This window comes from Pongo abelii, chromosome 6 (assembly GCF_028885655.2).
Source record: "Pongo abelii isolate AG06213 chromosome 6, NHGRI_mPonAbe1-v2.0_pri, whole genome shotgun sequence".
Lineage (NCBI taxonomy): Eukaryota > Metazoa > Chordata > Mammalia > Primates > Hominidae > Pongo > Pongo abelii.
The window spans coordinates 12,436,053-12,575,993 of NC_071991.2; the positions used below are offsets into that span (position 1 = coordinate 12,436,053).

General features: G+C 52.9%; 2 protein-coding genes across 3 annotated transcripts; both read right to left on the bottom strand.

Moving 5' to 3' along the window:
- Positions 1-19,308: 19,308 nt before the first annotated feature.
- Positions 19,309-21,287, bottom strand: HSPB1 (heat shock protein family B (small) member 1). The gene is made up of 3 exons (XM_024249722.3): positions 20,531-21,287; positions 19,741-19,804; positions 19,309-19,627 (listed from the first exon to the last, which is right to left on the bottom strand). The coding sequence occupies exons 1-3, from the start codon at positions 20,892-20,894 to the stop codon at positions 19,438-19,440; spliced, it is 618 nt and encodes a 205-aa protein (XP_024105490.1). The 5' UTR covers positions 20,895-21,287; the 3' UTR covers positions 19,309-19,437.
- Positions 21,288-35,159: 13,872 nt separating this feature from the next.
- On the bottom strand, positions 35,160-88,268 carry SRRM3 (serine/arginine repetitive matrix 3). 2 transcript variants are annotated; one of them, XM_024249723.3, is made up of 15 exons: positions 87,186-88,268; positions 74,218-74,319; positions 62,091-62,219; positions 61,928-62,008; positions 61,220-61,249; positions 60,716-60,778; positions 60,549-60,584; positions 57,336-57,386; positions 56,681-56,785; positions 55,514-55,691; positions 41,134-41,498; positions 40,048-40,272; positions 39,819-39,956; positions 39,325-39,403; positions 35,160-37,328 (listed from the first exon to the last, which is right to left on the bottom strand). In XM_024249723.3, the coding sequence occupies exons 1-15, from the start codon at positions 87,416-87,418 to the stop codon at positions 37,116-37,118; spliced, it is 2,028 nt and encodes a 675-aa protein (XP_024105491.2). In that variant the 5' UTR covers positions 87,419-88,268; the 3' UTR covers positions 35,160-37,115. The 2 variants fall into 2 exon arrangements, with proteins under 2 accessions (XP_024105491.2, XP_024105492.1); XM_024249724.3 differs by lacking the exon at positions 39,325-39,403 and having other exon boundaries at positions 87,186-88,267.
- Positions 88,269-139,941: the final 51,673 nt, after the last annotated feature.

Below are 139,941 nucleotides of genomic sequence, written 5' to 3' on the forward strand. Positions count from 1 at the left end.
CTCTACAAAACTAAGTGGGCATGGTGGTGTGCACCTGTAGTTTCAGCTACTCAGGAGGCTGAGGTGGAAGGATTGCTTGAGCCCAAGAGGTTGAGGCTGTAGTGAGCTATGATCACGCCACTGAATTCCAGCCTGGGAGACAGAGCAAGACCTTGTCTCAAATACAAAAAACAAAAAAGACCTCATACTACGTGAATTATATCAGTCTGTAGATCAGGCACCAGTGGAAAGGTCTTTTTTGCCTCTTTTTTAGTGCATTCTAGAATTTTAAAAATAACTGATACTAGGCTGGGTGTGGTGGTTCATACCTGTAATCCCAGCATTTTGGGACACTGAGGCAGGCGGATCACCTGAGGCCAGTAGTTCGAGATCAGCCTGGCTAACATGGTGAAACCCTGTCTCTACTAAAAATGCAAAAATTAGCCGGGCATGGTGGCACGTGCCTTTTATCCCAGCTACTTGGGAGGCTGAGGCAGGAGAATCGCTCGAACCCGGAGATAGATTGTAGTGAACCGAGATTGTGCCACTGCACTCCAGCCTGGGCAACAGAGCAAGACTCCATCTCAAAAACAAACAAAAACTGATACTTTGTCTGAAAGGTGATTAAAAATAACAGTGTGAAACATCAGAGGTCTCCATTCCAAGAACTTCAGGTCAGGGGTAGAGTGGAAAGGCCATAAATGTAATTCAGTGGGACCTTCTAGTACAGCAAAGCATGAAAGCAGTTTTCCTCCACTCTATTTATGTGTGATGACCACATGCATTGGCCTCTGCTCTGGTCAGCTGAAACTGCATGTTGATTCACTGGGTGATTTGAGTGGCTAAGAATGGCACCTCCCTCCTGGGTGCACAGTTCCCAAAGCCTGCTCGGAGAAACAACCTTCTGAGCACTAGCTGGGTAACCCTGTTCTAGGAGTTGACAATATGTGGTCACCAGCCTAATCAGAACATTAACATGTGGCATATCAGCTTGCTAATTAGCCCACTGGTTTGAATTTTCCAACTCTGATGTGGATAAATGTGGTTGAGTCTGAATGGCCACAGGCTCTACCTCTCATTAACCACAGAGAGCTGTGGTCTGTGAGGAGTTAGGGCGAGAGTGGCTGGATCACACTGGCAAGACAATGAGTCAAGACATCTCAGGTTATGTAAGGGACTCACGTGGCACTCTGTTATCCAGAGTATTGGAGAGGAAAGGCCGTAGGAATTACTTTGAGGAACACTATGACTTGGGGCTGGTTTTTTTTTTTTTTTTTTTTTTTCTGGAAAGACAGAATCTCGCTCTTGCACAGGCTGGAATGCAGTGGCATGATCACAACTCACTGCAGCTTCTACCTCTTGGGCTCAAATGATCCTTCTATCTCAGGCTTCTGAGTCGCCGGGACTATAGGTGCGCACCACCACCACACACACCTGGCTAATTTTTGGATTGTTTGTAGAATTGAGGTCTTGCTATACTGCCCAGGCTGGTCTCGAACTCCTGGCCTCAAGCAATCCTCCCATCTCAGCCTCCCAATGTGCTGGGATTACAGACATGAGCCACTGTGCCCAGCTAGTTTTTATTTTTTGAATTGGCAGTGCACACACGTTACAAAATACAAAAGTGTGAGGCGGCCATATACAGCCCACGAAGCTTGACGTATTTACTCTCTGGCCAGTAGTTTGCAGACCCCTGGTTTATCAGAAACTTCCCAGCATGCCATTACCCTATCACCCATTGATTGCCATTCTTAGAGGTAACTACTGCTATCCATTCTTTTAATTTGGTTGAGCTTGAAATAGGATTTTTGCTGCCTTTGAGCACTGATGTGACTCTGGCCTTGTGATTTTAAATACAGATAGTTGAAATTTGGTGGTCCCAAAACATACACCTTGAATTAGAATATTTAATTACATTTAAAGGGTAGTTAGGTGGTACTGGGGCACTTGAATCCCAAACACAAAAATTGAAAAGAACGTTACAGTGATTGGCTACAGACCCACTCCTTGATATGGCAGATAAATTCCTCTATGGGTTGTGGAAACTTGAAAGTCACTGTTGGCATTTTACTCCCAACGTTCATATTTCTCCTTAAAAAAAGGACATTCTCAGCCAGGCGCAGTGGCTCACGCCTGTAATCCCAGCATTTTGGGAGGCCGAGGCGGGCGGATCACCTGAGATCAGGAGTTCGAGACCAGCCTGGCCAACATGGCAAAACCCTGTCTCTGCTAAAAATACAAAAAAATTAACTGGGTGTGGTGGCTCATGCCTGTAGTCCCAGCTACTCGGGAAGCTGAGACACGAGAATCGCTTATACCCAGGAGGCAGAGGTTGCAGTGAGCTGACATCACGCCACTGCACTCCAACCTGGGTGACAGTGAGACCCTGTCTCAAAAAAAAAAGGACATTCTTTAATATAACCGCCATACTGTTATCACCCAATTAATAATTCCCTAATATCAGCCCATATGCAAATTTCTCCAAATTGTCCTCAGAATGCATTTGATAGCTTTTTCCAATCCCCCTCCCACACCACCTAGACTCCAATTAAAATTCATTAATTGCATTTCAATATTAGATTTCTTTGCCTATTTTTTTTTTTAAGAGACAGGGTCTCAGTTGCCCTGGTTGGAGTACAGTAGACAATCATAGCTCACTGCAGCCTCCAAGTCATGGACTCAAACAGTCGTCCCAACTCAGTTTCCCGAGTAGCTGGGACTACAGGCCTGCACCACCACTTCTGGCTAATTTTTTTCTTTTTTTTTTCAACATGGCCTTCCAATAAAGCTGTTTTTATTTTTTGTAAAGATGGGTATGTTGCCTAGGCTGTTCCCGAATTCCTGGCCTCAAGCAATCCTCTCACCTTGGCCTCCCAAAGTGTTAGAATTAATGGGCATGAGCCACCGCGCCTGAGTCTGATATTGGCTTGAGACTAGGCTACTTGACAGTCTTAAGGCCCCACATTCTGGGTTTGTCCAGTTGTTTGTGCCTATGTCATTTAGCTTGTTTCCTGCCCTTGTCGGGGTACTTTTTGTGTCTTGTGTAAGAACTTTGCTTTCTCCTCCATTTAACCTTCTCACTGGTTCACTCTGCGTTTTTTTTGTTTGTTTGTTTGTTTTGAGATGGAGTCTTGCTGTGTTGCCCAGGCTGGAGTGCAGTGGCGTGATCTTGGCTCACGGCAAGCTCTGCCTCCCGGGTTCACACCATTCTCCTGCCTCAGCCTCCCGAGTAGCTGGGACTACAGGCACCCGCCACCACGCCCAGCTGATTTTTTGTATTTTTAGTAGAGACGGGATTTTACCGTGTTAGCCAGGATGGTCTCGATCTCCTGACCTTGTGATCCGCCTGCCTTGGCCTCCCAAAGTGCTGGGATTACAGGCGTGAGCCACTGCGCCCGGCTACTCTGTGCTCTTAAGCAACTACCAGCATCAGAGCCTGTTACCTAAGCAGACAAGGCCAAAGCCACTGCTCTGAAAGGCCAGAGGGATTAGCCACTACCCATGGGGACCATCTTGTTTTCTGACTGGAGTCTTCTGGGCTCGGGGATTTGCCTCCTCAATCCACTCCTGCCTCCCCTGGATGGGAAAAGTACAGTATTAGGTGGTTTAATAAGCACTGGCTTTGACTCACATCCTCACTTGGCCCACTGGGTCCTGGTGGTCTGCAGCTGTTCTGCCCCTATGCCTGGGGGAGGTGGGGAGACAGCACAGCCCACGTTATTCACAAGAGTTAACTCAGGAACCAGAAGCATGCCTGAGACACTTCTTTCATACTGGATCTACACTAGGGGAATCACAATCTTGGTGTTAAATTAGTTCTTCCCACTGTGGTTGGCAAATTACCCTACCACTCATTGGCTTGTAGGAGCTGAGAAGATAAATGAAAGCCTTTTTTTTTTTTTTTTTTTGAGACGGAGTCTGGCACTGTTGCCCGGGGTTGGAGTGCAATGGCGTGATACCAGCTCACTGCAACCTCTGCCTCCTGGGTTCACGTGATTCTCCTGCCTCAGCCTCCCGAGTAGCTGGGATTACAGGCATCCACCACCATGCCTGGCTAATTTTTTTGTATTTTTAGTAGAAACGGGGTTTCACTATGTTGGCCAGGCTGGTCTTGAACTCCTGACCTCGTGATCCGCCCGCCTCTGCCTCCCAAAGTGCTGGGATTACCAGGCATAAGCCACCGCGCCTGGCCACAGGAAAGCCTCTTTTTACTCACTTAACCTGAAGCCAGATTTTAGAGATGAGGTTTCACTGGCTGTCAGTTTTTTTGTTTTGTTTTGAGACAGGATCTCGCTCTGTTGACCAGGCTGGAGTGCAGTGGTGCAGTCATAGCTCACTGCAGCCTCCACCTCCTGGACTCAAAGCAATCCTGCTTCAGCGTCCCAAGTAGCTGGGCTATCTGGCCTGGCTAATTTTTAAATTCTTTTTGTAGAGACTGGGTTTTACTATACTATGTTGCCCAGGCTGGTCTTGAACGCCTGGGTTTAAGCGATCCTCCTGCCTCGGTCTCCCAAAGTGTTGGGATTACAGGTGCGAGCCACCACGCCCAGCTGGGTTGTCTGTTCTTTAAAGCCAGATAGCAAACTCATTTTTTATTCCATTAGGAATTATTTTTTAGTGTTATAGTTGACAAGGGGTTTTGCCTGCTAAGTTTGCCGATTAAATCCTCGGACAAGGATTGTGGGTAGTGGGCAGACCAAGAGTGAAAAATATTCTCTTGCCCTAAATCAGGAGACTACATTAGAAACAGACAAGATAGACTCAGGAAATAAAGGCTAAAAGGTATAAAGGACAGGGCAGCTTGTAGCTGAGTGCAAGCATTTTGGGGTGAGTCTTTTTTTCATGTAATCTCCCTAAATACCGTCCAAATCTCCAAGGTCAAACAGACACCACCTCCCGCTGCTGGGGCGGGGCCACACTGAGTAATAATCATTGCTCCCCGTGGTATGTTAGCACTTCGATTTCTTTCGCCTAGTGGCGACAGAGCCAAAATGAAACTGAGTAAATACAAAACACAGCAAAATAGCATTGGCCGCATCCCTCAGGGCTTCAGGCACGCACCAGCCACAGCTGGTCCGGCCGCCCCTGCCCCATTCCTTGAGCTACAAAATGCTGCAGTGATGCTGGTTTGCAAGGCCCCAGAGCTAGGTGGGGGGATTCAGCATCCCTCCCGGCCCAGGTCTGGGCCCCCTCCCTACCCCAACCTGGAGGCTCTTGCAGTAGGTCCCCTGCCGACCCCTCCCGGCTCTGAAGCTGGCTTTCCCAGGGATCGCCTCTTCCAGACCCCGGACTGCAACAGCGCCCTCGAGCCCGGCCATCCCCGCCTCCAACCCACCTGGGAGCTCCATCCTCGGCCCTATTTCTGAGCACCTCCCCTCCCCAAACGCCCAGACCCCCGGCCAAGGAAGCCTTTTGCTGACGGCGTCTCCCCGAAGGGCCTGCTTTGCATTGGCGAGCCGTTCGTCCCTGGCCCCGGCGTGCACTGGCGCGCCTCTGTGCCCCGGGTTCCTCAACATAAGACCGGGTTCTGGGACCGCGCAGAGGCCAGGGCGCCCAGACTACGCCGAAGCCCGGATGTGGGCCGGGCGGGGCCACGGCTGTATATGTAGCCCCGCCCCCGGGGGCGGCCGCCTTCCCCTCGGGCATGACAAGAGCCAATCACAGGCCAGCGTGTCTCCGCTCCGCCAATGGTCAGCCTGTTGCTAGGGCCTGGGTTCCTGCCCCGGAATCGGCCCGCTCAGCGGCCCCAGGGCTTCATTTGTTGCAGATCCAGCTCTCCAGCCACTGGGGAGCTTTATCTGCCAATTTCACGCGCTTCTCTCTCCTCCATCTTCCGCCTGCACCTTTGTTACGTGCTTGGGAGGACGGCACCTTGGGCTGGTGGTGGGCTGCCCTTCAGTTTCTCCATCTGAACAATGACGTGATCTCTCGTGTCCCGGCTCGTACTGGCTGGCTATCCTTTCTTACCTACACATCTCTCCTTCTGGAAACAGCCCTGGGAGGTCTGCGTTTTTCCCAGATTGCAGAAGAGGAAACTCGTGGCCCCCGATGCACACAACAGCTGGGCGGTTTCTGGTGGCGACCTGGGTCTGATGAGTTCCATCACTTTACACGCGGGAGCCATGGTGCAACAGTGAGGGAGGGGGCAGATCTGGTGTCCTGGCGACACTGAGGCCAGGTCCTGCCTCTCTTTGGTATCCCAGGCCCTCCACAGCTCGGTCCCAACCTGCCTGTCCAACCTCCGCCGCCCGCATGCCCCAGGTGTTACAGCCCCATCAGCCTCCTGTGCGCCCTCCAAGGTCCTCTGCTCGAATGTCCTTCCCTCCCACGGTCCCAATGGTGATAACTTTGAATCGAACAGTGGCGGCCAGCCAGGGCCAGGGCCCTCCCCCATCATCAATCCTGAAAGATGTCAGAAATGGAATAAAGACACCCAGTCTCCCCGCTTCCCATCTCCTGACATAGAGTTGTATAATCCCAGGCCGAGAGGGAGATGAGTTGCCCAAGTCACTATCAAGGCTGGATTTAGGAATTAAAAATCAGCTCCAGTGTGGTTGCTGACTGTTTAGAAAGGTGGGATTTCTGTCACTCAGCAATGTGTATTTTCTTTTTCTTTCTTTTTTAGAGACAAGGTGTCACTCTGTTGCCCAGGCTGTACTGGAGTGCAGTGGTGCAATCATAGCTCACTGGAGCCTCCAACTGCTGGGCTCCGAGTAGCTGAGACTATAGGTGTGCACCACCACACCTAGCTGATTTTGTAATTTTTTTGTAGAAACAGGGTCTCACTGTGGTGCCCAGACTGGTCTCGAGTACCTGACCTCAAGCCTCAGCCTCCCAAAGTGTTGGGATTACAGGTGAAAACCACTGTGCCCGACCCAATGTTTCATTTTCTGAATAAAGGGCTGTTGGGAGACAAAAGCTTAAGAGCTCAGGATTTGGATTCTCGTCCCACCATGTCCTAATTAGGTGACATAACCTCTCAAGGTATTTAGCCTTTTAGAGGATCAGTTTCCACATATGTAAAATGAGAATAATACAACCTACCTCAAAAATGTCTAGCAGTGACTGAGTGCTTACTGTCGGCTCTCAGCAGCCTTCTAAAGACTTCACAGTGGCTGGGTGCAGAGGCTCAAGCCTGTAATCCCAGCACTTTGGGAGGCTGAGGCAGGAGGATCGCTGGAGACCAGGAGTTCCAGACCAGCCTGGGCAACATAGCGAGACCCTGTCTCTACCAAAATTACAAAATTAGCCAGGCATATTGACAAATGCCTGTAGTACTGGCTACTTGGGAGGCTGAGGTAGGAGGGTAGCTGGAGTCCAGGAATTGGAGGCTGCAGTGAGCTGTAATGGCGCCACGGCACTCCAGCCTGGGCAACTGAGCAAGATCCTGTCTCAAAAAAAAAAAAAAAAAAAGCCAGGCGTGGTGGCTCATGCCTGTAATCCCAGCACTTTGGGAGGCTGAGATGGGTGGATCACCTGAGGTCGGGAGTTCGAGACCAGCCTGACCAACATAAAGAAACCCCATCTCTACTAAAACTACACCATTAGCTGGGTGTGGTGGCAGGTACCTGTAGTCCCAGCTACTCGGGAGGCTGAGACAGGAGAATCGCTTGAACCGGGAAGCAGAGGTTGTGGTGAGCCAAGATAGTGCCATTGCACTCCAGCCTGGGCAACAAGAATGAAACTCAGTTAAAAAAAAAAGAGAATACTTCTTAGGTATTAATTCATATAGTTGCATCATTTGCAGATGAGGAAACTGAGACTTAGCAACATGCCCAAGGTCCCACAGCTAAAAAGTAAGTGGCCAAGTGGGATTGAACCCAGGCAGTGTGACATGAGTTCCTGCAAGCATAACTGCGATCCCGTGCTGCCTCTCACTGGAGTGGGGTTGCTATGAGGATTTAATAAGCTAACGAGTGATTGGCAGCTAGCAGGTGCCTCCTAAAACGTGCCACTTCTGATTAGGATCAGAGTGGAAACAGTCGTCAACCTCCCTGCAGCAGAAGGTGTGACAGGGCAGGGCAGAAGCCTGGGCCCAGGCCTTGGCTGCCAGACCCTTCCAAGGCAGAAAGAGTGGGCTGGGTCTTCCAGGAGGGAAATTCAGGGAGGCTTGAAGGCCCTTGGAAACTGAAGCCCAGGGCAGAGAAGAACCGGGCTAAAGGCATGCTGGGTGTGGGGCTGGGGAGAGGGGTGGTGGGGAGGTGTCAGAGTTTTTCAAGACTGGGCCTCTTTTTATTTTTGTTGAGACAGGGTCTCACTTTGTCACCCAGGCTGGAGTGCAGTGGCACGATCTTGACTCGCTGCAACCTCCACCTCCTGGGTTCAAGCAATTCTCCTGCCTCAGCCTCCGGAGTCGCTGGGATTACAGGCGTCCATCACCACACCTGGCTAATTTTTGTATTTTTAGTGGAGATGGGGTTTCACCATGTTGGCCAGGCTGGTCTTGAACTTCTGACCTCAAGTTATCCACCTGCCTCAGCCTCCCAAATTGCTGGGATTACAGGAATGAACCACCATGTCCAGCTTGTCTCTTTGTATTTTTTATTTTATTTTCTGGGATTACAGGCATGAACCACCATGTCTGGCTTGTCTCTTTGTATTTTTTATTTTATTTTCTGGGATTACAGGCATGAACCACCATGTCTGGCTTGTCTCTTTGTATTTTTTATTTTATTTTATTTTAATTAATTAATTAATTTATTTATTTATTTATAAGAAACAGTCTTGCTCTGTCTTCCAGGCTGGAGTGCAGTGGTGTGATCATATCTCACTGCAGCCTCAAGCTTCTGGGCTCAAGCAATCCTCCCGCCTCAGCCTCCCGAGCAGCTGGGGCTGTAGGTGTGCACCTACTGCCATGCCATGCCCGGCTACTTTTTCCTTTTTTTTTTTTTTTGTAGAGAAGGGATCTCACTATGTTGTCCAGGCTGGTCTCACATTCCTAGGCTCAAGCGATCCTCCCGCCTCAGCCTCCCAAAGTGCTGGGATTACAGGTATGAGACACTGCGTCTGGCCAAGACCAAGTCGATTGCCCCTGTTTGCGCTCTACAGGGCTCAGAACCTGGGCAGAGATTCCTGAAGGTTCTGGACTGGGCAGTGTCGGTGCCTGAGGAATATATTCTCTCTGGGAGGGCACCAGGGGGCAGTCGCTTACTGTCCTATCTGGGCCTGGGAGTGGGGCGATGTGGGTCCGCAAACCCCAGGGCGTCCTCTAGGGGGCAGTCTCGGGCCTGCCTGCGCACAGCTCCATCCTCCGTGTGGGAGGGGCTGAGGCTTCCTGCCTGACCTTGACTTGAGCCCGGGTGGGGATTTATTTATCTTCCTCCCACCCAGAGCCCACTGCCCCCTGCTGAGGTGATCGGTCTGTGGGCCTGCTCCCAGGGTTCAAGGCTTTCAGGCTGGGCAGACCTGGAGAAGAGGGGTCTTAGGGGCCACGGGAGGAATTACAAAGGGATAGTTTGGGCATCAGGGCTCAGAGACAGGTGGGGTGGGATTCAGAGAGGGGAGGGGCCTCAAAGAAGGGAGGGGAGCCTGGGGAAGTGAGGAAGTGCAGTCATGGGGTGGGAGCTCAGAGAAGACGGGAGAACTCCAAGAAAGGCCAGGCTAGGCGGCTCACATCTGTAATCCCAACACTTTGGGAGGTGGAGGCAGGAGGATCACTTGATTCCAGGAGTTCGAGACCTGCCTGGGCAACATAGTGAGACCCTCATCTCTACAAAAAATTAGAAACTTACCAGGTATAGTGGCGCACACCTGTTGTCCCAGCAACTCGGAAGGCTGGACAGGAGGATTGCTTGAGCCCAGGAGCTGGAGGTTGCAGTGAGCTATGATCTCACCAGTGTACTCCAGCCTGGAGATAGAGTGAGACCTGGTCTCTAAAAAAGAAAACAAAAAGAAAAGAAGAGGCCAAGCACGGTGGCTCATGCCTATAATCCCAGCACTTCGGGAGGCCAAGACAGGCGGATCACCTGAGGTCAGGAGTTCAAGACCAGCCTGGCCAACATGGTGAAACCCCGTCTGTACTAAAAATACAAAAATTAGCTGGGTATGGTGGTGCACACCTGTAATCCCAGCTAATCTGGAGGCTGAGGCACAAGTATCACTTGGGAGGAGGCTGCAGTGAGCCAAGATGGTACCACTGCACTCCAGCCTGGGCAACAGAGCGAGACTCTGTCTCAAAAAAAAAAAGAAAAAAGAAAAGAAAAAGAAAGAACGGATTTCCTGTGTGAGGAGGGACTTGGTGTTGGGAGGGGTACAGTTAGGTAGTGTAACTGTCAGGGAGGGACAGAATCAGTGGGGCAGATGGGAACTCACAAGGGGTCCAGTGAGGGCATGAGGGCCAAGAGAGGGTAGGTGAACCTAAAGAAGGGAGTGATCTCTTGGTTTTTTGTTTGTTTGTTTGTTTTTGTTTTGAGATGGAGTTTTGCTCTTGTTGCCCAGGCTGGAGTGCAATGGCACTATCTCAGCTCACCACAACCTCCGCCTCCTAGGTTCACGCCATTCTCCTGCCTCAGCCTCCTGAGTAGCTGGGACTACAGGCGCCTACCACCACACCTGGCTAATTTTGTATTTTTAGTAGAGATGGGGTTTCTCCATGTTGGTCATGGCTGGTCTTGAACTCCTAACCTCGTGATCTACCTGCCTCGGCCTCCCAAAGTGCTGGGATTACAGGCGTGAGCCACTGCTCTGGCTGACCTTTTTTTTTTTTTTTGAGATGGAGTCTCACTCTGTCACCCAGGCTGGAGTGCAGTGGCTCAATCTTGGCTCACTGCAACCTCCACCTCCTGGGCTCAAGTGATTCTCATGCCTCAGCCTCCCAAGTAGCTGGGACTACTGACACCCACCACCATGCCTGCCTAATTTTTTTTGTATTTTGGTAGAGACGGGGTTTCACCATGTTGCCCAGGGTGGTCTTGAACTGCTGAGCTCAAGTGATCCACCCGCCTCAGCCTCCCAAAGTGCTAGATTACAGGTGTGAGCCACTGCACCCGGCGGGAGTGACCTCTTTGTCATCCATCCACCTGATTAAGTTTTCAACCTCCTTATCCTGTGGTCCCACCAGCCTGAAGACACAGACGCTCCCAGCCATTCCTAAGAGGACTTTGAGGAGCCCATCATATGGAGAGCAGGACGACGTAGGGAAAAAAGGGGTTACTTAGTGGGGTCAGGGGCCAGACTGAAGGCCTTTGTCACCCAGGCCCTTGTTGGTCATGCACAGAAATATCCGCATATCCTCAAGTCCCCCTGGGACTTTGGTCTTCCTATGATTGTTAGGGGACCTGAGTAGCTTCCACTATTCATGACTCCCCCCTAGATCTTCACCCTGCATTGGACTGACAACACCAACAGACAATCAGAAGTCCCCCAGAAGTGAAGTCTCAGAATGGAAACTGAGCCCAGGGCCAGGCTGCACCCCAGCCCATGTCTCTGCCAGGGTGCAGCGGGCCCAAACCAAGGTCTGGCCCCAACCCTGGGTTTTTTCCCTTTTTTTTTTTTTTTTTTTGAGATGGAGTCTTGCTCTGTTGCCCAGGCTGGAGTACAATGGCACTATCTCAGCTCATGGCAATCTCTGCCTCCTGGGTTCAAGCAATTGTCCTGCCTCAGCCTCCCGAGTAGCTGTGATTACAGGTGTCCGCCACCATGACCGGGTAATTTTTTGTATTTTTAAGTAGAGATGGGGTTTCACCACGTTGGCCAGGCTGGCCTTGAACTCCTGACCTCAGGTCATCCGCCTGTTTCGGCCTCCCAAAGTGCTGGGATTACAGGTGTGAGCCACCTCGCCCGGCTGGCTTTTTCCTAAACACAGAGCTACTCCTGCCACCTCAATCAATTCTTTATTTTTTTTAGAGACAAGGTCTTGCTCTGTCACCCAGGCTGGAGTGCAGTGGCATGTCCATAGCTCACTGTAGCCTCGAACTCCTGGGCTTAAGAGAGTCTCCCACCTCAGCCTCCCAAGTAGCTCTGACTGCAGGCACCAGCATGCCCAGATAATTTTTTATTTTTAGTAGAGCCAGGGTCTCGCTATGTTGCCCAGGCTGGAATGCAGTGGTATGATCATAGCTCACTGCAGCCTCAACCTCCTGGACTCGAGCCATCCTCCTGCCTCAGCCTCCCGAGTAGCTGGGACTATAAACATATGCCACCATGCTCAGAATTTTTTTTTTTCTTTGAGATGGAGTTTCACTCTTGTTGCCCAGGTGGAGTGCAATGACACAATCTTGGCTCACTGCAACCTCTACTTCCCAGGTTCAATCGATTTTCCTGTCTCAGCCTCCCGAGTAGCTGGGATTACAGGCATGCACCACCACGTCTGGCTAATTTTTGTATTTTTAGTAGAGATAGGGTTTCGCCATGTTGGTTAGGACTGGTCTTGAACTCCTGACCTCAGATGAACCACCTGCCTCAGCCTCCCAAAGTGCTGGGATTACAGGTGTGAGCCACTGTGTCCAGCCCCAGCTAATTTTTAAAAACGTTTTTGGTAAAGATGGGGACTCACTATGTTGCTTAGGTTGGTCTTGAACTCCTGGGCTCAAGCGATCTTCCCGATTCAGCCTCCCAAAGTGCTGGGGTTACAGGCATGAGCCACTGTGCCTAGCCTTGATTCATTCTTTAACCCCAATCCCTCTTGGCAGGCTTTGCCCCCTTGTTCAGTCCTGGGGCGGTGGGGGGAAGGGGGAAGACTTCCTTCTACCAGAGTCAGCTGCTGATACCATCACTGTCATCTTAGGCAGGGCGGCTGCTGATAACCATCACTGTTATCTTAGGCAGGGCAGCTGCTGTACCCAGCTGAGAAGAAGGGTGGGAGGGGCTGTTATGCTATAGGAACCCCGCCCAGAGGGAGTCTGTTTTTCCCAGGGTCCCAGCTATGCTCTTTTCTCCCTGGGCTGAGAGTCGAGAGCCCTGGCTGGACACTTGCTTTTTGTTTGCAGGCCAGCCAGGGAGGCTCTGCCACCCTCGTGCTCCTGCCCGAGGCCATCCCACGAGTCTGTTATTGATCCAGAGCGGTCCCTTCTCAGCCAAGCCAGGGATTCCCGGCATTTGTCACACTTCCAACTCTCCCAGCACCAACTGGCGGTTGGCAGGGTTGTCACTTGTAAGCAGCCCATGAAAATATGGCTCGTCCTTGGGAGGCACAGTGAGATGGGCACAGCGAGGTCCAAAGTCACCTGGCGAGTTGGAAAGGGAAAGAGAACCAGAGGTCTCGACCAGGAGGAGCGTGCCAGGAATGGAGTGATCTCTGCTCATGCGTGGGTCTCCATCCCTGGGCTCCTCAGCGCTGGCACCCAGGGCATCGGTTGATGGGTAGAACAGTGCGCCCTTTGGGGTGGAGTGCACGCACCCTGCTCCTGCTCTGCCCAGACCTGCTGGGTGACCCTGGCCAAATGCAGTCCCAGTCAGGCCTCAAGTTCCCCTCTGTAAGCTGAGGGGTTGGGCCAGCCAGTTTCTGGGAAAGGTACCTGCCCAAACGAATTAGTCCACTGGAGCATAGAGGGAACACCTTTTGTTTTTCTTTTTTTTTTTTTGAGACGGAGTCTCGCTCTTTTGCCCAGGCTGGAGTACAGTGGCATAATCTTGGCTCACTGCAACCTCTGCCTCCTGGGTTCAAGCGATTCTTCTGCCTCAGCCTCCCGAGTAGCTGGTGAGAGGTGACAGCGTGCTGGCAGTCCTCGCAGTCCTCGCTCGCTCTCGGCTCCTCCTCTACCTGGACTCCCACTTTGGCGGCACTTGAGGAGCCCTTCAGCCTGCCGCTGCACTGTGGGAGCCCCTTCTTGGGCTGGCGACGCCGCCGGAGCCGGAGCTGGCTCCCTCAGCTTGTGGGGAGGTGTGGAGGGAGAGGCGCGGGCGGGAACCAGGGCTGCGCAGTGGCGCTTGTGGGCCAGCGCGAGTTCCGGGTGGGCGTGGGCTCGGCGGGCCCCGCACTCGGAGCAGCCAGCCGGCCCCGCCGGCCCCGCAGGCCCCGGGCAGTGAGGGGCTTAGTACCTGGGCCAGCAGCTGCTGTGCTCGACTTCTCGCCGGGCCTTAGCTGCCTCCCAGCGGAGCAGGGCTCGGGACCTGCAGCCCGCCATGCCTGAGCCTCCCCACCCCGCCGTGGGCTCCCGCGTGGCCCCAGCCTCCCAGACGAGCGCTGCCTCCTGCTCCATGGCGCCCAGTCCCATCGACCACCCTAGGGCTGAGAAGTGCGGGCGCACGGCACGGGACTGGCAAGCAGCTCCACCTGCGGCCCCCGTATGGGATCCACTGGGTGAAACCAACTGGGCTCCTGAGTCTGGTGGGGAACCTTTATGTCAAGCTAAGGGATTGTAAATACACCAATCGGCACTCTGTATCTAGCTCAAGGTTTGTAAACACACCAATCAACACCCTGTGTCTAGCTCAGGGTTTCTGAATGCACCAGTCGACACTCTGTATCTCACTACTGTGGTGGGGACTTGGAGAACCTTTGTGTGGACACTCTGTATCTCGCTAATCTAGTGGGGATGTGGAGAAGTTTTGTGTCTAGCTCAGGGATTGTAAACGCACCAATCAGCACGCTGTCAAAACGGACCAATCAACTCTCTGTAAAATGGACCAGTCGGCTCTCTGTAAAATGGACGAATCAGCAGGATGTGGGTGGGGCCAGATAAGAGAATAAAAGCAGGCTGCCAGACTTGGTAGTAGCAACCCACTCGGGTGCCCTTCCCAACTGTAGAAGGTTTGTTCTTTCCCTTTTTGGGACCACACTACTTTTGTAGCGCTGTAACGCTTACCGTGAATGTTTATAGCTTCACTTCTCAGCCAACGAGACTACGAACCCACCGGCAGGAACAAACAAGTTCAGATGTGCCGCCTTAAGAGCTGTAACACTCACGGTGAAGGTCTGCAGCTTCGCTCCTGAGCCAGCGAGACCACGAACCCACCAGAAGGAAGAAACTCCGAACACATCCGAACATCAGAAGGACCAAACTCCGGACACGCCACCTTTAAGAACTGTCACACTCACCGCGAGGGTCCTTCGCTTCATTCTTTAAGTCAGTGAGACTAAGAACCCACCAATTCCGGACCCACTGGGACTACAGGCGTGCCACCACGCCCCGCCATATTGGCCGGGCTGGTCTCAAACTCCTGACCTCGTAATCCTCCCGCCTTGGCCTCCCAAATTGCTGGGATTACAGGTGTGAGCCACTGCGCCCAGCCGGGAACACCTTTTCTTTTCTCTTTTTAAATTCTATTATTATTTTTGAGACAAGGTCTTGCTCTGTCACCCAGGCTGGAGTGCAGTGGTGTGATCATAACTCACTGCAGCCTTGAGCTTTTCGGCTTAAGTGATCCTCCTGCAGGTGCACACCACCACATGTGGCTAACTTTTTTTTTTTTTTCTTTTTTTGCAGAGATGAGTTCTTGCTGTGTTGCCCAGGCTGCTCTCTTAACTCCTGGTGTCTAGCAAATGTCCGGCCTTGGCCTCCGGAAATGCTGGGATTACAGGTGTGAGCCCCTGCGCCCAGCCTGCAGTACCTTTCTCTAATTTGCATTAGACGTTTACAGATCAGGGACACTTTTTTTTTTCCTGAGAGAAAGTCTTGCTCTGTTGCCTAGGCTGGAGTGCAGTGGCCTGATCTCAGCTCACTGCAACCTCTGAGTAGCTGGGATTACAGGCGTGCGCCACCACACCCAGTTAATTTTTGTATTTTTAGTAGAGACGGGGTTTTGCTATGTTGGCCAGGCTGGTCCTGAACTCCTGACCTCAGGTGATCTGCCCCCTTCAGCCTCCCAAAGTGTAGCGATTACCGGGGTGAGCCACCACTCCCAGCCAGATCAGGGGCACTTAGAGCTATGATGCTGTTCACCATCCCCCATGTCTTGATATGCCCTCCAGGCCCCAGGGGAGCTACACTCAGAGGTTCCCCCCATATTCCCAGGGGTCAATTTCCCTGGGAGGGCAGTATGAGAGTGGGGTTTAGCCCCCATATCAGGGATTCTGAGCTTTGAGGGCCAGTGCCAGACTGTCTGAGACAAGCCCAGCCTCACCCACATCCCTCTGCTATTCTGCTTTCTCCCTTCTCTCCCTCCCCTGCCAACCCCTGACCTCTGGCACTGTTGCAACCCCCCAGGTCCTGGTGTATGCATGTGGGAATGGTGGGGAGGTGTTTGAGGGGGCCAGCCTGACCCCTGCCCTGCCCTGGGCTCTTCCAGGGTGGCATAGGGCTTCGGTGGTCTGGGGCTCTGTCCCTGGGCTGGAGCTCCAGTTCCCCCAACCCGCCTGTCTCTTGGTGGCTCCCCCCCATCACCAAGAGGCTCTTTGGGCCCAGCTCTGGGGTCCCCTGTCACCTTTCTGTGGGCAGCTTTTGCTTCTCTCTCCACCCTCTCAATGGAGCAGTCGAAAGCTGCACCTGCCAAATCCTGAGTCGATTCTATAGTCGGAGTGATGATGGCGCCTGGAAATAATTCACTCCTGGGCAGCCAAGGCCTGGGGCTGCCTGATCTTACAGACTGTGAGGTCAGCAAGCCCTAGACAACACCCCTTCTGGCGGGGAGGGGCAGTTCCAGGCTTCTACAGGCCTGTCCTGCCTTTTTATTTGTTTGAGACCGAGTCTCACTTTGTTGCCCAGGCTGGAGTGCAGTGGTGCAATCTCAGCTCACTGCAACCTCCACCTCCTGGGTTCAGGCAATTCTTCTGTCTCAGAATTTGAGAACAGCCTGGCCGACATGAAGAAAGCCTGACTCTAGTGACAGGTGCCTGTAATCCCAGCTACTCGGGAGGCTGAGGCGTGAGAATCGCTTGAACCTGGGAGGCAGAGCGTGCAGTGAGCTGAGATCATGCCATTGCACTCCAGCCTGGGCGACAGAGTGAGACTCCATCTCAAAAAAAAAAAAAAAAGAAAAGAAAAAGCAAGACAGGTCTGGAGAGGCCTGGAATTGCCCTTCCACCCCAGAAGCAGCACAAAGACTCCACAAATCTAACACCCAGCAGAGACCCCCAGATCTGGGCCAGCCTGCCCCGTCCTGCCAGCCAGAGCCCACTATGCCCAGAGGTGCTGCCCCAGGCTCACATCATCTGAGCTGAGCCCTAGAGTGTGGGCTGGGACCTGCTCTGACTCCCCACCCTGCTCCAGATGTGGGTCTCTGGACAGGGAACCCACGAGGGAGTAGACTGGGCTGGGCGCAGGGACTCGCTCCTGTAATCCCAGCACTTTGGGAGGCCAATGCAGGAGGATGGCTTGAGCTCAGGAGTTTGAGACCAGCCTGGGCAACATAGCGAGACTCTGTCTACCAAGAAAAAAAAAAAAAAAAAAAATTAGCCAGGCTTGTGGTGCGCTCCTGGAGATGCCTTGAGCCTAGGAGTTCCAGGCTGCAACACTTTGGTATGGTGCACCAAGATCCCACTACTGCACGCCAGCCTGTGTGACAGGAGACTGTCTCTAAAAAAGAAGCTGGGGCCGGGTGTGGTGGCTCACGCCTGTAATCTCAGCACTTTGGGAGGCTAAGGCGGCCAGATCACCTGAGGTTGGGAGTTCGAGACCCGCCTGACCAACATAGAAAAACCCTGTCTCTACTAAAAATACAAAAATTAGCCGGGTAGGGTGGCACACACCTATAATCCCAGCTACTCTGGAGGCTGAGGCAGGAGAGTCGCTTGAACCTGGGAGGCGGAGGTTGCAGTGAGCCAAGATCACGCCATTGCCCTCCAGCCTGGGCAACGAGCAAAACTCGGTCTCAAAAAAAAAAAAAAAAAGCGGGGTTGTGTGGACATGCTCCAGGCCCTCACCTGCAGGGTGCCACCCTTCCTTGGGAACCTGGGAAAGTCAGGCTGTGGGCTGAGAAAAGAACATGCGAGTATCTTTTTTTTTTTTTTTTCTGAGACAGAGTCTCCCTCTGTCGCCCCGGCTGGAGTGCAGTGGCGCGATCTCGGCTCACTGCATGCTCCGCCTCGAACATGGGAGTATCTTGCTACAGCCTCAGACTCTGGGTCCCTCAAAAATTTGAGGACCTTGGGACTGAGCTCCAAAGCTCCCATCTGTTTTTGTTTTTTTTTTTTTTTTTGAGATGGAGTTTTGCTCTTGTCCCCCAGGCTGGAGGGCAGTGGCACGGATCTCGGCTCACTGCAACCTCTGCCTCCTGGGTTCAAGCGATTCCCCTGCCTCAGCCTCCTGAGTAGCTGGAATTACAGGCATGCGACACCACGCCCAGTTAATTTTTGTACTTTTAGTAGAGACAGGGTTTCACTGTGTTGGCCAGGCTGTCTCGAACTGTCCTCAGGTAATCCACCCGCCTCGGCCTCCCAAAGTGCTGGGATTATAGGTGTGAGCCACTGCGCCCGGTCCCCCATCTGCTTTCTACCTCCACAACTTTCCCTGGGCCTGGTTAGAGGGTGGCAGCTAGGGCAAGGGCAGACAAGGGAGAGGGGAACTGGGCCCTTGGAAGCCTGACTACACCTGGAGGGAGGCCAACTGGAAATAAACACAGGCAACAAGAACTGCTGGCCCAGCCAGCAGCACAGGTCTGAGCCCGTCGGTTGGCTAGGGCTCTGCCCAATCTCCCCACCCCGAGACTCTGCGGGCTCCATTCTCACCCCAGTTCGGCTTGCCAGTTCCCTTGTGACTGCCAACAGGGATGCCCTGGCCTCAGGGAGTGTGGCGGTGACAGATCTCAAAGCTTGCCAGGTCCACTGTGGTGTCCTTGGGGTGTGAAGCCGACGCCAAGCTTTTGACATAGTAATCCTCCCATCAGCTCTGCGGGGAGGTGCAATTACCTCTGTGCTCCTTCACCTGGGACCCAACCTAAGCGCTCCTGAGAACTCAAGCCTCAGGTGCTTCTCCTATATCCTTCTCCTCCCCCACCTTAGTTTTAATTAAGACAGGGTCTCACTCTTTCTCTCTGGGCTTTTGGTTGTTTAGAGACAGGGTCTTGTTCTGTTGTCCAGGCTGGAGTGCAATGGCACGATTTTAGCTCACTCTACCCTTCAACTCCTGGGCTCAAGCGATCCTCCTGCCTCAGCCTCCTGAGTAGCTGGGACTACAGGCGTGCAGTACCACCCTGGCTAATTTTTATTTTTTAGAGACAGTGTCTTACTATGTTGTCCAGTCTGGTCTAGAACTCTTGGCTTCAAGCACTCCTCCTGCCTCAGCGCCCCCCTCCAAAGTGCTGGGATTGCAGGTATGAGCTACTGCGCCCGGCCCTAAGACCTCTGTCTTTATGGATGTGAGTCAGCCTGTGTCCAGCAACCTACACCACTGTACCCACATGGCCCACCACGGGGCTGGGCACACAGTACACCCTGAGGAAAGGTGACTCGTGAAAGCCGGCAAATGGCAGGTGCCTGAGGCTTCCTTCCACAAACACCAGGGCCTGGGCCAGTGACAGGTGGTTGCTTCGAACTTTATTTGAGAAAAACAGAAGATAAACGTATCAAAAGAACACATAGGTCGGGGAGGGGGGGAGGCACAGCCAGTGGCGGCAGCAGGGGTGGGCATCCGGGCTAGGGCTTTACTTGGCTGCAGTCTCCTCGGATTTTGCGGCTTCTGGGCCCCCAAGCTGGGCCCGCGACTCGAAGGTGACTGGGATGGTGATCTCGTTGGACTGCGTGGCTAGCTTGGGCATGGGGGCCTCCACGGTCAGTGTGCCCTCAGGGGACAGGGAGGAGGAGACCTGAGCGGGGTCCACACCGGGGGGCAGCCTGGACGTGCAGAGAGGAAAGGCGAGCGTTACATTACACACCGGGTGGGTCCCTGTGCCCTCCTCCCTGACCTCCCCGCCCCCCACCCACCCCGACCTGGCGCCAGGACTCACGTGTATTTCCGCGTGAAGCACCGGGAGATGTAGCCATGCTCGTCCTGCCGCTCCTCGTGCTTGCCTTTGGGGGGAAGAGGGAAATCAGACTGCGGGGGAGGGGACTGCCTTTCGGCCCCGCCAGGCCAGAAGCCCCACCTCCTGCTTGGAAGCAGCCAGGACTGCAGGCCGGCAGGGATTAACAGAGGGGGTTGGGGATGGGGGCGTGCCCGCCGGTCTGGGCTCTCAGAAACTTCCGGAAAGTTCTTCGATTCAGAGTTTTGGGAGGAATGGAGTAGGGCGCCGAGCTGGGGAGTGTGCAGTACGCAGGCGCACTTGGAGCCGCGCACACTCCCACTCCGCGGCTAGAAACGGACCGCGCCAGGGAACCCCCCGCTTATCTGGGGATGGGGCTGTGGGTAGGGAGGGGACTCTGTGGAAAGGCGCATTTCCTCTCTTCATCGATGATCTTTAAAAAAATTTTTTGTTTGCTTTTTTTTTGTAATGGCGCAGGGGCGGGCGGGGGGGGGGGGGCGTCTCGCTATGTTGCCCAGGCTAGTCTTGAACTCCTGGCCTCAAGCGATCCTCCCGTCTCGGCCTCCCAAAGCGCTGGGATTACAGAGCAGAAAGCGCCCTTAGAAGCGACCCGCACTCCCAATTCCTGAGCAGGGGAATCAGGGATCCTGTTTTTCCCGGTGCTAGGCCAACGTTTAACTCCCCAGGTCCCCGGGACCCCCGTTTCAACCGCACCCCCCGGCCCTGCCCGCCCTGCTAGCCTCCTCCCCTCCCCTGCAGGAGCAAGGGGGCTCACCGGTGATCTCCACCACGCCATCCTTGGTCTTGACCGTCAGCTCGTCCGGGGCGAAGTGGTTGACATCCAGGGACACGCGCCAGCGGTCCGCAGTGTGCCGGATCTCCGAGACCCCGCTGCTGAGCTGCCGGCTGAGCGCGCGGCTGTAGGCGGGCGCGGCCACTGCGGGGCTCTCGATCGCGGCGGGGGGCAGGGGTCGCACGTAGCCTGGCCAGCTGCTGCCGCCGAACCACTGCGACCACTCCTCCGGCAGCCGGGGCAGCCCGAAGGCCTGGTCGAAGAGGCGGCTATGCGGGTACCAGTCGCGGAAGGGGTCCCAGCTGGGGCCCCGCAGGAGCGAGAAGGGGACGCGGCGCTCGGTCATGCCGGCTGACTCTGCTCTAGACGTCTGCTCAGAAAAGTGCGGCGCGCTGGGCCCGGCTGCGCTTTTATGCGCCTCCAGTCGGGTATTTTTAGCAGGCGGTGTTTGAGGTCTCTATTAATGGTAATGACCCGTTTGAGGGCCGCCCCTCCCCATGCACTCCTCCCCCAGCGTTCAGGGGCCGTGGGCGGAGCGAAGAGGGTTCAGCCCTCATCTGGAACCTTCTCTCGTTAAGGAAAGCAAATGAGTTCGAGAGCACGACGCTGGAGCCGTGCCACGGCAGGGCACTCGCCGGCCCTGGTGCTTAAGCGTTGCTGGCTGTGGCCTGTGGCCAGGGCCGTCCTTTTGTTAAGGAGGACAGAGCCAGCCAGTTTGGGTTGGGGCATACAACTGAGAAGTGGCAGAGGCAGGATCGGAACCACACGCGTGTGAGATGGAATGTGATAAAAGGAGTCTGGTGCTTGAGCCCGGGAGTTGAGGCTGCAGTGAGCTATGATCTCACCACTGCACTCCAGCCTAGGCAACAGAGCAAAGCCTTGTCTCTTAAAAAAATTTAAAAAAGGGGCTGGGTGCGTGGCTCATGCCTGTAATCTCAGCACTTTGGGAGGCCAAGGCAGAAGGGTCCCTCGAGGCTAGGAGTTTGAGACCAGTCTGGGCAACATAGTGAGACCCTACCTCTACCAAAAAATATTTAAAAATTAGTTGGGCATGGTGGTGCATGCCTGTGGCCCCAGCTATTCCAGAGGATGAGACGGGAGGATCCTTTGAACCCCGGTGAGTAGAGGCTGTGGTGAGCTGGATTGCACCACTGCACTTCAGCCTGGGCTACAGAGCAAAACCCTGTCTCAAAATAAGTAAATGAATAAATACAAATACAAAAATAAAGCAGTCTGGGCCAGGCGTGGTGGCTCACGCCTGTAATCCCAGCGCTTTGGGAGGCCGAGGTGGGAGGATCACCAGAGGTCAGGAGTTTAAGACCAGCCTGGCCAACATGGTGAAACCCCATCTCTACTAAAAATACAAAGATTACCCGGGTGTGGTGGCGGGCGCCTGTAATCGCAGCTGCTGGGGAGGCTGAGGCGGGAGAATTGCTTGAACCCAGAAGGCAGAAGTTGCAGTGAGCAGAGATCTCACCACTGTACTCCAGCCTGGGCGACAGAGTGAGACTCTGTCTCAGAAAAAAAAAAGAAAAGCAATCTGGTAATCTGGTGTGGTTGTTAGGCGTGTGGACTTTGAAGCCAGACTGCCTGAATTCACATCTTTGTTCCGTCACTAAGCAGATGAACTTGTGCAAGTTAGAGTCTTTGTGCCTCAGTTTCCCCATCTGGAAAATAGAGATGATAATGATGGTAACAGTCATGCATTGCATAAAGATGTGTAGGTCAGCAAGGGACAGCAAATAGGAAGGTGGTCCCATAAAATTATATTAGTGGCTGGGTGCAGTGGCTCACATCTGTAATCTTAGCACTTTGAGAGGCCGATGTGGGAGGATTACTTGAAGCCAGAAGGCTGAGACAAGACTGGGCAACACAGTGAGACCCCATCTCTACTAAAATTCAGAACAAATTAGCCAGGCATGGTGGTGTGGACCTGTAGTCCCAGATACTCAGGAGGCTGAGGTGGGAGGACCACTTGAGCCAAGGAGGTCGAGGCTGCAGTGAGCCTGATTGTGCCACTGCACTCCAGTCTGCATGACAGAACAAGACCCTGTCTCAAATCAAACAAAAACAATTATATTACCGTGTTTTTACTGTACATCTTCTATGTTTATTTTATTTAATTAATTAATTTATTTATTTATTTATTTTGAGATGGAGTCTCCCTCTGTCGCCCAGGCTGGAGTGCAGTGGCCTGATCTAGGCTCACTCCAACCTCTACCTCCCAGGTTCAAGTGATTCTCCTGCCTCAGCCTCCTGAGTAGCTGGGACTACAGGCAAGTGCCACGACACTGGCTAATTTTTGTATTTTTAGTAGAGATGGGGTTTCACCATGTTGGCCAGGCTGGTCTTGAACTCCTGACCTCAAGTAATCCACCCGCCTGGGCCTCCCAAAGTGCTAGGATTACAGGCGTGAGCCACCGCGCCTGGCCATCTTCTATCTTTAGAAACACTAATACTTACCATCATGTTGCAGCTGCCTCCAATATTTGGTGCAGTCATATGCTGTAGAGGTTTGTAGCCTAGGAGCGGTAGGCTAGACCATATGGCTTAGGTGTGTAGTAGGCTAGACCATCTAGGTTTGTGTAAGTCCACTCTGAGATGTTCCCACAATGATGAAATTGCCTAACAAGGCATTTGTTGAATGTGTCTCTGTTATTAAGTGACTCATGACTGTAATGGGTTGGCCTGAGGATTTGGTGACCTAATGCAGGTGATGACTTTGGCCCGGAGCCTGGTACATCATAATTATTAGTTGTTATCTGCCTGGGATTGAAGACAGGGAAGAGGAAGGAGAATAAGTGGGGTTTGGCCATTTTCCCCCTTCCCCTAACAGTGCGGCTGGCCCAGATCAGAACCTCCAAGGCACAGTGCTGAGAGGGGCCAGGAGGAAGGTCACTGCCACATCGCCTACTATATGTATCTTTCCTTAAGAAGCACTGGTTGGCCAGGCGTGGTGGCTCCCACTTGTAATCCCAGCACTTTGAGAGTCTGAGGCAGGCTTATTGCCTGGGTTCAGGAGTTCAAGACCAGCCTGGCCAGCATGCTGAAACACTGTGTCTACCAAAAATACAAAAAATTAGCCAGGCGTGATGGTGGGTGCCTGTAATCCTGGCTACTGGGGAAGCTGAGGCACGAGGATCATTCCAGGAGGCAGAGGTTGCAGGGAGCTGAGATCATGCCACTGCACTCCAGCTTGGGTGACAGAACGAGACTTTGTCTCAAAAAAAAAAAAAAAAAAAAAAACAAAAAGAAACACTGGCCAGGAACCTCAAATGCTGCAAACTTGAATTAGTCTGGACTTCCTGTGTAATTCTGGGCAAATCCCCTCCCTTCTCTAGGCCTCAGTTTCCCTTTCTGCAGATTTTGATGCCCACATCACAGAGGGAGAGGGGAGCTCCAAGTAGTAGAGTCTGCACAGACTTGCTTAGAGCCTGGAGCTTGCCCCTTGACCCTACCTCATCCATCTGAACACCAATGGGCTCCTGGCCCCTATCTCCCAGCTTGGAGGGAGGGTGCTGCCCTAGGCTCCTGCCACAACCCTGACATTCCCTCTTTCCTGTCTTTGTAGGCATGGCCATTCCAGCCTTCCTTCTCCCCTGACTTAGGTCCTTTGATCCCTGTTTTAGTTGTTTTTTTGTCTTATTGTTTTTTTTTTTTTGAGCCAGAGTCTCACTCTGTCGCTCAAGCTGGAGTGGAGTGGCGCAATCTCAGCTCACTGCAACCTCCGCCTCCCAGGTTCAAGCGATTCTCCTGCCTCAGACTCCCAAGTGGCTGGGATTACAGGCATGTGCCACCACACCCGGCTAATTTTTGTATTTTTAGTAGAAATGGGGTTTCGCCATGTTGGTCTCAAACTCCTGACCTCAAGTCAGCCACCTGCCTCGGCCTCCCAAAGTGCTGGGATTACATGTGTGAGCCACCGCACCCGGCCCTGTTATCCCTGGTTTTTAGACAAAGAAACCGCTGTGCACAGAGATTAAATGGCTTTCTGTTGTCTCCGGTAAAGTGCTCTCAGAGCCAACCTCCTGCCTCTCTAGTACCCAGGGCCTCCCACTTCTTCTGTCCCACTGTACTTGCTGTCCCTATCCTGGGGCTGAGGTTCCACTCCTCCTACTTCTATGGGGGAGCCAAGGCCACTAAAGTCTTGCCCTGCCCAGGCCCAGAATCGGGGCAGACTCCAGGCCACTCACCTTGATAAGCTGGGGGAGCAGCAAGTCCTCATGCCTTCTCTGAGCCTTAGTTTCCTTTTTGAGAGAGAGCTCATAAATGCCTTTCTCTCTCTCCTTTTTTTTTTTTTTTTTTTGTTGAGACAGAGTCTCGCTGTGTTGCCCAGGCTGGAGTGCAGTGGAGCGATCATAGCTCATTGCAGTCTTGACCTCCTGGGCTCAAGTGATTCTTCTGCTTCAGCCTCCTGAGTAGCTGGGACTACAGGTGTGTGCCACCACACTTGGCTAATTTTTAAATTTTTTGTAGAGACAGGTGTCGCACCATGTTGCCCAGGCTAGTCTTGAACTCCTGGCCCCATGAGATCTTTCTGCCTAGGCCTCCCAAAGCACTGGGATCACAGGCATGAGCCACTGCGCCGGACCTAGATGCCTTTTTTTTGTTTGTTTCTTTTTTTTTTTTTTTTTTGAGACAGTCTCGCTCTGTCGCCCAGGCTGGAGGGCAGTGGTGCGATCTTGGCTCACTGCAAGCTCCGCCTCCCGGGTTCACGCCATTCTCCTGCCTCAGCCTCCAAGAGTAGCTGGGACTACAGGCGCCCACAACCACGCCCAGCTAATTTTTTTTTTTTTTTTTTTTTTTTAGTAGAGATGGGGTTTCACCATGTTAGTCAGGATGGTCTCGATCTCCTGGCCTCGTGGTCCACCCACCTCGGCCTCCCAGAGTGCTGGGATTACAGGCGTGAGCCACCAGCCCTAGATGCCTTTCTGTCTTACCCACCTGCTCCCCATCAGGGAAGAGCTGGGGCTGGACCATGAATCTGAGATCACTCCTGTAAAGGCCTCTGAACTCCTGGGGCTCTCGGGAGCCAATGGTGGGAGGCAGACAGGACCCCTGCCTTCTACCTCACCTCCCTGGCTGGGTCATTGTCATGAGCCCAGTGGGTCTCATTTGGGAGCTCCTGGTTGACACCCCACGGGACTTAGTGTCAGAAAGCCCCAGGTTTTTGCTCCCCAGCGCTCCCAGCCCCACCCATCCCCAGCTGTATAAAGTTGAGGTGAGGTCAGGAGCCAGGGAGGGCCCTCATCTGCCTCTGCCTGCTCACCCTCGCCCAGACAGGAGCCGGGGGTGCCCCACCCCAGAGGGAGCTGTCAGGTGTGGTTATAAACGCTTCCAGGTGTGGCTCTATCAGGCCCAGCCACACTCTGGTTGGGAGCTGCCAGCCCTTTGTAGACACAAGCTCCCTTCATCTTGCCTGAAACCAGCACAGACTGGATGTATCCCTGCTGCTGGAGAGATTGTGCAACTCAAGGCACAAAACCCACTCACTCTGCTCACTCCCTCGAAATTCACATTCATCTTCAAGGGCTCAGTTTTGTTTTTTGAGATGGAGTCTTGCTCTGTTGCGCCGGCTGGAGTGCAGTGGCACAATCTCGGCTCATTACAACCTCTGCCTCCCAGGTTCAAGCAATTCTCCTGCCTCAGCCTCCTGAGTAGCTGGGACTACGAGCGTGCACCACCACGGGCCAGGCGTGGTGGCTCACACCTGTAATCCCAACACTTTGGGAGGCCGAGGCGGGTGGATTACCTGAGGTCAGGAGTTTGAGACCAGCCTGGCTAAGGCTTCAGTTCTTGAGGGATGACTCTTAGATCACCCACAAGGGAGGGGAGATGGGTGGTTTCTGGCAGCATGGGGGTGAGGTGGGTGGTGGGGCAGAAACTGGGTTTTGGGGACAGATAGGGCTGGGCTTGAATCTGGGTGCTGCTGGCCTGGTGACCACTCTGAGCCCACACGTCCCTATTTGCAAAGTAGAGCTAGCAATGCCCCTGGCCCCTGCCTGTCTGACAGCGTTGTGGTCAGTTTTCAAGTGCATGAATGTGTGTAAAGTGCTCGGTGCACAGTAAGTGCTCATGGTGACTGCGAGGGCCTTTAATTGTGGATACTGAGCCTTAGAATAATCAGAATTACCCAGTTGCATGTGTGTGTGTGTGTGTGTGTGTGTGTGTGTGTGTGTGTGTGTGTGTGTGTTTTTTTTTTTTGAGTCAGAGTCTTGCTCTGTCACCCAGGCTGGAGTGCAATGGTGCAATCTTGGCTCACTGCAACCTCCACCTCCTAGGTTCAAGCAATTCTCCTTCCTCAGCCTCCTGAGTAGCTGCGATTACAGGTGCCTGCCACCACGCCCAGCTAATTTTTGTATTTTTAGTAGAGATGGGGTTTCACCATGTTGGCCAGGCTGGTCTCAAACTCCTGACCTCGTGATCCACCCACCTTGGCCTCCCAAAGTGCTGGGATTACAGATATGAGCCACCATGCCCCGACATATGTGCTTTATAGAGCATCAAAGTATCCTATCAGAGTCACTTTTTCTTCCTTATTTATTTATTTTTTGGGACAGAGTCTCGCTCTGTCGCCAGGCTGGAGTGTAGTGGCACCATCTCAGCTCACTGTAACCTCTACCTCCTGGGTTCAAGCGATTCTCCTGCCTCAGCCTCCCGCCACCATGCCCAGCTATTTTTTGTATTTTTAGTAGAGATGGGGTTTCACCGTGTTGGCCAGGCTGTTCTCAAATTCCTGACTTCAAATGATCCACCTGAGCCTCCCAAAGTGCTGGGATTACAGGCGTGAGCCACCGCGCCCAACTTCCTTCCTTTTTTTTCTTTTAATAGATAGAGTCCCCACTCTGTTGCCCAGGCTGGAGTGCAGTGATGCAATCATAGCCCACTGTAGCCTCAACGTTCCGGGCTCACGTGATCCTTCCTGCTCAGCCTCCTGAGTAGCTGGGACTACAGGCACATGCCACCACACCCAGCCAATTTTACAATTTTTTGTAGAGAGGGGGTCTCACTATGTTACTCAGGCTGGTCTTGAACATCTGGCCTCAAACAATCCTCCTTAGTCTCCTGACTACCTGGGCTTACAGGCGTGAGCCAAGGCATCCAGCTAGGAGTCCCATTTATTGAGATGAGAAAACAGGATCAGAATGGCCCCAGGGTCACAAAGCTGGTAAGGGTCTCAGACCTCCCTATTCTCCATCCAGCAAGGGGGGAGACTTCCCAGACAGTTCAGAGAAGGCTGTGGGCTTCCAGGGCACAGGGGCAGGAGTGCATGTCTTCCAGCCTAACCAGGTGCCTTTATTCTAGGAGGCTGCACTCTGCCCTCCCCACCGGGCAACCGAGCTGGGCAAGGGGGCCAGGGCTGGGTGGCGGCTCCCACATGCCCCCCTGCCCAGCTGTTCTCTGTCAGTCTGTGGCTGGCTCCAGCATCCAGAGCACTGAGCTGCCAGGAGTGGTTTTTCTGGGATAAAGAGGAAAATTCAGGCTGGGCGCACTGGCTCATGCCTATAATCTCAGTACTTTGGGAGGCCAAGACGGGTGGATCATGAGGTCAGGAGTTCGAGGCCAGCCTGACCAACATGGTGAAACCCTGTCTTTACTAAAAATACAAAAATTAGCCAGGCGTGGTGGCATGTGCCTGTAATCCCAGCTACTCAGGAGGCTGAGGCAGGAAAATCACTTGAACCCAGGACGTGGAGGTTGCAGTGAGCCAAGATCACGCCACTGCACTTCAGCCTGGGCAACAGAGCAAGACTCCATCTCAAAAAAAAAAAAAAAAAAAAAAAAAGGAAAATTCTAGCCCCAGGGATTTCCCAGAAGCCACCGTGGAGTGGGGTGGGGGGATGGGTGATAGGGCAGGTCATAGCCCTTACCCCTCTTCATTGCCCACTGCAAGGTCCGGGGAGTCCTTCATTGGACGGTCCCTCCCCTTACCTCTAGCCCCCAAATCTGGGGTGCTCAGCAGCAGCCCCAAGGCTAACCCCCTTCCTTTCACTGCGCCCAAGGCCTTGACCACGCTAGCCACGCCCTCTGCAGGCTTCTGCCAACTGTGGCTGAACCAGCCCCGCCTTCGCTGGCCCAGCCTCAGAGAAAGTGCCAGAATCTCCAGGCAGCTGCCCGAGCTCCCCGGAGAGGCCTGACAGCTGATGGATGACGCCAGCCCCCGGGCCTGCTGGGAATTGAAAATATGGACGACAGTAATCAGAGCGCCGGGGGTGGGGTAGAGGGGACGCTAGGTCTTTCTGGAAACGTCTAGACACTGCCTCTCTGGGAGTCCGCTTCTAAAAACCCACCTCCAGCCTGCCCCACTCCCTGGACCTCTGGTTTCTGGCTGGACTGGGAGGGGGCCATGCCACCCCATCACCACTGAAGCGGGGGCTACAGAGGGGCTGGGTGGGAGGGCTGAGGATCTGTCCTCCCGCCCCTCCCGCTCTGGCTGTCTAGCTCTGGAGTCTGGGGACCTGGATGTCTTTGACTGCAGCCTTGGCCAAGGGCCGGCATCCGTGACTCATTTTCTTGATCTGTACAATGAAACCATTGGACTGGATGTTCTAAGTCTCCTTCCAGGGCCGTGAATCAACAGTTTCTCCTCCACTCTTCCCCTCCCCTCCAGGTCCCCTGCATTACCCACTCCACAGCCTAAATGCTGCAGGACAGGGCTGTGCACATGGGAAGGGGTGACAAAGATTCCCTGTTTGACCAAACTTTACTCGGACTCTGGAACCTCCTAAACCCCTCTGCATAAATCCAGTCTTCCCCCCCCCGCCCCGCCCCAGACAGAGTCTCGCTCTGTTGCCCAGGCTGGAGTGCAATGGCGCAATCTCAGCTCACTGCAACCTTTGACTCCTGGGTTCAAGCGATTCTCCTGCCTCACTCAGCCTCCCGAGTAGCTGGGATTACAGGCATGAGCCACCATGCCTGGCTAAGTTTGTATTTTTAGTAGAGATGGGGGTTTACCCTGTTGGTCAGGCTGGTCTTGAACTCCTGACCTCAGGTGATCCACCCGCCTTGGCCTCCCAATGTGCTGGGATTACAGGCATGAGCCACCGCGCCCTGTTCATAAATCCAGTTTTTGCAAGAAATCTGCGAGTCTGTTTAGCAAGAGCCCCTCACCCTTGAGATCTGATCACCCTCCCATCAGGTTCCTCATCCTCTACCATCTCCCAGGTGATGTCTGATCTCCCTGGCTGGCCTTCAGCTAGAATCCTGCTAGGTCAGTTGAGCCAGAACCCCCCAGTATTTCCTCTTAATAATTTTCCATCCACTCACCCCACCCTGCTCCTGGGCCATAAATTCTCCCTTGCTCATGCTCTATTCAGAGTTGAGCCCAACCTCTCTTCCTCCACTGCACAATCCCATTGCAGTCCCGCCTAGATATCTCTTGTGATGATCCTGAATAAAATGTTCCTGCTCGTGCTTTAACGAGTATCATAGAATCATTTTTTAAACAGTGGAGGTAGGAGTGAGGGGAGGACAGGAGACACTCACGAGGCCTGAGATGGGAACGTTCCCTCCCTGTCGGCCAGCTAAGCCTGGATGTGACCTGCGCTGCTTTAAATCAGAGTGAGATGGAGAAAAGGGGTGAATGGGGCAGGAGTCCTCCCTAAGCCTGCGGGAGAGTGGGATTCCTGTCCCGAGATAGATTTAGATTTCCCCCTTAAGAGAGCCCTGGAAAGTGGGTAGGTGGACGGGGAGGTAGGAGACCCCCAGGCATCCGAGTCTCTAAGATGCCTCCTTGGGTGGGTGGAGGGGGGCCTGGAGGCCAGCAGGTGCCTGGTGATGGGGCCAGTTTGCTGAATATTCCCTCAGCTGAGAGAGGAAGGCAGAAGGCCCAGGGTCTTCTAGAATGTCTCAAAAAAAGGCAGGCAGGCCACACGAGGTGGCTCACGCCTGTAATCCCAGAACTTTGGGAGGCCGAGGCGGGTGGATTGCTTGAGGCCAGGAGTTTGAGACCAGCCTGGCCAACATGATAAAACCCTGTTCCTACTAAAAATACAAAAATTAGGCCAGGCGCAGTGGCTCACGCCTGTAATCCCAGCATTTTGGGAGGCCGAGGTGGGCAGATCACCTGAGGTCAGGAGTTCGAGACCAGCCTGGCCAACATGGTGAAATCCCGTCTCTACTAAAAATACAAAAATTAGCCAGGTGTGGTGGTGCACACCTGTAATCCCAGCTACTCGGGAGACTGAGGTAGGAGAGTCACTTTAACCCGGGAGGTGGAGGTTGCAGTGAGCCGAGATCGTGCCATTGCACTCCAGCCTGGCAACAAGAGTGAAACTCCATCTCAAAAGAAAAAAAAACCTACAAAAATTAGCCGGGCATGGTGGTGCAACCCGAAGTCCCAGCTCTTAGGAGGCTGAAGCTTGAGAATTGCTTGAACCTGGGAGGTGGGGGTTGTAGTGAGCTGAGATTGCACCACTCACTGTACTCCAGCCCGGGTGACAGAACGAGACTCTGTCTCAAAAAAAAAAAAAAAAAAAAAAAAAAAAGTTGGGGGTGGTGAGGGGATGGGGGACAGCCTGGGACAGCCAAGCTGGGCAGGTGCCCTGTGGCCTGTCACCCTCTGTCTGGGGCTGTAGGAAACTGATTAAGGAGAAAGGGGAAAATACAGTTGGGAAAACAGGAAACAGGAAAGCTCTGTCCGGCCTCCTGGCTGCTGTATGTGTTGGAAGGAAAAATGTGGTATGGAGTGGGGGCTCCCCTGGGCCCTATCTGAAGAGACAGAGACCACGAGAGGACCAGGTTCACCCCAAACCAGAAGAGTGCGCCCCAGGCTCAGGACCCTCTGGCGAGAAGTGCCCACATCCTGGGGACGGTCTTCTGCCTGCTGCTCTGGGACTGGAGTTTTCTGTTTTCCTGCTGGCCGTCCTGGTCCTATTCTTCCCTTTCCCCAGGGTATAGAGCAGAGTTCAGTCGGCTGAGTTCAGACGGGGGGGCATGGGGGGCCAGTATGCTTCCCACCCCTTTCCCACGAAGCCAGGGCAGGCACGGAGGGTGAAGGCTTGGGGCTTCCAGGCTGGGATGAGCCCTGGCCCAGGCATCTCTCTGCTCCAAGCCTGTTGGTCCTGGCTGCATTTTTTTCCTTACTCTCTGTCGCCTTCTAGTGTCAGCTTGCCGCCACCACGCCTCGCCTTTGGTGCCAAGGCCTCCCCCAAAGTTTTTGCAACCGTTCCTCTCTGGGTTCCCTCCTTCACTCGCTGACTCATTCAACAAACATTTCAAAGTGGCCTACTTGGGCGATGCAGAGACAAGGAAGACGTGTCCTGGCCTCCAGAAGCTCAGAGCTTTGGGGATAGACATGCTAGCAAATACATCACTGGAAGAAGAGACTGGACCCTAAACACAGGCTCCCAGAGGACCCCAGAGACCGAAGTAGTCATGGCAGCTGCACATCAGGAAGGGTGCGTGGAGGAGGAGGCGGCTGAGCTGGGCCTTGGCCTGTGAGCTCACCTGAACACATGGAGGCAGAGAGGGCATGAGGGGCGCCAGCTGGGCTCGGGGTATTCGAATCAAGGGCAGTGATGGGAGATAAGGTGGGAGGGCGCCCTGGGAGGAGCCAAGGATGGCATGTGCCAGGTGGAGTCACTCAGAAGGCCTTCCAAGGCCTGTGAGCTGGTGGATGTGGCCTCAGGAGGCAGGTTCTGCATGGCAGGGAGTTCTGTCTCATTTATTCAGTACTGTGTCCTCAGAGCCAGCCACTCTGCTAGGGACATAGGAATTGTTCAATAAGTATTTGTGGAATGAGTGAATGGGTGTTCAGATTTGCATGTTAGAAATACTGGGAGTGGTCAGGCATGGTGGTTCATGCCTGGAATCCCAGTGCTTTGGGAGACCGAGGCAGGAGGATCGCTCTAGGCCAGGAGTGTGAGACCAGCCTGGGCAACATAGCAAGATCCCATCTCCACAAAAAATAATGGCCAGGTACAGTGGCTCATGCCTGTAATCCCAGCACTTTGGGAGGTCGAGGCGGGTGGATCACTTGAAGTCAGGAGTTTGAGACCAGCCTGGCCAACATGGTGAAACCTCATCTCTACTAAAAGTACAAAAAACTAGCTGGGCGTGGTGGTGCATGCCTGTAATCCCAGCTACTCAGGAGGCTGAAGCAGGAGAATTGCTTGAACCCAGGAGGCGAAGGTTGCAGTGAGCCGAGATTGCGCCACTGCACTCCAGCCTGGGTGACAGAGCGAGACTCTGTCTCAAAACAAAAACAAAAAATAAAAGCAAAAATTAACGGTGTAGTGGAGTGCACTTGTAGTCCCAGCTACTCAGGAGGCTGAGGCAGGAAGATCTCTTGAGACCAGGAGATCAAGGCTGCAGTGAGCCATAATGGTGCCACTGCACTCTAGCCTGAGCGACAGAGTAAGACCCTGTCACAAAAAAAAAAAAGAAAAGAAAAGAAAAGAAAAAAGCAGGAGAGATTGGAGAAGGCAAGGAGGCAGGCTGGCCAGTGAGGAGGCCGGTAGGACCAGGTGCTGAGGTGGGGTGGGAAGGAAGCAATTGCAATGCAATGGCTGGGAGCAGCCTGGCTGTGGCGTGCAGAAGAAGGCAGTCAGGCTGGGCAGTGACAGAATGGGATGGGAGGTTGGGGGACGGAGCAGCCAGACAGCAGAGTCCCTAGGCCCAGTGCCATGCTCAGTGTGAGACAGGCTGAGTTGCAGGCCAACCTTCCGTCGTGTGTTTCATGCATCTCTAGCACAGGGCCAAGTCTGCTTCCCCATAGCCCAGCCCCTTGCCTGAGGCGCTTTGTTGAACAACTTGTTAGAAAGGGTTACAGAGATCACGAGGGCTTCTTTTGTGTGTGTGTGTGTGTGTGTGTGTGTGTGTGTGTGTGTGTATGTGTGAGACGGAGTTTCACTCTTATTACCCAGGCTGGAATGCAATGGCAGGATCTCGTCTCACTGCAACCTTTGCCTTCCAGGTTCAAGCGATTCTCCTGCCTCAGCCTCCAGAGTGGCTGGGATTACAGGCGCCCACCACCACGCCTGGCTAATTTTTTGTATTTTTAGTAGAGATGGGGTTTCACCAGGTTGGCCATTCTGGTCCCAAGTGATCCACTTGCCTCGACCCCCCAAAGGCCTGGGATTACAGGTGTGAGCCACCGTACCTGGCCAATCACCAGGGCTTCTGTGAACAGCTTCCGTGGATTGGAAACAGAGCCACTGGTCACGTGCCCCTTCTAGTTTTGGGGAAAAGAAGCTGGAATGGGGTCATGTCATGACACAGCCCCAGCTCTGGGGACTGGGCCAAGGACACCTATGTCATGGCCCACACAGAGGTGGGAGCAGGGGCCACCTCAGCCGCACCCTCATTGGAGGTGGACCAGGGTTCTTAACCGGTGGGATGCTAAAAGCCTTCAGAGTGAGTATGTGTGGATAGATCCAATGTTACAAGCCACACTGCAGGCATGCGCACATTCTTCTGGGAGGGTTCTCAGCCTTCATCAGATTCTCAGAGAAGACCTGATTCAAAACAAGCTTAAAACCCACCACTCTAAGAGAGAGAAATGACGGAGAAGAAGGGGAAGGAGGAGAGGGAGGCGAGAGACAAGAAAGAAGGGGAGGAGGAGGAGAAATTGTGTATTTCTTTAGATCTAATAAAAGAAAGAATTACAGGCCAGGCATGGTGGCTCATGCTTGTAATCTCAGCACTTTGGGAGGATTGCTTGAGCTCAGAAGTTCGAGACCAGCCTGGGCAACATGGTGAAACCCTGTCTTTACCAAAAAAATACAAAAATTAGCTGGGTATGGTGGTGCATACCTGTAGTCCCAACTATTAGGGAGGGCTGAGGTAGGAGGATTGCTTGAGCCCAGGCGGTCAAGGCTATAGTGAATGGAGATCATGCCACTTCACTCCAGCCTGGGCAACTGAGTGAGACCTGGTCTCCAAGTTTGTTTTTTTTTTGAGACAATCTCGCTCTGACACCTAGGCTGGATTGCAGTGGTGTGATCTTAGCTCACTGCAATCTCCATCTCCCGGGTTCAAGCGATTCTCCTGCCTCAGCCTCCCAAGTAGCTGGGATTACAGGCATGCACCACCATGCCCAGCTAATTTTTGTATTTTTAGTAGAGACGGGGTTTCTCCATGTTGGTCAGGCTGGTCTTGAACTTCTGACCTGGTGATCTGCCCGCCTTGGCCTCCCAAAGTGCTGTGATTACAGGCCAGGAGCCACTGAGCCTGGCCCTCACATTTTTTTTTTAATAAATAAATAAATAAAAAGGAAATTCACTCCTCTAAACCACTCTTTCCAGGCCCCCTGCTAGTCCCTAGCCAGAGGCAGGCACAGTGTTTTCCCTAAGTGGCCACCATTTGTTTCTTTCTCTTTTTTTTGAGACGGAGTCTTACTCTGTCACTCAGGCAGGAATGCAGTGGCTCGATCTCGGCTCACTGCAATGTTGCCTCCTGGGTTCAAGCGATTCTCCTGCCTCAGCCTCCTGAGTAGCTGGGATTACAGGTGCACGCCACCACACCCGGCTAATTTTTGCATTTTCAGTAGAAACGGGGTTTCACCATGTTGGTCAGACTGGTCTCGAACTCCTAACCTCAGGTGATCCATCCGCCTCAGCCTCCCAAAGTGCTGGGATTACAGGCGTGAGCCACCGTGCCCGGCTGTGGCCACCTTTTAAACGCTCGCTCTATGGCAGTCACAGTCACCGAGCTGAGGACTGTCAGAATATTTCATGCCTAACTCATCTCAGCTCTGTGTCACATGGCTGGGAGGCACAAGAGCCAGGATGCATGCCTGCCTGCTGCCTCAGGCTGTGTCCCAACCACTCTGCGACACCCCACCATGTTGTGAGGGTCCCCTGTGCCTATGTCCACCCTGTGTCTCCTCCCTCTACCCCGTCCCCACCCACTGCTGAAGGTAGCCTGGGTGTGTGGGCTCAGGCAGCCCACCCCGTGCCTCCAGGCTGGAAGGAAGGTCTCTTTGGGTCCCTGTTTTAGCCTCAAGCTCAGAGGCAGGGGGATAGACACACTGGCTCCTGGATGCCAGCTCTTCTCTCTGGGGTCCCAAGGAACAGTCTGAGCCTTTTGCCTTCCTCGAAGGAAGACCCCAGCCCCGCTGCCCTCCTGAATCTCCCGGGGTGCCCACATACACAGAGGCCTGGTCTCACCACCTGCCATCCGGGCACCAAGGGTTTTATTCGAGTCCAATTTTTATCCGCACCCACGGAGAAAGAGGGAGGGGGGACATAGAGAAAGTGGGGAACCCGGACCAGACCCCAGACCCCTCCCCCCACTGGAGCCCGGGGCATCTGCCTGGTTGGGCCAAGGAAGACTTTGTGAGATCCCTGAGGGCCCCAGGAGGAGGGGGCTGGGAGCAGCAGAAGAGGACTGGGGGCCACCGCTTCCTCCATCGACGCCCCAGGCCAGGGCCCTCAGTCTCTTTCCTCCCCTCCCTTCTGAGAGCTGTAGCCTCCGTCTCTGCAGAGGCTCGGCTGGCCATGACCCCATCAGACCCCAAGACTCCCTTGGCAGGTCCAAAGCACATGTTATCCTATGCCTGTGACTGCCATCCAGCCCACGTCCCAGACCACAGGCACACGCTGCCCTCCTCTTGGGTGGGGCTGGGGGCACTGCTGACCTGTCACCTGCTCCCTCCCCGGGGACCCGTCTCCACTCCCCGGGGGCTGCTCAGTCAGTGAATGACTTTGCTTTTTCTCTTTCCTACAGATTCCACCTCCCGTCTACCCCTTTCCTCTCCCACCTCTTGACCTGAACCCCTTTTGACCTCAGGGTCAAATGTACCTGAGGTCTGTACCCCCCACCTCTTGTCATGCAGAAGTCATGGCTGGTAGGACCTGGCCCAGGGCATGGGGTGAGGAGAGCCTGGCCTGGAGAGGTCAGACCAAGAGTGAAGTGCCTAGCTCCCCAGCTGGGATTTTGGAGGCCACCCGTCTAGGCACTCCTGGGTCAGTGGAGGAGCTTGGGGGAGGCTGTGGGGCCAGCCACCAGCCCTCAGCCAGGGTCCTCCTGCAGCCAGCTCAAAAGGACGCAGCTCCCCAGCTTGGATGGGAGTGCACCAAGGGTTAGGCTGTTCTTTCTGTCTAGCTCCGATCCCGCGTGCTGTACCACCTTCTCGTCTGCCCAGTGATAAGAGAGGAGTGGAGGGAGCTGTGCAGTGGGGAAGAGGGGCTCCCAGGGCTGGCACCTTGCAAGGTGTCCCTGGCTGCACTGAGCTAAGGTGAAGTGACAGAGAAGATCGTGGACTCTGGTACCATCCACCGGCAGCAGTCCCAAGCCTGGTGAGTTGGCATTAGCAGGAAGGTGGGTGGGGAGATCCCTGTGTTCATAACAGCTCTTTGTTCCCCGGGCACAGTGGATGGACAGGAGGTGGGAGAGGACACCCTTAGAAGCAGCACATCTGGCTTCTCCTTGTCCACCGGGTGCCCACCCTCAAAGTCTTCCCCGGTCCCACCTGCCCGTGCACTGGCCCTGAGACCTCTTTGTAGCCTTGGGGGCAAGGAGGTACAGCCCCCCTCCCCGCCGGGGTCCTGGGGCCTGCCCCTCGCCTCTCCCAGTGCCAGGGGGGCACCAAGCTGAGTCTGTCTGGGCTCAGAAGCCCCCGCTCTCAGAGCTGCTCCGGCTGTGGTAGCTGGGACTGGGGGTCCTCGAGGGGCTGCGTGTCCGGCTGCGGGTCCCATGACTGCGACTGCTGTAGCTCCCGTGGCTGTGGCCGGGGCTGGGGCTGCGGCTGTGGCTCCGGGTGGAGTAGTCGCTGCTCAAGCAGCTGGAGGAGGAAGAGGGGCTGGGCCGGTAGTATGGAATAGGACGCTTGCGTGCGCTGCCGGGAAGGAAAAGCTGATTACAGGCCATCCCAGGCCCCGAGCCCCATCCCGGCAGCGGCCAGGGCTTCCTGCCTCAGTTTCCCCTGAGCCCTGGCCTTAAAGACACCTGCCTTCTCCAAATGGAATCTGACGGTCATTGGTTACTTGTAAATTCCATGTTGATCGTTTTGCTTTTCTTCACCTATCTGCAGGGAAAGGAGACCATGTCTCTGGCTGATCCGAACACCTGCTAATAAATACTTGTTGAGGCTGGGCGCGGTGGCTCACACCTGTAATCCCAGCGCTTTGGGAGGCTGAGGCGGGCGGATCACTTGAGGTCAGAAGTTTGAGACCAGCCTGGCCAACATAATAAAACCCTGTCTCTACTAAAAATACAAACATTTGCCGGGCATGGTGGTGTGCACCTGTAATCCCAGCTACTTGGGAGGCTGAGGTGGGAGGATCACTTGAACCCCAGAGGCAGAGACTGCAGTGAGTGGAGATTGCACCACTGCACTCCAGCCTGGGTGACAGAGCCAGACTCCATCTCAAAAAAAAAACTTGTTGAATGAATGAAACTTGCAAATGTGGACAGCTCCCATCACCCAAGCTGGCGTGTCTGTGACTACGTCCCAGCCCTGCCTCTCTGTTTGCCTGTCCCCTCTGCAGTCAAGGAGTTTGTTGTTTTCAGGTCACTCGAAAGGAACAAGGAGGGGAGTCCTGGCCGCTGCTCCCCATGCCCACGGTCCGGTCCAGTCCCGCCGGCCCCACTCCTCACTCAGCTACCTCCCGCTGGCCCAGAGTTAGTTGGAAGCCAGGAGGCTATGACCCAGAGAAGAGAAAAGAGAGGTTAAGGGGCAACACTGCCCCGTCGCAGGGTTAATTCTGAGGAAGAAAACAGGTGTACGTTAGTGGAGGAGGAGGCAGCCTGGGAGAGGGGCTGAGTGGGTGCCAGGTGGAAGGTGTGAGAGCCTGGTCTACAGGCAGGGTGTGTGACCTGTCTAGGGGCGTCCCCAGCCTGGTGAGTTGGCATCAGAAGGAAGGGGGGACGCAGGAAGATCCCTGGGTTCGAAATGGCTCTTTGTTCCTTGGGCACGGTGGCTGGACAGGAGGTGGGAGAGGACATCCGTTAGAAGTAGGACAATCTGGTCGGGCGCGGGGGCTCACGCCTATAATCCTAGCACTTTGGGAGGCCAAGGCAGGTGGATCACCTGAGGTCAGGAGTTTGAGACCAGCCTGACTAACATGGTGAAACCCCGTCTCTACTAAACATACAAAAAAAATTAGCTGGGCGTGGTGGCGGGTGCCTGTAATCCCAGCTACTTGGGAGGCTGAGGCAGGAGAATCGCTTAAACCTGGGAGGTGGAGGTTGTGGTGAGCCGAGATCGCACCATTGCACTCCAGCCTGGATGACAAGAGCGAAGCTCAGTCTTAAAAAAAAAAAAAGAAGTAGCACAATCTGGCTTCTCCTTCAAGGCAGTCTGGCTTTGAGCTCTGGGGCAATGCCCACCCCGTGCTTCTTGGTTACCTGGATCACCAAGGACTAGGAGGGACTAGTTTGAGAATCATACCATGTTAGAACTGAAAAGATGCTCATGAAACCCTGGTTATTGTACAGATGTGGCAACCGAGGCCCAGAGAGGCACACCGATCTCCCAAGGCTGCCCAGCAAGGCAGTGGCAGAGTTGGGCTCAGAACTTTTTGCCTGTGTTCCCCCCAACCCCCTGCCAGGGTAATCTAGGGCTTCAGGGTGATTTCCACAAAGGCAGACCATAATGTCACCCGGAGACCCAGGCCCAGACACTTCCAGTGCTAGCAGAGAAACTGATCATGGCTTCACCAGCTACGCCCTGGGCACAGCGCCACAGCTGTGTAGGGCAAGGGGGTGTGGCTGGCTCCTCTGACAGCTGCCCCAGAGACCAGACTGCTGTGCCCCCTCCTCCAAATTCCCCAGGTTAGTGAGAAAGAGAGAGGCAGACAGACGGACAGCTGACCAGGGCCAGACCAGCTCACTTGGGCATCTCCCAGGCAGCCTGTGCAGAGGGGTCCGCCTGGCCCCCAGGCTGACCACAGGCCACTCAGCAGGCTGGACCTTGAGATGAAGGAGAAAAGGAGACATCATTGTCCGGAGACGGATGCAGGAGGGGATCCGGAGGGATGGCGGGACTCTTGTAGAGCTGAATTCCATGCCGGCTGCGGCCCACCCAGACCCAAGTACAGAGCCCCCTCCCCTTCATGGGCCCTCAGGCCCCCACCGGGACCCTTCCTTCTGCAAGGCCTCCTGCACCTGTCTCTCTGATAACCCCCAGCACCTCCAGTTCTAGCCCCCTCCTCCCCTGGCCCCCTACCCTGGCAGAACCCACTCATTGTCCTTTAGCCCCCCCACCCCCATCCCCGTGCCAGGTTCAGTGGATCCTCAGAGAAGGTCCCCGGGCCGAGGTCTCTGTCCCTGATCCGGGTCAGCGGCCCCAGCCCTGCGCCACCGGCCCCCCCAAGACTCTCCATACCTGGTGATGCGCCGCGGCTCCATGAAGCTTGGCGAGTCCCGGCGCCGCTTGCGGATGGGCGAGTAGCTGCGGGAGCGGCGCCGGGCGCGGGCGGCCTCGGCCTCAGAGTGCCTTGCGCGGCCCTCGCCGTCCTTGTCCCTGCGAGGCCGGCCCGAGGTAAGTGAGCGACGCGGCCCGGCCGCTCCACCCCGCCGCCCGCCCCGTCGGCCCGGTGCGGGCGAGCACTCACCGGCTGAGGGGCTTCTTGGGGGACGGCGAGCGGCTGGGGCTGCGGGGCCGCTTCTCCGCAGAGCGCGAGCGCGATTTGGAGGGCGAGCGGCTGGAGCTCCAGGAGCGGGGGTGCGGGCCGGGGCTGCGCGACGAGCTCTTCCCTTCCGGGCCGCCGCGCCGGCCGTGCGCGCCCGGGGACGGAGAGGTGCTGGCGGGCCGCGCGCGCGGGGGCCGCTCCTTGGCCCTGGAGGAGGGAGACGGCGCGGGATGGGGCTCAGCGACCCGGGAAGGGGGCTGGGGGCGGGGCTTAGGGCGGAGGGGCGGGGTCCGTGTAATTTGTGGTCAGTTTGTGCGGAGTGCGCAGCGAACGCGGAGCCTAGTGACGGGCAAGGGTCAGTTCAAGGGGAGCCCCGTGAGGGGGCGTGTTGGGGGAGATCAGTGGAGGAGATCGTTCTGCAGGATGGGGGGAGACTGATCAGTACTCGGGGAGCCTCATGGGAGGAGAGGGGTTCCCTGGGGGCAGTGATCAGTAAGGGGAGACGGATCAGTTGTGGGGAGGGGTCAGGATAACCGGGGGTAGCTCAGGGTGGGGAGGGAGCTCCCTGGGGTGTTGGCATCAGTGGCGGGAGAACGCCGTCGGGGAGCTGGGATCAGTGTGGGGAGGGAAACTCCTTGGAGTTTGGAGGTCAGTGGAGGGAGGGTAACTCCCGAGGGAGAGTTGGGGTCCTCGAGGGAGGGAGCCCTGTGAGAGGGGACTTGAGATCAGTGTGCGGGGGAAATCCATGGGAGGATCCATGGGGTCCATGGGGGTTTGGGGTCCGTGGAGAGGGAGGAGAGCTCCGTGGGGGGTTGAGATCCGTTGGGGGGTAGTTCAGTGGGGAGGGTTGGGATCCGTGGGGCGTAGATCAGTGGGGAGGGTGGGATCCGTGGAGGGTAGCTCATGGGGGGGTGGAATCCGTGGGGGTAGCTCCGTGGGGGGGGGGGGTTGGGATCCCTGGGGAATAGCTCAGCGCGGGGAGGGATCCCGTGGGCGGGGATCCGCCAGTGGAGGGGAGCCCTGTGCGGGGTCGGGGTGGGAGTCCAGCTCCGGGTCCAGCACGCTCACCGTTTCCCGTGTCCGCCGTGGCCTCGCTCAGAGCCGGGCTCGGGCCCGGGGCCTGGGGCGCCGCCGCCGCCGCTGCCGGAGTCGCTGCTGGAGCGGGCCCTGCTGAGCGAGCGCGACGAGCCCCGGGGGGGCGCGGGCCGGGGGCGCCGGCGACCCCTGCGGCGGGGCGCGGACGCCGAGGACCGCGAGCGCCGACGCCTACGCCGCCGCCGCCGCCGCCTGCCCGCCCCGCCCGCCGCGCGGCCTCCGCGACCTTGGGACGACGGCGCAGAGCGCGGGCTCGGGCTCTCCTTCCCCCGCGCGGGCGGCGTGGGTGCGGCGGCCGCCGCCTTGTCACGGGCCCTGGGCGAGGGCGAGCTGGGCTTCTGACGGGGAGAGAGGCAGACAGGGCACGGAGGGGGGAGAGGGAGACGAGAGAGACAGAGACAGAGAGAGGAGAGAGGAGACAGACAGAGAGACGGGAGAGAGAGGGAGACAGAGAGAGACAGAGAGAAAGAAAGAGAGAGACAGAGACAGAGAGAAAGAGGAAAGAGGGAGAGACAGAGACAGAAAGAGAGCGAGAGACAGAGAAGGAGAGAGAGAGAGACAGAGAGACAGAAAGAGCGAGAGACAGAGAAAGAGAGAAAGAGACGGAGAGAGAGAATGAAGAGAGACAGGACAGAGGGAGAGGGAGAGGAGAGAGAGAGAAGAAAGAAAGAGGGAGAGAGGGAGGAGGCAGAGAAGAGAAAGAGGAAGAGAGAAAAAGCAGGAGAGAGACAGAGTGAGAGGGAGAGAGATGAGAAAGAGAGGGCGAAAGAGCGAGGGAGAGAGAGGAGAGAGCAAGAGAGGAGAGAGGAGGAGGAAAAAAGGGGGGAAGAGAGAAGGGGACAGAGACAGTGAGAAGAGACAGAGGAGAGACGGGGGGGGAGAGAAGAGAGAGAGAGGGAGAGAGAAAGACAGCGAAGAGAGAGAAGGATGGAAGCCAGGGAGAAGTTCGAGAAACAGAAAAAATCCAGACAGGCAGGGGACAAGAGTGGGGACAGAGAGAGGACAGAGCAAGAGGAGCGAGAAGTTGGGGTGAGAGAGCGGGCGGGTGGGGTGGGGGGAGAGAAGGAGAGAGGGCTTTCACCGGGCCCGAGCCGGGGGCTGCCAGTCCCGGAGCATCGCACACACGGTTCCCCGCGCCTGCCCTGCCTCTGCCTCTCCTGGGTGTCCACCTTCTGGCCTCAACAGTGCAGCTCATGCAGGGTTCTTGGCATGCAAAACACAAGAGGGACGGAGCGGTGGGGGGCGGGGGCCAAAGGGGGAGGGGCTCCAGGACAGGCATCGGGGCTGGCATTGCCCCCCGATGGGACGGACGATTCCCGGCAGAGAGAAGAGAGAGCGGCACCGGGAGCGGGGCCAGGGCCAGCCCACCAGGCCGGACCCCCAGCGCCTGGGGGTGGGCGAGGGGATGGAGGGGGTGGGGGCGTCACACAGCACACAGATGGGGGAGGGGGCGAGGGGGACAACTGAACTCAAAACTGAACCGAAGAAAGGGAGGAAAAACAGAAATAAAAAAACAAAATCCACAAATGTCATTAGATACCAAAAATCAAAAACAATATCTGATCCTGGGGAACCTGACATTTTTCTGTTAATATTTTTCTTTGTTTTCCGGCCCTGCAGAGAGCTTTGGAGCTGTCAGTAGCACCCGACTGTCTTTCTGTTTCTCTCTTTTCTTTTTCTTTTTCTTTTTTTTTTTTTTTTTAAGTTCTGATTTTTAAGTCCCTCTTGGTTAACGTCCACTTACCAATAAAGTGGCACTTCCTCCTTTAGTAGGTAAGGTGTGTAAGAGAAGGGAAAAGTGTGGTAGTATAAGTTCATCATTAGATTCACAAAAATGCAAGAGAGAGATAGAGAGAGAGAGAGAAACGCAACCACCCCATTCTAGGCCTGAGAAGAGGCCACGCCGCCTCTGGAGGAAGGGCTGGCAGCGCCCGGCTCCTGAGTGGGCAACTCTTAGGTGACCGCTGGATAGAGATGGCAAATGTTTTTCCAAAAGTGGAGTTAGGACACAAGGATTGGGACACAGAAAACCAGGAAGGGCATCTGGCACCATCAAAAGGGCCCTGGCTGGGATTCAGGAGTCTGAGAGCCTGCCTCTATCTCACCGAGCGACCCTGGCCACGTCACTTCCCCAGTCTGGGCCTCAGTTTCCCCATCCACAAAATGAGAGGGCTGGCTTTTGCTTCCTGATGTCCCTTCTGGGGCAAAGATTCCAGGGTTCTCTGCATGCCCCCTGCCCGCCCTCCCTGTCTCCCTCCCTACACAGAGCTGATCCCTCCTCCTGTCCTTGGCCCTCCATCTAGTAGCAGTTGACTGTCCTTGTCTGTTTATAGGTCTGTTCCTCCCCGAAAATCCTCCGATCGCCATTACCAACTTGACTTTTAGCACCTCCAGGGCAGATGTGGTATCTGATTCACCTCTGTAACCTCACTTTTTATCACCGAACTTGGCGCCTAGTAAAACTTTGATTCTGTTTGCTAAGGAAGGAAGAGAGTCCTAGAAGCCAGGTGGTTCCTGGACCAAGCTCTTTTGGCAGGCTGTTTCTTTTTTCTTTCTTTTTGAGAAGGCGTCTCACTCTGTCTCTCCGGCTGGAGTGCACTGGCGTGATCTGGGCTCACTGCAACCTCTGCCTCCCGAGTTCAAGCAATTCTCCTTCCTCAGCCTCCCGAATAGCTGGAACTACAGGCGTCTGTCACCACATCTGGCTAATTTTTGTATTTTTAGGAGAGATGGGGTTTCACCGTGTTGGCCAGGCTGGTGCTGGTCTCGAACTCCTGACCTCAAGTGATCCTCTGGCCTCAGCCTCCCAAAGTGCTGGGATTACAGGCGTGAGCCACCGAGCTCGGCCACTGGCAGACTGTTTGGATGAGAAGACAAAAGATGCTGCCACCTCTCAGGGCACCTTGCTGCTAGGGACTGGAAGGAGCACAGTTTCCTTGGCATGGCCCTGGGTGTTTCCTGCAGAGGGCAAGGTGGTGTCCACGCCTTTCCCTGCAGGGCTGGAGCTGAGCTGAACATGGAGGTAGACCCAGGGGGTCAACCTCACTGGTGGAAAGGCACAGACGGCTCCTGATTGGTGCCGGAAGCAGCCAGTGAACACGAGCCATGGCTGCCCAAAGCCAATCAGGCCATGAAGACCTCTCCTGGGAGAGCTTAATGTCTCCATTTGGGGCACAGACAGGCGTAAGTGGGCACGATGGATATTTCCTGGTATTGGGGTGCCCCTCTGAGCACCCCTGACTCTCCTGATCACAAACTCACCCCTCACCCTAGGCTAGGAGAGTTGGAGGCTGGATTGGCCCCTCTTTCATTTTTATTTTTTTATTATTTTTGAGACAGAGTCTCGCTCTGCTGCCCAGGCTGGAGTGCAGTGGCACGATCTCAGCTCACTGCAACCTCTGCTTCCCAGGTTCAAGCGATTCTCCTGCTTCAGCCTCCCAAGTAGGTGGGATTACAGGTGCCCGCCACCATGCCTGGCTAATTTTTATATTTTTAGTAGAGACAGGGTTTCACCATGTTGGCCAGGCTGGTCTTGAGCCCCTGACCTCAGGTGATCCACCTGCCTCGGCCTCCCAAAGTGCCGGGATTACAGGTGTGAGCCATCGCGCCCGGCCTTGGGTTGGCCCCTCTGAGATGGCAGTTGTATTCTCAACAGGAGACCATCAGCTCCCCTAACACATACTCCCCCCACACCAGGAGGCACCCAGGCAGCAAGTGCCCCAGCACTTTCAAGCGCCCCCAGCCCACCATTCTTTTCCCTCAACAGGAGGCAAATGAGAACGTCTCTGGGATTTTCATATTTGCAGTTTCTGTCCTATACCCTGGGTCGTCAAAGAGTGCAAAGTGAACACATATGAGGTGGGGGAAGCTTGGGAGCCAATTCACAGTAGTGCATAACTCAAGCTGACGCTGGTCTCCTTCTTTAAGAAACCTTTGCTTGCTACTTTGGTTAGGGCAGGCAGCGCAGCAGGGCAGAGAACGGAACTTAGGAATCAGCCCGGCTGTGAACCCTGGCTCCGACTCTTGAGTTTGGACCTGAGCCAGCTACTTCTTCTTTTTCTTTTCTTTCTTTTTTTTTTTGGTTGTTGTTTATTTGTTTTGAGACAGAGTCTCACTCTATTGCCCAGGCTGGAGTGCAATGGCGTGATCTTGGCTCACTGTAACCTCCACATCCCAGGTTCAAGTGATTCTCCTGCCTCAGCCTCCTGAGTAGCTGGGATTACAGGCATGCGCCACCATGTCAGGCTAATTTTTTTTGTATTTTTAGTGGAGATGGGGTTTCACCAGGTTGGCCAGGCTGGTCTCGAATTCCTGGCCTCAAGCGATCCACCTGCCTTGGCCTCCTAAAGTGCTGGAATTACAGGCATGAGCCACCACGCCTGGCCTGAGCCAGCTGCTTCTGACTTAAAGAAAGGAGCCAACAGTAGGCGAGGAAGACCACGGGCCATGATGTGTCCTTCCCACAGATACTGCAGAGCCCTCCTGACTTCCCGCTACATTATGCTGAGAGTGGGATGGGAGTGTTAGGAGCAAAAAGGGTCTAGGTTGCATGGCTGTTCACCCCCATCATGGTCCTGTCCCCTACCATCAAGGTCCAAGCCCCCAGGTCCAATCCCCTGTGCTGATCCAGATCCTTCCTGCCTGCTATTTTTGAAGACCAAGTTCTTCCCTACTTCCTTCTCATCTCCTCCAAGTCACGAGCCTGCCATGGCCCAAGATGATAGTCACTAGAAAAGTGGAACACCCTGGAATCGGCCCTGGTGTGAGTTTGTTGTGAGACCTTAAGGCAGTCACTTGACGGTGGGGAGCCTCAGTTTCCCCATTGGTAAAATGGGGATAAGTGGAGTCTTTGCTGGGTCAGCCTATATTGGGGTTGGGAGACTTTTCAGAGTACAACCAACTCATGGTCCCTTCACAGGGTCAGAGCAGTGCAGGAAGGACTGGGGGACCCTATGGGGTGTCCACCAAGTACCAAGATGGCAGAGGATGGGAGGAAGGCACCTCTCATGTCCTTCTCCACCCATCCCTCCGGAAGTCCTCAGGAAGGGGTCACCATGCGCTTGCCAGAGTCTGAGCCTCGTCCTCAGCTTGGCTGGGTCTCATGCTTCCTGGGAAGATCCAAGGCCAAGCACTATGGGATTTCATAGGATGCTCAGAGACCTCCGAACCTCTCCTCCAGGAAGCTGCTTTTTGTGCCTTGGTGCCTCTTGCAGGGATCTCCTCTCCCCACCTCCCACACACATAGCCTGGCTAATGCCTATTGGCATCCCTACCCTCAGCTCCAGGGCGCCTTTTCCCCGCTTTATCATGTCCGCTCCTCTATGATCCCATAGAACCTGGGTCCTTCCTTCCGTATGGACTCTGCCAGGTTGTGCTAGCCAGGGGGCTGCCGTGGTGAGCAGGAGTTTCCCACTCACATTTCAGCTTTTCCCCTCTCATCATGCTCAGTGGTCTTCGTCCATCCTCCATCCTGGGAGGCCCAGGTCTGCCTGCCTCTCTCCTGGCATGGACATCCAGATGGGGCCTGGCACAGAGGAGGTGCTGGGCACATGTCTGCTTAGTGTGTGTGGGAACGAATGAATGAGTGAGTGAGTGAATGAGGGACCTCGCCTGCTTCTGAGCCCTGTTCCCAGAAGCCCCTCCTCTCCTTTTTACCACTTGCTACCTGACATGTTTTCTTTTGCTTGTGTAATATACATATATTCTTTTGAGATGGGGTCTGGCTCTGCTGCCCAGACTGGAGTGCAATGGTGCAATCATAGCTCACTGCAGCCTCCAACTCCTGAGCTCAAGTGATTCCCCCACCTCAGCCTCCTCAGTAGCTGGGTCTACAGGTACACATCACCATGCCTGGCTATTTATTTTATTGTATTTTTAGTAGAGATGGGGTCTTGCTATGTTGCTCAGGCTGGTCTCAAACTCCTGGCCTCAAGTGATCCTCCTGCCTCAGCCTCCTAAAGCATTGGGATTACAGGCATGAGCCACTGCACCCCACATTTGGGTAAGAAATTTCTGAGGGTCAAGTGGAAAAGATGGTGGAAGGGAGTAGCAAGGGGCAGTGTGTTCACCTGGTCCTGGTACTCTGAAGGACAAGAACAGGTAAACACCTGAGATGCTTTACTCTTGCTTCCTTTGAGGACTTAGATGACTACCCAACTCGTGGGTCCCTGGTCATATCAGAAACTCCTCAAAGACGGACCCTCCCCTTCCTCATCGGGCTTCAACAGAGTTTCTCCTGTCAGATCACCAGCACTTTCCTTCTTCTCTTTTCTTTTTCTTTTTTTTTTTTTTTTTGAGGGAGCAGGGACTGAGTCTCGCTCTGTTGCCCAGGCTGGAGTGCAGTGGTGCAATCATGGTTCACTGTAGCCTCAAACTCCTGGGCTCAAGCGATACCCCTGCCTTAGCCTCCTGAGTAGCTGGGACTACAGGTGGTACCACCTTGCCTACCTTGCCCTTTCTCCCTTTTCAAAGAGCCACTTGCTGTCTGCCCTCCTGGCACCACCCAGTGTTGAGGAGGATGCTCTGAGTGGGTGAGCTCCCTGACACCTGCCCCCAGGATAAACATGGGGTGGGGTAGGGATGAGTGGCTGGGCCTTCTCTTTTCAAAGCTGAAGATGGAAGCCCGTGGAGGCCTCATAATGGTTGGAATGCTGAATGTCTTTTTTTTTTTTTTTGAGACTGAGTCTTATTCTGTCACCCATGCTGGAGTGCAGTGGCACGATCTAGGCTCACTGCAGCCTCTGCCTCCCGGGTTCAAGCGATCCTCCTGCGTCAGCCTCCCAAGTAGCTGGGAGTACAGGCATGTACCACCATACCCGGCTAATTTTTGTATTTTTAGTAGAGACGGGGTTTTGCCATGTTGACCAGGCTGATCTCAAACTCCAGACCTCAAGTGATCCGCCCACTTCGGCCTCCCAGAGTGCTGAGATTACAGGTGTGAGCCACCACACCTGGCCAGAATGCCAAATTTCTGTAGCTGCTCCCAGGTGGGAAAGGAAACAGTTTAAAGGGCAGGGGTGTGGAGGTGGGGTCCCCTAGGGTCCACCTCTGACTCTAGTACCCTCAGTGTGGCTGGATGAGCCCTGGGCTGGGAGTCACAAGTCCCAGGACCTAGTCCTGGTTCTGCTGCTGCACCCTGTGGGCCCCTAGTCCCTGCTGGCTGTTCTTTTGGGATTGTTCTGCTCTGAGGGTTCACATTAAGCTGCTCAAATTCAGAAGATGGAAGGATGCTGAGGGTAGAAGGAGCCCCTGTCTGGGTTGGATCATGCACCAGGCAGCGGGCAGGTAAATTACCTGTAAATTACCTCACAGAGACTTTGCTAAGTAGGCCCTCTAGGTCTCAAACCTGCTCCTGGCCAGCTCACTGCCCTGCCCACTGCCACCCCAAATGAATCTACTATCGCACCCAATAGATGGAAGCTGGAGGCTCAGTCCTGGTGCCCATTGCTCCTCCAGAGCCCTGCAGCTCCCACCCCAAAGCTCTGTCCTGCAGCCAGGGAAGGACTCGAGGAAGCCCAGAGTTCCGTTTGGCCCAGTAGGCCCCCGAGGATGGGATGGGGCTTTTCCCTTGTGCCTGACCTTGGCCAGAACTTCCTCCAGGATCTGAAGGCCAGGAGGCCCCGCACTGCCTCCTCTGTCACTGCCTATTGCCCGAAAGGGCCCTGAAGGCCAGCAGGGTGACCAAAGTCCCAGGGGCTGGCAGGGATGAAGGGTGAGGAGGGGCTTCGCAGCTACTCCAGACAACAGAAATCAAATTGGCTTCACTGCAGCATACAGTTCAGGAAAGAAACACAAACTTGGAATGCTAAACCACACAGAAATGCATTCGGACAACAGAATGAGAAAGAAGGTGTGAAGGAGGATTTAGGGGTGGAAGTCAGGGATGGAGAGGAAGAAGGAGGGAACAAGGAAGGTGGAGAAGGAGGGGAGATGGGCTAGAAAAGTTGGTTGGGGAAAGTCAAGAAAACCAAATGACAAACCAGGAAACATAGCTTTGTAGCTCATTTGAAGAAAGTGCAAGTTACAAATGAGTAGTCACTAAAATAAAGAAAAGGGAGGAAGATGAAACCAACCAGGGCAAGATCGAGAGAAAGAGAGAGAAAGAAAACCACATTCAAACCAAGCAAAGTGGCGGGGCTTATCTGGAGATGGGAGCGAGAGCGCACAGCGGAGCTGGGATACCTACCTTCTCAGTGGTCAGGGACAGGAATGCAATAATAAAAAAGAAAAGAAGGTCTCCGCATTGGGAATGCAGAATGGGGGAAAGACAGTGACCCTAGACTGTGCTCCCCCTCTGAGCCAGTAGATGGGTGGCCAACGTGGCTTTTATCTCATCCCAGGAATGGGAGGGGGCTCTTGCCCGGCCATTTCTGTTTGCTTTTTTTTTTCTCCTTTTTAAACAATGGGTTCCACTAGCCAAGCTTTCTTTACTGTTCAAACAACAGAAAACCTCCACAGAGCATGCAGGAAGCAGCTGATGGAAGAGAACCACAGGGTGGGCTACAGAGGGGCTGGCAGCATGGGAGAGAGGCCCATGCCGGGGGAGAGAGATGGAGAAGAAGAGAGAGAGACAGGAGGCAGACAGACAGACAGACAGACGAACAGACAAAGTCAGGCAGAGAGAGAAATGAGAAGAGAAGGAGAAAGAGAAACAGAAAGACAGAAACAATGACAGAAGCAAACCGAAACAGAGAGGCAGGAAGAGAGAAAGGTGCCCCCAGACAGAAAGAGGAGACAAGCGCTGTTTAAATAAGGCCAATCGGACTGGACAGATGGGTGAAGGGAAAACGCGCATTTAAAAGGGAAGGCAACCGCAGAGCCGATCTGGAGGAGTGATCCTGCCTCAGATCAGTCCCACTCCTTTCCCTCTGGCTTTGGCATCATTTTAGCAAAATTCATCCCTTTTGCCTTTTTCTGTTCCTGGATAAGGCGGGTCAGGGGGTGCCTTGGCACCTCTTCTTGGGGGTCACCCGAGGCTGCCTATTACATGATAAAATTTGGACCACAGGGAGAAGCCAGAGAGAGCCCGGAGGCCATGATTCTGAGCCTTCTCTGCCACCCTCACCTAAGGGTGTCACCTTCCAGGCAGCCCCTGACACTGTAGGGTTTTTTGTTTTTTGGGTTTTTTTTTTTGAGGTGGAGTCTTGCTCTGTCACCCAGGCTGGAGTGCAGTGGTGTGATCTCAACTTACTGCAAACTCTACCTCCTGGGTTCAAGTGATTCTCCTGACTCAGCCTCCCGAGTAGCTGGGACTACAGACAGGATGATAGCTCACTGTAGCCTCCAACTCCTGGGCTCAAGTGATCCTCCCACCTCAGCCTTCCAAGTAGCTGGTGTTATAGGCATGCACCATCACACCTGGCTAATTAAAAAAAAATTTTTTTTTGTAGAGATAGTGGTCTTGCTATGTTGCCCAGGCTGATTTCAAACTCCTGGTCTCAAGCGATCTTCCTGCCTCGCCCTTGCAAAGTACTGGGATTACTGGCATGAGTCACTGTGCCTGCCCCATCCCCTGAAACTTCTAATGCTAGAGACTTCTAAGGTGAGCAGGTGGCCCCTGGGACAGGAATGCCATAATAAAAAAGAAAAGACGGCAAACTCTGTACACTCTTTCTGGGCCTTGGGAGGGTGAGCCTAGCACCAGGCTGTGCTGGTAGGGGCTGGAGGGAGGCCAGTGAAGGCACCAGGTAAGACTGGACAGGAGGGCTTGTCCCAGGAGGTCTCCTGATCAGTATCTTCCTCTTTCATCCTACATTGTGTGACCTTGAGTGACTCTCTTCCCTCTCCGTGCCTCGATATTTATTTCCCCACATGTATGAACTGTGAGGGTTTAGGGTTCCCTGAGTCACAGAAGCAACACTCATATGAGTTTCTGTAATGTGGGGGCCACCTGCACCCGGGTCTCTCAGTGTAGGCAGACCTCGGTCTAAGGACATGAGAGAGCAGGAAGCTGATTTTTGGAGGGGTCTGATGGGGGAAAGCAGGAGCTGAGACAACCAGCATCCACCTCCCAAATCCTCCTTCTGCTCAGGGCTCCTGGACTGTGCTTTCCATTTTCCACCCTCTGCACAGCTTAGCTGGAGTCTAGAGGTCAGAGTCAGAGGGCTGGAGTCTATTTTTTGTTGTTGTTGTTGTTTGTTTTGAGACAGGGTCTTGCTCTGTTGCCCAAGCTGGAGTGCAGTGGCGCAATCATGGCTCACTGCAGCCTCAAACTCCTGGGTTCAAGCAATCCTCCCCTCTCAGCCTCCTGAGTAGCTGGGATTACAGGTGTATTCCACCATGCCCAGCTTTTTCTTTTAAATTTTTGTAGTGACAGGGTCTTGCAGTGTTGCCCAGGCTGGAGTACAGTGGTGCAATCATGGCTTACCACAGCCTTGGACTCCTGAGCTCGTGATTCTCCTCCCTCATCTCCCTCAGTAGCTGAGACTACAGGCACATGCCACCATGCCTGGCTAATTAAAATATATATATATACATTTTTTTGTAGAGATACAGTCTTGTTCTGTTGACCAGTCAGTCTGGAACTGCAGGCCTCAAGTGATCCTCCTGCCTCAGCCTCCCAAAGTGCTGGGATTACAGGTGTGAGCCACTGCGCCCTGCCTGGGGTCTACTTTTGGATCTACCTCTAAATAGCTGTGTGACCTTGAGCCAGTCACTTGACCTCTCGGAGCTGCAGTTTCTCCTGTAAGCATCAGAACCCAGAAAGTCCTGTGGGGTTCAACCATCACCTGGGATGGGCCAACAAAGGGGTTTGTTGGGAGTAATCACATCACTGGCCTCAGTCTCAAGATCAAGATGGATTTTTTTTTTTTGAGACAGAGTCTTGCTCTTGTCATCCAGGCTGGAGTGCAATGGCACAATCTCAGCTCATTGCAACCTCTGCCTCCTGGGTTCAAGCGATCCTCCTGCCTCAGCCTCCCAAGTAGCTGGGATTACAGGTGCCCACCACGCCTGGCTAATTTTTTCTTTTTTTTTTTCTGAGACGGAGTCTCACTCTGTCACCTAGGCTGGAGTGCAATGGTATGATCTCCGCTCACTGCAACCTCTGCCTCCCAGGTTCAAGTGATTCTCCTGCCTCAGCTTCCCGAGTAGCTGAGATTACAGGCATGCACCACTATGCCTGGCTAATTTTTTTGTATTTTTAGTAGAGACAGGGGTTCGCCATGTTGGCCAGGCTGGTCTCGAACTCCTGACCTCAGGTGATCTGCCCGCCTCAGCCTCGCGAAGTGCTGGGATTACAGGTGTGAGGCACCATGGCCGACCGAATTTTTGTATTTTTAGTAGAGCTGGGGTTTCACCATGTTGGTCAGGCTGGTCTTGACTTCCTGACCTCAGGTGATCCACCCCCCTCGGCCTCCCAAAGTGCTAGGATTACAGGTGTGAGCCACTGTGCCCAGCCCAAGATGGAATTTTTCTCTTGCCTGGAGTGTCTCAGCTAAACTCTGCCAGGTGCCTTCAGACCTCTCCTTCCTCCACAGTTTCCGAAGGATCTGAGTCTGAGGTCTGACACTGATGGTCCTGAACAGCCTGTCCTGCTCCCTGTCCCCCGTGTCCAGCCCGTTATACTAAACTGAACCGAGGAGTAGCAGCAAGCTCCAAGAAGCTCCCTGGGCAACCCAGGACAAGTATCTTCCCCTCCCTGGGTCTCCCAGCTTCTCTCCAGCTTCCTGGGGAATGCAGCAGCACAGGCTGCACCACTGTAGTTAATTTAAAATCTGTGGCAGCTCCAGCCTGTGCCTGGAGTTGAAAGGAGGATTTGCTGCCGCTGCTGACTTGGCAGGAGCTGTTGGTGTGGGAGTGATTTTTTTTTTAGAGTTATCTTCCCTTTTAAATTCGGATTACAAAGGAAAAAAAAGTATATAGAGATGTGTATATGATTAATGTTAACTTAAAATTCAAAAGCCATCTCTGCATTAAGAGGAAAGGTTCCCACAGTAACACACACAAAAAGAAAATTCTAGAACATAGAAGATGGGGGAAAAAAAAAACCCAGAGAGATAGTTTGCATTTCTGTACATTAAAATGGGGGGGGGGGAAAGGAAAAGGAAATAAAAACAAAACAACAGAAAAAGTTACATAGACTTGCCCACCCCCTTCCCTCACCAGCTAAACAAGAAATGGAATCACAGTATTACCACGTTTCAAATGGGAGGCTAAAAAACAAACAAAAACATAGACGGGGTTAAAAAATGTTGAGCTTTCCTTTTTTTCCGTTTGTTTCTCTCTCTCTTTTTTTTTCTTTTTTTTTTTTTAAAGGTATCATCCAAGAATACCACCCCCAGTATTTTTTCCCAAAGACAGTTTAGTTCATGGTAAAGTCTGGGACCCCTCTCCCATCCCCCATCTCACTTTTCTGCATATGAGCGAGAACTAGCCTTTTTTGACTCCTCAGGGGTCTTTTTAAGGCAAAGAGGCAGGGATCTGAATGCAGGTTTGAGACCCGGGATGCTCTGAAGTCCCAGATCTCCCAAGGCCCCAAGGGTGAGGGATAGGATTTGGGGACTATGCTTGGTGAAATGAGTCACAAAATGCTGTCTCCAAGAAAACTCCCAGGGCTGTGCCAAACTAGAGTCCCATGCTGGGAAGGAGACAAGATGTGGGTGCTTCGAAGCTCCCACCCCAGGGCTGGTGGCTGGGTCCCCTTCCCCAACTGCCCTATCCTGGGGATGCCTAGTTGCTGTGGCCATTTTGTCTGCACTGGGGAGGGGTGGAGGTGGGATCATTGCTCAGGACTCCAGGGCTGGAGAGAGGACCAGAGGTACGAAGGGACCCACTTCCAGCCCTGACTGCAGAGAACCCGCATCTCTGTGTCTCTCGGGAGGCCCCAGCAGGGTGGATGAGAAGCTGGCAAGAAGGTGTTTCGGGTCCTGTGCTCTTGGGACTCCATGCCCACAGGGGTGGGGGATGGTGGGTGCCTCTCTTGTGGGTTGTTAATCCTCTCCAGCCTCTGCCATGCTACCCTCAGCTACCTCTGCCTGCCCTCAACCCCCTCCCAAGACAGATCCGGGGACATCAGTGTCATCCTCCCTGCGCGGCCCAACCAAAACCCCAGGAGCCCAGGAGCCTGGTGCCTGGTCCAGGTGGGACAGTCTAGAGACAGGTGAATGTCCTTCAATAAAACTTAACCTTGAGACCAAGAGCTTTCAGTCAGCTGCCCTTGACTTTCCTCTCTGAGGCCGTGGGAGTAAAGGGTGTTTGAGAAAAGAAAGGGAGTGAAAGGAAACAGCCAAAAATCAAAATGAAACTGACCAACACGTACATGTTTGCTGCTGAGACCTGAGGTCTGGGGAGGGGCAGCTCTCCCACTCCCAGGTGAGGTTTTGGGGTTGGGTGGGGGGCAGTCTGCGGGTCTGGGAAGGAACCTGCAGGCCTCCCCACCCCAAGCCACCCCCCCACCCACCCCAGTGCCCCTGCCAGTACTGCAGCCCCCTCTCTCTGAGGGGTCTCAATGGTGTACTCTATAATCAACAGACCAGAAGGGGATGTGGACCTTCCCTGGGGTCTGGGAGAAGCCCCCACCCAGGCCCAGCCCATCCATCTGGGGACAGGCTGAGATGTCTCTCTCCTCTGCCACCTCCCCCATTGCACCTGCCTGTAGGTCTTCGGGCATCTGTGCCCCTCTTCGAGGAAGGGTGGGGACAGTTTTGGGGGTGTTGGTGTGGGGTCTCTGAGGCACCCTGGCAGGTGCCTCAGGAGGGTGGCCGTGGGAAGAGGAGCCGGCAGGTTTGAGACACCTGTCCAAGTGTGGGCGGTGCCTGGAAAAGGGCAGAGTCTCCTCGGAGCAGGGACTTTAGAGGGCGGAGGGACTGAGATGGGGGAGGGGGCTGAGGGAGGGAGGGGCTGGGGAGAAGATTGAGGGAGGGGGAGGGAGGTGCTCAGAGGTGGGGCCAGGGCTTGGTGGGAAGAGGGAGACTCAGGGCCCAGGTGGTGCCCAGCGGGGGGTCCTGTCTCTCGAATCCTTCTCCTGCCTGGGACTCCTATCAATGTCCATGCCCCTCCCACCCTAATATGCCTGGGGAGGGCACGAGACCCTGATTCCTCCCCAGCCCTGTACCCAACTCAGTGCCCCGTGGTCAACCCCCCTCTGGCCTTCAGTTTGCCAAGCGCAAGGGTGGCCCAAGACCGCAGGCGCCCCTCACCCTGACACCAGGGCCAGGTGGGCGAAACGGCCTAGCACTCCCGGCGGCTCCCGAGCCAGGACGCCCCCAGCGGGGAGCCGAGGAGGGAGGAGGCGGCCGCCCCCGCCCCCGCCCCCATGCCACACTTATCGCCCCCTGCCCCGCTGGCTACCCGCCCGACCACGCACGGCGCAGCCCGCGGCGCGGGAACCCTCCGCAAAGCGAAGCGTACGTACATCGGGCGGGCTGTGCGCCGAGCCGGGGCGGCCCCCGTGCGCTCCGCTCCGCTGCCCGCTGCCGCCGTTCCGCTGGGGCGACCCCCATCCGCTGCCGCCCGACGGGGAAGGCGACCGGCTTCCGCTGGACCGCTGGCTGCCCGTCTTTCGCCCTTCGTCTCGGTGCTTGGGGCTCAGCCTGGGGTTAGGCGCCAGGGAGAATGGGGGAGCCGGCGTGGGACACCCACTTTGCAAGCAGTTGCGCCTCCTCTTCCCCCCTCTCCAGCACGGGGCAAGAGGGCAGCCCCCCCACCTGCCTTTTCACCATGCTGGGAACCTTTCCACTTAGAGAGGGCTTGACCAGGGTGAGCCAGCGAGGCTGTGCCTCGATTTCCAATTCAGGCGGAGGCTTAGGGGCCTTAGGGCAGCTCTTCCTCAAGTTATCACTCCCCTGGTACATGTCTCTTTTTTAAAATTGTTATTAGGCTGGGCTTGGGGGCTCACGCCTGTAATCCCAGCACCAAGAGGCCGAGGCAGGCGGATCGCTTGAGGTCAGGAATTCGAGACCAGGCTGGTCGAAATGGCGAAACCCCATCTCCACTAAAAATACAAAAATTAGTCGGGCATGGTGGTGCACGCCTGTAATCCCAGCTACTCGGGTGGCTGAGGCTGGAGAATTGCTTGAATCCCGGAGGCGGAGGTTGTAGTGAGCCGAGATTGCATCACTGCTCTCCAGCCTGGGCAACACAGCAATACTCGTCTCAAAATACATATTTTATATATAAATATATATATAATATATTATATATATTTATATATAATATATTATATATAAATATATATAATATATTATATATAAATATATATAATATATTTATATATAAATATATATAATATATTTTATATATTATATATAATAATTATTATTACTTTTAATCAAAGAAGGAGGTCTCACTATGTTGCCCAGGCTGGTCTCGAACTCCTGGCCTCAAGCGATCCTTCTGCCTTGGCCTCCCAAAGTGCTGAGGTTACAGCAGTGAGCCACCACACCTGGCCATCCCTGATAAACTTCTACCCACCGATGAATTGACATTCTGTCCACCAGCCCTGCTCCCCAGCCCTTGGGGGTGTTTAATCTGCAACCCTCATCCCCCACCAGGAGAAAGCCTCCCAGAGGCCCAGGCCTACCTGCTGGGAGATCTGGAATCACTGTAGTGGGAGGAGAGGGAGGGGCTGTGGGAGCTGCCACTGCTATGGCGATGAGACCTCCGGCCTGGGGACTCTGTGTGAGGCCTGGCGTGGATGAGGGAAATCAGCCTGTACCTCAGTTCTGCACCCCGTGATCCCCCCAGCCTCCAAGTTGCCCAGCCTCCCACCAGGATCCCAGTGGAACCCTACTGAAAGCCAGTGTTCATCAGTCCCCTAAAGTCTCCTATAAAAGGTACATCAGCAGTGTTGGTGCTGGCCGCAGAGCCTGTCTGGTCCATATGGGTCATCTGTGAGAATTAGGAAAAGGCCCCCTTTTCTCTAGACAACCCCAGCCTCCCAAGACCCCCCTCAGCCCTCACCAGGTGATGCTGGGACTTGTGGGGTGGGAGGGAGGAGGGTGGGGGAGTCACGAGGACTGGGCTTGGAAGGACACTGGATTGGAAGGCAAGAGGCCTGGGTTTCGGTTCCAGCTCTGACTCAGCAAGAGCCCTTGGCTTTCTTTCTAGATCTTAATTTTTCCATCTGGGCAAAATGAGCTACCTTTAATGGCCTGATTCTGTGATTCTAAAAGGCCTAGTTTGCTGGGGTAGGAGGGAGAACGAATGGGGGGCTGGAGAGTAGGGAGGGCGCTTACCTCTTCTTCTCTTTGTTCTTCTCTTTTCTTTTGCTCTTGGAGCTTCGAGATCTGCAGAGAGCAGAGACCACAGTGACGGTGTGGCCCGGAGAGGGTGTGGCCTCGGTGCCCTGGAGCCTGGGTATACCCAGGTGTGGATCTGAGATTTGTTCTACCCTAGGGCCTAAGCCCTATGGCTGGTGGGGACTTTTCCATCCTACTCCATCCCTTTGTCCCTTTCACTCAGCCAAGGCTCGGGCCTTCCTCCTCCTGGAAGTCCTGGCCCGTGAACACCTCCTCCCTGGGTCGCAAATGCTGCCCAGTCTGGGAGGGCAAAAGAAGTGTGGCTGGCCCCAGATAAAGTGGGGTGCTGTAGCTGGGCGCGGTGGCTCACGCCTATAATCTCAGCACTTTGAGAGGCTGAGGCTGGTGGATCACTTGAGGTCAGGAGTTTGAGACCAGCCTGACCAACATGGAGAAACCCAGTCTCTACTAAAAATACAAAATTAGCCAGGCGTGGTGGTGTGTGCCTGTAATCCCAGCTACTAGGGAGGCTGAGGCAAGAGAATCGCTTGAACCTGGGAGGCGGAGGTTGCGTGAGCTGAGATCACGCATTTGCACTCCAGCCTGGGCAATAAGAGTGAAACTCCGTTTCAGGGAAAAAAAAAAAAAAAAAAAAGGCAGGGGTTGCTGTTTGCAGGTGTGGCAGCCTCAAGCCTCAGGTCTGGGCCAGGTAGAAATGGTGATTTGCTCTTGTCTTTTGATACTGGACTTGGGACATGCCCAATACTCATTCCCTTGAGTATTGGGGTATGGCCTGATAATCATACCTCCTGTGCCCCCTTCTTCCATGTGCTCCCAGACTGGCCCAGCCCTAGGCCAGCTCACCAGGGGTTTAGGAAAGAAATGCTTTCCCAAGGGCATGATGTCCCCGCTTTTTTTTTTTGTCTTGAGACGGAGTCCCGCTCTGTTGCCCAGACTGGTGTGCAGTGGCACAATCTCGGCTCACTGCAGCCTCCATCTTGCAGGTTCAAGCAATTCTCATGCCTCAGCCTCCTAAGTAGCTGGGATTACAGTTGCCTGCCACCACGTCTGGCTATTTTTTGTTTGTTTGTTTTAGTAGAAACAGGATTTCACCATGTTGGCCAGGCTGGTCTCGAACTCCTGGCGTCAAGTGATCAGCCCGCCTCAGCCCTCCAAAGTGCTGGGATTACAGGTGTGAGCCACCGTGCGTGGCCAATGTCCCTGCTTTTGAATGACATCTCTGGATCCATCTCCAGGGCTGCCGCCTCCCAACTCCCACAGCTTCCTGTCACATCCCATCCAGCCCTCTGGGGCAAGCCCCCCAACCCAGCACCCTCTACCTTTGATGAAAGGCCTGAGAAGCTTCTGGTTAGCCCTCAAAGTTCTCACCCAACCCCAATCCTCAGCCCCATCCTCCCTGGTGCCACCAGATCCCTTCAGTCCTTCCGACCCCAAAACAAAGCCATGCTAAGGAACACAGAAATGTGCTCCCACAGGAGCAGAGTGAGTGCGGGGCAGGCCTGGAGGCTATGGGTTTGGGTGCTGGAGCCTGCTTTGGGCTTCAGTCTCCCCATTGGAAGCTGGTCTATTCCTAGTTCACTTTTAGGACCTGTCCAGGAAGGATGGGAGCTGGCCAGAGGGTGTGTGTAAGCTAATGGTGGCCACTTGGGGGCAGTAGAGACCCACACTGATCCATAGACATTGGGCGGCCAGGGGAAGATGAAAAATTGGGGACATTGGAGGGGCAGGATTAGGTGTTTATGTAGGCTCCTCCCCTACTTGGCAAATTCCCACTACAAGGAAGGAACTCCAGACTCTGCCCTTCCTCTGGGCTGCTGGAAGGGGGTCTGGCTCTGATGCCACCTCTGGAATGTGACTGCCCCACAACTTTCTTCCTTCCGAGCTCTCCTCTCCTCTCCTCTCCTTTCCCTTTTCCCTTCTTTTCCTTTTCTTTTCTTTCTTTCTTTCTTTCTTTATTTTTTTGAGATGGAGTCTTGCTCTGTCGCCCAGACTGGAGTGCAGTGGTGCGATCTCAGCTCCCTGTAATTTCCTCCTCCCACTATCAAGCGATTCTCCTACCTCAGCCTCCCAAGTAGCTGGGATTACAGGCGCCTGCCACCATGCCCAGATAATTTTTGTATTTTCAGTAGAGACGGACTATGTTGGCCAAGCTGGTCTCAAAGTCCTGACCTCAAATGATCCACCCACCTCGGCCTCCCAAAGTGCTGGGATTACAGGCATGAGCCACCACACCCAGACTTTTTTTTTTTTTTTTTCTGAGACAGAGTCTGGCTGTGTCACCCAGGCTGGAGTGCCGTGCACTCCACTGCAATCTCTTGGCTCACTGCAACCTCCGCCTCCCGGGTTCAAGCGATTCTCCTGCCTCAGCCTCCCGAGTAGCTGGGACTACAGGCACTCGCCACCACACCCAGCTAATTTTCGTATTTTTAGTAGAGACAGGATTTCACCATGTTGACCAGGTTGGTCTCAAACTCCTGGCCTCAAGCCATCCACCTGCCTCAGCCTCCCAAAGTGCTGGGATTACAGGCGTGAGCCACCGTGCCTGGCTCAGGCTGTTTTCTGCTTTCTCAGCAACCCTCTTCTCCTGCACCCCTCTGCCTCCACCTGGACTCCTGCGTTTCACTTCCTCTCCCCTCCCCCAGTCCACCCTGAACAAGCCACTGCCCTGCTCAGAGCTCCCCCACGCTAGCCCCCAGCCCTCCTGGGTGGAGGATGGCTCCATAACCTGGTAGTCAAACCTGTTGGGAGGCTACCATCTGTCCCTGAGAAACTACCTCTAGCCACAGCTCCCCGACCCTGCCTCGTATCCATGGAGCCTTCCCAGCTCACAGAGGTCCTCCTGCCTCGCGAGCTCTTTCCCTGCAAATTCAGGGTCTCGGTGTTTCTGCTTGTCTAACCGGCACCTCCACAGACAGACACACCCCTTGGGCACTGGACCTGCCATGTTGTCTAGAAATTCTTGGGGTCCCCATGTCATGACTGATGCATGGGGCAGGCGAGGGTTGCAAACAGTTGGTTTTCATGCTCTTCCTCCACTGCCCAGTCCCCGCAGCCTGGATCTGGGAAGGAACCCTGGAGCTGAAGGATGGAGCCTGGTGGGACCCTCAAAACCCCCTCCCATCATTGCGTCCTTTGGGCTTTGGTCCCTTAAGGGACCACTGACCATGTCCTCTGCAAAGCGCCGCTCACCTGTGCCGTCTCTTCCTCCGGGACCCAGAATCAGACCTGTAGGGCGATAAAAGAGTTCTCTTGAGCCTGCCTGGGGTGGCCCAGGGGAGACCTATGGAGGGCCACAGCCCTGGCCCTGGGCCCCACGGGAGGAAGAGGAGCCCCCAGGGTGGGGGCAGCAAGGGTACCTGTCTCGGCGATGCTTCTTCACACTCTTCTTCTTCTTGCGGAGGGGTGAGGAGCTCCCACAGCTGTGGACACAGGGAGGTGGGCTCTAGTGAGCTGGGGTGGGGGGTGGGGGGCTGGAAATAGCTGGAGAGACCTGGGTGCTTGGGACATTGAAGCTGGAAAGGGAATTCCAGGCCATGAAGCCCAAGGTCCCTTGTACAGAGTGACCCGAGGCCCCAAGGGTCGCCAAGGTCCCTCAGGGTAGTTGATGGCGCTGCCTATGTTGTCCCCAAGTCACCCTTCCGGCCCTCCTGGCATTGTGGGCAAAGATACTTTCAAACCCAGAGGTCAGAGGCTCCAATGGTGGGATTCATGGCCTCTGTAGGGGCGAAGCTTGCACCTTGGCAGCGTCCAGGTGCAGGCCCTGAGGGTCCAGGCCTCCGGCCTCTGGGGGATGGCCTTGGAATCTCTCCCACCCACAGACGTCCCCCGCCCTGGGCCCAGCCAGCTCTGTCCCCACTGACCTGCATTCGGACTCCAGTCTCCTCTTTTTGCTGAGGGCAGATGCCAGGAAGAAAGGACAGACGGATGGATGGGGTTAGTTGGGGCCCCAGACACCTGCCAGGGTCTCACACAGGACAGGGGAGGGTGGACAGAGAGATTCGGGGATGGCAGATGAGGCCCCTCCTCCCCAGGGCCACTAGCACTGGTGTTGGTGGGCACGGGACCCCTGGGGGAGGGCAGAGGGGGACTGGGAGCAGGTGCTGGTAACACACGGGCCCGGTCAGTGAGTCTGGCTCTGGGGGATTCAGTGAGAGTCAGGTGCTAGAGAAAGGCTCAGTGAGGGGCGGATCCCAGATAAGGGGAGGGGCTCGATGAGGGGTGGGGCCTAGTGGGGAAAGGAGCTCGATGAGGGGTGGGTCCTAGAGAAGGGGAGGGGCTCGATGAGGGGCGGGCCCCAGAGAAGGGGAGGGGCTCCTTGAGGGGCGGGACCTAGCCAAGGGGAGGGGCTCGTTGAGGGGCGGGGCCTAGCGAGGGGAGGAGCTTGAGGCCTGGGGTCGGTTCAGTTACCTGGAGGGCACTTAGTCGGGGGACTGCACGGTGATGGCGAGGGAGGGACTCAGAGAGGGGCGGGGCTCACAAATGCGACAAGGTTGTGGGCCAGGGACGGGCATCCCGGGAGAGACCCCACCTCCTCCTCCCTTCCCGCTCCGGCCAGGCGCGGTTCTCACCGGCTTCTCCGGTGGCCGCCTTTCTTTTTCTTCTTTTTCTTGGGAGGGGGCGATGCCGAGCTGCTAGACCAGTGCTTGGTCCTGGGGGAGAAGGGGCGGGGGTGGGGGCGGTGAGGGGGGGCAGCCCCGCGCGCCCCCCACCCCCGCCGCGGCGGCCGCTGACCTGTACCCGCGGTGGCCGCGGTAGCAGGCGGCCGGGCAGTCACAGTCCACTGGGCCGTCGTCATCGTCAAAGGGCGCGTACTCCAGGCCCGGCTCAGCGCCCTCGGTCAGCCGCGGGGTCTCCGCCACACTGCCGGCGACAGGGACGCTCACCACCCGTCTCGGGACGGCTTTTCTCCACCCCTTTTCCAGGCACGGGGAGCCTGACCTAGCCCCCCAAGTCTGCGGGCTGCTACCTGGCTGGAGGAGGCGTGAGGGGGACCTGCGGCCCCTGGCCTTACAGGGCTAGGCAGAGATTTGGGGAACACAGCGGGGCACATCCCCTACAGGTCTCCGACCTCACGGTACAATCTTTTGCAAAAAAGAAAGAGGATAACCGAGCCCCTTATTTAGCCCGCACCCCTTCTAAGTTCTCACCATCTCAGTAAGCCCCCTCCTCTTTTTTTTTTTTTAATTTTGGAGATAAGGTCTTGCTCAGTTGCTCAGGCTGGGTTGCAGTGGTGGGATCATAGCTCACTGCAGCCTTGAACTTCTGCGCCCAAGCGATCCTTCCTCCTCAGCCTCTTGAGTAGCTGGGACCGCAGGCGTGGACCCCTACCCTGGCTAATTTGAAAAATTTTGCAGAGACGGGATCTCACTATGTTGCTCCTGCTGGTTTCGAACTCCTGGCCTCAAGCGATCCACCCCTTTGATCTCTCAAAGTGCTGGAATTCCAGGCATGAGCCACCCTGCACTCGTGGGTGGGGGGGTGTGTGTGTGCCTACTCCTTAGATGAGGCTCCTCTTCCTCACCGAATCCCCTCCATATCCTAGCCCCATTCATTGAAGCCCTCCCCCTCGGTGAACCCCCCATTTGATCCCTGTGCCCCTAACCCTACTGTCCTATTCTGGGAACCCCATCCCCACCCCTCCTTTCTCTCACTGAACCCTAATTTCTCTTTTCTTTTGTTTTCTTTCTTTTTTTTTTTTTTCAGAGTCTCACTCTGTTGTCCTGGCTGGAGTGCAGGGGCCCGATCTCGCCTCACTGCAACCTCTGCCTGCTGCAATCTCCTGCAATCTCACCTCACTGCAACCTCCGCTTCCTGGGTTCAAGTGATTCTCCTGCCTCAGCCTCCTGAGTAGCTGGGATTACAGGTGCCTGCTAATTTTTGTATTTTTAGTAGAGACGGGGTTTCTCCATGTTGGTCAGGCTGGTATGGAACTCCTGACCTCAGGTGATCTGCCAGCCTCGGCCTCCCAAAGTGCTGGGATTACAGGCGTGAGCCACTGCACACGGCGAACTCTAATTTCTTTCTTTTTTTTTTTTTTTTTGAGATAGAGTCTCACTCTGTCGCCCAGGCTGGAGTGCAGTGGTGTGATCTCAGCTCACTGCAACCTCCGCCTGCTGGGTTCAAGCAATTCTCCTGCCTCAGCCTCCCGAGTAGCTGGGACTACAGGCATGCACCACCACGCCCAGCTAATTTTTTGTATTTTTAGTAGAGACGGGGTTTCACCATGCTGGCCAGGCTAGTCTCAAACTCCTGACCTCTGATCCACCCGCCTTGGCCTCCCAACGTGCTGGGATTACAGGCGTGAGCCACTGTGCCCGGCGAACTCTAATTTCTTAAAGAGCCCCTTCCTCCTGGCCTAGCTCCGCCCTCCCCGAGCCCTGGCTCAATGATGTGGGTCTTTCCTCACCTGTGTCCTAGTCCCTGAGCACCGTCCTGCTGGCTGAGTGCCTCCCTGCCCCGCTTCCCCTCCTTTCCTCCAGCCCGGCCTCTGTCGCTGAAATATTCATAGCCTCTCCTCGCCCTCCCCTCTGCAGCCTCCAGGGGGCCCCGCTGCTCATCTCCGGCAGCAGGACTGTGCTCATCAATCAAGCCTGGTGGCAGAGGGTGGGGGCCTCCGATACTCCCTATCCATCTTACAGAACTCTCCTTTTCGCTCAGCAGGGACCAGACGCCTCCCATCCCTGCTCCCGGAGCCCCAGCCAGCCTCTGCCACAGATGTTGGCTCCCTACAGGCTCTTCTCAGAGCGCTTCTTTTTTTCTAGAGGTAGCTGGGCTGGAGGCAAGAGCATGAGCTTTGAAGCTCCAGACAAGGGCTCATCCTGCACTGTCCTGAGCCGCCTTGTGACTTGGGGCCTGCCGTGTCCCTCTGTGAGCCTCTTCTCCAAGGTGAGAGTGATAACTTCATTCCAGGGCTGTTGGGAGAATTTGCTGAGGTCATAGGTGCTGTTCAGTTTCTTTTTTTTATTTTTTATTTTATTTTTTGAGACAGAGTCTCACCCTGTTGCAAGGTTGGAGTGCAGTGGTGCGATCACAGCTCACTGCAGCCTTGAACTCCTGGCGTCAAGTGATCCTCCCACTCCAGCCTCCAGAGTAGCTGGGACTACAGGAGCACACCACCACTCCCAACTAATCAAAAAAATTTTTTTTTGTAGAGATGGGGTCTCACTATGTTGCCCAGGCTGGTCTTGACCTCCTGGCCTCAAGCCAGGAGGATTGCTCAAGAAATTCTCTTGCCTTGGCCTCCCAAAGTACTAGGATTACAGGTGTGAGCCACCGTGCCTGGCCTTCTTTTTTTTTTTTTTTTTTTTGAGACAGAGCCTTGCTCTGTTACCCAGGCTGGAGTGCAGTGGTGAGATCTCGGCTCACTACAAGCTCCGCCTCCTGGATTCACGCCATTCTCCTGCCTTAGCCTCCCTAGTAGCTGGGACTACAGGCGCCTGCCACCACGCCTGGCTAATTTTTGTTGTATTTTTAGTAGAGACAGGGTTTCACATGTTAGCCAGGATGGTCTCGATCTCCTGACCTCGTGATCCGCTGGCCTTGGCCTCCCAAAGTGCTGGGATTACAGGTGTGAGCCACTGTGCCCGGCCTTTTTTTTTTTTTTTTTTAATTGAACAAGCCTGGAAGTGACCCTCCAGAGGCCTGTCTCCAGGGGGGTGGCCCCCACCTTCCATTTTTTATCCAAGCTGGCTCAGACAGTGCCCTCCCCCACCAAGATGGAGGCTTAGCCCTGGTTTCAGCAGAGCTCCCCTTACTCCTGGGTGCTGTTCAACTGGCTCAGCCCTTCCCCTCCCACAGCAATAGAGGCGAGGGCTTCGATCGGCAGAGCATTAAGGACATGAGTTTTGGATTTGTTAGAGGCGTGTGAACCAGAGCAACTCCATCTTGAATAGGGGCTGTATAAAATGAGGCTGAGACCTACTGGGCTGCATTCCCAGGAGATTAGGCATTCTAAGTCGCAGGATGTGATAGGAGGTCAGCACAAGATACAGGTCATAAAGACCTCGCTGATAAAACAAGTTGCAGTAAAGAAGCCGGCCAAGGGCCTGGCGGGTGACTCACGCCTATAATTCCAGCACTTTGGGAGGCTGAGGCAGGCGGATCACCAGAGGTCAGGAGTTCGAACCAGCCTGACCAACATGGAGAAACCCTGTCTCTACTAAAAACACAAAGTTAGCCAGGCGTGGTGGCGCATGCCTATAATCCCAGCTACTTGGGAGGCTGAGGCAGGAGAATCGCTTGAACCCAGGAGGTGGAGGTTGCAGTGAGCCGAGATCATGCCATTGCGCTGCAGCCTGGGCCAAAAGGATGAAACTCCAAAAAAAAAAAAAAAGAAGAAGAAGACGGCCAAAACCCACCAAAACCAAGATGGTGATGGTGATGAGAGTGACATGGCAACGTCAGGAAGTTACCCTTTGTAGTCTAGAAAGGGGAGGCATGAATAACCCACCCCTTGTTTAGCATATCATCAAGAAATAACCGTATAAATGGGCAACCAGCAGCCCTGGGGCTGCTCTGTCTATGAAGTAGCCATTCTTTTTTTTTTTTTTTTTTTTTGAAACAGAGTCTTGCTCTTGTCGCCCAGGCTGGAGTGCAGTGGCGTGACCTTGGCTCACTGTAACCTCTGCCTCCAGGGTTCAAGCGATTCTCCTGCCTCATTCTCCCAAGTAGCTGGGATTATAGGCACCTGCCACCACGCCTGGCCAATTTTTTTGTATTTTTAGTAGAGACGGATTCACCATGTTGGCCAGGCTGGTCTCGAACTCCTGACCTCAGGTGATCTACCTGCCTCGGCCTCCCAAAGTGCTGGGATTACAGACATGAGCCACCGTGCCCTGCCTGAGTGGCCATTCTTTTGTTCCTTTACTCTCTTAATAAACTTGCTTTTGCTTTGCACTGTGGACTCCCTCTGAATTCTTTCTTGAGTGAGATTCAAGAACCCTCTCTTGGGGTTTAGATCAAATCCCTTTCCTGTAACAGATTCACAGAGACAGGTTTGAATCCAGGCATGACTAAGCTCTCGGTCATATCTATACATCGAGGAAAAGAACAGACCACCTTTGAGGAAAGGATTAAGTAAAATGCTGTCTATGAGGCCTGGCCTGTCACTGTCATCCGGGGAGGAGTAGCTACTGTTAAACAGAGGGGCCTTTGCTGCTACTTACACACCAACACCTCTTCCAGGGAGAAAAGACGCTGCAACACAGAAAATGAGACAGAGGGAAGGGAGGCAGGCCACAGCTACAGGGTAAAAGACAAATATTTAGGGAACCCACTAATTGACTCTTTGAAGCCTGAGTTTGTATTTTAAAAAATGTAACCAGGCCGGGTGTGATGGCTTATGCCTGTAATCCCAACACATCGGGAGGCCAAGGTGGGAGGATCCCTTGAGGCCAGGAATTTGAGACCAGCCTGGGCAACATAGTGAGACTCCTGTCTTTACAAAAAATAAAATAAAAAGCAGGGCACAGTGGCATGCACCTGTAGAGTCCCAGCTGCCTGGGAGGCTGGGGCCAGAGGATGGCTTGAGCCCAGGAGTTTGAGGCTGCAGTGAGCTATGATGATGCCACTGCACTCCAGCCTGAGTGACACAGCGAGACCCCATCTTTAAGAAAAAATAGCTGGGCGTGGTGGCTCATGCCTGTAATCCCAGCACTTTGGGAGGTGAAGGCGGGCGGATCACCCGAGGTCGGGAGTTCAACACCAGCCTGACCAGCATGGAGAAACCCCGTCTCTACTAAAAATACAAAATTAGCTGGGTGTGGTGGCTCATACCTGTAATCCCAGCTACTTGGGAGGCTGAGGCAGGAGAATCGCTTGAACCCAGGAGGCGGAGGTTGCAGTGAGCCAAGATCTTGCCACTGCACTCCAGCCTGGGTGAAAGAGCGAGACTCCATCTCAAAAAAAAAAAAAAAAAAAAAAAAAGAAAGAAAGAAAAGAAAAAATAATGTTACCTAAATATGACAGGGGTAGCTAGCCTTCAGGCCATTCTCAAGAACTTCATTCAATTCCCAAACAAGTCCTGATTCCCAAGCTGTGTGATGCCTTGATGTCACACAGCACGTAGCGAGGTTTTTCTGGGGTGACAGAGGAGAGGCTCATGTCATCCCCCGGCTTGTGCAGAGCCAAACACTCCCACATTCCTTTGTTTAAACTTCTCTTTTCTTCTCCATGCTCCTCTTCCTGAGGCCAGTGGTGTCCTACCTCCTGTCCTTGTCCCTAAAATTCCCAACGCCCTCAGCTCATCAAGCCCCATCCTTCCAGGGCCCATTACCCCTACACAGCTCCTCAGCCACAAAAGTGCCTGCCTGACACATAAAACATAGTCTTTAGCAAAACTTAAGCTCACATTGAGTATTGTGTGCGTGAGCTGGTAGGAGCAGGGAGCTTCAGTTGATACCCACCACAAAAATGATGAAGGTTATTTACAAAATAAAATAGCCCAGGCTGGGTGCGGTGGCTCGTGCCTGTAATCCCAGCACTTTAGGAGGCTGAAGCAACTGGATCACTTGAAGTGAGGAGTTCGAGACCAGCCTTACCAACATGGTGAAACCCCATCTCTACTAAAAATACAAAATTAGCCAGGCATGGTGGGACACACTTGTAATCCCAGCTACTCGGGAGGCTGAGGCAGGAGAATCGCTTGAACCTGGGAGGCGGAGGTTGCAGTGAGCCAAGATCGTGCCATTGCACTCCAGCCTGGGCAATAAGAGTGAAACTCCATCTCAAAACAGTCCAGTTTAGCCAGGCACAGTGGCCCATGCCTATCATCCCAGCAACTTGGGAGGCTTAAGTGGGAGTATCGCTTGAGACCAGGAGTTTAAAACCAGCCTGGGCAAGAAAGCAAGACCCCTGTCTATACAAAAAAAAAAAAAGCCCAAAAAACAAAAAACATGTAGATTAGCTGGATGTGGTGGTGCATGCCTGTAGTCCTGGCGGGATGACTACTTGAGCCCAGGAGTTCAAGGCAGCAATGAGCTGTGATTGCATCACTGCACTGTAGCCTGGGTGACAGTGAGACTCCGTCTCAAAAAATAAATAAGTAAATAAATAAATAAATAAATAAATAAATAAAGATGAGCACAGGGTAGAGGAGCAGATACAAGGTCTTGGAACCTTCTGATGCAAGCTGTCCTGGGAGTCCCAGGGATAAACACGGACCTGGGCTGAGGCTTCCTTTACTGGCTTTGTGCTGTGTGGGATCTCCCAGGGTTAGAATCCTAGCCTCTCCTATCCTGCTTCTCCTAGATGACACTATCACTAAGAACAATGTTCTTTTTTTTTTTTGAAACAGAGTTTCGCTCGTTTCCCAGGCTGGAGTGCAGTGGCATGATCTCGGCTCACTGGAACCTCCGCCTCCTGCCTCAGCCTCCCGAGTAGCTGGGATGACAGGCATGCGCCACCACGCCCAGTTAATTTTGTATTTTTAGTAGAGATGAAGTTTCTCCATGTTGCTCAGGCTGGTCTCAAACTCCCAGCCTCAGGTGATCCACCCACCTCGGCCTCCCAAAGTGCTGGGATTACAGGTGTGAGCCACCGTGCCCGGCCAAGAACAATGTTCTTTAATGTTATTTATTTATTTATTTGAGATAGAGTCTTGCTCTGTCGCCCAGGCTGGAATGCAGTGGCACGATCTTGGCTCACTGCAACAACTTCCACCTCCTGGGTTCAAGCCATTCTTGTGCCTCAGCCTCCTGAGTAGCTGGGATTACAGGTGCCCCCCACCATGCCCGGTTAACTATTGTATTTTTAGTAGAGTCGAGGTTTCATCATGTTGGCCAGGCTGGTCTCGAACTCCTGACCTCAGGTGATCCACTCGCATTGGCCTCCCAAAGTGCTGGGATTACAGGCGTGAGCCACCGCGCCTGGCCTGTTCTTTAATATTTAAAGAGTGCTTCATATTTCACAATCCCATTCATAGCCCCTTAATGATTTACAGAAATTGCACCCCTTTCCATTTTGCAGATGAGAATACTGAGGTGCAGAGAAGAAAAGGAGCATTCCCTATGATGTCAAGACCTTTTAGTAAAGCATATATGTTGAGGCTAAGGTGAGAGGATCACTTGAGGCTGGGAGTTTGAGAGCAGCCTGGGCAACATAGTAAGATCCCATTTCTACAAATCAAATTAAATGAGGCCAGGCGTGGTGGCTCACGCCTGTAATCTCAGCACTTTGGGAGGCTAAGGTGGGCAGATAACTTGAGGTCATGAGTTCGAGACCAGCCTGGCCAACATGGCAAAACCCCATCTCTACTAAAAATACAAAAATCCGCTGGGCGTGGTGGCACATGCCTATAATCCCAGCTACTTAGGAGGCTGAGGCAGGAGAATCACTTGAACCCGGGAAACGTATGTTGCAGTGAGCAGAGATCACACAGCTGCACTCCAGCCTGGGTGACAGAGTGAGACTCTGTCTCAAAAACAAACAAGCAAACACCTATATAAGTTCACCTAGCAACTGGCTTTGAGAATTCATGTGCAAATGACACAGCCCTTGAATGCGCTGGCTGACCTTCCCTGCTGGAGATGTAAACCAACATGAGGTCTTCCAGCTCACTCATCCCCTTCCGACTTGATAGATACTGTTGTGGGTGTGTGCTCCCCGAGTCCTAGATTTGTTTAATGTTTTATGCTCTTAAATTTTCATGTTTTCTTTTTCAATTTATTTTTGTTTTTATTTATTTTTTGAGACAGAGCCTCATTCTGTTGCCAAGGCTGTAGTGTGGTTGCGTGATCTCGGCTCACAGCAACCTCCACCTCCTGGGTTCAAGAAATTCTCCCGCCTCAGCTCCCAGCTCCAGAGTAGCTGGGATTACAGGCGTGCGCCACCATACTCAGCTAATTTTTTGTATTTTTAGTAGAGATGTGGTCTCACCATGTTGGCCAGGCTGGTCTTGAACTCCTGACCTCAAGTGATCCAACCGCCTCAGCCTCCCAAAATGCTGGGATTACAGGTATGAACCACAGCTCCCAGCATTTTTTTTTTTTTTTAAATAGAGATGGAGGTCTTGCTATGTTGCCCAGGCTGGTCTGGAACTCCTGGGCTCAAGCGATCCTCCCACCTCAGCCTTCCAAAGTGCTGCTGGGGGCGGGGCGCAGTGGCTCACGCCTGTAATCCCAGCACTTTGGGAGGCCGAGGCAGGCGGATCACAAGGTCAGGAGATCGAGACCATTCTGGCTAACACGGTGAAACCCCGTCTCTACTAAAAATACAAAAAATTAGCCGGGCGTGGCGGCGTGCGCCTGTAGTCCCAGCTGTTGGGGAGGCTGAGGCAGGAGAATGGCGTGAACCCGGTAGGCGGAGCTTGCAGTGAGCCGAGATTGCGCCACTGCACTCCAGTCTGGGCGACGGAGCGAGACTCTGTCTCAAAAAAAAAAAAAAAAAAGTGCTGCTGGGATTACAGGCGTGATCCACGGTACCCAGCCTTAAATTCATGTTTGCTAACTAGTTTACTCCTGATCATGTCTGTGGAGTAGGCAGGGGAAGTTTTACCCCCTTGTGAAAAGAAACTGAGCCCCACAGAGCTGATCAAAGTGGACCCAGACACAGTCTGCTACAAAAGGACAAAGAGCGTGTGGAAGTGGAACACAGCCCCACAGAGGACGGGCATCGGGCTGACCGCCATGGGCAGGGCTCTGCCCTGGGTGGAGACTGCCGGCGGCACGCTCTTCCTCATGCCAGCACTTTTGCTAATTAACTGGTCCTGTTTCCCATTAGCCAGGAACACAATGGCCCACTGACAGATGAAAGGGCTCAGATGTGGGAGGGGGGCGGGGAGTCCAGGCAAAGGGTCCACCCTCTCTGCTCATCACTCAGCCAGGCTGCCAGGCCTGCCAGGGGCCCTGGGTGGGGGTAGTGATGATAGAAACAGAGATGAATCCCGTCTCCAGCTTTTTCCTTCACTTCTCAGACTGCGGGGCAACAATATGACACGGTGCATATTATGATAATTACTGACCCAGGTGCCAGGTACGATGAGCACTTTACATGTATTAGTCTTATTTATTTATTTATTTATTTATTTATTTATTTATTATTTATTTGATGGAGTCTTGCTTCGTCACCCAGGCTGGAGCCTGTTTCTGTTTCTGTTTTGCTCCTACTCTGGCCAGAGAGATGAGGATTAAGTGAGGTAAGGTGGGAAATACTTTACCCCTCATTACCCAGCAATACAGAAAGTCCGCAAGAAGGGTTTCCCCGTTTCCAATTGAGGTCTGTCTGTTCCCACAGTGCTGCCAGCCTTTGCAATGACTAAGACCGGGCGTGGTGCCTCATGCCTGTAATCCCTGCATTTTGGGAGGCCGAGGCAGGTGGATCACCTGAGGTCACGAGTTCGATACCAGCCTGGCCAACATGGCAAAACCCCATCTCTACTAAAAATACAAAAAAATTAGCGGGGCGGTGGGCACCTGTAATCCCAGCTACTTAGGAGGCTGAGGCAGGAGAATTGCTTGAACCCGGGAGGCGGAGGTTGCAGTGAACTGAGATCGCACCACTGCACTCCAGCCTGAGCGATAAGAGCGAAACTCTGTCTCAAACGAAACAAAACAAAGAAAGAAAAATTAGCTGGGCCACGGTAGCATGCACCTGTAATCCCAGCTACTCAGGAGGCTGAGGCGGGAGAATTGCTTGAACCTGGGAGGCGGAGGTTGCAGTGACCCGAGAGCATGCCACTGCACTCCAGCCTGGGCAACGGAGCAAAACCCTGTGTCAAAAAATAAATAAAAATAAATAAATAAATAAATAAAGATGACTGCAACAGGAGAATCACTCAGAAGGTGCTGCCGGGATAGCGGAACAGCAAATGAATGAATATAATTAACTCCATTTTTGTTTAAGAGACCTTTACCCATGCCTGCATGTAGGCTAAGATTTATTATTATTATTATTGTTGTTATTTTATTATTATTTTTTGAGACGGAATCTCACTCTGTCACCCAGGCTGGAGGGCAGTGGTGCGATCTCGGCTCACTGAAACCTCTGCCTCCTGGGTTCAAGTGATCCTCCCGCCTCAGCTTCCCAAGTAGCTGAGATTACAGGCATGCACCATATAGCCCAGCTAATTTTACTTCTAGCCAGAGAAGCATGAGATGCTGGTGCTGGGCAGGGAAACTGAGGGTGAACAAGGGGAAGGCCCATCTGAGTGGATTCAGCAACGTTCCCTGAGCACACGGTTCCTGCCAGGCATGGAGCTTGGCCAGCCATGGCTGGACACTCCCAGGCACAGGCTGTTCCCACCCTCGTAATGCAGCCTCCTCCAGTGTTTGTATGGTTTTGAGTGGTTCACAGTTCGCCTCTGATCCGAGACAACATTTGCCTTGCTGTAACTTGCTTGTTTGATCCAAGGCCCACCCAGAGGCCCACGGCAAACCGGTGTTCCTCCTATCCTGTGACAGGCGGCAGAGGCGTGACCTCAGCAAAGCCATACACCCTTTTTTTTTTTTTTTTTTTTTGAGACAGAGTCTCGCTCTGTCACCCAGGCTGGAGTGCAGTGGCATGGCTCACTGCAACCTCTGCCTCCCAGGTTCAAGTGATTCTCGTGCCTCAGCTTCCTGAGTAGCTGGGATTACAGGCCCATGCCACCATGCCCGGCTAATTTTTGTGTATTTTGTAGAGATTGAGTTTCACCACGTTGCTCAGGGTGGTCTCGAACTCCTGAGCTCAAGCAATCCTCCCATCTTGGCCTCCCAAAGTACTAGTGTGAGCTTACAGGTGTGAGCCACCATGCCCAGTCTTACACCCTCTTTATCCACCAAGCCATTGTTCATGGTAACAGTGGGATTTGGTGTGTGGGCTCTTACATCCCAGAGTGTGCGCTTACTCTGAATTTTATTTTATTTTATTCTATTTTATTTTATTTTATTTTATTTTTGGAGACGGAGTCTCGCTGTGTCCCCCAGGTTGGAGTGCAGTGGCACGATCTCAGCTCACTGCAAGCTCCGCCTCCCAGGTTCACGCCATTCTCCTGCCTCAGCCTCCCGAGTAGCTGGGACTACAGGCGCCCGCCAACACGCCCGGATAATTTTTTGTATTTTTAGTAGAAACGGGGTTTCACCGTGTTAGCCAAGATGGTCTCGATCTCCTGACCTCGTGATCCGCCCGTCTCGGCCTCCCAAAGTGCTAGGATTACAGGCGTGAGCCACCGCGCCCGGCCTCTATTTTATTTTTTGAGATGGAATCTCGCTCTGTTGACCAGGCTGGAGTACAGTGGCAGGATCTCGGCTCACTGCAACATCTGCCTTCTGGGTTCAAGTGATTCTCCTGCCTCAGCCTCCCAAATAGCTGGGATTACAGGCGTGCGCCATCATACCCGGATAATTTTCCTATTTTTTGTAGAGACGGGGTTTCGACATGTTGGCCAGGCTGGTCTCAAACTCCTGACCTCAAGCGATCTGCCTGACTTGGCCTCCCAAAGTGCTGGGATTACAGGCTTGAGCCACTGTACCCTGCCCAAATTTCATTTCTATAGGAGGGAATCATCAGGGCTTGCCTGGGATCACTTTGTCAGCCAGGGCTCAGGGCATATCTGAGGTCTTCCGATTTGCAGCTCAGAATCCCCTAAGCTGAGATCTGGGCTGCCTTCCCCATGCCTCCCACTGCTGAGCCATAGGTAGGACCCAGGGTGGGTAGGAGGAGGCCATCAGTGATGTCCAGATGTCCGTGGGCCAGGCCAGCATTTCCAGTGGGCAGAGACCATGCTCTCCTCTCCTCCTCCTTCTCTTCTTCCTCTCCACCCCCTCACCTGAGCCCCAACCAGACCAAGCCACCTGAGGGAGCACCTGGACAGGGCCCTCTAGTACCCAGCTGCTGCCTAAGCCTGCACCCCTTCTCCCCCATCCCCACACAGGTAAGCACTCACATGTGGCCCCCAGGCCGGTCCTCCCTGGTGAGCACTCCCTCCTTCTCCATCAGCATCTGCCGGAATGTCCCCACTTTCTGCCGAATCTCCTCCTCCGAATACCTGCAGGGGCACAGAGAGGGTGAAGGGGCTGGTCTCCCAGATTTGGTTCCCTCTTTCCTGCCCTGCACTCAGCCCAGCCCCTGTGACCTGTCCAAGGTCACAGATCAAGCCAGGCCTTCAGCACTGAGGAAGCTCAAGTTCATTGTACACAAGCCTGGCTGGGCACAGTGGCTCTCGCCCGTAATCCCAGCACTTTGGGTGTCCAAGGCAGGCAGATCACCTGAACTCAGGAGTGCGAAACCAGCCTGGCCAACATGGCGAAACCCTGTCTCTACTAAAAATAAAAAAATTAGCCGGGTGTGGTGGTGGGTGCCTGTAATCCCCGCTACTCAGGAGGCTAAGGTAGGAGAATCACTTGAACCTGGGAGGCAGAGGTTGCAGTAGGCCAAGATCACGCCACTGCACACCAGCCTAGGCGACCCAGAGACTCCATCTCAAAAAACAAACAACAGCAACAAAACATTGTACACCAGCCCAATCAACTAACCAAATAACAAACAAACAGACAAAAGAAAAACTTGTTCCCAGAGGTGGGGAGAGACGACCCCCTCGCCCCTCAGGTGAGGCTGAGCCCCTCCTCCGTACCCTCCTCCATCCCCCAGGGCAGGCCTCCCTCCTACATCCAGACTGCAGTCGCTCTTTCGAGAATTTTAGGGGAAGAGTGAGAATTCTGGCTTTGGGACATACACAGCCTTTTCTGCCTTCCTGCCATCCGATCCTCATACAGCCATGGGAGGTCCTCAAAGCACCCCCATTTCTGCAAGAGTTAGGCTGCCAAGTGGCTTGTGGGGGGGTTTTCGGGGGGCAAGGGGTAGTTTCATTGCTTCTTTCTGCTGCTGGCTTGGGGTAGGGGGTGGCTGATGTCTGGGCCTCAAATGGAAGCCCCTGACGTCTCTACTGCCCTCCCTCTCCCACCCTAAGCCCAGTCTCAGTTTAGGGACCAAAGTCTGGTTATCTACTCCTCATCCCTGCTCCCACTCCTGGGGTCAGTGATCATTCTCTCTCACTGCTCCTCTGTGACAGCCGCTACCTGGCCTCCCAGTTCCTCTGGAGTCTCTCCCTCCAGCCTGTGTCCACACTGCCCCTGGAGGTCTTTGATCACGCAGCCCTGGCCCGGTGCCTGGCACACAGCAGGTGTCCAGCAGCTGTTACTGAAGGGATCCTCTGGCAACCTCGAAAAGCAGGTCACATTCCCATTTGACAGATGTAGAAGCTAAGGCAAAGTGAATTGACTGGCCCGACCTCATAGAGCTGGGAAATGGGAGGTGCCAGGATTCAAAAACAGGACTGCTGCACTCTTGGGGCTGTCCTTTTCATCACTGGCCCCCATGGCTCAGCTAAGAAGGTTGACCTAGAAAAATATGAGAGCAGGAGATGCTCAGAGGTGGCGGTCACACTTGAGGCCTCTTTGTCCAGTGGCCAGATGTCATCCTGGGGTCCCCAGCTTCTCCCAGCAAGATGCCCTGGGCATGGAGAGACCCTCCCTACGCCTCCGAGTTGGTTCAACTCAACATTTCTATACACTTGTGTACACCTATACAACTTTTCTTTTCTCTTTTTTTTAATTTTTATTTTTTGAGATGGAGTTTCACTCTGTCGCCTGGGCTGGAGTGCAGTGGTGTGATCTCAGCTTACTGCACCCTCCACCTCCCGGGTTCAAGTGATTCTCCTGCCTCAGCCATCCAAATAGCTGGGATTACAGACGCCCGCCACCATGCCTGGCTAATTTTTGTATTTTTAGTAGAGGTGGGGTTTCACCATATTGGCCAGGCTGGTCATGAACTCCTGACCTCAGATGATCCACCCAGCTCAGCCTCCCAAAGTGCTGGGATTACAGGCGTGAGCCTATGCACCCGGCCACTATACAACTTTTCTAGCCTTAGCTTCTACATCTGTGAAACGGGAACACAATCTGCCTTTCAAGATTGTCAGAGGATTCATGGAGATGATGTCATTATAGCATTTTGCACAGTGCCTGGCATAGAGTAGGTGCCCAATAAATAGTAACGACTAAGGTTTATTTGTCCCAAACTTTTCTCTCTGCTCTCCCTGGGCTGCAGGTCGTTGTCTTGGACAGAGAACATGGTGAGGGGGAGGTAGGGAGGATTAATGGATACAAAAAAATAGAATGAATAAGACCTACTGGCCAGGTGCAGTGGCTCACGTCTGTAATCCCAGCACTTTGGGAGGCTGAGGTGGGCAGATCACCTGAGGTCAGGAGTTCGAGACCAGCCTGGCCAACATGGTGAAACCGTGTCTCTACCAAAAATATAAAAAAATTAGCTGAGTGTGATGCTGCACACCTGTAATCCCAGATGCCCACGAGGCTGAGGCAGGAGAATCGCTTGAACCCGGGAGGTGGAGATTGTGGTGAGCTGAGATTATGCCCCTGCACTCCAGCCTGGGTGACAGAGCGAGACTCTGTCTCAAAAAACAACAAAACAAAACAAACAAACAAACAAAAAACCAACAAAAAAACCCCTACTGTTTGATAGCCCAACAGGGTGACAACAGTGAATAATAACTTAATTGTATATTTTTGAATAACTTAAAGAAGGTAATTGGATTATTTGTAACTCAAAGGATAAATGCTTGAGGGGATGGATACTTCATTCTCTATGATGTGCTTATTTCACATTGCATGCCTGTATCAAAGCATAGCATGTACCCTAAAAATATGTATAACTACTATGTATATTAAATTTTTAAAAAATTATTTAAAAAAATTTTTGGACCCAGCAAAGTTTAAAAAAATAATTTTAAAAAAATTAAAAAAGAAGACATGGTGGCAGCATGGGTCCAGCCCTCTCCACTCAGCCATCCATGAAAATGATATGTTTTGTTTTTTCCTTTCAGAGATCCCATCTCTCTACTCCCTGCTTCCCTCCGCTCCTTCAACAAATATTTGCAGGAAACCAATTTGACAATTATCTTCAAAAGCCTTTAAAAAAAAATGAACACATGCTTTGACTCATACATTAACTTCCAGGTTTACCCTGTGGAAATAATCATGGCAAAGATTTGACTCCTTGGATATTTACAGTAAGATGGATGCCTCCCCCCATCACAAGTTCAATGCTAGTGTTTGCATTTCCATAGCAACCCGTACATCCCAACTCCTGGCAGGTGGTTCAGGCTCCAGTAATTATCCGTTGGCTGGTCTGTATCCAATGCTGGCCTGGAGTTCCCTGAGGGCAGGGGCTTTGTCTGGTTCCCAGAGGCAGTCCCAGCACCTGGCACCATGCCTGCCACATTGTGGCATCCAAAAATGTGTGCTAAATGAGTGACTGGTGATGGAGAGGCATGGAGAGTTTGAAGACTGGATTTTCCTTTTGAAAAGATGGCTCTGGTGAATTCACGGCTGAAGAAGAGAGAACTGGAGGCAGAAAGCTGGTGTTGCGCTACCATAGGGGTTCAGGAGGAGACAGTGACGCTAGAGCAGGGAGAGAGGTCTTGAGGATGAAGGGCGAGAAATGGACAAAAAGCCTTCTAGGAGGGAGATGGCTTGGGGACCAGTTGAGTCAGGGGGATGGGACTTGGGGACCAATTGAATGAGTCAGGGGGTCTGGTTGGGTAAGAAGCATCACCTACTTCTTCTTCTTCTTCTACTTTTTTTTTTTTTTTTTTGAGATGGAGTCTTGCTCTGTTGCCCAGGCTAGAGTGCAGTGGCACAATCTCGGCTCACTGCAACCTCTGCCTCCCAGGTTCAAGCAATTCTCCTTAGCTTTCCGGGTAGCTGGGACTACAGGCATCCACCACCATGCCCACCTAATTTTTGTATTTTTAGTAGAGATGGGGTTTCACCACATTGGCCAGGATGGTCTCAAACTCCTAACCTCAGGTGACCCACCCACCTCGGCCTCCCAAAGTGCTGGGATTACAGGCATGTTCCACTGCGCCCGGTCACCACCTACTTCTTAAGCATGTGTCCCCTGACCCCCAGCTAGGGTCAGAGTCTGTGCAGGTTCAGCCTGCTGTGTCACTCACCATGGGGAGGGCTGGGTCCTGGCCTGGTTAGGGGTGGGGTGCTTTTCTTCTAACCCCCCATCTCCTCGTGGCTCAGGCCACCCTGAGCCGATGCCACCAACCTAGCTCCACCAAGTTCAGGGCCCTGGCTCCTCAGTGTCCACTTCAGTCCCTGTGTGGCCCTCAGGCTCGGGCATTCACCTGGAGGTCCCTTGTCTGGGCATGTGAATTGGGCAGTGCAGAGCCTGGCACCCAGGAAGAAAGGGTGGTGCCCCACCCCCCCCCAAGCAGAGGCAGAGAGCAATTGCTCCCACATCACCTTCTCTTGCAGAGACTAGCTTGTCACTGTCACCAGCACAGAGACAAACACAGCACAGGCCCTCCAACACTGCTTAGCCCCTAATTTATAGGCCCCAGGGAGGGAGACAGAGACTGGCATGGGACCCCGGGCCAGGCGGGTGGGAAGAGATGGCCTAATGGCCAGGGTGAGCCATTCCCCAGCTGCTTGTGGGGGGCTGGCAGGGGGGCTTCAGGTCAGGATCCAAGCCCCCTTTCCTGGGGGTCTTTGGCACATAGAAGGCTGGGAAATTGGCACAAATGGGTTTCATGGAGACCTGCGGCAGCACATATGCAGGGCTGGGTGTCATCCTGGAGTCAGCGGGTTGGAGGCAAGTTGATGAACTCCAGCACCTGTCTGTTGAGGATGGGCTGCTGGATTGAACCAACTCAGAGGCTTGGGGAGGGTCCCTCTATGCCCCAGGGCATCTTGTTGGGAGAAGCTGGGGACACAAGGATGACACCTGGTGATTGGTCTCAAGTGTGACCACCACCTCTGAGTGTCCTTTCCCCTCTTATCTCTTGGAGTCAATCTTCTCAGGTGAGCCACTTGGGACAGTGATGACGGGGAGAGACAGAGGAGCCCAACAGTCCTGCTTTTGAATCCTGGCACCTCCCACTTCCCAGTTCTGTGACCTTGGGCAAGTCCATATGCTTCTCCCAGCCTTAGCTTCTACATCTGTGAAATGGGAACACAACCCGCCTTTCAAGGTTGTCATCTGGATATTAGTCCCCTCCCAATCTTATGTTGAAATGTGATCCTCAATGTTGGAGGTGGGGTCTGGTGGGAGGTGTTTGGGTCATGGGGGTGGATCCCTCAAGGATGGCTTGGTGCCCTCCCCATGGTCATGAGTGAGTTCTCACTCTATTATAGGGGTTGCTGATACCTCAGGTTGGGGTACCACTCTGTGGCCTATTAGGAACCAGGCTGCACAGCAGGAGGTGAGGAGCAGGCAAGGGGGCAAAGCTTCACCTGTATTTATAGCTGCTCCCTATCACTCCCATTACCACCTGAGCTCTGCCTTCTGTCAGATCAGTGGCGGCATTAGATTCTCCCAGGAGTGGGAACTGTGTTGTGAACTGCGCATGTGAGGGATGTAGGTTGTGCGCTCCTTGTGAGAATCTAATGCCTGATGATCTGTCACTGTCTCCCATCACCCCAGATGGGACTGTCTAGCTGCAGGAAAACAAGTTCAGGGCTCCCATGGACTCTACGTGATGGTGAGTTGTAGAATTATTTCATTACATAATACAATCTAACAATAACAGAAATAAAGAGCACAATAAATGCAATGTGCTCGAGTCATCCTGAAACCATCCCCCCACTCCCTGCCCAGTCCATGGAAAAATTTTCTTTTTTTTTTTGGGAGACAGAGTTTCATTCCTGTTGCCCAGGCTGGAGTGCAAAGAGGCAGTCTCGGCTCACCACAACCTCCATCTCCCCGGTTCAAGCGATTCTCCTGCCTCGGTCTCCCAAGTAGCTGGGACTACAGGCATGCGCCCCCACACCCGGCTAATTTTTGTATTTTTACTAGAGATGGAGTTTCTCCATGTTGGTCAGGCTTGTCTCGAACTCCCGACCTCAGGTGATCCACCCACCTCGGCCTCCCAAAGTGCTGAGATTACAGGCGTGAGCCACCTTGCCCAGCCAGAAAAATTTTCTTCCACAAAACTGGTATCTGGTGCCAAAAAGGTTTGAGACTGCTGCTCTATTAGTTTAGGAAAGAGCTGATTGTTTTAAGGAGTCTAGGGTGTCTCTCCTCTCCCTCTTTCTCCCTCTGTTGCCATGTGAGACATGCTGGCTCCCCTTCTTTTCCATCATGACTAAAAGCTTCCTGAGGCCTCACCAGAAGCCAATTGGATGCCAGCGTCATGCTTCTGTACAAGCCTCTAGAACCGTGAGCCAAGTAAACTTATTTTCTTTATAAGTTACCTAGCCTCAAGTATTCCTTTAGAGCAATGCAAAGTGGACTAACACAGACATGATGTATTTACATCACTTTGCACAGTGCCTGGCATATAGTAGGTGCTCAATAAATGGTAGCAACTGGCCAGACACGGTGGCTCATGCCTGTAATCCCAGCACTTTGGGAGGCCAAGGTGGGTGGATCACTTGAAATCAGGAGTTTGACCCCAGCCTGGCAAACATGATGAAACCTTGTGTCTGCTAAAAATACAGAAATCAGCTGGGCGTGGTGGTGCGTGCCTGTAGTCCCAGCTACTTGGGAGGCTGAGGCAGGAGAATCACTTGAACCCAGGAGGCAGAGGTTGCAGTGAGCTGAGATCGCGCTATTGCACTCCAGCCTGGGCAACGGAGCGAGACTCCATCTCAAAAATAAATAAATAAATAAATAAATAAATAAATAGTAGCAACTGAAGCTTATCTGTACCAGAGCAGTGGTGACAGAGTGTACAGTCATCCCAGGCTCCCTGCCCTTTTCCACCTGAGACCCCTGCCAGGTTGGCATGGCACCAGCTCTGATAATTGCCTGCGCCTCTTCTCTCTCTGTTCTGCCAGGAGGCAAAGGCTGGGATAAAGGGGGAGGCTGCTACCCAAACCACTCGCTCCCTGTGGAGGTGGCAGAGCAGGCCAGGCTAGGGCCATGCAGGAAGGCTGGCTAGCATGGCCAAAGCTTCAAACTCAAAGTCAAAGGTTTCCAGGCCAGGCACAGTGGCTCCTGCCTGCAATCTCAGCACTTTGGGAGGCCGAGGCGGGCAGATCACTTGAGGTCAGGAGTTTGAGACCAGCCTGGCCAACATGGTGAAACCCCATCTCTACTAAAAATACAAAATTAGCTTGGCGGGGTGGCACACGCCTGTAATCCCAGCTACTTGGCAGGCTGAGGCAGGACGAATCGCTTGAACCTGGGAAGCAGAGGTTGCAGTGAGCCAAGATGGCGCCATTGCACTCCAGCCTGGGTGACAGAGGGAGACTCGGTCTCAAAAAAACCCAAAAAACCAAAAAAAACAACAACGTCAAGGGCTTGTGTGTGGGTGGGGAGGGGGGAATAGTGGGCAGTGATGTCTTTCCCAGGGTCCCCAGCCTCTTGGCCCAGGTGTTCCCCCAGCCAGTCTGGCTCCCTTAGTCCTCATGCCACTCTGTGGGCCATAAGGGAAGGGCATGCCAAATGTACTGTGGCTATGGGGATTTCCTGGGTCACTCTCTGGGACAGGTGTAGGGTGAGGGGACACTGAATTTTAAGAGTTCCTCAGAGTGAAAAATGTTTTTTTTTTTTTTTTTTTTTTTTGAGATGGAGTCTTGCTCTGTCGCCCAGGCTGGAGTGCAGTGGCGCAATCTCGGCTCACTGCAAGCTCCGCCTCCCGAGTTCACGCCATTCTCCTGCCTCAGCCTCCTGAGTAGTTGGGACTACAGGTGCCCGCCACCACTCCCAGCTAATTTTTTGTATTATTAGTAGAAAAGGGGTTTCATCGTGTTAGCCAGGATGGCCTCGATCTCCTGACCTCGTGATCCGCCCGCCTCGGCCTCCCAAAGTGCTGGGATTACAGGCATGAGCCAATGCACCCGGCCTATTTTTAATTTTTTAAAAGTAGAAATGGAGTCTTGCTATGTTACACAGGCTGGTCTCAAACTCTTGGCCTCAAGCAATTCTCTCACATCAGCCTCCCAAAGTACTGGGATTACAGGAGTGTGCCACTATGCCCAGCTTATTATTATTATTATTATTATTATTATTATTATTATTATTATTTGAGACGGAGTTTCACTCTTGTTGCCCAGGCTGGAGTGCAATGGCATTATCTCAGCTGACTACAACCTCCACCTCCTGGGTTCAAGCGATTCTCCTGCCTCAGCCTCCTGAGTAGCTGGAATTACAGGCATCCACCACCACACCTGGCTAATTGTTTTGTTTTGTATTTTCAGTAGAGACGGGTTTTCACCATGTTCGCCAGGCTGGTCTCGAACTCCTGACCTCAGGTGATCTACCCACCTCGGCCTCCCAAAGTGCTGGGATTACAGGCGTGAGCCACCACGCCCAGCAATTTTTTATCTTTTGGTAGAGACGGTCTCCCTATGTTGCCTCAAGAAAACCTCCTGCCTTGGCCTGCCAAAGTACTGGGATTACAGGCATGAATTCCCGCGTTAGGCCAGACAGTGACCTTTTGTTTTGTTTTGTTTTTGTTTTTGTTTTTTGTTTTTAGATGGGGTCTTGCTTTGCCACCCAGGCTGGAGTGCAGTGGTGCAATCATAGCTCGCTGCAGCCTCGACTTCTCAGGCTTAAGTAATCCTGTCACCTCAGCCTTCTGAGTAGCTGGGACCACAGGCATGTGTCACCACACCTGGCTAGTTAAAAAAAATTTTTTTTGTAGATGGATTGGCGGGGGGCTCACTATGTTGCCAGGCTGGTCTCAAACTCCTGGGCTCAAGTGCTGCCTCCTCAGCCCCTCCCAGAGTGCTGGGATTATAGACATGAGCCACAATGACTGGAATGGTAGCCTTTTGATTCCCAGTTTATAGATGAGCAAACAGAACAGGGAGAGGGGAGGGAGGGCTCAAAGCTCCAAGCCTAGGCTGGGTGCGGTGGTTCACACCTGTAATCCCAGCACTTTGGGATGCCGAGGTGGGTGGATCATCTGAGGTCAGGAGTTCGAGACCAGCCTGGACGACATGGTGAAACCCCGTTTCTACTAAAAATACAAAGAATTAGCTGGGTGTGGTGGTGTGCTCCTATAGTCCCAGCTACTCGGGAGGCTGAGGCAGGAGAATGGCTTGAACCCGGGAGGTGGAGGTTGCAGTGAGCCGAGATCATGCCATTGCACTCCACCTTGGGCAACAAGAGCGAAACTCCGCCTAAGAAAAAAAAAAAAAAAAGCTCCAAGACTAGCTAGGGATGGAGCTGTGCTCTGTCGCCTCACCCAAGTCCTCATAAGAAGAGGCATGGCATCTGGGCACGGTGGCTCATGCCTGTAATCCCAGCACTTTGGGAGGCTAAGGCAGGTGGCTTACTTGAGGTCAGGAGTTCAAGACCAGCCTGGCCAACATGGTGAAACCCCGTCTCTACTAAAAAATACAAAAATTAGCCAGGTATGGTGGCATGTGCGTGTGATCCCAGCTACTCAGGAGGCTGAGGCAGGAGAATCACTTGAACCCAGGAGGCGGAGGTTGCAGTGAGCAGAGAACATGCCACTGCACTCCAGCCTGGGTGACACAGCAAGACTCCATCTGAAACAAAACAAAAACTAAAAAAGAGGCATGGCAAGAAGATAAATAGGGTGGCAGGGAGGATGCTGGGGGCTGGGGTGGGATCATCACATCAGAAAGGCTGGAGGCTCTGTCCCGCCCCGCGGTGATTGCAGACTGCAAGCCAAGGCTGTCTGGGAAGGTTACTCCAAGTACGCCATCAATCACCAGTGGATTAGCGAGCCAGCCATCAATATTAAGGAAAAGGATTGCTTTTTAATGAGGCCAAAGAATGTGTGTTCCTGTGACTGATGTGAATATTTGTCAAATGCCCGAGAACCCGGTAAATAAACGTGACCGAACCAGTGTTTCTAGAAATGGATATTAATGACTCGATTTGATAAAAGAGCAAGGGTGCCTGGTGTTTATTGGCACTTTGTGGGGACTGGCTGGGGGCTGGGCAGTCCTATATGTGTCTTCAACGGAGGACTCTCAGAACAGCTCCAGAACACAGGTGCCCCTATTTTTCAGGTGAGTAAACCGTGGCTTGTTCAAGGTCAAAATAGGGCCGGAAGCCTGGATTTGGGAGTCTCAGAATGCCTGTCCCTGCCATGATCAAACGCCCTGCTGAGGATGGGGAGGGCAGAGGGAGGGCCACTCAAGAGATGGCTTTTTGGAGGTGGCTCCAGGATAAGGACCACCTCAAGTGAGAGCTTGGGTAGGGGAAGGGACCCTGACTGAGCAAGTGGGGACATAGTGGGTGCTTCCCAGGGAAGCAGGGATCCTTGATGCTGGGGGTCTAACACCCAGGATGTGGCCAAATGCCATTACCTTTTGCTTGGGGAGGGGCTCAGTGAGGGAAGGTTCCTTGAAAGGGTGAGGGTCTTTGAGGGGGAGGGCTTTCAGGATGGGAAAGTACAGAGAAGAGGAGGGGACTTAGTGAAGGGAGAGGGGCTGAGGATAGGGATGGGTTCATCAAGGGCTTGGAGTTCTGGGAGGAGGAGGAGCAGGAAAGTGCAGGGGACACCTCGTCTGTCCGTCTGTCCGTGTCAACCCTCTTGTCCTCTGCCCACACTCCCCTCCCTCATTGACTCTCCAGACAGAATTTGGCAGAATCTGCAGGTTTTGTTTGTGTATTTGTTTTTGTTTTGTTTTGAGATGGAGTCTCCCTCCGTTGCCCAGGCTGAAGTGCAGTGGCGCAGTCTCGGCTGACTGCAACCTCTGCTTCGCGGGTTCAAGCGATTCTCCTGCCTCAGCCTCCCGAGTAGCTGGGACTACAGGCACTCGCCACCATGCCTGGCTAATTTATTTTTATTTTTATTTTGAGACGGAGTCTTGCTGTGTCACCCAGGCTGTAGTGCAGTGGCACAATCTCGGCTCACTGCAACCTCTGCCTCCGGGTTCAAGTGATTCTCCTGCCTCAGCCTCCTGAGTAGCTGGGACTACAGGCGCATGGCACAACACCCGGCTAATTTTTTGTATTTTTAGTAGAGATGGGGTTTCACCGTGTTTGCCAGGATGATCTCGATCTCCTGACCTCACAATCTGCCCGCCTCGTCCTCCCATAGTGCTGTGATTACAGGCGTGAGCCACCGCACCTGGCCTTTTTAATTTTTTTGTATTACTAGTAGAGATGGGGTTTCACCATGTTGGCAAGGCTGGTCTCGATCTCCTGACCTCAAGTGATTTGCCCACCTCGGTCTCCCAAAGTGCTGGGAGCCACCGTGAGCTGGTACAGGCGTGAGCCACTGCATCTGGCTGGATTTGCAGGTTTAATTCATGACCTGAGGTTCTCACTGTAGGAGATGCTCCCCACCTTGCCCCTCCTTGCCCCTGCCCCTTGAGGTCTCTTATTCTCTCTTCCGGTACCCACAGCTCATCAACATGTTCCCTTGCCAGCTGGAACCTCCTTTGTGTGTGTCCTCAGCATCCTGCCATCTATCCATCTATCCCTCTCTGCAAGGGGCCTCCTCCCCGCTAACTGGTCCTCTGGGTGAGGTGAGCACCAGGTCCCCATTACCCCTTCTTCTTCCTACAAGCAGCCCTGCCTGGCAGCCAGTAGGACTCTTGATCCTGGCTCCGCCTTGGCCCCCTGCCTTCCAGATGGCCTTCAGCAACTCACTGTCTCTGCCTAATCCTGGGGGGTCTTCCTAAGCTCCTCAGAGATGGTGGCCCCTGTCTAAGGGAGCCCAGGAGGCCTGGGGTGGACAAAGGTGTGGCTTGGAAGGACTGCAGGACACAGGCTGTGTCTGGCCCCATATGGCTCCAGGCTCCAGCCCCCCTGTGTAGGGAGTTTCTGATTTCTCAGTTCACTGACAGTGCAAGTCTGATGGGCAGTCCCTGCTCCTGCCTTTGACTCCTTCAGCAGCCAGCCCAGTAGTTTCTTTCTTTTCTTTTTTTTTTTTTTTTTTGAGACAGAGTTTTGCTCTTGTTGCCCAGGCTGGAGTGCAATTCTCGATCTCAGCTCACTGCAACCTCCGCCTTCCGGTTCAAGCGATTCTCCCACTTCAGTCTCCCAAGTAGCTGGGATTACAGGCACGTGCCACTACGCCCGGCTAATTTTGTATTTTTAGTAGAGACGGGGTTTCTCCATGTTGGTCAGGCTGGTCTCGAACTCCCAACTTCAGGTGATCCACCCGCCTCGGCCTCCCAAAGTGTTGAGATTACAGGCGTGAGCCACCACACCCGGCCTTTTTTTTTTTTTTTTTTGAGACAGAGTCTCGATCTGTTGCCCAGGCTGGAGGGCAGTGGCCGGATCTCGGCTCACTGCAACCTCCGCCTCCCGGGTTCAGGTGATTCTCCTGCCTCAGCTTCCCGAGTAGCTGGTATTACAGGCACGCGTCACCACGCCTGGGCTAATTTTTGTATTTTTAGTAGAGACGGATTTTCACCATGTTGGCCAGGCTGATCTCAAACTCCTGACCTCAGGTGATCCACCTGCCTGAGCCCCCCAAAGTGCTGGGATTACAGGTGTGAGACACCGTGCCCAGCTCAATTTTTTTTTTTTTTTTTGTATTTTTCATAGAGACGGGGTTTCACCATGTTAGCCAGGCTGATCTCGAATTCCTGACCTCAAATAATCCGCCCGCCTCGGCCTTTCAAAGTGCTGGAATCACAGGTGTGAGCCACCACTTTGCCATTAAAGGTAATGGCAAAAACCGTGATTACTTTTGCAACAACCTAATACATAAATGAAAGATGAGCTGGACTTGCCATGGCTTCACTCCAACTGGTCTGGACTCTGGCCTCTTGTCTGGACAAGGCTCTCGGGTTCCCACAGTCGCCCGACTCCGCCCTACTAGCCCCTATCCCCGCCCTTCTCCCCGCCCACGGCGTTCGCCACGCCCACGAGCAGCATCACTCGCTTCTCCCACCCTCGCCCCGCCTATCTCCCCACCCCAGCCCCGCCCCGCGGCCCGCTCACCCCTGTTCCTCCATCATCTCCTGTAGCTCCATGCACTTGAGCTCCACCCGCCGCTTGCGCTCGTGGTCCAGGATCTCGCGGTGCGCGCGCTTCACCAGGCCCGGCTCCGCGGCGCGCAGCTCCTCCTCCGCCCGCGGCCAGGTCCCCGAGGAGGCGCTGGGCTGCGGGAAGCCGTTCGCGGCGTCAGGTGGGGACGGCATGCTGGCCGCCCCGTTGTTCACGGTGGAGGACATCGTGGCTGGCCCTGGAGCCGCTGGCCCTGAGGGACGGACACAGACACGAGGCGGGATGGTCACTTCTTCGCCACCTGTTAAGCTCCTCTCTGCTGGAGTTAATCCTGGAGATTTAAGGGCCCACTCATGGCTCTAATCCGCTTCCTTTCCTGGTGCAGAGGGAGGCGGACGGCTGGTTTGCACCTTTGGGTCACACCTCAGGGCACGAGTGGGTTGGACACTGGGCTTTTTCCATCTGTAAGGTGGGTGGATGCAGGCCAGACTGGATGGCCTCTAAGAGCCATTGGCTGGGAATCGTGTCACCTCCAGGAACTACCGAGGACTATCCTCTCTGGCTTGCACGAATGCTTGGGCCAGACATCCCAGCGCCCACTTGCACATATCATTAACTCCCCAGTCATAGTTCTCCTTTAGGCTCAGTTGAAACCGTTTACGCACACACGAGGCCCACTATCCTGGCTCTGTCCAGTGGGACACAGATTACATGTGTTCCTACCTCCCAGTCTGCTCCCAGGGCAGCCCTACAGAGAGGGGAAGATGGAAGCGTACTCCATTCCCACCCCAGAGGCAGATTTTAGCTCTCTGTTTGATCTGGCCAACTTCTCCAAAGCCAACATTCCAGATAAGCGGGGCTCACCCAGATTGGGCCCACAGGACTATCCCCTCCTTTGTTCTGGAAACACTGCTTCTGATGACGTGACCAAAGCTGACACTGACATTAGCTTTCCGGGCAGCCACGTCCTCCTGTAGGCTCTGGGTGAGGTGGGAGTCAACTTGGCTTGGAGCTAAGAATCCCTGACTCCATGCTAGGCCCTCCAAAGTAGAGCAGACACACACACACACACACACACACACACACACACACACACACACACTCTCCAAGGACCTCTATCTTAACAGAGGGGAGGCACCTCCTGAGCTATTTCCATTTCCTTTCTCCAAGGATCTGCTAGTTGCTAAGCAACAGGGAGGCCTCATTCCCAGGGAGTGGGGTGGGAGGGAGGGAAAGGAAGGAGGGAGGGAGGAAAAGAAGGGATTGGGCATGCCTGGACATCTTGGATTGGGCCTTCCCTGTGACACTTCTCCCCGAACACACCCTCCCCTCTCTGGCCTCAGAGTGATGGGATGGGGGTGGGAGTGTTCAGAGCCACAGACACTGGAAGGCAGAGAAGAGAGAGGGACTGTGACAGCTACAGGAGGCTCTGAAGGGGACAGAATGACAGGAGGCAACAGTGGTGATGAAAACATAAGCTCTTCTCATATGTCCTTCCCCTTGAGTCCCAAGTGCATGAGTTCTAGGCTGTGCTTCTGCACTCCTTGCTGTGTGACCCTGAAGATGTCACTACCCCTCTCTGAGCCTCTGATTTCCACCTGTTCCTGGGAGCATCTGCCAGAGTCTTCTGGAGAGGGGAGTGCCTGGGGACTTAGAGACCGAAGCTGTTCTTCTAACCCCTCTTTTCCACTCTCACACCTGCTGGCTTCCTGCCTCTGTCCCGAGACCAGCCCTGTACCCCAGTTCCACCAGGGGTTTTCCCGGGACACTCCACAAGCATCACCCACCATGCCCCAAACAGAGCTCCGGGTGCCCTGCTCCCCACCCACCTTGGCTGCAGTGCTTGGCTCATGGGTGACCCCTCTATCTGTTGGTTATCTGAGCTAGGGACATGTGTGGAGCTTGGAGACCTCTATTGCCCTGACCCACAACAGTTCACCTGTCATCAGGTTGGGTCCCTCATCCCTTCTTCTTGGTTCGTTTTTTGAGACAGGGTTTCACTCTGTCACCCAGGCTGGAGTGCAGTGGCACAGTCATAGCTCACTGCAGCCTTGAACTCCTGAGCTCAAGCGATATCCTCCCACCTCAGTCTCCCCAGTAGCTGGAACTACAGGCATGTGCCACCATACCCAGCTAATTAAAAAAAAAAATTTTTTTTGTAGAGTCAAAGTCTTGTTATTTTGCCCAGGGTGGTCTTGAATTCCTGGCTTCAAACAATCCTTCCACTTCGGCCTCCCAAAGTACTGAGATTACAGGCATGAGCCACCGCGCCCAGCCCCATCCTCTCTTCTCAACATCGCTCACATTTATCCACTTCCTCTCCTCCCCTGTTACCATGTGGACCCAAGCTCCTCCCTCCAATCAGGTCCACTGCCTTTCTGTGGTTGCCTGGCCTCCCTGCTCTCAGACCTTCATCCTCCATTGGCAACTTGGCAGATGGGCCCAGGAGCAAATTAGACCATGTCATGCCCTGGTTAGCAGCCTCCCGTGACTCTTGTTACCTTGGCTTAAAGCCATGACATGGCCCTGCCTCCTAGTCCAGCCCGGTCTCCGCCACTCCGCACCACACACATCGTCCTCCACCTCTCTTGGCTCCAGGCCCTTTCCTAGGATACTCTTCATTCCTAGTTGTCCTCAAAGTCACCGCTCATAGGCATTATTACCTTCTGGAAGCCTTCCTTTCCCCTCTGGCTGGTGTCACCCTCCCAGAGCTCTTTTTTTTTTGGAGAAAGAGTCTTACTCTGTCACCCAGGCTGGAGTGCAGTGGTGCAATCTTGGCTCACTGCAACCTCTACCTCCTGGGTTCAAGTGATTCTCCCACCTCAGCCTCCTGAGTAGCTGGGATTACAGGCACCTGCCACCTCGCCTGGATAATTTTTGTATTTTTAGTAGAAATGGGGTTTCACCATGTTGCCCAGGCTGGTCTTGAATTCTGACCTCAGGTGATCTGCCCTCCCAAAGTGCTGGGATTACAGGCATGAGCCACCACTCCTGGCCTTACCTCCAAGAGTTCTTGCTGTTGTTGCTGTGGGTTCAAAGGTCTGGCTCCCCCTGGGCTGAGGGAAGCTTAGCTTTCAACTCCTAGCTCCAGCTAAGTGCCTAGTGCATGTGAAGCTCAATGTGCCCGGGGCTGAACAAAGACAGTGACAACAGGAGGCAAGAGAGAGGAATACATGGCATGGTCCTTGATACGGCCTGCAAGACCCCTTTGCATTCTGTCGAATGCTATCTTGCAACTTCATCCCATGCTGCACCCCATCCTGCAACCAACACCCAACCCCTTAGCCTTGATCCTCATCCCCCAAATGCGTGCTCTCACTTCCTCCTTTGTGCCTTTGCCTATGTGTTTCCCCTCCGCTGGAGTCCTGTTTCCCCTTTTCTTCACCTAGGGAACTTCAACTCATCCCTCAGGGCCCAGCCCAAGAATCACCTCCTCTGAGAATCTTCCGCTCTTCCAGGAAGGATGAGTCATTCCTTCTTTGTGCTTCCGCATCTTTTGTCCACACTTTTTAAATGCAACATTTAGATACTGAGATTCAGTTGGCTGTTTGCTTCTAAGTCCTATTCTAAACTGTGAGCCCTTTTAGGGGAGGGGACCATCCTTTCATTCTGGCTCGTTAGAGCCTACCCCAGCACCAGGCAATGCAAGAGGCGCGCTGAAGGTGTGGAGAGAGAGCACGAAGGCGCCAGTGAGAGCTCTGGGAGCCATGCTGTTCTGTACACCTTCCCTCTGACCTGGGCAAGGCTCCCCAGCCTAGAACTTGGCCTGAGCTCCTGGAGGGCAGAGGGGGAAAGCTGGTGAGAGTCGTTCTGAATGCACTCAGCTCTCCAAACCCTGAGAAAATCTAGTCCCAGTGCTAGGAGAACGCCTGGGTAGCAATGCTAGGTTGCCCAGGGTAGTCATTGCAGAAATGATTGAGGAGGAAAGGAGAGCTATGTGAAGAGAGGCGTGGCAGATGCAGTCTGGATTTTCACTAGAACAGATGGTGGATTTGACCAATTTCACCTGGTGAGTTGGAGAGGCACCAGGTGGGAATCTGCGGCAGGTCATTAATAGAATGACCCAAATCATTGCACACTAAGCCCATTTCCTTCCAAGTCAGGTTTTCTGGGCCAGCAGACCAGGGGGTGACTGCAGGACTGCAGGCACAGGGTCCCTCTGTGAGCCATATGACATTATATTTTATGAAATCATTGTGAGGCTGGGCGCAGTGGCTCACACCTGTAATCCCAGCGCTTTGGGAAGCCGAGGTGGGTGGATCACCTGAGGTCAGGAGTTCAAGACCAGCCTGGGCAACATGGTGAAACCCCGTCTTTATTAAATTAGCCAGGCATGGTGATGGGCGCCTGTAATCCCAGCTACTCAGGAGGCTGAGGCACGAGAATCGCTTGAACCTGGGAGGCAGAAGTTGCAGTGAGCCGAGATTGCACCATTGTATTTCAGCTTGGGCGACAGAGTGAGACTCTCTCTGTCTTGAAAAAAAAAAAAAGAAAGAAAAAGAATTTATTGTGAGATTTATTCTTCCTTCCTTCCTTCCTTCCCTTCCCTTCCTTACCTTACCTTTCTCCCTTCCCTTCCCTTCCCTTCCCTTCCCTTCCCTTCCCTTCCTGACTCTCAATCTGTTGCCCAGGCTGGAGTGCAGTTGCGTGACTATAGCTCACTGCAGCCTTGACCTCCTGGGCTTCAGTGATCTTCCTGATTCAGCCTCCAAGTAGATGAAACTACAGGTGCACCACCATGCCCAGACAATTTTTAATTTTTTTTTTTGTAGAGATGGGATCTTGCTATGTTGCCCAGGCTGCTCTCAAGCTCCTGGGCTCAAGTGCTCTTCCTGCCTCGGCCTCCCAAAGTGTTGGGATTACAGGCATGAGTCACTGCGCCTGGCCTCACTGTGAGATTTCATAAGGTGACCCTGTCCTGGTGGGTGCTAATATCCCATTTTGTTGTAATTGGTTGATTGATTGGCCTATACTCAAAAGGAGCTGGTTAATGGATCAATGTCATGTTAGATGTAGGTATTTAGTGGAGAATCACAGGGCTCTATTCTCACCACGTCTGATCCAATATGTTCATTATTGACTGGATAGAACATTGGTAGTCTGACAATCAAATTCACTGAGGACACAGCCTGAGAGGGCTCATGGATATACAGTCAGAATCTAAAAGGACTCAGTAGCCGGAGACATTGGAAGAATCTAAAAAGGTGAAACAGGGCCAGGTGCGGTGGCTCACATCTGTAATCCCAGCACTTTGGGAGGCTGAGGCAGGCAGATCATGAGGTCAGGAGTTCGAGACCAGCCTGGCCAACACGGTGAAACCCCGTCTCTAGTAAAAGTACAAAAATTAGCCAGTCATGGTGGCGCATGCCTGCAATCTAAACTGCTTGGGAGGATGAGGCAGGAGAATCACTTGAACCTGGGAGGCAGAGATTGCAGTGAGCCGAGATCGCACCACTGCACTCCAGCCTGGGCAATTGAGTGAGACTCCATCTCAAAAAAAAAAAAAAAAAAAAAAAAGAAGAAGAAGAAGGTGAAACAGGGTAGTGAAAAGTGCCACATTCTGAAGCTGGGTCCCAAACTAAAATTGGAATGGGGTAGACATAGCTTAGAAGCAGAATATTTGGGAAGGATTATAGGGATTTTCAATGATCACAGACTCAATTTGAGTCAATATCACAATGTGGCTGCCAAAAATGCATGTTATCTTAGGATATATCAACAAAAATAGGATGCCAAGGAGGGGGAAGATTATAAGAATATACAGGTGGTCAGAATGCCTAGCTTCAAATATATGAAGGATTGTAGAGGATTTAGGTCAAACCTGGCTGAATCGACTGAGAGGCTTGTTAGAAGTAGTGATGTTTAGCTAGCATTGCCAGATTTGACAAATAGGAACACAGGATATCCAGTTAAATTAAATTTGAATTTTATATTTGGAACATACTTCTTCTAAGAAATTATTCGTTGTTTATCTGAAATTCAAATTTAACTGAGTGTCCTATATTTCATATATCAGTGCTACCTGGAATCCAACCCAGATCTACTGAATCAAAGTCTTGGCTGGGCGCAGTGGCTCACTCCTGTAATCTCTGCACTTTGGGAAGCCAAGGCGGGTGGATCACGAGGTCAGGAGATCGAGACCATCCTGGCTAACACGGTGAAACCCTGTCTCTACTAAATATACAAAAAATTAGCCGGGCGTAGTGGCGGGTGCCTGTAGTCCCAGCTACTGGGGAGGCTGAGGCAGGAGAATGGTGTGAACCAAGGGGGCGGAGCTTGCAGTGAGCAGAGATCGTGCCACTGCACTCCAGCCTGGGTGACAGAGTGAGACTCTGTCTCAAAAAAAAAAAAAAAAGTCTCTGGGGATGAAATTGCTCATGTCCCCCAGGTTCTCCTGATATAGCCCAAGTATGGACCACCAATTAGGGGGAGGTGGGCAGTGGTCTAGAAATAGCCATTTTCAAATTTTATTGGGCATCAGAATCACCAGGAAGACTTGTTAAGACACATAATTGTTTTGTTTTGTTTTGTTTTGTTTGGTTTGAGATGGCGTCTTGCACTGTTGCCCGGGCTGGAGTGCAATGGCGTGATCTCAGCTCACTGCAACCTCCGCCTCTCAGGTTCACATGATTCTCCTATCTTAGCCTCCCGAGTAGCTGGGATTACAGGTGCACACCACTACACCTGGCTGACTTTTTGTGTTTTTAGTAGAGACGGGGTTTCACTATGTTGGCCAGATTGGTCTCGAACTTCTGACCGCATGATCTGCCCGCCTCGGCCTCCCAAAGTGCTGGAATTACAGGCTTGAGCCACTGCGCCCAGCAAGACACAGATTGTTGACTTCAGCCCCAGAGTTTCTGATTTGATAGATTTGGAGTGGGGCTTGAGAATTTGCATTTCTAACAAGTAACACCAATACTACTGGTCCTTAGAATTCCCTAAGAGGAGCAAGGCCCTAGCCGATCTGCAAAACAGAGCCCCAAGATTCTCGCAGGCAAGTCATCTATTGTTGATTTCAGTTCACTTCAAAAAAGAGTCCTGTCTTGTTTTGTTTTTATTTTATAATAATCAAAACTCTTTAAAAACGAAGCAGTTCTGGCCAGGTGTGGTGGCTTGCACCTGTAATCCCAGCACTTTGGGAGGCAGAGGCAGGCGGATCACTTGAGGTCAGGAATTCGAGACCAGCCTAGCCAATATGGTGAGACACTGTCTCTACTAAAAATACAAAAATTAGCTGAATGTGGTGGCGTGTGCCTATAATCCCAGCTACTTGGGAAGATGAGGCATGAGAATAGCTTGAACCCAGGAGGCGGAGGTTGCAGTGACCTGAGATCGTGCCACTGCACTTCAGCCTGGGTGACAGAGTGAGATTTCGTCTCAAAAAACAAACAAAAAAACAAAAAACAAAACTAAGCAGTTTGTCATAGGATGAATGAGGTCCCTATTACAGGAATTGTTCAAACATGAAATAGAAACGATATTCACGCATTCACTCAACAAACACTCACCCAGCATCTACTCTGGGCCTCACGTTATTAAAGGCTGTGGGTATAGAGATGAACATGACCCCATCATGGCCCTGTAGAAGCTCACAGGCTGGTTCAGGAGACTGACAGGTAGACAGCAGCATAGTGTGATAAAAGAGAACTGGAGAAGTGTCTGTAGCCCTGCTTGGTTTGTCAAGGCAGGCTTCCCAGCAAGGCTGGGAGGGAGCAGGAGGCCGGGCTGCCAGAGCCAGTGAGGACAACCAGGATTCAAGAAATAAATGGGCCAATCTGGCAGGGTTTGTAATTGGATGTGGGATGGGGGAGGCAGCTTAGATGACACCAGGTCTCTGGCCTGGGTGACCAGGTGGATGGTGCAGCCATTTATTGTGATGGGGAACATGGAGAACAAATTGGAGGTGCTTGAGGGTGAGGGGTTTGCAGGGGCAAGCAGGCAGATATGGAGTCTAGAGCTATAATCTGAACCCTAATTCTAACTTGTTCTGGTCCTTGGAGGCATTGACACTGTCATCCTTTGGAGGCAGAGCAGCAAATGGGAAGTCTTTACCTTACCACTGATTGGCTGTGAGACCATTCCTTTCTGTGCACCCTTGTTTCTCCCACTGAACAATGACTCAAAGACCCCAAGGGTCCTTTCCTACTCTGGAAGTCTGGGTAATACTAACTCTAAATGTGTGGCACCAGGCTGGGTGTGGTGGCTTACATCTGTAATCCCGGTACTTTGGGAGGCCGAAGCAGGTGGATCACCTGAGGCCAGGACTTTGAGACCAGCCTGACCAACATGGTGAAACCCTGTCTCTACTAAAAATACAAAAATGAGCTGGGTGTGGTGGCGCATGCCTGTAATCCCAGCTACTTGGGAGGCTGAGGCAGAAGAATTGCTTGAACTCAGGAGGCGGAGGTTGCAGTGAGCTGAGATCACACCATCGTACTCCAGCCTGAGGAACAAGAGCGAAACTCCATCTCAAAAAATAAAATTAAATAAATAAATAAATAAATAAATAAATAAATAACACCAGACCTTCAGCCCACTTCCTTTCTGCTGATACAGCCAGGAGCCGGGGCCCCACCGGCCACCCTTAGAGCTCAACTGAGGCTGTCCCCAGCACTGGGTTAGCTCCCAAGGGCAAGCCCAGATGTTGGAGCCAGCCAAACCCATGTGTAGATTAAGTCATGAAGCCCTAGTTTAATGCTTGCCAAAGGGGCACACTCCCTCTTCTACAAGCCAGAAAGTGGTTAAAGGCCTAGAGGCCTGATTTCCCAGCCTCCTGGCTGGGTTCCTGGACTTGCCTCCCTTCCACAAGTCCAAGCCTGGGTTTCCTGAGCAAGCCTGGCTGTGGACACAGTGGGCCACAAACTGGAAGCTGCTACCTGCAAGTGATTAATTGAAGATGAAGCAGCTCATCTGTACTGCAGGATCCAGCCTGCTCCGGAAAGTCAGCTGCTGACAGGCACAGAGGCCTCTCAGCTAACGAGGTCAGCACTCACCCTGGGGCTCAGATGGAGAAGATGCTCAGATCGTAGTGACCTGGTCAGGTCTGGGGGAGAGGGAACGGGCTGTAGTGAGAAGTGGACCACAGATGAGTCTGGGAAGAGGCCCAGCCCTGCCCTGGAGACCCCTGATTTGAGAGGGAGACAGGAGAGTGATCTTTGGGAATTCATAAGCTGAGAGACCTAGGGCATGTGACTTCAACTCTCTGGGCCTCAGTTTCCTTGCCTGTAAAATGAAACTATTTAATAATAGCATCTTCCTCATAGGTTTGTTGTAAAGGACTAACGCATGGGAAATGCCCTCACAGTACCTAGTGTGCAATGAATGTCTCGTAAATGGCACTGGAGATTAATTATTATTATTATTATTGTAGAGACAGGGTCTCACGATGTTGCCCAGGCTGGTCTCAAACTCTTGGCCTCAAGTGAGCCCCCCGCCTTGGCTTCCCATAGCACTGGGATTACAGGAGTGAGCAAACTCCTCCCTGCTCCCCGTCTCTCTGGCAGCATCGCAGTCCTCCAGCACCACGGACAGCACCCCCGTCACCAATTCAGGGGCCCCATTTGCTGCCGGGGCTGAAAAGCCTCTTTTGCCGGGGAAAGGGTGGCGGGGGGCGGGGAGGGGGGCAGCACCCTTCCTCTAGGGGCTTTTTTTTCCTGGCCTTGCCAGCCAGAGGCATGCCTCCCCAGAGGTAATGTCAGGACTCAGAGCCTCCACACGCTCAAAGGTACAGATTCCCACAGCTTCAAGTGAGCACTTGAGCACTTCGTCTGTGGTCACACAATTTAACCACCTTCTTACTTCTAAGATCTTTCTGCTGTCTTCTACTAGGGCCAGGAAAAAGAGTGTTAGACCAGGACAAGGACTTGGAGTCAGAAGACTTTAGCTTATCTGTAAAATGGAGTGTTGGGATTCGGACAGGCTGGTGGGAAAAATATTAGTTATGATAGCCACAGAACCCTTTCGGAAGGCCTGAGGGTTTTCACATGACTTCGGTAATAGACCAGGGCGAAGGTGGGCTGGTCCCATTACCTTCAGTTAAATAGATTAGAGTAGTAAATAACTGGGATGTGGGGAAGTTATCTAGTTAATTTGTTTACTCATGTGGTCTTAAGACGAGCCTTTGATGTGTGCTTTTTACTCGGGAAGTCCTCAATGTCAATTACCCTCTAATGGCGCTGACTCAAGCTTTTGTTAACTAATCTTAATGAATAAATGTGAGTCTCCCTAGCTGATCGGGGCGGCCACAGTGACAAACCTCTTTTGGTGTGTAGGCGGTCACTCAGCAGGATTGGCAAAACAGAATATCTGTGTATCAGTGTACGTTTTATTCATCATTTGGGTCAGGGTCTGCGGGCAGACCCTCGTAGCTAATACCCTCTTGTGAGGAGCAATATCTCAATGGAGACAATATTCCCTAGTCTTGTAGCTTGTAGCTTGGTGGGATCATTCACTCATTCTTTCTTGCAGTAACAAGCTTGTTATGAAGACAGATCCTGATGACATTCTCCCACCCACCCACCCAGTCCTGCAGGAGCAAAAAAGAGATCAGGGAGGCTCGACCTTTGCCTAGGATGGTCAGGGAACGTTTCATGAAAAGAATGATGTTAGAAATGTACCTTTGAAAGATGTGTCTTTGGCCGGGCGCGGTGGCTCATGCCCGTAATCCTAGCATTTTGGGAGGCAAGGTGGGCGGATTGCCTAAGCTCAGGAGTATGAGACCAGCCTGGGCAACACAGTGAAACCCCATCTCTACTGAAATACAAAAAATTAGCCAGGCCTGGCAGTGTGCACCTGTACTCCCAGCTACTCAGGAGGCTGTGGCAGGGGAATCGCTTGAACCTGGGAGGCAGAGCTTGCAGTGAGCTGTGATCGTGTCACTGCACTCCAGCCTGGGGGACAGAGCAAGACTCTGTCTCAAAAAAAAAAGAGGGAAGGGAAGAGAAGGGAGAGGGGGAAAGGGGAAGTGGGGGCAGGGGAGGGGGAAGTGGGGGGAGGGGAGGGGATGCTCTGTCAAAAAAAAAAAAGAGGGAAGGGAAGGGACGAGAAGGGAGAGGGGGAGGGGGCAAGTTGGGGGAGGGGAGGGGAGGGAAGGGGAGGGGAGGGAAGGGAAGGGAAGGGAAGGGAAGGGAAGGGAAGGGAAGGGAAGGGAAGGGAAGGGAAGGGAAGGGAAGGGAAGGGAAGGGAAGGGAAGGCAAAAGCCAAGGAAGGGCATGTTAAGATCCAGGGACCCTTGACTAAGAGGGCTACAGTGGAATGGAATTTATGATCCAGGAAACTGCATTTCTGTGAAGGTGGTGAATGCAAACACAGGATGAGACCTTCCAGAGAAAAAGCCCAGTGTGGGGACAGCGGGTGGGCAAGGATGTGCCTTCTGAGGAAAAAGATTCTTTCCAACTGTCAGAAACGAGACAGAACTGATAAATACCCATGAAACCAGGTCCTTAAGTTGTGAAACTCATTCTGGGTCTTGTTAAAAATAAGTGTGTGCAACAATCGTTTGTCAAGATACTTAATCAAGCTGGAAAAGAAAAGCCATCTGCATCATGTCCAAGGAATCTAGATGTGTCCCCACTCCAAATTCTGGCACTGAAGCCAGGTGCAGCCATGACAGGGACATATTCCCTGGAGCACTCTCCTGCTGACCCTTCCCTTCCCTGTGTAAGGACCCTTCTGCAGACCTCCAGCCTTGAACACTTTATATTGAAAGTTTCCCCTGTGCTCACTGTCCAAGAGCGTGGGGCTGGGGGAGTAAGAACCAGAGGACCAAGAGACACCCCATCAACTTCAGGGTTGGGTCATTCATTCAGGTCACAGCTATTTGTGAGTGGCTACTCTGGGGTTCACCAGAGGACAAGAGAGAAATGCAAAAGGAGAAGCACTGGTGCTTATCATGCTGGGGATGATGGATGCATGGCAGAGACATCTGACAGCTGGGGTGTGTTGGGAGAGGAGCATAGCTAGGAGGTCTCCCTGGAGGAGAGATCTTGAAGCATAAGTAGGAGTTGGCGGGACAAAGGAGGAGGAGAAGGATGTCCTGGTCAGGGTGTGGGGGTGAGCAGGAAGAAGGCCTGGAGAAGAAAGAGGGAAAAGCATGGACTTGAAGCTGGGCGCAGTGGCTCAATCCTGTAATCCCAGCACTTTGGGAGGCTGAGCTGGGAGGATCATTTGAGGTCAGGAGTTCAAGACCAGCCTGGCCAGCGTGGTGAAACCCTGTCTCCACTAAAAATATAAAAATTAGCCAGGCATGGTGGCGGGTGCCTGTAATCCCAGCTACTCGGGAGGCTGAGGCAGGAGGATCGCTTGAACCCAGGAGGCAGAGGTTGCAGTAAGTCAAGATCATGCCACTGCACTCCAGCCTGAGCAACAGAGGGAGACTCCATCTCAAAAAATTAAAAAAATTAAAAAAATTTTTAATTTAAAAAATTAAAAAAAAAAAAAAGCATGGGCTTATCTTGCTGAGCCCACTAAGCCAGGAGGGGAGGGAGGGCCAGATCCCCAAGGCCTTCAGACTCAGGCTGAGGACCTAGGACCACACCCTGCAGGCAATAGGGAGCCAGTGAAGGGTATTGAGCCAGGGAGGTCAGATTTGCATTTTGGAAAGATCTCTCTTGCAACTTTTTTTTTTTTTTTTTTTTTTTTTGAGACAGGGTCTCCTTCTATCACCCAGGCTGGAGTGCAGTGGTATAATTATGGCTCACTGCAGCCTCTACCTCTTGGGCTCAAGCGATCCTCCCACCTCAGCCTCCGAAGTAGCTGGTCAGTACTACACACAGGTGCATACAACCATGTCTAGCTAATTTTTACAAGTTTTGTAGAAACAGGGTCTCACTAGTTTGTCTCTAACTCCTGGACTCAAGCAACCCTCCTGCTTTGGCCTCCCAAAGCTCTGGGATTGCAGGTGTGAGCCACTGTGCTCAACTCTCTCTTGCAACCTGATGCCCTCAGGCCCTTAAAGGATAACTGATAACCCAGTCCACATGAACCAAGACAGACCCGTGCCGATCAGCCAGTAGCAGATGGGTTCAAATCACTTACTATGTGTGCTTAGTGACTTAACCTCTTCCTTATCTGTAAAATGGGGTTAATATAAGTACCCCCACCTCAGGGTAAGGAGTAAAGGAATAACATGTGTACAGTGCCTGGCTAGGCGATAAGCTCTATGCATTAAGCGTTAGCTGTTATCAGCCATGAACTATGCCAATCAGTCTAAACCATTACAGGCATGAGTTAGACCAGGAGGAAATATAGATCCATATAAATCAGAACAGATCAGGTCAATAATTACCATTTTAAATCATTACACACACTCATAGCCCAATCATGGCACTTTTCACAGATATAAACCCACATAGACCAGTAGAGACCAGTAGAGATGGGTAAGAAGAGGGCAGGTGCGGGGCGCGGTGGCTCACGCCTATAATCCCAGCACTTTGGGAGGCCGAGGAGGCTGGATCACGTGGTCAGGAAATCGAGACCATCCTGGCTAACACGGTGAAACCCCATCTCTACTAAAAATACGAAAAATTAGCTGGGCGTGGTGGTGGGCGCCTGTAGTCCCAGCTACTAGGGAGGCTGAGGCAGGAGAATGGCGTGAACCCAGGAGGCAGAGCTTGCAGTGAGCTGAGATCGTGCCACTGCACTCCAGCCTGGGCGACAGAGCGAGACTCCGTCTCAAAAAAAAAAAAAAAAAGAAGAGGCAGGCCCAGTGGCTCACACCTGTAATCCCAGCAATTTGGGGGGCTGAGGCGGGTGGATCACCTGAGGTCAGGAGTTTGAGACCAGCCTGGCCAACATGGCAAAACTCTTTTACTAAAAATACAAAAATTAACCGGGTGTGGTGGCGGGCACCTGTGAACCCGGAAGGCTGAGGCAAGAGAATCGCTTGAACCCAGGAGGCGGAGGTTGCGGTGAACTGAGATTGCGCCACTGCACTCCAGCCTGGGCAAAAAAGAGAGACCTTGTCTGGGAAAAAAAAAAAAAAAAAAAAGACGGGTAAGAAGACACTGCAGGGAGAGGCCTGGGAGGAGGTGGCTCAGGCAGCCGGCAGAGCCCAGTGAGCTTCCTCCATGACTCCTTGGAGTCTCTCTGGAGAGGTGCTGGTGCTGGCACGGCTGTTTGTTACCCAACCCTCCAGAAGACACGGTGGGGGGAGGGGAACTGCTGAAAGCCTTGCTTTCAATAATTCAGCAGCTGGAGCTTCCTGCCGCCCCTGCTGGAGCTGGAGGAAAATCTTGGCCAGAGCCCCCAGGGTGGGGCTGGCTGGGAGTGGGAAGGCTGGTTCCTGGAGGGGCAGGCAGCCTGGCTTAAAAGGGTGCAGGCACTGCAGCTCTGTGTTTTGACTATAGCCCTTGTGGTCCCTCTTCTGCCCACTCCTTTTCAGTCTAGGGCTGGGTCCAGCCATGCCCGGGCAGGACTCAGGCTGACGCTTTCCCTGCTGTCTCAGTCTGTGCTGGGGAACGGAGGTAGCTGGGCTGGCAAAGTTTCCAGGGCCAAGATGGGGTGTCCGGGGCTGGCGAGGCAGAGAGGACAAGCCTGCAGACCACAGGAGAAAGCCCTGGTGGCTTAGCTGGCAATGTGTCCAGTCCTACGCTGTCCCCGTCCAGCTCCACACCACATTCCACTCCACCCAAGAATGCACTGACCCACGCTGTTCCTCATGCCTGGAAGGTTCTTCCTCATCTACCCATCCTGCAAGACTGCTCAAGCATCACCTCCTCCGTGAAGCCTTCCCTGACTGCCTGGAAGGACTCCCTGGGGGATGTGCCTCTGCTGTCACCCCGTGGCTACTACTCGCAATCTAGCATGACTGTTGCTCCCTGGCTGACTGAGGGCTGTCCAAGGGCAGAGACTGGGCCAATCCACATCTGTATCCCTAGTGCCCAGCACAGGGTTTGGCACAGAGCAGCCACCTGGGACCGTTTGCTGAGACCCTGCCGGTGTTTGCACCGATGGGAGCTCACTACTTATTGTCTTACCACCATCATCTCTGGGAACTACAGAGGGAGAGGTCCTTGGTCACTGCTCTCACTATGTCTAGACTATGTGCATGCTGACATTTGCATGGGCCTCATGGTCATCTACTTTGTAAGCCCTCGAGTCCAGCCTTGTCTTTGTTTGTTTGTTTGTTTTTGAGACGGTGTCTCGCTGTGTTGCCCAGGCTGGAGTGCAGTGGTGTGATCTTGGCTCACTGCAACCTCCACCTCCTGGGATCCAGCCATTCTCGTGCCTTAGCCACCCAAGTAGCTGGGATTACAGGCGTGTGCCACCATGCCTGGCTAATTTTTTGTATTTTTAGTAGAGACGGGGTTTCACTATGTTGGCCAGGCTGGTCTCAAACTCCTGACCTCAAGTGATCCACCCAACTTGGCCTCCCAGAGTGCTGGGATGACAGGTGTGAGCCACCGCACCCGGCCCCAGCCCTGTCTTTGAATAGATAGGAAGGACTTGCCTCATCAAGGCTCCTGTCTTTGTTGGCTCTGATTTGGGTTCCTGGAGCAAAGATTTGTGTGGCAACCAAGCAGGCTGCCCAGGGCATCCCCTCAGGCTTCTGCTGGGCTGGCTGAGATCAAAGAGAATGCCGGCTGGGGGCTGGAGCACCACTGACAAGGGACAAGGAGGGACAAGGAGGCCTCCACTGTCTGCTGCCTCCAGAGGAGTCCACAATACAGGTAATGCAGCCCAGGTGAAAACAGGTAACAATGCTCAGGTGAGATCAGTGCAGATTGATGTAGCCCAGGACAGATCATACAGAGCCTTGTAAATGGGACAGACCCAGCCAAGCCAGGAGCTCAGACAGGCTGATCAACAGAGGACAGTGGAGACACTGCACGCAAGCATGACAGACAGCTGGAAGGTATCAGAACAAGCAACACTGGCTACTGAAAGCAATACAGGCAGGCCGTGGTGGCTCACGCCTGTAATCCCAACACTTTGGGAGGCTGAGGCAGGTGGATCACTTGAGACCAGGAGTTCAAGACCAGCCTAGCCAACATGGCCATCTCTACTAAAAATACAAAAATTAGCCAGGCATGGTGGCGGGTGCCTGTAATCCCAGCTACTTGGGAGGCTGAGGCAGGAGAATCGCTTGAACCCGGGAGGCGGAAGTTGCAGTGAGCCAAGATCACCACTGCACTCCAGCCTGGGCAACAAGAGCGAGACTCTGTCTCAAAAAAAAAAAAAAAAAAAAAAGCCAGGTGTGATGGTGCATGCCTATAGTCCCAGCTACTTGGGAAGCTGAGGCAGGAGAATCTCTTGAACCCAGGAAGCAGAGGTTGTAGTGAGCCGAGGTTTCACCACTGCAATCCAGCCTGGGCAACAGAGTGAGACCTTGCCAAAAAAAAAAAAGAAAGCAACACAGACCAGTTCAACCTAGTAGACAGATCTGTAGAGGCCAGAACGGATATGAAATAAGCAAGCAGTGGTTTGGTCTCTTCTCCCCTGCATTCTAGAGGAACAAAAGAATCCCTGCCTTACTCAGTCCTCCTGCTCTCTGTCAGGGCCCTCAGTGGCCTTGTGGGAGGCTGAAGCCTTGCCACCAGGAGCAGACAGCTTCCCTGGGGCTGCTGAGCAAGAATGGAGATTGGAGGTGGGGTGGAGGGTGGGGAGAATGTTCTACAGAAACAGCTTCAGCTTAGCCCAAGAAAGAACAGTTTTATGACTGAGCTGTCACTGATGACAGCTGGCAGTCTCTGTGTCCCGGGAGGGTGCAAATCAGATGGCCTTGGTGGAGATCTGGAGGGAGAGCCACCTGTGTGTCCGAAGCCCATGCTCTCTGAGGACCCTCCCAAGCTGGCCTTGAGGACTGGCCCTGCAGTGAAATCGGAGAAGCCTGTGTGCTTTCCCCAGTTTTCATCACCTCCTTCTCCTTCCCCCAGGATCAGATCCCAACCCCTGCTCCAGGCTCACACCTGGGAGCTAGGCAGAGGAAGGCACGATGGGCTAGAAGTTGTATAACCAGATCCCTTTTCCTTTCTGGGCCTCAGTTTCCCTCATCTGGACCAAGTGTCAGGGGCCTGGATACTGGGGCAGGGCTCGGGTGGTGTTAGTCTAAACTGCACCATTTTGTAAGCTCCCTGCTATTTTGCAGACCTTAGTCAAAGTGAAACACTTCACGGTGGTTCGGGCCATGAGAAACATTCTACCTAACCACCTGACAACAAGGTGTGCAAAGGCCCGACTGAAGAAACAGCCTTCTTCTTACGGTATTCTGCTGGGAGAAAATGCAAGGAGTACCACATTCTGCCGGAACAAGAGCCAGAACTGCCTCATTATTGGGACATCTTATCAATATCCTGCTGGGCAAGCCATACTACTCAGACCCCTCCCGCCCATACCTATAAATTGTGCCAGCCTGTAAGCAGCGGTGGGCTCTAACATTAGGCAGGTCCCCCACTTCTGAAGGTTTTATGCTGGACGTAAAACCTGTATTTGCGCCCAGGTGTGGTGGCTCACGCTTGTAATCCCAGCACTTTGGGAGGCCACGGTGGGTGGATCACCTGAGGTCAGCAATTTGAGAACAGCCTGGCCAATATGGGGAAACGCAGTCTCTACTAAAAATACAAAACAGCCAGGCATGGTGGTGGACGCCTGTAATCCCAGCTACTCGGGAAGTTGAGGCAGGAGAATCGCTTGAACTTGGGGGAAGGAGGTTGCAGTGGGCAGAGACTGCGCCATTGCACTCCAGCCTGTGCGACAAAAGCAAAACTTCGTCTCAAACAAAACAAAACAAAACCTGCATTTGCTTTTGAGCCGCCCTCTTGCTGTGTGTGTCTTTCTATAATCCTCGCCTTCCCTTCAAAACCTAACAGGTGGAGCTGGGCTCTGAGTCCCTGGCAGTGCAAGACTGACAAGAATCAAAATTGGATGGTGATGTGCACCCCTACCCTACCCCTACCCAGGCCAGAGCTATCAGCAGGAAGGGTGTGTGCTGCATAGACAGTCCAGCCCCTTCCACCCGCTGAGGAGGGTGACAGGAGAAGCCACGGGCAGCTGCCTCCACTGCCCTTACAATCTCATTATGGAAAATTCCCTCTATTGACTCAGCTCCAATCAAGCCGGCTGCCTGGGGGTCATCCCCTCAGGTTTCTGCTGGGCCGGCTGAGATTAAAGAGAGAGTCGGGCTGGGGGCTGGACCATCACTGACTTTCCCATCGATCCAGATGCGCCTCTCGTTGCTAGGCAACAGCCTCCAGTCTCTCCCGGTCTTTCCTCCCCCCAGGGGCTGCAGAATTGGACAGTAAAAGGGGAGAGAGGGAGAGACCCCACATTCACTCTCCATGTCATCCCTTCCCAAGCTAGAAACATCTGTCACCAACCTGGGAACCTCTCCTCCCCAGAAAGCAATTCCCCTGTCCATGTTGAGAGCTTGACCCTCCCACCAAAATGAACCTCTTCTCTCTCTTCACATTTGTATGCGCCTCCAGTGTACTGGAAATCCATCCCTCCTCTGCTCCATGTAAGCACCCTCTCAGGAAGACAGGCCAGGGACTCGCCATTGAAGAAATCAAGGCTCAGAGAAGGGAAGGGGCCCTCAAGGACTCAGTGGAAAAGTCAAGATAAGACTGCAGGCTCCTTGTCCAGGCTCCGTGGCTCATGCGTGTAATCCCAGCACTTTGGGAGGCCAAGGTGGGAAGACTGCTTGAACCCAGGAGTTCAAGACCAGCCTGAGGGCAGGCACGGTGGCTCATGCCTGTAATCCCAACACTTTGGGAGGTCGAGGCTGGGAGATCACCTGAGGTCAGGAGTTCAAGACCAGCCTGGCCACCATGGTGAAACCCCATTTCTACTAAAAAGACAAAAAATTAGCCAGGTGTGGGCTGGGCGTGGTGGCTCACACCTGTAATCCCAGCACTTTGGGAGGCCAAGGTGGGCGGATCACGAGGTCAGGAGATTGAGACCATCCTGGCTAACACAGTGAAACCCCATTTCTACTAAAAATACAAAAAATACAAAAAAAAAAAAAATTAGCCGGGCATGGTGGTGGGCGCCTGTAGTCCCAGCTACTCGGGAGGCTGAGGCAGGAGAATGGCGTGAACTTGGGAGGCAGAGCTTGCAGTGAGCCAAGATCGCACCACTGCACTCCAGCCTGGGTGACAGAGTGAGATTCCATCTCAAAAAAAAAAAAAAAAAAAAAAAAAAAATTAGCCAGGTGTGGTGGCACATGCCTGTTATTCCAGCTACTCAGGAGGCCGAGACAGGAGAATCATTTGAACCCAGGAGGCAGAGGTTGCAATGAGCTGAGATCATGCCATTGCACTCCAGCCTGGGCGACAAGAGTGAAACTCTGTCTCAGAAAAAAAAAAAAAAAAAAAAAAAAAACCAGACTGGGCAACATAGCAAGACCCTGACTCTACAAATAATAATAATAATAATAAAATTAGCCAGTGTGGTAGTGCACGTCTGTAGTCCCAGCTACTTGGGAGGCTGAGGTGGGAGGATCATTTGGGCTGAGAAGGTTGAGGCTGTAGTAAGCTATGATTGCACTACGGCACTCCATTCTGGGCAACAGAGCCAGACCCTGTCTTTAAAAAAAAAAAAAAAAAAAAAACTGTGGGCTCCTAACTCCCAGCCCAGTATTGGACTAAATATGGGAGCCATTTAATCTTCAGAGAATGTCTCTAAAGACAAATGCACACTCCCATTTTTCAGTGGGTTGGCTTTTTTTTTTTCTCTCTTCCCAAAACGTAGGATGCATTTCATAGTAGTTTTTTTTGTTGTTGTTTCAAGTGCTATAATTTAAAACTGTTGGTTGTGCTTTAAAAGAGGCATAAAAATGTACTGTGGGTTTTGGGGGCTGTAATTGACTAAATAATGCAAATCTGATCATTTTATCACAGTTTAATATTTTGCATATTTTATCTACCCTGTACTGCTCATCTTTCCTGTTTTTTTTTTTTTTTGAGTGAATATATGCACGTCATCCTAGCAGTTGTTATGTGGTGACCTACTTATTTCGTGTCTTATTTAGAATTTTAAGATCTCTCTCCCTCTGAGGTCTTTACAGCCCTTGGGGATAGAGGAAGGAAAGTCTCCCAGCCGAGCACAGTGGCTCATGTCTGTAATCCCAGCACTTTGAGAGGGTGAGGCAAGAGGATCACTTAAGATCAAGAGTTCTAGACCAGCCTGGGCAACATAGCAAGACCCCATCTCTTTTTTTTTATTATTTTCTTTTTATGAAAAGGAAAGTTTCTCAGTCTTCCCACTGGCCCCTGCCAAACCTTTCCTTAAACAACTAAGGGAGAGGAAGAGGTGATGTGTTTCCCAAGGTGTGAGGGGCCAGAACTCAGAAGTTGGGGCTCCCTGAGAGGTGCCAGGAGGTGCACAGTCCCTGAGCAGCAGTCCTGGTGGCCATGGAACTGCCACTGCCTGCCACCTGCACACTCCCAGCTGTTAGCATGGTGACAGCTCCTCCCTGACTCCCCTGCCCGGCACCAGTCACACACTTCAACTCTGAGAAGCACAGCTTTTCAAGGTCCTTGACAAATGGTAACCAATTAATGTCAATTAATCTGATTAGCCTAAATAGTTAATTAAGCAGCTAATTTACAACATAATTGACAATAACCCACAGCTCCTGAGGGATGGTGGGTGGGAGGTAGGAATGGCAGGGGTGCTGAAGGGAGGTCCTCCTTGCTCTGGAAACAGGTGAGCCCCTTAAGGTCAGATCGGGAGTGGGAGCTCCCGGTGCAGCAGTGGCCTCTCCAAGTCTCCACTCTGCTCTGCCATCATCCGAGAATCTCCATCAGGGTACCCAGCCCCAGGCCAGGCTCAAAGGGGCTGATTTCTGTGGGACAGGGTGAACCACAGCACGGTGGAGGAGGGAAAAAGCCTCCTGTCTGGGAAACTATTCCACCCTAAAATCCCAGAGAGGGCTGGGCGCAGTGGTTCACACCTGTAATCCCAACACTTTGGGAGGCTGAGGCGGAAGGATCACTTAGTCCAGGAGTTCAAGACCAGCCTGGGCTACATGGTGAGACTCCCATCTCTACTAAAAATTAAGAAAAAAAAATTAGCCAGGCATGGTGACATGCACCTGTAGTCCCAGCTACTTGGGAGGCTGAGGCAGGAGGATCGCTTAAGCCTGGGAGTTTGAGGCTGCAGTGAGCTATGATTGTGCCACTGCATTCCAGCCTGTTTGACAGAGCAAAACCCTGTTAAAAAACAAACAAACAAACAAAAAAACCAAAAACCCAGAGAGGAGCCTCTGCCACCGCTTCCCATCCACACCAAGCACCTTAGAGCTCATAACCCCTTTCAAGTCCCCAAGCTACAGAGAAGCCCCGAGAGAGAATTCCCATCCTTCAGCCCATCCTACAGGTGAGGAAACTGAGTACCTCCTAGATGCCAGGCCCCATGCTTGCACTGACAACCTGCAACAATGAATCCCACGAGGTCCCTGTCCTTAAAGAACAGCCACCCTGGGGCCTCACAGTACCTTGGTGCAACCTCTGTGGGTCAACCACTTCTTAGCTGGGCGATGTTATTTACCTCTCTGTGCCTCCATTTCCCCAGCTAGGACCTACCTACATCATTGGATGTTGTGAGGACTAAATAAGTTAATACACGCAGCAGCGCCGGCACACAGAAAATACCAAATGAGTTGGAAAGGTAAACCACCAGTGTGAATGGGGTGTAAAGCCGGGCGCAGTGACTCACGCCTGTAATCCCAGCACTGTAGGAGGCTGGGGCAGGCGGATTGCCTGAGGTCAGGAGTTTGAGACCAGCCTGGCCAACATAGTGAAACCCCGTTTCTACTAAAAATTCAAAAAATTAGCTGGGCGTGGTGGCAGTCCCCTGTAATCCCAGCTACTAGGGAGGCTGAGGCAGCAGAATTGCTTGAACCTGGGAGGTGGAGGTTGTAGTGAGCTGAGATTCACGCCATTGCACTCCAGCCTGGGCGACAGAGTGAGACTCCGTCTCAAAAAAAAAAAAAAAAAAAAAAAAAAAAGAATAGGGTGTAAAGCGGGCCAGGGAAGAAGCAGCACTGGCCCTCGAGGGCACCCAGATTGGAACAGGGCATCAAGCAGAAGATGTCTGAGCAGAGCCTGAAGCTCAGGGAGGTAGAGGAAGAGGGAGGAAGGGCATTCCAGGCGAAGGGAACCACATGTGCAAAGTGATGAGGCACCGGTTCTCAACTCTAGTATGTACGGTCACCTTGGAGCTTTAAAAAATACAGACCTTGGTCAGGCGCGGTGGCTCATGCCTGTAATCCCAGCACTTTGGGAGGCCAAGGTGGGAGGATCACTTGAGGCCAGGAGTTTGAGACCAACCTGGCTAACATGGCAAAACCCCGTCTCTACTAAAAAGACAAAAATTACCCGGGCATGATTGTGCACATCTGTAATCCCAGCTATTTGGGAGGCTGAGGCAGGAGAATCGCTTGAACCTGGGAGGCGGAGGTTGCAGTGAGCCGAGATTGCACCACTGCACTCCAGCCTGGGCAACAGAGCGAGACTCCATCTAAAAAAAAAAAAAAAAAAAAAAAAAAGCAGACCTTGCTGGGAGCAGTGACTCATGCCTGTAATCCCAGCACTTTGGGAGGCCGAGGTGGGAGGATCACATGAGGCCAGGAGTTCAAGACCAGCCTGGGCAACATAGCAAAACCCTGTCTTAAAAAAAAAATACAAAATCAGCAAAATTAGCCAGGCATGGTGGCATGCACCTGTGGTCCCAGCTACTTGGAAAGATAATCAGAGCTGGGGGAGGTCAAGACTCCAGTGAGCCATGATTGTGCCACTGCACTCCAACCTGAGTAACAGAGTGAGACCCTGTCTAAAAAAAAAAAAAAAAAAAAAAAAAAAAAGCAGACCTCAGCTGGGTGCAGTGGCTAACAGTTGTAATCCCAGCACTTTGGGAGGTCAAAGTGGAAGGATCACTTGAGGCCAGGAGTTCAAGACCAGCCTGGGCAACAGGCTGAGTTTTGTAGAGACTCTGTCTCTGCAAAAAACATTTTAAAAAATTATCTGGGCACAGTGGCATGTGCCTGTAGTGCCAGCTACTCAGGAGGCTGAGGCAGGAGCATCACCTGAGCCTAGGAGTTGGGAGCTGCAGTGAGCCATGATTGCGCCACTGCACTCCAGCCTGGACAAGAAAGTGAGACCTAGTCTCTAATAATAACAATAGTAATAGTAATAGTAATAATAATAAAATTCAGGCCCCACACTCAGATTTGGAATCAGTTGTTTTGGGTGGGTCCTGGGAATCTGCTTCTCATGGACTCTTCTAGAAATACTGGGGCAGGTGCCTCTGCGCCTAGGGACCATGGCTGCAGCAGTTCTGGGTGTCCAGGTTGGGCTGAGCTGCAGAGAGGAGAGGAAAGGCCCCAGGCCATATAATCCATGTCCTAAAAACACACCGCAGGTCCCCTGTTGTCTCCATCTGTCCAAATCAAAACCGCTCTTCAGGGTGACCTTCCTAGAACAGCTCTGGCCGTGCACTTACCTACTGGGAACATTCCTGGCGTTCTCTGCTGTCCATGGAAAAAAGGCTAGGCTGCCTCGCCCGGCCATAAGTCCCCCCCGCCCCCCAACAGTGAGGCCCCTGTCTCCAGCCCGGGCTTTCGCTCCTCCGCCCAGACCCTGGCACTCCAGCCACGCTGTTCCCCAAGCGCCTGGTGCTCTTACCTCCTCCTCTCCGCTCCTGCCAAAAACACCCTGCCTCCTTGTGCCTCCGCCTGGCAAACCTGCATTCATTCTACAAGCTCCATCTGTGAGGCCGGCTCAAAAGTTAACCAAAGTCAACCAGGTCAGGAAGTCCTTCCCCACACTGGTGTCCCGGTAGCCTTTGGAATGCTGCTACATAACCCCTAGTCCATCTAAAAAACATTCTTGGCTGGGCGCAGTGGCTCACGCCTGTAATCCCAGCACTTTGGGAGGCTGAGGTGGGTAGATTACAAGGTCAAGAGTTCGAGACCAGCCTACCCAATATGTTGAAACCCCATCTCTACTAAAAATACAAAAAAAAAATAATAATTAGCCGAGTGTAGTGGCAGGTGCCTGTAGTCCCAGCTACTCGGGAGGCTGAGGCAGGAGAATCGCTTGAACCTGGCAGGCGGAGGTTGCAGTGAGCCGAGATTGCACCACTGCACTCCAGCCTGAGTGACAGAGCGAGACTCCATCTCAAAAAAAAAAAAAAAAATCTCCAGGGCTGCTGGGGCTCAAGGACTTTCCTGCTCCTCACATTTTTTTAGAGATGGGATCTCACTATATTGCCCAGGCTGGAGTGCAGGGGCTATTTACAGGCATGATCATAGTGCACTACCCAGCCCCCAAGACTCCTGGACTCAAGCAGTCCTTCTTCCCAGCCTCCCAAGTAGCTGGGACCACAGGTGCATGCCACTGTGCCCAGCTCCTGCTTCTCCTCTCTTTACCTAATGCCTAGCATAGGGCTTGGGGATGACAATGTGTTCATGCAGCTTTTAAGTGGGGAAGAGCTACTGCTGTGTGATGAATGAATGAGTGAATCAAGGACCATCTCTGCTTTCTGATGTCTGAAGAGCAGGATAGAGAAGACAGCATTTGGGAGGCAGGGAAGAGAGAGGTGTTCTGGGGAGAATGATGGATGGGTCACAAGGACCAAGACATATGTGTCAGATAGGGCCTGACAGAGAGGGAAGACAGGACTTCCCCCAGGAAGGACCCACTGAATGTTCCAGCTTTCCTGCCTCCCCAGAAGCTCCTTCTAGGGCCGTGATGGGAGAAGCGGTGGCTTGGAGGTTCTGCCAGTCTTGAAGCCCACTGCTTTGACCTGGGGTGCTCTGTCTGATACCAAGAGCTGTGCCATCAGCTGGAGATGGGTGTAGGAGGCAGGTTGCCCAGCTCCCAGAGGCGCATCTCTGGTATCCTGTACCCCCTTTCAGTGGTACCATCACCTCCTGCCCAGATGAATAGGCAGTCAGACAACTCCCTGACCTCTCTGCTCTAGGTCTCTTTCTCTCCCTGTCTGCCTCCTACCCCATTGCAGCCAGAGGGGGCTTCCTGAAGTGCAAACCTGAGCATTTTATGGCATTGCTCCAGAGCTTATGATTGTCATTGCTTTCTGAATAAATTTCCAGCTCTTGAGTGGGTGCAGTGGCTCATGCCTGTAATCTCAGTACTTTGAGAGCCTGAGATGGGAGGATCGCTTGAGGGCAGGCATTTGAGACCAGCCTGGGCAACATAGCAAGACCCCTTCTCTACAAAAACATTAAAAAATTAGTTGGGTGTGGTGGCACATGCCTGTCGTCCCAGCCACTTGGAAGGCTGAGGCAAGAGAATATTTTGAGCCCAGGAGTTGGAGGCTGCAGTGAGCTATGATCTCACTATTGCACTCTAGCCTAGCAGATGGTGAGACCCTGTATCAAAAAAAAAAAAAAAAAAAAAAATTCCAACTCTTCAAGGCCAACCACTCCCACTGGGCTGCCTTCTGTTATCAGCCCTGCCCTCTGTCCTGTCCCATGGCCACATTAGATAACTACCCCCTGAATCCAGCCAGGAGGTTTCATACCTCTGTGCAATTGCCCATGATGCTCTCTGGAGTGCCAATCCTCTGCCCTCTCTGTCTGGCACCTCCCTTGTTATTCTTTGAGGCCCAACTGAAATGTCACCTCTCCCAGAAGCCTCCTCTGACTCTCCATATCACTTTGGATGACTTAGTTCTAGCAGAACCTCAGTGGGTCATCAGTTTTCATGACTGCCTTCCTTTCCACTGGTCCAGAAGCTCCTCAAGGTCAGAGGCAGAGTCTGATTCACCTCTGTGTCCTCGGGCCTCGTACTGTGCCCAGAAAACAGGAGGCCCTCATTAAATGTCGATTGTATAGTCTAACTAGTCTAACCCACTCAAAGGGTGACCTCCACCTAGCAGAAGTGCACTGGATTTTACCCTTCCTGGGGTGCTTTTTTGGAGACAGGATCTTGCTCTGTCATCCAGGCTGGAGTATAGTGGTGCAATCATAGCTCGTTGCAGCAATGACTTTCTGGGCTCAAGTGATCCTCCTGCCTCAGCCTCCTGAGTAGCTGGGTCTACAGGTGCACACCACCATGCCCGGCTAATTTTTTCTTTTTCTTTCTTCCTTCCTTCCTTTCTCCCTCCCTCCCTCCCTTCCTCCATTCCTCCCTTCCTTCCTTTCTTCTTTCTTTCTTTCTTTTTTCTTTTTTTTTTTCAGGGTCTTCTTGCTCTACACTCAGGCTGGAGTGCAGTGGCGCAATCTCGGCTCACTGCAATTTCCACCTCCCGGGTTCAAGTGATTCTTGTGCCTCAGCCTCCTTAGTAGCAGCGATTACAGTCACCCTCCACCAGGCCCAGCTAATTTTTGTATTTTTAGTGAAGATGTGGTTGCGCCATGATGGCCAGGCTGGTCTCGAATTCCTGGTGTCAAGTGATCTGCCCGCCTCGGCCTCCCAAACGGCTGGGATTACAGGCGTGAGCCACCGTGCCTGGCTTAATTTTTTCTTTTTCTTTTTCTTTCTTTCTTTTTTTTTTTTTTTTTGTAGAGATAGGGTCTTATTATGTTGCCTAGATTGGTCTTCAACTCCTGGGCTCAAGTGATCCTCCCACCTTGGCCTCCCAAAGTTCTGGAATTACAGGCGTGAGCCACCATGCCTGGCCCCAGGGTGCTTTCAAACCCAGGACCTGAGTCACTTCTAGCATCACCTGGAGGCAAGTATCATTATATCCATTTTACAGAAGAGAAAAAGGGTTGGAGGTTGGAGGCCAGCTGAAATCAAGGCTCAAGAGATTGGGAACCACCTGATTCCAGTTCTGGGTGCTTTCTTCTGGGGTCTTGTTGGATCCAAGCCCTCACCGCCCCCTAAGCCCACCCCGCCAGGGATATGTGATGCTCTCATGTCCTCTTTCCCTAGCAGTTCTGGCAAATCTTCACCTCAATCCCTGGCAGAGGGGCTTGCCTTACTTTCTGTCTGACCTATCCCAGGCCATAAAGTTATTTTCACCAGGGGAAATCCACACACGCAGACCCCAAAGCTGTGCCACCCAAGAGGGGCAGGGCAGGGGCAGGGAAGAGACTCTCTCTGCAGCTCTCAGCTCCACCCATGCCCAACCTTTATAAGGCCATTAAAAGTATGCTTTTGGAAGAATATTTATTATTTCTTTATTGAGACAAAGTCCCCTGCTCTGTTGCCCAGGCTGGAGTGCAGCGGTGCCATCTCAGCTCACTGCAGCCTTGAACTCCTGGGCTCAAGCGATCCTGCCACCTCAGCCTCCTGAGTAGCTGGGACTACATGCGTGCACCACCAAGCCTGGCTAATTTTTATTTATTTATTTATTTATTTATTTATTTATTTATTGGTAGAGATGGGGTTTCACTATGTTTCCCAGGCTGGTCTCAAACTGCTGGGCTCAAGCGATCCTCCTGCCTTGGCTTCCCAAAGTGCTGGAATTACAAGGGTGAGCCACCAAACCTGGCCCTAAAGAGTCTTTAAAGACATGAGAGAATGCTCATGATAGAGTAAAAACAGCAACAGACCTCCCCCAGCAGCATGTTCCTGGTTATTTAACTCTATGTACCTATGGACACATGGAAAAAACCCTGCAAGGAAATACCATACTGTATTCAAAGTGGTTGCCTTTGGGTGGTGGAACTACTGATAGTTTCTATTTTCTCCTTGGTTTCTGTATTTCCCAAGACTTGTACAATGAAGATATGCCATTCTCTCTCTCTCTCTCTCTCTCTCTCTCTGTGTGTGTGTGTGTGTGTGTGTGTGTGTGTTTTCTTCTTTTGAGATGGAGTCCCACTCTGTCGCCCAGGCTGGAGTGTAGTTGTGCAATTATAGTTCACTAGATCCTTGAACTCCTAGACTCAAGCAGTCCTCCCACATCAGCCTCCCAAGTAGCTGGGACTACAGGCACGTGCCACCACACATGGCTAATTTTTTTTTTAATTTTTTTTAGTGAGCCGAGGTCTTGCTATGCTGCCTAGGCTGAAGATATGCCATTCTTAGAATCAGAACAATTCAGTACAACTTGCTTTTACCTGTCTCTGTCCTGGGAAGTCCTGAGAAATGGTGGTGGGGAGGAAGTGCTGGACTAGGAGGGGGCTCAGTTGAGGAAGCCGCCTGGACCCTGGGGCCTGGGTAACTGGGCCAGGCCTCCTCACAGCCCTCAGAGGCCCTGGCAGGATGCTAAAGGAGCCGTGGCACTGTCCGTCAGCTTCTGCCGGCACAGCAGCCTCTGCAGTGGGCAGGAGGCCAGGGCGGGGGCGGCAGAAGGCTGAGGCCAGGCTGGCTGCCGAGGAAGCAGCGCTGCAGAAGGACAGGCCAGAGGCTTTAGGCTCTGAAGGAGTCCTTGGGGGGCGAGGACTGCTCTCGAGCCAATGTACACATGGCCCCAGGGGCCTGTCTTCTAGGCTAACAGTCAGCGAGGCAGCCTGAACCTGGCTCACCCTCCCAGGCCCTCTGAGAGACCTATTCTAGATGACATGGGGCCAACAGGGCTGAGCCTCTGGGATGGAGATGTCGCCCTCCTGCGCTCATGACCCAGAAGAGGGCAGAGGGACAGCACCCCAGAGGTATCAGCAGGTGCTAAGCCACAGTGAAGGCCTAGGCTGGGCCAGGCTGGGTCTGTAATTGTTGGTAACAAGCCCTTCCCTGTCATAATCCCCTCTGTTCTCCTGGGCATCCCGCTCCTCCTGCTCTCTCTCTCTCTCCAGTCACTTTCTCCTCTCTGAACCCATTCTCCCTCACTCTGCCCCCCAAACACCTTCCCTTCCCTTCCCCTCATCCGACTCTTCTCCATTCATCAAAAGCTGTTCTTGGATGGATGTGGTGGCTCACACCACATTCTAGCACTTTTGGAAGCTAAAGCAACATAGTGAGACCCCATCTCTAAAAGAAATAATAATAATCGCTGGGTGTGGTGGTACATGCCTGTAGTCCTAGCTATTCGGGAGGCTGAGGTGGGAGGATCACTAGAGTCCAGGAGGTCGAGGCTGCAGTGAGCTGTGATTGTGCCACTGCACTCCAGCCTGAGCAACAGATTGAGCCCCTCTCTCAAAAAAATAAAAAAAATGGGTTTTGACCAGATGATCCCCCACCCACGAAGGCCCTGTCAGTCCCAAGATTTAAACATCTCTCTGCCCTATAAATCTGTATGTCAGGAAGCCTGCAGTTCCATCATTAGAGGTTGAAGTCACCTCCAGTGTTTCAAGCTTTGATTTATTGGAGCTGAGATTTCAAATTCACCTGTCCCAAGTCACCTACAGACTTAGGTCTTAATTAAAGGGGGGAAAATAGGGCTTAGACAGGCCCAGTGGCCCACCTACAGATCCCAGGAGTCTGGCTGAACCAAGATTAGAGTCCTTTCTGGCCCAGAATTTGAGGTGAGCTGCAGGGACACTGAAGATGCCTTCCACACACCTCTCAGGGTTGTTCACCAGAGCCCAGGAGGCCCCCAAGGACCACAGGCATGGGACTAGGGAAGCAACAGAGGTGAGGTGATTGAGGCTTATTCATGGAATTTTGGGGAAAATAGGAGAGTTTGCAGCTGGTGTTGTAAAGAGAGGAGGCATGGCTGGGCGTGGTGGCTCATGCCTGTAATCCTAACACTTTGGGAGGCCGAGGCGGGAGGATCACCTGAGGTCAGGAGTTTGAGAGCAGCTTGGCCAATGTCACAAAACCCCATCTCTACTAAAAATATAAAAATTAGCCGGGCTTGGTGGCACACGCCTGTAGTCCCAGCTACTTGGGAGGCTGAGGCAAAAGAATCATTTGAACCCAGGAGGCAGAGGTTGCAGTGAGCTGAGATTGCGCCACTGCACTGCAGCCTGGGCGACAGAGAGAGACTCTGTCTCAAAAGAAAACAAAACAAAACCAAAAAGAGAGAGAGAGAGCGAGAGAGGAGGAAAGCCCTGCAGAGGCACTGGGTCAGTGTGGAAATGAGTCTAGGCTGAATGGGAGGGACTGCAAGAAATGGAGGCGAATTTCCTTCTCAGTTCCAACACCTTGGCTCAGTGAAGGAGTTGCAGGGGGGTGGTCAGAGATGGGGAGGGTTCAATGAGGAGAGAGGGCATCAGGAGGGGGTACTCACTGAGGGGCAGGAGGCTGAGTGAGTTGAAAGGAGCTGGGAGAAGCGGTGTTCAGAGGAGAATAGCTTTCTTTTTATAATTTTTTGTAGAAATGGGGTCTCACTATGTTGTCCAGGCTGATCTTGAACTCCTGGCCTCAAGGGAGCCTCCTGCTTTGGCCTCCCAAAGTGTTAGGATTATAGGTGTGAGCTACCGCACCTGGCATTAAACCCCATCATTTTAGGGTTGGGGACACTGAAGCCAAGAGATGGGAAGGGACCCGTTCAAGGTCATACAGGGAGCCAGGATCAGAAATAGGGCCAGAAAGACGGTCCTTGGACTCATGTTCAAGAGTCCTTCAGTTGCCTTCACCACATGCCACCCACCCCTCCAACACTCACTGGCCTACAGTGCCTGGGTTGATTCTCACCCTGGGGAGCCTGGAGAATAGGGGGCAGAGTGGTGTTGTGGAAGTCACCCTGGGGTCCTGAGGCAGTGGGGTTGGATTGCACCAAGATCTTGCTCTGTGACTTTGGGAAAGTCCCATCACATCTTCAGGCCTTGTTTTGCTCCTTTGTGAAAGGGAGACAGCAGCACCTTTGGCTCCAGGTTATGTGAGGATGAGATGAGATCATGTATACGAAGTTACAGGACCATGGGCAGAGGCTCAGTGTGTGTGTAGGAGTGAAGAAAGAGGGGCTGGGCTCCTCTAACCTCCCCATCGGTGCCCCTGGCAGGCTTCTGAGACAGGAAGAGCTATGATTTTGTCCCTGGGGGACAATAAAATATGGGCAGAGGAGGGAGAAAAGTCAGGAAGGGAGGCTGACCCCAGCAGCGCTAGTAGCTGCTCCTGGCCATGGACCATCTGAGGAGGTGAGGGTGAACCACTAAGAAAGGAAGGAGCAGTCACTGGCTGGCAGAGGTCAGCAAGAGGTTGGGAGGCAGAGGAGGTGCAGAGTGGGTGCAGCAGTGAGCAGATGGGACTGTCAGACCCAGACCCCCCCTTTGGCAGGCATGACAGGGGTAGAAGCACCCCGCTGGCCAGTTCAAGGCACATTCTACCTCTAAGTATCCCAGTGACCTTGTGGGAGTCACCTCCTCACTGCACTGTACGCCCTCACCCATCTGCCTCAGGCTCCCCACCTGTAAAGCTGGCATCATAAATCAAGACACTGGCATTGAACTGGGCCTTGATAAACAGAGGATGGGACAGGTCATCAGTAACTCTCCTGCCTCCAGGAGGACAGCGTGAGTGGCTTCATGACCTTGGGAAAGTCACTCAAGCTTCATTTCTCAGCTATGAAATAGGGACAATGATGCCTTCCTCATGGAGCTTCCGTGAGGATTAGCTGAGTCAACCGTTGCATTGTGCCCAGCATGGAGCTGGGTATGAGGCTCTCAACCACTGTTCATCTCCTCCAGGAACAGAAAAATGTGCTTCAAATTTCACTGAACACTTCCACATTTATCCAGCTCTTCTTTAAGAAATTCTTACTTGTCTCCTATTTACTAACACTCACTCAGCATTTTATACCATAAAAGTAGTCTCCCATCTCCTTATCCAGATTATTTATTTCAACAGCAAAGTAGACATTGTTAACACTACACCTGTTTTACAGATTGAAAACAGACTCAGAAAGGTCAATGGCTTACCTGAGGTCACATAACCTAGATTTGATCCCATGTCTTTCTGACATCAGAGTCCATGACTCCCAACCCACATACCCTTACCTCTTAAAACCCAGTTGACTCTTTAGTCACTCTTCAAGAATACCTCCTCCACCCCACAGGAGAGTGGGATGGGGCATAAAGTTAAGGAACCAGAAAGCTAGTGCTGTGTGGGAACAATTTCCTAGCCAGCTGGGTCCTATTTTTGGCTGAGGAAGAAGCTGGCACAAACTGGGGCCATGACCTTAAGATGCCCCCTGGACAGAGGAACTTGTGCACGTCTCTCCATCAAAGCCCAGCACCTGCCGTTTCTCTTGCCATAGGACAAAAGACCAGCCCAAGCCCCCGATGCTAGGGTGAGTGAGGTCTTAGGACAGCGAGAAGTTATGGCTGGGATAGGGCACAGGCATTGAAGTACCACGTCAGACCTTGGTACAACCTTCCCTTCCTCCCCTTAAATCTCTCCCCACAATGGATCTGCTGTCAGGAGTAGGAACTGCAGGAGGCTTCAACACTGTCCAGGCAGGAGCCCTGGGAGGGAGGGGGAGGCGGAGGCAAGGCAGAGGCTGCGTCTTTTCTCAGCTCTCCTCTTTACCAGGAATTCACTCTGGGGCAGGGCTAACTGTGGGCTAGAAACTCTCTCTGGGTGTCCGTGGGGAGGGGTGTGTGCACAGAGAACCCCCTCCCAAATTCCTAGTAGCTATTTTCTCTTCTGTGTCCTCCATCCTCTTCCCAGTGCAAGAGTAAATGCCATCCTGTGAGACCCAGTTCTCCTTACCAGCTCCTGCCTCCCTAGGGGCATTTAGGCAGCCGGGAAAGGGGCCAGGCTGTCCCCTGGGCCGGCAACTCCTGCTGGACAGAGGCCCAGCATCCAGGTGGGGGCCTGCTCCCTCCACCAGGGCCAGTGACCAGCATCTCCACAGGGTTACTGCATCGGTCCTCCCTTCCCTGGGGAGCAGGTCCTTCTCCTCAGTGGGACTGCGGTTGGAGGGCCTCCCTGACACCCTCATGGACCAGGCCATGGTCATTTATGCCCAGGGGAGTCCTGCCCATGACCCCAAAGGGTCCCCACTGTCTCCATCCCTCTCAGTGAAATGAACGTTCCTCATCTCTGCTCCCCGGGCGCCTGGCACCCCCGGACAGACACCCTCGCCGACCCTCCACACTGCCCCTCTGCTTGGGGGAGCCTGCAGACCACGGGGGGTGCTAGGGAGGCCCGAGCTTCCACCCAGCCCCAGCCCCTCTGGGAGATGCCCCCGCCCCACAGGCGCTCTCACCTCACCGCTGACCGCCGCGATCTGCCGGGCGCTGGGGCCAGGCCCTCGGGTCCCGCCGGTCCGGGCTGCCGCCTCGTCTGGGCTGGGTTGGGCAGGGCAGCTCCGCGGCCCCCACGGCCCCGCACCCTCCGCCTCCCCGCGGGTGCTGCCGCCGCTTGCTGAAATGCTGGACAGCGCACCGCCACAGAGGCGCCTCTCTGCCCGCCCGCCGGCCAGAGCGGCCCGGCCCCGCGCCCGCAGCGCCCTCCGCAGGCCTGGAGGAACGTCCGCAGCGGAGGCAACAGCCCGGGCGGCTGGGACGGGCAGTCTCCCCGCCGGCTCCCCCTCCTCCCCACCCCCTTCGCCCCCCTCCCCCCTTCCCCTCTCCCCTCACCTCCCCACTCCCCCGCCCCTATCCCCGGTCCCCGGCGACATCTGTTTCCTACACTTGCGAGAGGGGGCATGTCAGCCCTGGGGCAAGGGAGGTTATTAGTTTGGATCTGGGAAATGCACTCGGTGTGCAGAGGCCTCGCCAGGACACTCTCTTTCCACCCAGTGTTAAAGAAGGCACCAGGGGCTGGGCGCGGTGGCTCACGCCTATAATCCCAGCACTTTGGAAGGCTGAGGCGGGAGGATCACTTGAAGCCAGGAGTTCGAGACCAGCCTGGCCAACATGGTGAAACCCAGTCTCTACTAAAAATACAAAAATTAGCCAGGCGTGGTGGCAGGCACCTGTAATCCCAACTACTCAGCTACTTGGGAGGCTGAGGCAGGAGAATCGCTCCCAGGAGAACCTGGGAGGCGGAGGTTGCAGTGAGCCGAGATCGCACCATTGCACTCCAGACTGGGCGACAAGAGCAAAACTTAGGGTCAAAAATAAAATAAAATAAAATAAAATAAAATAAAATAAAAGGCACCAGGGAGGTGAGGTGGGAGGATCGCTGGAGCCCAGGAATTTGAGGCTGCAGTGACCTATGGTCGCGCCACTGCACTCCAGCCTGAATGACAGAGGCTGTCATTTTTTGACACCATCTCGAAAATTAAAAAAAAAAAAAAAAAAAAAAAAAAGGAGGGGGTAGTGTGAGAGACATCCTAATGGAGACAGGAGATTTTAAATTATTTTTTTAAATTTTAAAATTTTGGCTGGATGCAGGGGCTCACATTTGTAATCCTAACACTTTAGGAGGCTGAGGTGGGAAATCACTGAGCTCAGGAGTTCGAGACCAGCCAGGCCAACATGAGGAAACTCTGTCTCTATGAAAAATACAAAAATTTGCCAGATGTGGTGGCATGCATGCACCTGTGGTCCCAGCTGCTTGGGAGGCTGAAGTGGGAGGAAGGCTTAAGCCTGAGAAGCGAAGGTTGCAATGAGCCAAGATTGCTCCATTGCACTCCAGCCTAGGTGACAGAGCCTCATTTTGTCTCAAAACAAAACAAAACAAAAAAACAAACAACAACAACAAAAAAACTTTAAATTTTTGATAGAGATAGGGTTTGATTATGTTGCCCAGGCTGTCCTTGAACTCCTGGCCTCAAGCAATCCTCCTGCCTTGGCCTCCCAAAGTATTGGGATTACAGGCATGAGCTGCTACATCAGACTTTTTTTTTTTTTTTTTTTTGAGACAGGGTCTCACTCTGTTTCCCAGGCTGGACTGCAGTGGTGTGATCATATCTTACTGCAACCTCAAACTCCTGGGCTGAAGCCATCCTCCTCCCTCAGCTTCTCAGAGTGCTGAGATTACAAGCATGAACCACTGTGCCTGGCCAGGGGGAGAGGATTTTGAGAATGGAAATGCTGAGTCTTTGATGTTGCTGGGTTGGGAGTCTGGGTTCCACAGTTCAAGTCACCACTGGGTTACTCTCTGTGTGACCTTGGTCTGTTCTTCCCACAGCTCCTGGCCCCCTTTCAGTGAGCAGGCTAAGTGAAGGAAATTCAGAGTTGGAGATGTTGGGAGACCAGACACCTTCCTTAAATAGAGACATTAGAAACCAGGAACATGGAGTCCCCTGTTTCAAGCTCACCATTGGTTCTCCATGGCTGTGTCAGGAGGCAGGACTGGAAGTGCCACAGCAGCCCTGACTTGAGGGAACAGTGGTGAGGCACATCAGGTGCCTGGGGTGCAGATTTTAGGAAGCATTTGCATGACACCAAGAGGCATCCCTGGGTCTGAGTGTATGTTTGTTGTGAGTCTGTGTGTGGGTTTATGTGTGTATGTGCCCCTTTGTGTCTGTGTCTGTGCTCTGTTTTTATTTTTTTGAGATGGAGTTTCACTCTTGTCACCCAGGCTGGAGTGCAATGGTGCCATCTCGGCTCACTGCAACCTCCGCCTTCTGGGTTCAAGCAATTCTCCTGCCTCAGCCTCCAGGGTAGCTGAGATTACAAGTGCCTGCCACCACTCCTGGCTAATATATATATATACACATATATATACATATATATATATACACATATATATACATATATATACACATATATATACATATATACACACATATATACATATATACACATATATGTACATATATATACACATATATACATATATGTACATATATATACACATATATATACATATATATATATATATATATTTTTTTTTTTTTTTTTAGGTAGAGACGGATGTTTCACCATGTTGGCCAGGCTGGTTTCAAACTCCTGACCTCAGTGATCCACCCACCTCAGCCTCCCAAAGTGCTGTGATTACAGGCGTGAGCCACCGCACCTGGCCTCTGCATCTGTTTTTGGATTCATGTCTTTCTGGGGTCTGTGTCTGTGTGTGCCCTCCTGTAACTATCCCATGGATTCTCCTTGCCCGCTGCCCAGATAGAGCCAATTTATCAAGACAGGGGGATTGCAATATGCAGGGAGTTTAATACACATAGAGCCGACTAAATGGGAAACCAGAGTTTTATTATTACTCAAATCAGCCTCTCCAGAAATTCACAGGCTAGAGTTTTTCAAGGATAGTTTGGTGGGTCAGTGGGGGAGGTGACTAGGGAATGGGAGCTGCTGATTGGTTGGGGATGCATTCCTTTTTTTTTTTTTTTTTTTTTGAGATGGAGTTTTCATTCTTGTTGCGCGGGCTGGAGTACAATGGTGCGATCTCAGCTCACTGCAACCTCCACCTCCTAGGTTCGAGCGATTCTCCTGCCTCAGCCTCCCGACAGCTGGGATTACAGGCATGCGCCACCACACCCGGCTAATTTTGCATTCTTAGTAGAGACGGGGTTTCTCCATGTTGGTCAGGCTGGTCTCAAACTCTGGTTGGGGATGCATTCCTATGGGTGTGGAAAATGGTCCTCTTGCATTGAGTCCACTTCTGGATAGGGCCACAGAGGAGTTGCTGGTCTGAGTGGAATAATCCAACAGGAATGCAAAAGCCTGGTCAGGTGCGGTGGCTCATGCCTGTAATCCCAGCACTTTGGGAGGCCGAGGTGGACAGATCACCTGAGGTCAGAAGTTCGAGACCAGCCTGGCCAACACGGCAAAACTCTGTCTCTACGGCCCTCATTCTTTATTTTTTTTAGTAGAAACAGGTGTTTCACCATGTTGGCCAGGCTGGTTTCAAACTCCTGACCTCAGGTGATCCACCTGCCTCCGCCTCCCAAAGTGCTGGGATTACAGGCATGAGCCACCATGCCCGGCCCTCCCTTATAATTTTTGCAAAGGTGGTTTCACTCTTCCCCTCCCCTCTTCCTTTGCCCAGGTTTCCTTACCTACCAGACTCTTTGGAGTGTGTGTGTGTGTGTGTGTGTGTGTGTGTGTGTGTGTGTGTGTGTGTGTTTAAGATCCTTGAACTGCAGACCCTTGCACTATTTGCAGAACAAAGATCGAGGGTGACGGAGAGGGGTGGGCTACAGCTGCTGCCACCAGTACTGCAGCTCCACAGCCCCGGAGGGCAGGTCCTCTGCTGATCTCCTGCCTTCTGGCTGCATGAATATTTCATTTGCTGGGACTTTGGGCTGGCCTAGCACCAGTCAGCTTGGTTGCTCCTTCTTCCTGAGAGGAGCTGCCCCCTCTGTGCCTGGCTGCGACTTCCCAGGCAGGTCAAGGTCTGGGAGAGGGCCCTGGGAGGGGGTGGTTGGGGCTGGCTGCTGCAGGCCTTTCCCTGACTGAAGAACCATGGCTGGGTGTGTGGAGAGGAGTGAAGGAAACTTACAGGAGGCATGGAGACGCGACATCATCTCAGAGTGAAATGCATGCCTTAAATGAAGCTGGCTTTTTTTTTTTTTTTGAGATGGAGCATCGCTCTGTTGCCCAGGCTGGAGTACAGTGGCACGATCTCGGCTCACTGCAACCTCTACCTCCCGGGTTCAAGCAATTCTCCTGTCTTAGCCTCCCGAGTAGCTGGGACTACAGGCGCATGTCACCATGCCCAGCTAATTTTTGTATTTTTAGTAGAGATGCGATTTTACCATGTCGGCCTGGCTGGTCTCGAACTCCTGGCCTCAGGTGATCCGCCCACCGTGGCCTCCCAAAGTGCTGGGGTTACAGGCGTGAGCCACCGTGCCCAGCCAAAGTTGGCTTTATGAAACTTCACCACATTGCTTTGGTTCCTGACCGACCCTGGCCTCAACTCCGGAATTAGCGCCTGGGAACACTGCCCCAGCTGGGCACACCTCCTCTTGCCCTCCCCTGGTCTGTCTCTGCAGCACCTGCCTCCCTGGTTTCACAATGGGAGCAGCTTCAGGGGAGAAGGGGATTTGGGCCTATAAAAGCTGACTGCGACCAGACGCGGTGGCTCACACCTGTAATCCCAGCACTTTGGGAGGTCGAGGCAGGCAGATTACTTGAGGCCGGAAGTTCGAGACCAGCCTGGCCAACATGGTGAAACCCTGTCTCTACTAAACATACAAAAATTAGCTGGATGTGGTGGTGGGCACCTGTAGTTCCAGCTACTCGGGAGGCTGAGGTGGGAGGATCACTTGAACCAGTGAGGCGGAGGTTGCAGTGAGCTGACATCGCGCCACTGCACTTCAGCCTGGTTGACAGAGTGAAACTCCATCTCAAAAAAAAGCTGGCTGCAAGCAAACTTCTTCAGCTGCCTGGAAGTCTGTCTGTATTCTACCAGTCTCGGAATCCCAGGCCACCTCTCCATCCCAACATTCCCCCGTCTCCCTTCGCGCTCCCTTCTCCTGGCTCATAGGGATAGACGCTGCCTTGGTTTCCCCACCCAGCCTGCTAATTTCCCCAAAACGCGCTCCTCCCCTTGTGCGACTTGTTTCAAAAAATGGCACCGCCATCTGTGCTGGCTTTTCTCCGTGTGATCCTCTGGCTCCGGCTCTGCCCTGCTCTAGGCCTTGGAGGGAGGCTGGCCTCTGTGGGCTGATTACCCAGGCTCCCTCGCTCTTGGTGTCCGGTTGGGTTCATCTAAGGGGAGGCATCACCAGGAGAAGCCAGATCCAGGAGAAGGGGAGGAGAGAGAGGTTAGGGATTTATTCCCCTGCTGAGTTCCTCTCCTGCCGCCCTTCTCCACCTCCTGTTCTTCTGGCCAAGTTCTGGCTTTCAGCCTCCTCCCTACAGCCTACGAGTGGTAACGGCTTCCCAGTAATTTAAGTCCTCGGCCGCTTCTCTGTGTCTTGTGGGTTCATTCTCATATCCCCATCTGCACCTGTGTGCAGGGTCCCTTCATCAAGCTCTCATCAATGGGACCTTTGTACGGGGATGTCTATTTCATTCTAGATCCCTGACCCAAGAACCTTCCCTGCCCCAAGTCCAGTCTCTAAGTCAGAGACCTGTGAGTCTGTGAGATTCTCCAGTTCCTCCCTTCGCCCTTCAGACCTTCCAACTTCTGGGACTGTCCTCACTTTTTTTTTTTTCTTTTTTTGAGATGGAGTTTCTTTCTTTCTTTCTTTCTTTTTTTGAGATGGAGTTTCACTCTTTCTCCCACTGGAGTGCTGTGGCATGATCTTGGCTCACTGCAACCTCTTCCCCCCGTGTTCAAACGATTCTCCTGCCTCAGCCTCCTGAGTAGCTGGGACTACAGGCACCCACCACCACGCTCGGCTAATTTTTGTATTTTTAGTAGAGATGGGGTTTCACTATGTTGGCCAGGCTGGTCTCGAACTCCTGACCTCAGGTGATCTGCCCGCCTCAGCCTCCCAAAGTGCTCGGATTACAGGCGTGAGCCTCCGCGCCCAGCCCTGTCCCCACTTCTGAAGCCTCAGAATGTCTCCCTGGGCCACGCCTTGATACCAGACCCCTGCCCTGTGTCCTCCCACTCCCCAGTCACTTTCCCTCTGAACAGGCAATCTCTGCTCAGATGGCACTTGGTCAATGAATCTTTCAAAGGCATCTGCATATAAAACAGTGTCTCACCAGCCTGGGTAACATAGTGAGTATCCATTTCTTTAAAAAAAATAAAATAAAAATGAGCTGGACTTGGTGGTGCACAGCTGTAGTCCAAGCTACTCAGAGGCAGAGGTGGGAGGATAGCTTGATCTAGGAGGCTGAGGCTGCAGTGAGCTGTGATCATGCCACTGCACTCCAGCCTGGGCGAAAAACTGAAACTTTGTCTCTGAAAATAAAAAATAAAATAAATAAAACAGTGTCTCCCTGTCCAGCACTAGTTTCCCCTCTTTCTTTTTGTAAAATTGTGGTAGCCTGGCCAACATGGTGAAACCCCGTTTAAATGGGAGGTATTACTGGAGGGAGAGTCTCAAGCCAGGCATAAAAGGTGGGGAGGATGTGGCTGACTCCGTGGGATGAGTGGGATCTGGAATCAGACCCAGGACCTGAGCCAGATTTGCTGCTTTGTAGCCATGTGGACTTGGGAAAGTCTCCTGGAGCCTCAGTTTCTTCATCTGTAAAGTGGGGCTAATAACACTTGTCTCTGAGGGTTGCTATGAGGTCTATTGTTAGAAATCTTCTCGGTTGGGCATGGTGGCTCACGCCTGTAATCCCAGCACTTTGGGAGGCTGTGGCTGGTGGATCACCTGAGGTCAAGAGTTCGAGAGCAGCCTGGCCAACATGGTGAAACCCCGTCTCTACTAAAAATACAAAATTTAGCTGGGTCTGGCGGCCTGTGCCTGTAATCCCAGCTACTTGGGAGGCTGAGGTAGGAGAATCACTTGAATCTGGGAGGCGGAGGTTGCAGAGAGATGAGATCGCGCCACTGCACTCTAGCCTGGGAGACAGAGGGGGACTCGATCTCAAAAAAAAAGAAAGAAAAAGAAAGTAAGAAATTTCATGGTTATAGCCTAGAGGGATTTGATGATGCATGTGGTGCCTTTTATCTGGAGAATGACAAAACCTGGGCTGGATATGGGGTCTCACGCCTATAATCCCAGCACTTTGGGAGGCCAAGGCAGGAGGAATGCTTGAGACCAGGAGTTCAAGACCAGCCTGGGAAACATGGCAAAACCCCATCTCTACAAAAAATACAAAAATTAAGGCCAGGCGCGGTGGCTCACACCTGTAATCCCAGCACTTTGGGAGGCCAAGGCGGGCGGATCACGAGGTCAGGAGTTCGAGACCAGCCTGACCAACGTGGTGAAACCCCATCTCTACTAAAAATACAAAAATTAGCCGGGCATGGTGGCAGGCACCTGTAATCCCAACTATTCAGGAGGCTGAGGCAGGAGAATCGCTTGAACACAGGAGGTGGAGGTTGCAGTGAGCCGAGATAGCGCCACTGCACTCCAGTCTGGGTGACAGAGCAAGACTGTCTCAAAAAAAAAAAAAAAAAAAAATTAGCCAAGCATGATGGCAGGCACCTGTGGTCCCAGCTACTTGGGAGGCTGAGCTGGGAGGATCACTTGAGCCCAGGAGGTTGAGGCTGCAGTGAGCTGAGATCACATCACTTTACTCCAGCCTGGGCAACAGAGTGAGGCCCCGTCTCAAACAAAACAAAACAAAAAACAAAACCTGGTCCCTCTGCTGTCCCAATACCTTAAGTGCCACTCTTTTCTGCTGGCCCAATCCATCAACATTCCCATGCTATCGGCCTCCTTTTTCTGTCCTCACTCCCTCCGGCACCTCCCTGATGCCCTCTCCATGTCCAGCACTTTGCTGGATCATATTGCGGGACCCCTGTGGACCATGAAGCCTCCTTCTCTTCTCTTTGTGCCCCTCTGCCTAGCCCACCCAGATCTCTTCCTCTCCATCTCCTTCCCCTCCCCCAGCACATCTCCCTCTCTGTCTGCAGAGTCTGGGAAATTGAGGAGTCCCTTGTGGCAGGGCTGACCTTGAAGCAGATCTTTAATAAAAAATGAGCAGAGGTGGCAGCCTCCCCTGCTCGCCCCTCCTCCCTCCCAGCCTTCTACTCTCCTCGCCGTTGCTCGTAAATCCACCATCAGGGGCCTTTGCTCTGGGGTAAGCTTTGCCCTCATTAGGGTCTTTTAAAAGCTGCACATTCTTGGGACGTGGGGATGTGAAGGAAGAAAGCTTTTGTTGAGATCTTGGGATGTGATGTAGAAGGGGAGGAGGCTACACTTTGAGGCTGTGGCCTCTGCTGCTTCTACCTAGAGCTTCACATGTGCCCCCCGGCCCTAGGACCCCCTCTCACCACCAAGGTGTTACACGGTCCTAATGGTCCAGCCCCCATCCCAGCCTGAGGTCATCCTAGTCTGGGAAGGGATGGCTCTCAGTAGCAGCCTATGCCTCACCCACTTGGAGGGGCTTCAAATCGAGTCTCCTGAAGATCCAGATCTGCTCTCAGCCTGAGCCCAAGAGTGACAGTGACGCACATCTTTGAAAACTGCAGTAATCTGGCTGAGCATGGTGGCTCACACCTGTAATTCCAGCACTTTGGAGGGCTGAGGTGGGAGGATCACTTGAGCCCAGGAGTTCAAGACCAGCCTGAGCGACATAGTGAGACCCTGTCTCTACTAAAAAAAATAAAAATTAGCTGAGTGCAGTGCACACACCTGTAATTCAAGCTACTTGGAAGGCTGGGGCAGGAGGATCCCTTGAGGCCAGCAGTTCGAGGTTGCTGTGAGCTATGATTGCATAACTGCACTCCAGCCAGGGTGACGGAGTAAGATCCTGTCTCTAAAAATAAATAAATAAGGCTGGGTGTGCCTGTAATCCCAGCACTTTGGGAGATCGAGGCGGGCTGATCATTTGAGGCCAGGAGTTCGAGACCAGCCTGGCCAACATGGCAAAACCCCGTCTCTACCGAAATTACAAAAATTAGCTGGGCGTGGTGGTGCCTGCAATCCCAGCTACTCAGGAGGCTGAGGCAGGAGAATCACTTGAACCTCAGAGGCGGAGTTTGCAGTGAGCTGAATCAGGCCACTGCACTCCAGCCTGGGCTAAAAATGAGACCCTGTCTCAAAAATAAATAAATAAATAATAAAAATAAAATTTAAAAATGGAAACTGCTGTATTCCAGTGATTGTACTTCCTGCTGATTACCTCTAATCCCACAATGAGCCCGTGAGCAAAGGACCAGCGTCCCATCTTACAGATGAGAACACTGAGGATCAGGTCGGTTCAGAGCTTGGCCACAGCCATTCAGTCCATAAGCATCCTGGGCAATGATTTGAGCCAGGATTTGTCTGACCCAAAGCCAGGCCTGCCCCTGGGCCAGTGGCCTTGGGGTTGTGCCCCATCTCATCTCTCTTCCTTGGGTCTGTGGCCCAGGCCCCTGCCCTGAGCAGGGCACACAGCTCTTCCCCCTTCCTGATCCCAGAACCCACCCAGGCCCTTGACGGCAGGCCGTGCTGGAGGGACAGACCTCTCAGAACCAGGTTGTCAATTTCCCTACTCCTCAGCATGTTCCCCTCTTCCCTTGGACCTCTTGGGACTCTAGAGCCTGAAACCCCCTGAACTGTCCACATGGTGGGTGTGTGACCCTGGCTGGCCCAGCTACCCTGCCCAGGCCCCTAGGCCTTGAATAGGTCTTACAGGAGGTGCAGATGTGTGTATGAATGCATGTGCACAGATAAGTGTGTGCATGAGACATGGGGGAAGAAAACAAATGAATGAATAAATTCATGAATGATTTTGCAAATGAATGAATGAATGAGGATGCATTCCAATGAATAAGTGAATGAGGTTTTGAGTCAGTGAACTCTGCCTTCCAGGCAAGGCTGAGGCAGGGGCAGAGACTTCATCCTCACTGCGTTCTCCCTCCCCATGACCCCACTGTGACCACCAAGTGTTCATGCTTCCCTTCCAGAAAGGAGAGTTGTCAGCAGGACAAGAATGCCAATCTGGGGACTACATTTCCCAGCATTCCTTGTTGGTATGGAGATGGACCATGTGACTAATTCTCACCCATGGAATGCAAGCAGATGTGACCACTTCCTGGAATAGTCCCTAGAAAGTAGAGGTGCCCTCTCTGCTCTCTCCTTCCCCATTGCATTGGCTGCTGGCAGAATGCCCAGGATTCCAAGGCCCTGGGTTGGGTGGGGAGCCACAAGATGGAAGGAGCCTGGGTCCCTGAATCACCACATGGAGGAGAGCTGCCTGCTGACCACAAACATCAACTTAGGATTGTCACTTTGGGAGGCTGAGGCAGGAGGCTTGCTTGAGGCCAGGAGTTCGAGACCAGCCTAGGCAACATAGTAAGACTCTGCCTCTATTTCTCTAAAATTAAATAAAAAATTAAAACAAAAAACAAAAACAAAACCTTAGGACTACCAGAGAATGAGAAATAGTAAGTAGTGAGAAGCCCCTGAAATGCTGGAGTTTAATTGTTACAGCAGCCTTGCCTGAACACACTAGCACAAGCCAATTATTTGTCATCAAGCTATGTTTAGGCAGAGGTCCCCTGTAGGCTTGAGCCAAGGAACTTAGCCCAGAAATCTGGCTGGGCACAGTGGCTCACGCCTGTAATCTTAGCACTTTGGGAGGCCGAGGCAGGTGGATCACATAAGGTCAGGAGTTCGAGACCAGCCTGGCCAACATGGTGAAACCCTGTCTCCACTAAAAATACAAAAATTAGCCAGGCATGGTGGCAGGCACCTCTAATCCCAGCTACTCAGGAGGCTGAGGCAAGAGAATCACTTGAACCCAGGAGGCTGAGGTTGCAGTGAGCCAAGATCACGCCATTGCACTCTAGCCTGGCGACAGAGCCAGACTTCATCTCAAATAATAAAGTAATAATAATAATAATAATCTCTCTGGCAGGGACTTGGAGATCCTTGACAGGCATCTGTGACTGGGACTGGGCAGGGCCTTCATCCTTTTCCTGTCAGCGGTAAGGACAGACAGCATCCCCTCCCAGCTTTCTCTTCACCTCTCATGATGCAGAAAGGAGCTAATGTCTCTCGAGTTAGGTGAGGGATTCAGGTGTTGTGGTTAAACATGATGGCAGACAAAACTCCTCTGTGGTGTCTAAAGTCAAGAGAGTAGTTATTTGCAGGAGATGCTGACCAGAGGGGGCACAAGGAATGTTGAGAATGTTCTGTTTCTAGAGCTGGGTGCTGGATGCATGGATATGTTCAATTTGTGAAAATGCACTGGGCTTTCTTTTCTTTTAGAGACAAAGTCTTGCTGTGTCGCCCAGGCTGGAGTGCAGTGGCGCCATCATAGTTCACTGCAGCCTCAGACTCCTGGGCTCAAGTGATCCTCCTGCCTCAGCCTCCTGGGTAGCTGGGACTACAGGTGCACACCACCATGCCCAGTTCATTTTTTAAGTTTTTTTTTTTTTTTTTTTTTTTTTTGTAGAGATGAGGTCCTGCCCTGTTGCCCAGGCCGATCTTGAACTCCTGGTCTCAAATGATCCTCCTGCTTCAGTCTCCCAAATTGCTGGTATTACAGACATGGGCCAACATGCCCAGCCAGATTTCTATACTTTCTGCAATAAAAGTTTTTAAAAATGCCCAGTAGCTGGGTGTGGTGTCTCACGCCTGTAATCCTAGCAGTTTGGGAGGCTGAGGTGGGTGGATCACCTGAGGTCAAGAGTTTGAGACTAGCCTGGCCAACATGGTGAAACCCCATCTCTACTAAAAATACAAAAAATTAGCCAGGTGTGGTGGCGCATGCCTGTAGTCCCAGTTACCCAGGAGGCTGAGGCAGGAGAATCACTAGAATGCAGGAGGCAGAGGCTGCAGTGAGCCGAGATCACGCCACTACACTCTAGCCTGGATGACAGAGTGAAACTCTGTCTCAACAACAAAAAAAATTGCCCAGCCCAATAGAGGGAAGGTTAAGATGAGGAGAGAATGGGGTGATGATGTGGGCAGTGGTGGAGGGCAGAGGACAATGGTGGCCTGAGGTGCAGCTCCTCTCTTTTCTTTTTTTTCTTTTCTTTCTTTCTTTCTTTTTTTTTTTTTTTTTTTTGAGAGAAGGAGTCTCACTTTGTTGCCCAGGCTAGAGTGCAATGGCACGATCTCAGCTCACTGCAACCTCCGCCTCCTGGATTCAAGTGATTCTCCTGCCTCAGCCTCCTGAGTAGCTGGGATTACAGGTGCCTGCCACCATGCCTGGCTAATTTTTGTATTTTTAGTGGAGACAGGGTTTCACCATGTTGGCCAGGCTGGTCTCGAGCTCCTGACCTTATGTGATCCACCTGCCTCGGCCTCCCAAAGTGCTAAGATTACAGGCGTGAGCCACCGCGCCCGGCCTCCCGCCTCTTTCCTTGGCCATCACCTACTCATCATAGTCCCTTCATCCCATACTGGGGACCTGTGTCCAGGTCCACTGGGCAGGTGCCCATCCCAGGGACCCTCATTCACAAGGATTGTGCAGTGGGCTCTCTCTCCCGGGAGGCTGGGAGTACTGAACCTGGGTCCCTGTGTTCCGACTGGGGGCAAGATGCCAGCAGAGACAGCAGCTGAGGCTACCTTGGACAATGTGACCCAGTTTCATCTGCATCTGTCTGCCAGGAGAACAGATTCAGTCACCTGAATTTATTGCACACATCCACACCCACATGCCAGACTCACACACATCTACCATGTATTGTATATTGTATATACGTGCCACACACACACAGCCATGCATCCCCCACGCTTTTCTACACGCCCCCTCACACCCCACGATGTGCTCCATGCACTGGCTGTATCTACTCCTCCAAGCACATATATCCACACCTCTTTCACCCCGTGAGAATCAAACTTCGGGCACACCCCACACCCACGCAGCTCCCAACATGCACAACACATACACTCCCATGTAACTAGACCGGCCAACATGGGGAAACCCCGTCTCTACTAAAAATACAAAAATTAGCCGGGCGTGGTGGCACATGCCTGTAATCCCAGCTACTTGTGAGGCTGAGGCAGGAGAATCGCTTGAACCCAGGAGGCAGAGGTTGCAGTGAGCCGAGATTGTACCACTGCACTCCAGCCTGGGAGACAGAGCGAGACCCTGTCTCAAAATAAAAACAAAAACAAAAACACATGGGCACCCATGCCTGGGCACCCATGCCTAACATACCTGCCAATGCATTGGACTCTGGCCCGCCAAACTATCCTCAAAAAAAACCCTGGCCTCCGAATTTTCGGGGAGATTGATTTGAGTAATAATTCCGTCTCCCACGTGGCATGTCTAGCCTCATGTCGATTACACTCTTTCTTTATTACAATGCCGTGGTCTCAGGGAATTGGTTTCATCTGTACAGTGTGCAGGAAGAACCCATCGGGCAGCTACAACTCCCAGCCAGGCACAGTCCCAGAGTGAGCCCAGGGCAGCTATTGTCTTTATGGGATGGCCGCCCTGTGCCAGGCGCCTCCTGGGCCTGGATGTGGGGTGGGGGAAATTAGCAAGCTGAGGCTGAGAGTAGAAAACGTAGCCTGCAGAGGTGGCTGTCCGAAGGAAAAGCACACCCACACTGACTTGGAGCCCCAGCTACCCAGAGACAGGAGGAGATGGACTGAAGTTTCCTTCATGAGGTCCTAGCCCGAGGCCCCATCTCTTCCACAAAGCCTTTCCTGGTTGTCCAAGGAGCCCCAGACTCCAGAGAAGCCCAGGCAGCAGAAGTCTTTTTTTACTTTTTTTTTTTTTTTTGGAGACAGGGTCTCGCTCTGTCGCTTAGGCTGGAGTGCAGTGGTGTGATCATAGCTCACTGCAGCCTCAACCTCTTAGGCTCAAGCGATCCTCCTGCATCAGCCTCCCTAGTAGCTGGGACCACAAGTGTGCTAATTTTTATTTTATTTTATTTTGTTTTATTTTATTTTTTAGTAGAGATGGGGGTCTCACTATGTTGCCCAGGCTGGTCTTGGACTCCTGAGCTCAAGCAGTCCTTTTGCCTTGGCCTCCCAGAGTGCTGGGATGACAGGCGTGAGGCACCTCACCTGGCTGTAATTCATGTTTTGTTTTGTTTTTGTTTTTGTTTTTTGTTTTGAGACAGAGTCTTGCTCTGTCACCCAGGCTGGAGTGCAGTAGTGCGATCTCAGCTCACTGTAACCTCTGCCTCCCGGGTTCAAGTGATCCTCCTACCTTAGCCTCCCGAGTAGCTGGAATTGCAGGTGCCCATCACCACACCTGGCCAATTTTTGTATTTTTAGTAGAGACGGGGTTTCACCACGTTGGCCAGTCTGGTCTCAAACTCCTGCCCTCAAATGATCCACCCACCTCTGCCTCCCAAAGTGCTGGGATGACAGGCGTGAGCCACTGTGCCTGGCCTGTAATTCATATTTTATGTCCACATTCTCGCTCCACTCCTCCTGCAGGGCTATTTCCTTTATCCCTTTCTTTAAGTCTACTCATATTTGTACTAAGCTGTGCTCTAGGCAGCACCGCCCAGGATGTGGTAGGCTCAATGCACTGGCTTCTAGCATTTCTGATACCCATATTCGCATATGTGAATTATTCATTATCCACAAAATGAACGTGTCTAAGTCATATTGGCACCCCTTGGAGATGCCTGGCTTGGCTCCCAGCACCAGGCCCTGCCCAGAGCTCCTGAGACAGTCTCACTCCCTCCCACAGCCAGGCTGATGACCACAGCCAGGTCAATGACCCCGCTCCCTTACCCAGGAGAAGCACTTTGGGGTAGGGTCTGCTGGGGCTCAGAGGATTCAGGTGCTGCCCACCTGTCACGTGCTGTGTGACTGCAGGCTAGGTCTTCTACTCTGAGTCTGAGCTTGCTAATTTCCCCCACCCCACATCCATGCCCAGCAGGCACCTGGCACAGGGCGGCCATCCCATAAAGACAGCAATAGCTGTCTTGGGCTCACTCTGGGACCGTGCCTGGCTGGGGGCTGTAGTTGCCCGATGCTTTCTTCCTGCTCACTTCACAGACAAAACCAATTCACTGGGACCACAGCATTACAATAAAGAAAGAGCATAGACCAGACGCCGTGGCCCACAGCTGTAATCCCAGCACTTTGGGAGGCCTAGGCGGGCGGATCGCCTGAGGTCAGGAGTTCAAGACCAGCCTGGCCAACATGGCAAAACCCCATTTCTACTAAAACAAAACAAAACAAAAATTAGCCAGGCATGGTGGTGGGTGCCTGTAATTCCAGCTACTCAGGAGGCTGAGGCAGGAGAATGGCTTGAACCCGGGAGGTGGAGGTTGCAATGAGCTGAAATCATGCCATTGTATTCCAGCCCAGGCAACAACAGTGAAACTCCATCTTGAAAAAAAGAGTGTAATTGACATGAGGCTGGCCACACCACGTAGGAGATGAAATTACTACTCAAGTCAATCTCCCCAAAAATTTGGAGGCCAGGGTTTTTTGAGGATAGTTTGGGGGGCCAGGAAGTGCACATCTGGGTGGGGACACATGGCCAGTTGGTGGGTCTGGATGAAGCAATCAGTTGTCAGAAATGCAAAAACCTGGCCAGGCGCAGTGGCTTATGCCTGTAATTCCAGTGGTTTGGGAGGCTGAAGCTGGAGAATTGCTTGAGCCTAGGAGTTTTTGACCAGCCTGGGCAACATAGCAAGACCTCACCTCTACAAAAATCAGCTGGGCATGGTGGCACACACCTGTGTTCCCAGCTACTCGGGAGGCTGAGGTGGGAGGATCACTCGAGCCCAGGAGGTCAAGGCTGCAGTGAGTCATAATCGTGCCACTGCACTGCAGCCCAGGCAACAGAATGAGACCCTGTCTTAAAAAAATAAAAAAATTTAAAAAAAGGCAAGTTGGGGGTTGGTTAGATCAGATCTCCTTCACTGTCATAATTTTCTCACTGTGGTAATTTTTGCAAAGGCGGTTTCAGGGCAGCTCCTCTCTGCCTCTCCATGTGTAATGTGGGGTGAACAGCCTCCCTCAGAGGCCTCCCGGGACTCTGTGAGATGGCAGATGGAAGATTCCAGGCGACAAGATGCTCTGCCTGCAGACATTTCCAGGGTTTGCTCTAGGGTTTGCAGCAGGAGCTGGGAGGGTCCCACTGCGCCCCTCTTTCCTGAGCCAGACATTTTAGCCGAGCTCAGCCCAGCCTGGGGTATATCTGCCATCAGTCACCACTGTCAAAGCTTACCGTACCCAGCCCCCGACACATACACACCCATGCACATGTCACCGCCTTCCCCCAACACAGAATCAGGCCCCAGCCCGTGGAGGGAGCATTTTCAGTACCCCCAACCAGGCAACCTCCCTCCAGGGCTGCAGCGGAGTTAACCTAATTCCGGGCCTGCGGTCGGCCTGGCACACTGGCGCCGACTCACAGCTCACGGCCGGCTGGGAGAATACAAACCAGAAGGAGCCCAGGGCGGGGAGGGATGGGGGAGCCAGCAGGACTCGGAGGTGTTATTTTTAGGCAGCAAGGTGGGGCTTGAGGTGGATCTGGTGGCTTAGGGAGGAGGGGGCTCCAGACAGTAATGGGAGGCTCCAGTCAGAGGGACAGGGTGGCCTGCGTGTGGCTTCTCCTTAGAGGTACCAGGCCAGCCTGGGGCTTCCAGGAAGGTGGGGAGGGGGCCCAGAACTGGAAAGGGGATTACCGTGGCTTCCTGCCAGAGCTGTCCCTGCTGGGCCTGGGAGAGACACAAAGCACACACAGGGGTTTTTGGGACAGAGAGGCCAGCTGGGGGGAGTGAAATGTCTCTAAAGTGGGCAGAAGGTTGGGCTTGGTGGCTCACACTTGAAATCCCAACACTTTGGGAGGCCAAGGCAGGAGGACCGCTTGAGCCCAGGAGTTTAAAACCAGCCTGGGGAACATAGCAAGGCCCTATCTCGACAAAAAAATAAAATATTTAGCTGGGTATGGTGGCACATGCCTGCAATCCCAGCTGCTTGGGAGGCTGAGGTGGGAGGATTGCTTGAGCCTAGGAGGTTGAGGCTGCAGTGAGCTATGATTGCACCCCTGCACTCTAGCCTGGGAGGCAGAGCAAGACCCCATTTCAAAAAAAAAAAAAAAAAAAATATAAAAATAGTGGGCAGGGCTGGGCATGGTGGCTCACGCCTGTAATCCCAGCACTTTGGGAGGCCAAGATGGGTGGATCATGAGGTCAGGAGATCGAGACCATCCTGGCTAACACAATGAAACCCCGTCTCTACTAAAAATACAAAAAAATTAGCTGGGCGTGGTGGTAGGTACCTGTAGTCCCGGCTACTCAGGAGGCTGAGGCAGAAGAATGGTGTGAACCCAGGTGGCGGAGCTTACAGTGAGCCGAGATCACACCACTGCACTCCAGCCTGGGTGACGGAGCGAGACTCTGTCTCAAAAAAAAGAAATAAAAAATAAAAATAAATAAAATAAATAAAAATAGTGGGCAGCCCAGGCGCAGTGGCTCATGCCTGTAATCCCAGCACTTTGGGAGGCCAAGGTGGGCGGATCACGAGGTCAGGGGTTCGAAACCAGCCTGAGCAACATGGTGAAACCCTGTCTTTACTAAAAATAAAAAATTAGCTGGGCGTGGTGGCACATGCCTGTAGTCCCAGCTACTCAGGAGGCTGAGGCAGGAGAATGGCTTGAACCCGGGGGGCGGAGGTTGCAGTAAGTTGAGATTGCACCACTGCACTCCAGCCTGGGCGACAGAGTGAGAGTCTGTCTCAAAATAAATAAATAATAAAATAAAATAAATACCAAGGTGTCCGTGGGCTGTGTTCCTTCTGGAGGCTGTCGCAGAGAGCTCTTTTCCTTTCCTTTTCCAGCTCCTAGAGGCTGGCTGCATCCCTCAGCTCACGGTTCCCTCCTCCATCTTCAGAGCTAGCACTGCAGCATCCTCAAATCTCTCTCTGTCTCTCTCTCTCTCTCTCTCTGGCCTGCATCCGGGGTCACATCTCCTTCTCTGATTCTGACCCTCCTGCCCCCTTTTAGGAGAACCTTTATGATCACATTGGGCCCACTGGGATTTGTAGGAGAAACTTCCCATCTCAAAATCCCTAAATGGCCACGCATGGTGGCTCATGCCTGTGATCCCAGCACTTTGGGATGCCGAAGCAGGAGGATCGCTTGAGCCTAGGAGTTCGAGACCAGCCTGAGTAACATAGTGAGACCCTGTCTCTACAGGACATTTTAAAAAAAATTAGCCAGGTGTGGTGGTGTGTGGCTGTAGTCCCAGCTACTCGGGAGGCTGAGGTGAGAGGACCACTTGAGGCCAGGAGTTCGAGGCTGCAGTGAGCTATGATTGTACCACTGCACTCCAGCCTGGTCAACAGATTGAGACCCTGTCTCTAGAAAACAAACAAACAAACAAACAAACAAAAACCAGGGTAATCATAAGGGGTGGCTGCATTAAATGCCAAGGCCCACACACAAGTCCGGGAGCCGCGTTAGAGTGACGAGTTGACTTGATGACATGCTTTTTATTTTTAAATTTTTAAAAAATATTTATTTATTTATTATTATTATTATTTGAGACAGAGTCTTGCTCTGTCGCCCAGGCTGGAGTGCAGTGGGCATGATCTTGGCTCACTGCAACCTCCACTTCCTGGGTTTAAGCAATTCCCCTGTCTCAGCCACCCAAATAGCTGGGATTACAGGCGTGTGCCACCATGCCCGGCTTTTTTTTTTTGAAACTGAGTCTTGCTCTGTGGCTCAGGCTGGAGAGCAGCAGCACGATCTCGGCTCACTGAAACCTCCACCTACCGGGTTCAAGCAATTGTCCTGTCTCAGCCTCCCGAGTAGCTGGGACTACAGGTGCCCGCCACCACATCTGGCTAATTTTCATATTTTTAGTAGAGCCGGGGTTTCGCCATGTTGGCTGGGCTGGTCTTGATATCCTGATCTCAGGTGATCCGCCCGCCTCGGCCTCCCAAAATGTTGGGATTACAGGCGTGAGCCAACGCGCCTAGCTGCATATTTGAATTTTAATTTCACAAGGAATACTTCTTATATATTCTGATCCTTATTAGGAGGGACTTCTCACTGTGCAATATTTCACTGTACAAAGTGTATTCGTGTGCTGGGGCTGGCAGAACAATGTACCATGAACGGAGCAGCTTAAACAACAGAAATTTACTGTCGCACAGCTCCGGAGCCTGGAAGTCTGAAATCCAGGTGCCAGCAGGGTTGCTTCCTATTGAGGGCTGTGAGGCAGGATCTTTTCCAGGCCTCTCCCAGAGCTTCTGGTGTTTGCTGGCAGTCTTTGGTGTGGCTTGGCTTGCAAAAGCATCACTGCATCTCTGCCTGTATTATCACATGGCCATCTTCTCCCTGGGTGTCGTGTCACTGTCGCTGTCTCTGTCTCTTCTCTCTCTCTCTCTTTTTTTTTTTTAATTTTTTTTTTTTCAAAGCATCGTACTCTGTTGCCCAGGCTAGAGTGCAGTGATACAATCATAGCTCACTGCAGCCTTGACCTCCGGGGCTCAAGCAATTCTCCCACATCAGCCTCCTGAATAGCTGGGACTACAGGTGTGCATCACTGCACCTGGCTATTTTTTAGAGATGGGGTCTTGCTATGTTGCCCAGGCTGGCCTCAAACTCCTGGCCTCAAGTGATCTTCCCACCTCAGCCTCCCAAAGGGCTGGAATTACAGGTGTGAGCCACCATGCCACACCACACCATGCCAGCCCTCTGTTTTCTTTTTTTCTTTTTATTTTGAGACAGAGT

Coding starts and splice junctions, on each gene's coding strand:
- SRRM3 (XM_024249723.3), bottom strand. CDS start 87,418: ATGTCCTCCACCGTGAACAACGGGGCGGCCAGCATGCCGTCCCCACCT. Junction 55,692..56,680: donor GATTCCAGATCTCCCAGCAG/GTAGGCCTGGGC, acceptor GCCTAACCCCAG/GCTGAGCCCCAAGCACCGAG. Junction 37,329..39,324: donor GCTGCCTGGGAGATGCCCAA/GTGAGCTGGTCT, acceptor CCTTCCCGGCAG/CGCACGCAAGCGTCCTATTC.
- HSPB1 (XM_024249722.3), bottom strand. CDS start 20,894: ATGACCGAGCGCCGCGTCCCCTTCTCGCTCCTGCGGGGCCCCAGCTGG. Junction 19,805..20,530: donor TGGCGTGGTGGAGATCACCG/GTGAGCCCCCTT, acceptor TTCCCCCCAAAG/GCAAGCACGAGGAGCGGCAG. Junction 19,628..19,740: donor TGCTTCACGCGGAAATACAC/GTGAGTCCTGGC, acceptor CTGCACGTCCAG/GCTGCCCCCCGGTGTGGACC.